The following is a 143,107-nucleotide window of genomic DNA, read 5'->3' on the forward strand; positions in this document are numbered from 1 at the left end:
CAGGATGATGCAATACTCTGCTGGGTCAGAGTGACTCAGCAGGAGTGTAATTAGTATCACCTGCTTTAAAAGGAGAGCCTGTGTAACAGTGGGTGTGGTTGGTGTGGTGGTTGTCCTGTATGGTGGTTGTGCTGTAGAGCTGTGGTGGAGGAGGGTATTCGTTTGTAAATACTCTGTATGGACTGTTTCTTTTGTATATGCCTGTGTAAATAGCTCACATTAAAAAAAGACTGCACTAGAAAACCCTGGAACTCTTAGCGTCTCTGCTGAAAGCTTCGCGTAGAATACGCGACAGGGCCTTGGCAGACCACTTAATGCTGGTTCTGCTTATTGTGGCAATTGTACTAGAGCAGTGCACTAGATGCTTCATGATTTTTGCACTTTCCCCTGCACAGCGCACAAGGGAGGAGAGGGAGGATCATTCGTCCCGGCCAGCTGAAACACTTTTGCAGCGGAAGATTCGTCATAGTGGGATGTCAAATTCCACCCATTGCATTTAATGCCTTGCCATTTAAATTAAAACTGTAATACAGTGTTACCTTGGGTTAAGAACTTAATTCGTTCTGGAGGTCTGTTCTTAACCTGAAACTGTTCTTAACTTTAGTTAATGGGGCCTCCTGCTGCCACTGCGCGATTTCTGTTCTCATCCTGAAGCAAAGTTCTTAACCCGGGGTACTATTTCTGGATCAGCAGAGTCTGTAACCCCAGGTACCACTGTACACTAAAATGCAATAAATAAAAGCAGCAATAAAAACACAGTTAAAACTCAATGAATGTTCTATTTACGCGATGGATTTGCCATCTCACATAGGGATGTGGGTAGCACTGTGGTCTAAACCACTGAGCCTCTTGGGCTTGCTGATCATAAGGTTGGCGGTTCAAATTCGTGCGCCGGGGTGAGCGCCCATTGCTCTATCCCAGCTCCTGCCAACCTAGCAGTTCAAAAGCACACCAATGCAAGTAGATAAATAGGTACCACGGGGCGGGAAGGTAAATGGTGTTTCTGTACGCTCTGGCACTTGTCACGGTGTCCCATTGTGCCAGAAGTGGTTTAGTCATGCTGGCCACATGCAGGGCCATAGCTAGGGGGTGGTGAAGTGGTCCCCCGCCGGGGTGCAGGCAAGGAGGTGCACGCAATACTGTTAAAAAAATGTCCATTAATATGTCTATAAATAAAAATATTGATTATTTCCTCATAAGAAAAGGTTTTACTGTAAATCGAGGGTGGATTGAATGGGGGGGTTGGGAGGAGAGGCAGAAAGAAGAGCTAGGGGGCACAATCTGGAGAGTTCTGTCAGGGGCGCAAGCTACGGCTCTGGCCACATGACCCGGAAAACTATCTGTGGACAAACACCGGCTCCCTCAGCCTGAAGCAAGATGAACACCACACCCCATAGTCGCCTTTGACTGGACTTAACCATCGGGGGGCCCTTACATCTTGCATCTTCAACCATCAATCCACGAAAATGCCATGAACCACCCAAATGACACTCACAGGGCATTGCTAATCCATGCAGTGCCGGATTTAGGAGATTCCATGCAGGAGATTCCCCCACAAAGGGCACTGAGCTGTGGGGGCACAAAATGGAGAAGATCCATAATGGAGAAGTTCCATTTGGGGGCACCAAATGTTTGCCTCACACAGGGTGCTATATTATCAAAGATTTCCAAAGTCCGCCCCTGAGTTCATGGAACACAGTTTGGGAACTAAACCTGATCTAAAACGTCTGCCTCACTACCACTTGCAGGCCACACAACAGACTCAAACATAGAGACTGGATCCTGCCATATGTCTACTCAGTCATTACTATTACAAGATCTAATAATAGGAATCATTCAATTTATCACCTCACAGCAGTGTATATCTGCATGCTATCCAATACAAACTTGCAGTGCCTGAAGAAGAGCTGCAAGCATATAGATAGAGGGGATTCGGTTGATATTTTGATTTTTGATTTTTTAAAAAATAAAGTACCTTACCAAAGTTTTCTGAGCAAGCTTAGCAATAACAGAGTAAGAGGAAAGGGACTCTTGTGGATCAGTAACTGGTTAAGAAACAGGAAGCAGGAAAACATGTGTTTTCCCAGTAGAGACAGGTAGAAAGTGGAGTCCCTCAATAATCTGTATTGAAACTTCTGGTTTTAAACTTGTCCATAAATGAGTTAGGAGCGATCAGTGAGGTAGCCAATTTTCCTGATAATACCCAATTGTCCCAAAAGAGATTGTGAAGAGCTCCAAAAGGACCTCTCCAAATGGGTGGTTAAAATGGCAAATGCAATTCATTGTAGACGTGTGTCCGCACAAAAGAATAAAATCTTAATTTCGCATATGCACTCATGGGGTCAGAACTGGCAGTGACGGACCAGGAACAAGACCTTGAGGTCAGCTGCAAAAAAGGCAAAATCAACGCTAGGGGACTTTAGGAAACCAATTGAAAATGAAACTGCCTTTCTCATAATGCCATTCATTACAGTCGTACTTGGAAGTCAAACAGAATCTGTTTCAGAAGTCCGTTTGACTTCCTAAACATTCGGAAACCAAACCGCGGCTTCTGATTGGCTGCAGGAAGCTCCAGCAGCCAGTTGGAAGACGTGGAAGCTCCATCGGACATTCGTTGCAAAGAAAGTTCGCAAACCAGAACACTCACTTTGTGGCGTTCGGGAGCCAAAACGTCTGAGTACCAAGGTATTCGGGATCCAAGGTACGACTGTATAGGAATCTATGGTACAATCACATTTGGGTAACATTGCAGCCACTGCTCAGATGAGCAGTCCTGTGATCTCATCCACTCCAGCATTTCTCTGATGAAAATAGGGATGTCCCATTCCATAGTGAACATGTTACTATCTATACCCCACACATCTTACTGAGTTGCCCCAGCCACTTTGAGCTGCTTCCAACATATATACCCTCCAACATTTATCCAATGAAAATAGGGACATCCTAAGCAAAAGCGCTGTGGCGCTGAGGGTTAAACAACAGAGCCTAGGACTTGCTGATCAGAAGGTCTGCGGTTTGAATCCCTGCGACGGGGTGAGTTCCTGTTGCTCGATCCCTGCTCCTGCCAAACTAGCAGTTCGAAAGCACGTCAAAGTGCAAGTAGATAAATAGGTACCACTCCGGCAGGAAGGTAAACGGTGTTTCCGTGTGCTGCTCTGGTTTCTCCAGAAGCGGCTTCGTCATGCTGGCCACATGACCCGGAAGCTTTACGCCGGCTCCCTGGGCCAATAAAGCGAGATGAGTGCCACAACCCCAGAGTCGGACACGACTGGACCTAATGGTCAGGGATCCCATTACCTTTAAGGAAAAGCAAGACATTTCAGGATCAAATTGGAAACCAGGATGGCTTCTCTAAATTAGGGACGTCCCTGGAAAATAGGGACACTTGGAGGGCCTGTGATCTGGGGGGGGGGGGCAGCAAAAGCTGCTGGATCTTGCTGTTCACTATGGCTGTGGTTCTCTTAGGGCTTTTATCACAGGTGTCTACGAAAATCTGATGTGTGGGGAATCCCCAGCTGTCACGGAGAGATGGTGTGGTTCGATTGAGGTAGACGTTCTCAGCAGATAATCGTAAATGCGGTCATGCTGTGAGCCACAGGCAGTGGGTGGGAGGTTCGCCACAGCCTGGTGTGAGTTTCTTTAATGTTCTGTATTGGGGGAGGGGGCTATTCCTGTGCTTCCATGCTCAGCCAAGAAACAGGGGGAGCAGGTCTGGGTTTCTGGAAAACAGTTTTCTCCCCAATGCATTTATATATTTAAGGCAGGCATGGGCAAACTCGGCCCTCCAGATATTTTGGGACTACAACGCCCATCATCCCTGACCACTGGTCCTGTTAGCTAGGGATGATGGGAGTTGTAGTCCCAAAACATCTGTAGGGCCGAGTCTGCCTGTGCCTGATTTAAGGCCCCTGAACCTCAGTCAGGCAATGGCTGGCTGGCCTGGATCAGTTCAACAGGCCAGTGAAAAAGATAAAGCTACAAAAATGGTGACATGAATTACGAACATATTTTTTTTCATATTGCTCACCTGCTTGCTTGCTGAATGGGGGTGCAGAGTGTTGTGTTTTCCCTCCGCTTAGTAATAAATCAGAATTCCAAGGCTCTCACAAGTTTGTCAGAAACCCTGCTGGTTAATTTATTGGGGGGGAGGCAAGGGTGCAAGTCTGCCTGGGAATGAGAGCCTGTCTACTGAAAGAACGTAACTCATCCCTGCTCCCATTCCCTCTGCCTCTCATTCTTGTAATGTGCACTTAGGGATTCCCTCCAGTTCCCCAAGAAAGACATTTGACCACGTTTGGCTGGCCATTTTTTAGCTGCAGTTCCTGCACTGAAGGGGTCAGTGACGTAGCGTGGGATGCCAGCACCCAGGGCAAGGAAAATATTGCACCTCCTAAGGCAAGTATTGTGCCCACAAACCAGCACCTCCAGGCAGCTCTGCCGCTGCTGCCAAACAGAGTTGCAGTGTAGCAGCGGGACATGTGTGTGCACCTCCTTTGGCCAGGGCACCACCACTGCCATGGCCACGAGTCTCGCCGTGTGGCTGGGGGAATGCAAGGGCCCGTCCTCTCACAGCTCCTGCTCAGTGTGCTGCTCAGGTGATGTGGGTGGGTGGGAGGGAGGGAGGGATGGAGCACACCTCTGGTTGGTGCAGCAACTTCAGAGATGTGCCCTGAAAGATTTTTGCACCCGGGGCAATCACCCCAGTAGCCTCCCCCCATGGTACGTCACTGCAGGGGGTTGAAATAGATGACTCACTATTTGCAGTTTTCCTCTGCCTCCAGACCATTCATGGAATTCCCATTCTTGTGCAATAGCTGCAGAGGTTGAGGGAACTGTCTTGGGAGAATAATGCAAGTACGGGAACACTCCTAGTCTACTTTAATTCCTGAAAATCTTGACCTTAATTATTTATTTTTAAAGTATATTTGTCCATAGCCCTTGTGATTGTTAAGAAGGAGAAGAACTGAACTTGGACCTAAACTCAGAACTGGATCAGAGAGGCTTCCCCCTGCCCTCCTGCTCACTGAAATCGAAAGTCAGCCTGAAGGCTATTCCCTATTTTCCTAGATATTATTTTTAAAAATTCCAAAAATAAAATACAATTGGTCAAACATTTTCCATGAAAATTATTCCTGAAGGGATAATAGTATTGTGAACAGGTCACTCAGCTATTGCAACTAGGTTGATATCAATGTGTTTACACACACACAGACACACCCCTAGGATTTTTCCTTGAAAGGGTAAAAATCAGGTTAAATTGAGATGGAGCGGGGGAATATGAGCTGATATTTCAATGCCAAGGATGCTGTGTGGATGCTGCAAATGAATTGCATGTGTGATGAGCACCTGTCGGCAACAAACGCCCCCCTGGAAGCACGCAGAATCAGGAACCGAACCCCTAAACAGAAAAACACAGTAGCTGGTTCAGAATAAGCAATTCAGTCATCAATAGGGGAGGGGGTGTCTCTGGATGTTGGTAAGAAACTACCTCTCTCCTCCAACCCTCGAGAGAGCATGCAAAAAAAATAAAGGCTCAGTCCAGGAAACCGTTAGAAAAGGGAGGGTCCAGAGAAGTTGTCTTAGCACTGATAATCCTCCTGCCTGCCTCCTACATTTATCTTGCTCTCCAGCACAAGGAGATTCTCCCCAGTTCAGGCTATGCATGGGGGTAGCAAAACCACTTGCTTGCACCCGTCGGCTGCCCTATGAGGCACACGTGAAATGTGAGGCAGAGCCTGCCGTTCACTGCGGAAAGGGGGCACGTGGCTAGTCTCTGCTGGGGCTTGTCTTCCGGGAACTGCTTTCCCCCAGAGATGCAGCTCCCATTTCAAATCGGAAAGGTCTGCATGGTTTGAACGACAGCCTTGAATTACCGCTCTAAGAGATGAGGGGTGCTTGGCCACAGCAAGCCCACAAATGCCACAGCCCTGCCTGGACTGGCTTATCAATGAAGCTCAACACAGAATAAAAAGGAGAACACACCAGAGACCCTGGGCAGATAAGACCTGGTATCTCTGGAAACTTACCAGTGAGACGTGGAAGCGAAAACAAGGCACCCATTAGCCTGCTCTTCTGTAGCCAGAGGTCTACTCTCCCTGTCGCTGAATGTGATGTTTTCAGTGGCTGCTAATAATGGCAGAGAGGGTAACCCACATTTCTGCCTAGCTGTGTTCAAATGAGTGGTATCGCCATATCTTGCGGTTCCATAAGTCTGATACACATTGTGCGTGAAAAAGGACTATCCTTCCATCAGTTCTGAACCCTCTGCCCATCAACGTCACCAGCAGGGTCAAGGTTATTTTGGAGCTGAGGGGAAGAACGAAACAGTGTCTCTCGAAGGCCAGCATTTGTCCGCAGACAGCTTTTTTGGGTCATGTGGCCAGCATGACTAAGCCACTTCTGGCGAACCAGAGCAGCGCACGGAAACGCTGTTTACCTTCCAACCAGAGCGGTACCTATTTATCTACTTGCACTTTGACATGCTTTCGAACTGCTAGGTTGGCAGGAGCAGGGACCAAGCAACAGGACCTCACCCCGTCATGGGGATTCAAACCGCCAACCTTCTGATCTTAAGAACATAAGAGGAGCCTGCAGGATCAGGCCAATGGCCCATCTAGTCCAGCATCCTGTTCTCACAGTGGCCAACCAGATGCCTGTGGGAATCTTCCACCTGACCTACAAGCAATTTTTTAAAATTTATTTTTATTGAATTGATATAGCGCCCTGTACCCGGAGGTCTCATGGCAGCAGGGTAGCAGGAAAGGGCAGGGCATTTGACAACTCACAAAACTTTGCCCTCAAAGTCTTTGCCTTTGCTCCTCTGACCCCAAACATGTGCTGCCTGTAGCATCCAATTCACTTTGGCGAATGACAGGGCCGGCTCTGCTGACCCTCTGTCTTCTGTTATGAAAGAGGAAGAGAGGTTCTCTCAAGCTCCGCCTACCAGCAAGAACAGGAAGCAACGAAATGCTGCTGAAATGCTCATTCTAGCTGCTAATGGCAAATATGCCAGATAAGAGTTGTGGAAGTTGTAGAATCGTAGAATTGTGTGATTGGAAGGGATCTCCAATCTACAGATAGATCGGAACCAAAACAGAGAGTTGAAATATGCTGGTGTACCTGCACAAGAAGTAAGCCCATTTTGTAACGCTTTGACTCCCTGGTTGTGAAGACCAACTGCAAATGCGTAGTCAGAATTTGCCCAGTGCGCTGAGAGGAGGAATTCTTCTCTAAGGGCCCAGATGACTACCTGACTTTCTGTTACATTTTCCTGCCTCACAGAATCTCCCTCATGTCACCCTTTTGGCTAGAAACAATGCACAGTGGTCAAAATCTGCAGAGAGCCGAGTCCAAATTTAAACATGCAAATATGAGCTGAGTGGTGCTCAACTGTGAATAAGGAAATTTGCAAATGCTTTGATTGATAATAGTAATTGACTTGGGAACAGGTTTCTTTTTTTATTATTGTTGTCCTTTTTCTGAATAGATTATGAAACTGCTCTGATTACAAAGTGAATTCCTGCTCAGGAAAATGCCATCATATTCAGGGCTTTAAAAACATATCTGTCCACAAGGCCTGGCTCCCCTCAGATGCCTGGCTCACTTGGACTCCCCATACAAAATGTTGGATTAAGAATCATGACTGAGATGGGATGCGATGATATTTTGCAACGCAGGTAACTGAGCTAAGGGAGATAAAATGGCAACAATGCTTATTCTGAGTGGCTGCCACAGTCCTTTGTTTGAGTGTCAGGCGATAAAAATGTTTGAGAAATAGAGGAAATGGTTTTGCAAATGTCATCAGGAGGGTTTGGCGTCCCAATCAGCAACATCTGAGGCCTTTTCAAAGCCATTCTTATGCGTGCACACAGACAAAAATTACGAGCTACTTTCAACTCGTACGCACCAGACTTTTAAAACACAGGCTGCTTAAAAAACCGAAAAACAAACCACAGTTCTGTGATTTACAAGTCGGGGACGAAGACTGTCACATGTTTTCATTTTGCCTTCAATATTTCCCCCTAAAACTGGAGGACAGGACAAGAAAGAAGGACAACAAAGCATACGGTGTCTAAAATTGAGAAGCAGAGCTCATTGAACACCCACAAGTTCAGGGGATTTATTCAGCTTTTTATTCCCTCCCCCCACTGAAGGAAAAAAATCCACTTTAAATAAGTATACTGTATACTGTACTGGTTAAACCTAATACAGCCAATCCATGACTTACTTTAATCAATTGTTTCTTCGTTTGCCCCAAATTAGTTACATTGACTTTCAATGAAACAGAAACTAAGTTAAATCCAAATATTTAAGGTTAACGGGATTCTGGATTATTGCTTTATCCTAAAAATGTTATATTACCACGCTAACTTCCTGCCTTCGGTTTTCTTATCACATGCATTGGCATAGTCATACATCTTATAACTAAATACACCGTGGCCACTAAACAGCACAGAGTTAGGAGGACTTAAAGCCAATTTAAATTGGTGTCTTTAAAGGGTACAAAACCCTACAAGGGACTGTGGCCCCAATGTTTGTCACAAGTACCGTAATTAAAAGATAGATACTATATGTTGTTTTTGTACATGATATTATGTGGATGTGTATAATTTTTTAATAATGAATGTATATATACATAATAAATATTGCTATTGCTCTCGACTGCTGCAGCAGGGTTTTGCTTTTGGTTGGTAGTTATATTTAAATGTATTTTTAACAGAGGTTAGAAACTGCCCTAGGACTACTGATGTAATGAAGGGGAGATTATATATACTTATATTGTATATATATTTATAAGTAAATTATATTTTTCCTGAAGAGAGAGGAATGCTTGTAAAGATAAAGCTCGCTGACTCTTTGCATCGTTTCCAGGATCAATGCATTTAACAGCATTTGGGGTGGGTGGGTGTGGAAAGCACAAAATATTTGTCATGCATGTGGCAGTTCAGTATGGGACCATTTCACATGCAGTGGGAAATACATGCATTGGGAGCCAAGACCTCCTGCACGTGTGCTCACCGTGAGACAGGCATGTGTGCAATTGTCACACACAACACTCTAAACACAATTTCCACACACACGCACAATTTTCCTACATGGAAGTGTTTGCCGTTGAGGAAGTGTGTAATGTCTGAAGAGGCCCTTACTGCAACAACTGTTAATCCAGAGGAGAAAATGTCACTCTCTCTATTTTGCATCTCTTATTTTTAAAATGCTGAGGCCATTACAATGTTGTATCATATCAAGAAAAATAAAAAATGAAAAAAAAATCTCTGCATGTCATTAACAATATATCACACACTTTTCTTTTCTTTTTACATAGATGACTATTTTACATGTTTACAGAGATGACTGTACAGCACATGAGTTCATCTTCTGTATGAGGAGGAGCAGGGAATTGTAGATAAAAAAGCGCTGTGTCAATCTGGTAGAAAACACGAATGAGCCACAGCATTGAACTTGGTCTTTGAAACGTGAAGCAAGAAGTCATAATCGCTCAGTTTTGTTACAAATTGCACTCCGGTAGGAAACCATGTGGGTGATGAGGCAGATAAAAGATGTGATTGCCGAGCAAACGAATGATATCACAGCAGCTTAAATAACAACAGCGGTAATTTCCAAGATAAGCACAGAGATCACAGGAATCTTTGAAATTCAAACGGGAGTGCAGGTGGAAGTTTCAAACCTATTGATTAGTGGTGATTATTTAACTGTAATTGCCATATAGAAAAATGAAGGAGGACCCTGTGACACATCAGTGCTGCTCGACGGATGCCACTCCAGTTACTATACAGAACTGGATTTGGATTTCAATGCAAAATCTATTTGGCTTGTAAACGTATTTTCGGATTGCTGTGAAAATTCCATTCTGCAGTTACGTTTTCTGGGCCTTACAGATGCCATTTCTTTTCTTAAATTAGATTTTAGCAGTGGGATCAGCAGTCAGGCAGTAAGGGGGGGAGAGGAGAGATGATGAATTCATCAGGAACAAAAAGTTCCCCACACAAAAAGGGCAATTGGAGGGAGAATAGTCTTAAGATTAATTGTGCTACTAGATGTCCTAATTCTGGACTGATGATACAGTAAAAAAATTACCATAAAAACATACAAGCTATTCAGTCTAAGAGAAAAAAATACGGTGCTGTGTACCACAAGAGTAAGAATGGGTTTTTGTTTAACAACAACAACAAATTGCAAGAGAAGGAACCACCGATCCTTTCTGGGCAAACTATGAATCAAAAGACCTTAACAACCATCTTTGCTAAAATAAAATCATTGAAACTCAGTCCCTTCTGCCTTTTCTTTCCAAGGGAGACGCCAACCATCCTTTTCCCGCCACTCCCCAAAAGCCCCTTTCCTCACCTGCCAGATGTCACCGGGCCAAAGCCATCTTTCCTCTTCCAAAGGTCAACCAAGGCGGTCATTTTTAATCCCCTGTGGCAGAAGGGCCGGCAGAAAGGCCGCGAAACCCCGTCCGATGGCCGGAGGATCCCGAGGTGAAATGGGGTGTCACCTGATTGCTGGCTGTAAAGAGGCCTGGGTGGCAAGGTGCGGGGGCATGTAGAAGCCGTGCCACAGGGGTCTCCTCAAAGACGAAACAGGAGGTACCAGGCTCTGATTCTAGAGCCTTGGAAGAAGGTGAGCGGCCCGTGTTGTCCAGGCACTCTACCCCCGAAGCCGGCCACATGGCTGCTGCAGGCTACCATGCTCGGGGGCCATGATTCGCGGCCGCTTCCTCTCTCCTCCTCAGCTTCCCTCCGCCAGAGCGTGCGTATAATTATTATTGTTATTTGCTGCTGGGTTGGGAACTTCAAATCAATTAGGCTCCCGCTTTTCCTGCCACCTCGTTCCTTACAAATTCCCCCTGCGGCCACCTCTCTTTATTGACAGGCGCTATTTGGCCACTGGAAGGAGCTGCTTTGATGAAGGAGCCTGGGCCAAGCCCCCTCCCCACTCCCTCCCTCTCCCCTCCCCTGCATGAGAGAGATTTCCTGCCCTCTTTGGACGGGGGATGTTCTGCAGTTCGGAGATAAGCCGCACAGGAGCTGCCTGCACAGGGCTGATAAGGAAACTCCCGAGTCAGACCCAGCCTAAGCAAAGGGACTTGGAAAGCAAACAAGAGGAAGCCCAGTGTCTACACACTGGAATAACATAGACCAGTGAACACATAATAGAGGTGGCTTAGGAGAGCTCGCAGCACTTTCATTAGCGACTAGAAACATGGATTGGATGTGAGCTCAGGAGAGCCTTGCCCAGGGAGGGAAGGAAGGAGGTTCTTCCCCGCCTCCCCATCAGCCAGTCGGCCGGCCAGCCTACTTTTGGGGTTCCTGGCAGGCACAGGGCCCATGTGTCTCCTGTTGGGCATCACGCTCAGTTGGTCAGCAGCCGGCATTTCATACAACTGTTGGATGGCATGGGAACCAGGCTGTCGGTCACTGGCCTCGGGATCCACGGTCAGTAAAGGCGCCTGCAATTCCTGCAAAGGAAGGATGTTTGCAGGCACTCATGCAAAGCCATCGGCCTCGCGTGCACCCATTCTGTGCAAGCCTGGGCATACCTGGATATCACAATTGCTGCCAATGGAATTTCAGCCTTGGAGCACATGTAAGGAAAGACCCAGACAACGAACAGAAACGCACACCTCTGGGCTATGGGATTTTAAAGGAAGTGTTTCCATTCGATTTATTTGATTTTGATTTATTGTATTTTGACGCCACTTTTCATTACCATAACGTAATAAAACATAATAGCACATCGCGAATACAGCATACATCATGTAAAATAATCAACAAATTATCAATAAAAAAACTTAACTAAACAGCAACTAAAAAATAGGTTAAACCTCACAATTATGGCAAGTCATGCGATTAACAAATCAACGCAGCATTTAGAATCTATAAAACAATATTAAAAATATTAACAAAATAGCAATTAAAAGATAAGATAAGCACTAAGTTCGTGCGCACAATCTCTACACCCCCATGACTCATAACCTTTCGCTCTGTTCAGTTCATTGAAATACACACATGCACATAATGCCTATTCTTAAGCCAGCTCAGCCAGTGCTACACTGGCTGGGGTCCTCAAGTAGCAGGCCATGGTGGAGATGGTGGGGCTCTCAGGCCTATCACCAGTTGTCATAGAACTGCCATCGGAGCCAGAGGTGGAGGGAAGGCTCCAGAGGGATGCCGGAGAGGGTCCCAGTAGGGAGAGAGGCAGCCCATCTGCTGGGGAAGGAAATCAGCGCAACACCAGTGGAGAAGGGGGGCAGATGGGGGAATCAGCGAGGGGGCTCCAGGACTCCTCGCCAGAGACCAGCGGGGAGAGCACGGGTCCTCCGCTGCCCACACTCTCCCTGCGCAGAAGACTTCCACGCAGGGAGAGTAGGAGGAGACTTGGCGTCAAAGAACTTCTTTGCTGGAAGAAGTTCAAGAAACGCCCACTGACGGATTCTGCCAGCGATTGAGACAGCCACGGATGGGTGGCTGTCCAGACAGAAAGGGTTCAACCAGGTAACCTAGCCAGGAGTGGTGACAACTTATGCACGAGCAACCCCTAGAACCATTACACCAGTGGTAAGGTGGATGCTGACTCTGGGTAGCCTGCCTCAGCACTGTTGAGGAGGAACTTATCCACAATATTTCAATAATCTGGAGGTCTATTCCCACTTGAGGAAGTCCAAGACCAGCCTGTCCCTCTGGAGCAGCGAGTGGCAACTGCACTTGGTGTAGAGGCCGACCAGGAGGTTCAGCAGTGGCCCTGTGGCCTGTCCACCAGGAGCTGCTCCAGCCTGTCAGGCCTCACCCTAAGCCAGATGGAGAGAGGCAGGGCAAAGCCCTCAGGCCCTCAGCGGGTCAGCATTCCCTGGGCAGCTGCAACAGCAGCAGTCCATTGGAAAATGTTCTTTGCAAATCTTGGACAGGATAGAAAATGGAAGAAAATGCATACTCTAGCCAATCTAGAGTCCAATTCATTTTTTTTAAAAAAAATATTTTATTAAGTTTGCTTGACAACATTACATTGTTATATATGGTATTATGAAAAAAGAAGAAGAATACAAATCAAAGACAGTTCTATACAATACAATTCACCATAAGTTATTTTGTATGCACATAAGACTTCCCGCCACCCCCAATGTGTTTAACTTTTCTGTTTTCCAATTGCGTACATGGCTGTTACTTTATACTAATTATGTAATCTTAAAATTTATTACTACTTATGAAACCTTTTGCTTTAGTTTTATCTATCATATATACAGAAATCATTCAAACGCTGTCATAGACGCCACACCGCTATTGTATTACATTAAATATTTCTTAAACATATCCCATTTTTGAATAAAGTTTTGATTTATATTGCCTCTCATAATCCAGTTCATAAGTGATGGCTCCCACCTGTATTGGAAGTGTGGGGATGGGGTGAGGTGAAGTGAGGGTGCGACTTGCCACTGAGCCAAGGTCTCACAGAAGTGCCATTCATATGGATGTGCACCACCAACTTTATACATTACTTAGCCACATCAAAGTGCTGGTTCACACAACGTCCCTGAGATCATTTGATAAAGGGCAGCATAAAAATCATCTTCCTAAATGAAGCCAAGGACCAGCAGCAAGCCTGCCCAGCTGCCAAACTCCTAAACTGTTTGTGGGAACTGGGGTTGCCTCAGCTTTCCATTCAGATTACAAAGATGGACAATGTTTTTGTCATTTGTGGGAGAAACCTTAGAAAGGTCACATGGGACATGCAAGTGGAATCCAAAACCAGCCCAAGAAACTTTGCTCGTGCATAACTCTTCTAACATTACAAAGGTGACCATCTTCTGCTATTTTCTAGCTTCTGTACTGAATACTTTTAAAAACTCTCATGCCCCCCCAAATAATAATCTATCCGTAGGTGAGGCCCTGGCCCTAGAATGTACCATGTGCCTCGCTTCGTCATCATGTCTGTGCAAGGAGTCAAATCTGGGGAGCAGCAAACCACATTCGTCATATTTTAAAAGGAAGAAACTCAGCCCGAGAATTTCACAGGACTGGGCTGCCATCTTCTGGGTATGCAACTCCAGCCCTTCCCCAAAGGTTAGTTTACAGCACACACCACAAGTGGCCAGGTGTTGTTACTCATTCCACAGAGGCCTTTCCTGAGGTGGCACACTATGAGTGCAAGGCTATCATCTCTTTCTAGCTCTCAAAATTCAATATTTCACGGTAGGGGCCATGCAATTCTCCTCCACCAGTGTGTCAATTGTGGTGGAGCATAGCATGGAATATGGCTGGGTGACTGTCTGTTGTAGGCACCTTATTGGGAGACATTTTTAGGAAAAAGTGAGACCTGACTCTTAGGAGGCTGCCAGTGTGAATTTTGCACAGCAGTCAAGCTGAACTAGGCATTGATTTAATCCCAATGTCAGAAGTTTAGATGAGCATCTCGGTCAATTTTGGCTTCTCTCGGTTTCTCATTTCTCAAATTTTAAGTTCAGTTCACCAAATTTCCATATCGCCACAGTTCTAATATAGGCGCATGCATCTGTGTCTATTGTTATTTGAGTACTGCATTGCAAAATTCAGAGATGCACAAATTTAAAAAGGATGTCCCCGTCTCAGTTTGCATATTGTTTCAGCAAGAACAGATCAGGTAGTTTCACATTAAAATGCAAACTGAATCAATTTTTTCTCTCCATCCCAAAGCAAGATGGAGCTATGGCCCAGCAAGAATAACTCAACGACAGTGCAAACTTAGGTTTGCCAGGATCAATTAGAGCTTAAACCCAGGAGTTTCCTGGTCTGCACCCTCCCTTGAATGATGAGATACTCAAGATTGCAGTAGAGGAAGAAGAGGCAATATTATCTTGCTAGGTCTGAAGAGCTCTACCCCTTGGGCAGCTCATTGCCTTCTTCTGACCTGGAAGGCTAGAAATGCTTTCAGGTCAGGAAAAGATCTTTGTTGGGATTGTAGACCATTTTTTGCATTGTTTGTGACTGGCTCTCCCAGTGGCTTTTTATTTTTATTTTAAAGCAAGCCATAGGAGGACCCTCTATAACTCGCACTGGTGCAGAGGCACACAGAATACTTTGCCTTCTGGGCCTGATTCCTTGATCTAAATCCACTCCTCATCCACAGCTGCTTTTTGACCTTACTGGTGGTGGTGAAATGCCAGTCGTACCTGTCTTCACGCCCCCCCCCCCCAGCAAAGCAAAGGGCAACGGGAAAGGATTTCAATCAGGAAAATGGAGAGGGTGTTAGATGCTTTCTTCCCCAGCATTCCTCATCAGATTTTTTTTTAAATGATTTTTATTTAAAATGGATTTAGGAAATTTTAAAAAAGAAAAAGGAAACCAGAGAAAGGAAAGTGGGGTGGGAAGCATGAAGAAAATCAGAAGAAACCTGTCAGCTTATATGGACAATACAATAAGCATCAATACAAGGCAGGCCTGTTTAGGGAAGCTTTTAATGTTTGATGTTTTATCGTGTTTTTAATATTCTGTTGGGAGCTGCCCAGAGTGGCTGGGGAAACCCAGTCAGATGGGCAGGGTATAAAAAATATATTACTACAGTCATAAAGGACCCCTGACCGTTAGGTCCAGTCGTGGCCGACTCTGGGGTTGCGGTGCTCATCTCGCTTTATTGGCCGAGGAGGCCAGCGTACAGCTTCCGGGTCATGTGGCCAGCATGACTAAAATGTTTCTGGCTAACCAGAGCAGCGCATGGAAACACCATTTACCTTCACGCCAGAGCGGTACCTATTTATCTACTTGCACTTTGAGGTGTTTTCGAACTGCTAGGTTGGCAGGAGCAGGGAGCGAGCAACGGGAGCTCACCCCATTGCGGGGATTCGAACCCCCGACCTTCTGATTGGCAAGTCCTAGGCTCTGTGGTTTAGACCACAGCGCCACCCGCGTCCCTACTACAGTCATAAAAGGTAAAGGTAAAGGCACCCCTGCCCGTACGGGCCAGTCTTGACAGACTCTGGGGTTGTGCGCCCATCTCACTTAAGAGGCCAGGGGCCAGCGCTGTCCGGAGACACTTCCGGGTCACGTGGCTAGCGTGACAAAGCTGCATCTGGTGAGCCAGCGCAGCACACGGAAACGCCGTTTACCTTCCCGCCAGTAAGCGCTCCCTATTTATCTACTTGCACCTGGGGGTGTTTTCGAACTGCTAGGTTGGCAGGCGCTGGGACCGAACGACGGGAGCGCACCCCGCCACGGGGATTCGAACCACCGACCTTTCGATCGGCAAGCCCTAGGCGCTGAGGCTTTAACCCACAGCGCCACCCGTGTCCCTTACTACAGTCATACCTCAGGTTAAATATACTTCAGGTTGAGCGTTTTCAGGTTACACTCTGCAGCGACCCGGAAGTAATGGAATGTGATACTTCCGGGTTTTGCCGCTTGTGCATGCGTAGATGCTCAAAATGATGTCACGTGCATGTGCGGAAGCAGCGAAACACGGCGCGCAGACGCATGTTATGTTCCACTCAGGATGTGAACGGGGCTCCGGAATGGATCCCATTCGCATCCAGAGGTACCACTGTACTACTACTACTACACTTATCTCAATTCACACATTCAGGTCAATATGTGCCATCCAAATGTCTGAAAGGTGTTAAGGCCCTTTGCCCAGGGCAAGGGCAGTGTGGACCCCCTACCTCACAGATGGTGGTGGGTCTGTCTGTACCCGCACCTCCCCCCAATGAATAACTCTGCCTTCCCTGTTGCTTGACAGATTAGTGCCAGGCAGGCTGTCCTTATGCCAACAGCAGTGCTACTGCTGAGACAAATGACAGCCACACAGGCAGGTGAGCGGGTTTGATTCAAATTAGGGGCAAAGTGATAGGGGCAAAGTGTTGCCTTCCTTTCCTCCAGCCCCAACCCCCTGCCCCCATCTCCCTGGGTGCTGATTAGCAAAGAAAAAGCAGTTAAACACCATGGAAAGTCACATACCAGTGATTGTGATGATAAGACAATGGGTTAAGATCGGAGTTATGATATTTGGAAAAAACTAGAGGGAAAAAGTAGGAACAATAATAATAATAAAATCCTCCTGATCAGCCAGAAAATGAGAAGTCCCCCTAATTTTTTTTAAAATTTGGAATGTATAATTAGTTTTATTATTTGTATTATGATGCGGCAAGATTTGATATGTTGTCAATTGGGATGTTATTAATGAACAATTAATAATTTTTAAAAAAATCAAAGAAAAAGTAAATGTGCGCTTTCTCCTTGCGGGCTTAATGTAACTTGCAGTTCAGCCACACATCAGACGCTGGAAGAACCAGGCTGTGGAGATCAAAAGAATGACCAGGGGACTGATTGTTTGTGAGCGAGGGCAAGGAAGTTCTCTCAGAGACGTGTGCTCTTTAGACCCTCCTAGCCTGCTGTGTCCTTTTATGAAGGGAAGGAGGCAAGAGCCGTAAAACAACAGAAGCAGCAGTCAACACAAAGCAGCAGCAAATCTGTCAGCGCACAGACATGCAATCACCTTAGCAGCTTTTGGGAACAGCTGAGAAATACACACAAGTTGCACTGCACCACTTGGATATGAGTGCACAACCTGTAAGCACAAGCGGAGCTGCCACTCCTTCCGATGACTGGTTCCTGTGCAAAGACGATTTGGGAGGAACGTTTCCTAGAAATCTTGGATTCCAATTCCACGAGAAATGGGAGGATGTGGAATGGAGAGTCACAAGGCAAGGACTACATGATGAGCCTGCCTGCCAATATCTGGCTGCTGGCACTTCTTACCTTTTTATGTTTTCAAAGCAGGGGCCAGCAAACTTTTTCAGCAGGGGCTGCTTCACTGTCTCTCAGACCTTGGGGGGGGACTATTTTTTGGGGGGGGGGGAATGAACGGATTGCTATGCCCCACAAATAACCCAAAGATGCATTTTAAATAAAAGGACACATTCTACTCATGTAAAAACATGCTGATTCCTGGACCATCTGTGGGCCGGATTGAGAAGGCGATTGGGCCGGATCCAGCCCCCGGGTCTTAGATTGCCTACCCCTGGTCTACAACAGAAATTTGAGAGTGTGGATAATAATGTGTGCTGATTGCCTTGTTCTGGCCTCTCTGGGCCATTTTTTTGAAATGGCAAATAATGTAATTCCTGAAACCATTGTCCCAGACCTCCCCTATTCATGCACAAAATATGCTCTTTTGACTGGATTTGAAGGACTTGTAATTGAAAAGAATAACGCAGAGGTGCATTTTAAATAAAAGCACACATTCTACTCTTGTAAAAACACCAGGCAAGCCCCACAAATAACCCAGAGATTCATTTTAAATAAAAGGACACATTCTACTCATGTAAAAACATGCTGATTCCCAGACCATCCGCGGGCCGGATTTAGAAGGCGATTGGGCCAGATCCGGCCCCTGGGCCTTAGGTTCCCTGTCCATGTTTTAAAAGAAGAGGGCAAGATCTCTCCCGCCATGCTCCTAAATCGGGTATCTTCTATTTTGCTACCATGATCTTCCAGTAGTATATTTTCTGTGGCTGTTGCTGGAATGGGCAGGGCAGGCAGAGAAGCCTCTTGCTTATTGCTCTTATACTAGGGAACTCTCACAAACAACTCATCCAAACTTAAGTGTCAGGGAACTGCCATCGGAGCTAGAGGTGGAGGCAAGGCTCCCAAGCGATGCTGGAGAAGGGCCCAGCAGGGAGAGAGGCGGGGAAGGAAATCAGCGTAACACCAGGGATAAAGGGGGGCAGATGGGGGAATCGGCGAGGGGGCTCCAGGACTCTTCGCCGGAGACCAGCGGGGAGAGCACAGGTCCTACGCTACCCACACCCACCCTGCGCAGAAGACTTCCGCGCAGGGAGAGTAGGCGGAGACTTGGCGTCAAAGAACTTCTTTGCTGGAAGAGGTTCAAGAAACGCCCACTGACGGATTCTGCTAGCGACTGAACAGCTACGAAGTGAAGAGCTGTCCAGACAGAAAAGGTTCAACCAGGCAACCTAGCCAGGAGTGGCGGCAACTTACGCACGAGCAACCCCTATAACCATTACATTAAGCATAAGAATGTGCTACTCCAATCATGGGAACAGTGCAACAATAATTCAGATCAGAGAGGTGCCAGGATCAAAAGACAAAGAAAAATTACTTCCTTACAATTGTACTCATGTATTCTCAGAAACAATTCCTACTGCATTCAGTGGCACTTAACTCCCATCCCAGGTAAATGCGTTTAGGCTGCAACATTGCTATATGCAATCCCTGCTCTTACATTGCTATATGCAATCCCTGCTCTTACATGGTGGCTGGATTTATTTATTTATTTTTTGCGGGGGGAGCTTTAATACTTATATCAATACTAGCGGGAAGTACCTGCTGCTGTCTGGGAATTTCAGAAACCAAAAATAATTGATTTTAAAATGGATGGTGTAATTTGTGAGTTTGGATCCATCATGCCAAAAACCAAGTAAAGTACAGTGGTACCTCAGGTTAAGAACTTAATTCGTTCTGGAGGTCCGTTCTTAGCCTGAAACTGTTCTTAACCTGAAGCACCACTTCAGCTAATGGGGCCTCCCGCTGCCACTGTGCCACCACCACGCGATTTTTGTTTTCATCCTGAAGCAAAGTTCTTAACCTGAGGTACTATTTCTGGGTTAGTGGAGTCTGTAACCTGAAGCGTCAGTAACCCGAGGTACCACTGTAATGTTTAGGTTCAAAATGGTGCCCAGCATCCAAATGCCAACACAGACTGCCACCTCCATCTTGGAACCCTCGTGCCAAGTTTGGCAACGATATCTTAAGAGGTGGCTGAACCTATGCAAAAAAACTGGGCAAAGTCATGCCAAAATGCCATTTTGCTCCGCCATCTTGAATCAAAATGGTGCCCAGCATCTAAACACCAACTTAGACCATTCTGCACACCACAGAAACCCTTGTGCTGAGTTTGGTGCTCATATCTCAACAGGCAAGCAAACCTATGGCCAAAAGGGGAGCCAAGTCACACTAAAGTGATAATTCAGTCCCACATCTTCATTAAAAATATGTCTGACATCCAAAAAGTGAGGAATAAACCCTCAGCAAGCTTCACGTCAAGTTTAGCAATTATCTCTTGGGAGGCGGCTGAATCTATGCCAAAAAACAGGTGAAATCACACTAAATTGACATTTTCGTTTTCCATCTTAATTCAAAATGTCAGTCAGCATCCAAACATTGGGAAAGATCGCAACCCTCACATTGGGAACCCTTGTGCCGAATCTGGCAACAATATCTCAAGAGGCAGCTACAGAGAAAAAAGCAAACTTTCCCCCCAAATATATAGTACTGTAGATTAAAAGCAAACATGCCTGTACCTTTCCTGTAGTCTGTGCACAAGTTCACATGCTTACTTTTTTCCACAGCAAACTCATCACACTAACTATGAAATCACTGTATTTCTCTCTCTCTTTTTGGCTTATGTTCTTAACAATTTGCACAGGGTTTCTTCCTCTTCAGAAAACTTAGATGCCCTTTTTTCCCACGGAGCTTTCAGCCAACAGATTAGAAAACACAGCCGTACTTCTGCAGTAAAAGACAGGATAAGCAACACATTCGCACGGGGCAGAACTGAATTTCACACACTCGAAATATGCTTCAGTCCCTGAAATCTGGGCGTGTGCCTCTCGCCATGGGATCCGTTTTGCAGAGTGTACAGAAGAAGCACAACTGAAGCACGGAAAAATCGCACACTAATTCTTCACTGCCATTTGATGGCCTTTTTGGATTTGGTGACAGCCATATTGTTATGTCACCACTCGGGGGCACATTTCTAGGAACACTCTCTATGGAGGAATCACAGAAGTTCAAAACTTTGAGGTGACTGTTCCCTGTGATTCAGTGAATGTATAATATAGCCCAAACCTGAGGTCCTTTTGTTTGGTGGAAGGACTAGCTGAACGCAGCAGGCAATCTTTTTACAATGGGACTTGCTCCCAGTTCAGTACAGCATTGCAGCATTCATTTTTTTTTATTCTATATTTTCTTGAAAGTATGCTCTTCATCCTGATTCTCAACACCAGTCTTGAAAGACCTACATTAGCTCCCAGTACGTTTACAAGCACAATTCAAAGTGTTGACCTTTAAAGCCCTAAACGGCCTTGGCCCAGTATACCTGAAGGAGCGTCTCCACCCCCATTGTTCTGCCCAGACGCTGAGGTCCAGTGCCGAGGGCCTTCTGGCAGTTCCCTCACTGCGAGAAGTGAGGCTACAGGGAACCAGGCAGAGGGCCTTCTCGGTAGTGGTGCCCACCCTGTAGAATGCCCTCCCATCAGATGTCAAAGAGAACAACAACTACCTGACGTTCAGAAGAAATCTTAAGGCAGCCCTGTTCAGGGAAGTTCTTAATGTATGACATCTTAGTGTATTTTTGGTCTTTGTGGAAGCCGCCCAGAGTGGCTGGAGAAACCCAGGCAGATGGGCGGGGTACAAATAATAAATTATTAGTAGTAGTAGTAGTAGTAGTAGTAGTAGTAGTAGTCGAAACAAATACATTTTGGTACTCTCTTGCCCATCTCTCTCACACAGGCAAGCAGACCCACCCTGTCAGGGAGATCTTTTCACTCCCAAGCACAAAGTGACCCAGAGAATGTTCCCTGCACTCCTCATGCTAGTCAGTGAGGTGAGGCGAGGCACGGCATATTCCTCTGGTGGGGTCTTACTTGCAAAATCTTGCTTCTAAGCTGCTTATACCCCCCCCATCATTCAGGCCAGACACTGAGGTCCAGCTCCGAGGGCCTTCTGGCGGTTCCCTCACTACAAGAAGTGAAGTTACAGGGAAGCAGGGAGAGGGCCTTCTCGGTAGTGGCACCCGCCCTGTCAAAGAGATGAAAAACTACACAACTTTTAGAAGACATCTGAAGGCAGCCTTGTATCGGGAAGTTTTTAATGTTAGACATTTTATTATGCTTTTATATGTGCTGGAAGCCGCCCAGATGGGCGGGGTACTACTACTATTACTATTATTATTATAATACAAGAAACAGGATATGACCGGTGCCCATCCTAAAAATTGCCTACCTCCATGCCTTTTCTGAATTAGAAATTGTTGTTCTTAAATTCAATTGCCTGCTTTTTGCAGCAATTCACAATAAATTTTTATTTTTAAATTCCTGATGGAAATTCATCAGCATTTTAGTGTGAATTTCTACCAGCAAGTAGATTTTTGTATTGGTCAATGTACGCATTTTTGCAAGCAATTTTCCCCAATAACCTTCAATTTTTGCTACTTTTACTAATGTATGCATTCGTAGGCACACTTCCCCCTAACATACACAACTTTGTAACCATTGTTCAGTTGGAGAATGGCATCGCAAAATTCTGATGAGTGCAAAAGTCAAAGAATAGCAGTACACAGTAAGTTTTCCATAAGTTATCAGTGCTCGGTATGCGGAAAGAGCTGTCTAGGGGGGTGGTCATGTGTGAATTCAGATCCATACAGATTCCTTCAGAGTGAATATCCATCACTTAGTGGGGTATTCAAATAAGTTTTACCGAAGAGTAGACCCATTGGAATGAATGAACCATGACTGAATTAGCTCCTCAGATTTCCAAGTAAAACTCAGCTGGGTGCTGCCTTATATTTATTTATGTAACTTATTAGTCTCCTCTTTATGTCTTTTATTTTTCAAAAAGTAATTCAAAGCAACTTTACAACAAAAGCACATGCATTCTGTGCTGTGTGTGCGCTGCCTTCCACAGAGCTCCAACAATGTGTGTGTGCCTGTTCTCTGATGTTCCAGCAGAGGATGACTCATTGTCCAAACTTCCTGGCAAAGGCTCCCCTTCAACTGCGCTGCTGAGCGCTGCATTTCTCCTGCAGCCCTGCCTTGGAGAATTGCACCCTTCTATCATCCTCCCTTTGGCATTCCTTGCTTCTGACTAGCTCCCATGAATCAGGAGGCTCTTCTTGTGTCCTAAGGGCGTAGACCCTCTGACAATGGACAACAGGGTGAAATGGGGAAGGGAGGCCACCATCCCTGTTTCAAAGCACTCAAAATAAAGGAACTCTGCTAAGGACAATCTTGCCACTGCCATACCCTTCCTGGAGAACAGTTCAATTGGTCCTGTCCCATACCATCTGATCAGTTGCCTTCTTATGCATGGTCAGGAAGATAAGTATAGAGTCAGCCGATAGCAGATCTTTAACGAGAGGCTCTGAAATAGGTTGCCACTGCGTGTGGGGTCAAAATCAGTGCCTTTGAACACTGCCAACGTTTTCAAGTATACACAATTTCCCCCCATATATTCAATAAACATTTCCCAAACTTCTTTAAAACGAATGTTCTTCTTGTTCTCTTATTCTATAAGTTAGATCCACAAACTGTGCATATTCCACCACTTTCAGCTGCCATTCTTCTTTGGTTGGGTCCTTGCTCATTTTCCATTTTGGGGCTAACAAAACATGGGCCGCAGTAGTGGCATGTACATAAATAACCTTTTTTAACACCTGGGAATTTCCATCTGAATTATTCCCAACAAAACGGACTCTGTTTTTTTTGGGGGGGGGAGTGCTTTTAAACATTTTTTAAAATTCATTATAAATTATTTCCCAGTACTCTTTTACCCTTTTACAGGTCCACCACATATGAAAGAACGTACCTTCGACCTCACTGCATCTCCAGCACTTATCTGATTTAGTCTTATACATCTTAGCAAGCCTACTTAGAATTAATATACTGTCAGCATATTCAAGATTATTCAACCACATGCAGGAACAGTTGTTAGAACAACTGAAGTGCGTTAAAGCCTTTTGTCATCCGAGCACAACAAATCCACATGAAATAAGAAACAGACTTTTTGCATTTGGGAAAGTGATAGGGAATTGAGAAATATGGGAAGAACAAATGATTAACAGGAAGACATGTAAATAACTTGCAAGCCAATCAGGATAAATGCAGGATGAATGCTCATTACCCTATAGCTGCCTAGCAAACAAATCACAACGAATGTTCAGTAATGACTTGATATAATCTAACATCTGTATAAGCTTTGTGCAAACAAATCAGGGACTAATCTATACTAGTGAGTTATAATGTTATAAATACAGTTACAGATAGGTAGCCGTGTTGGTCTGCCATAGTCAAAACAAAAAAAATTCCTTCCAGTAGCACTTTAAAGACCAACTAAGTTAGTTCTTGGTATGAGCTTTCGTGTGCATGCACACTTCTTCAGTGCATGCACACTTCTACTTCAGATGCACACTTCTTCAGGTATCTGAAGAAGTGTGCATGCACACGAAAGCTCATACCAAGAACTAACTTATTTGGTCTTTAAGGTGCTACTGGAAGGAATTTTAATGTTATAAATGTATTATAAAAATGTGACCCCAGGGGGCGCTGTACAGCAGTTGATTGAAAATTGCATTGAGGGCTATATAACGTTTTTTTCTTAGCGTTTTTTTTTAAGGTCAGTGTAGATCCAGCTCAGGATGGAAGCTGAATAAATAAGGCATCAAGAGGAGTCCCAAGTATCTTCCTACATTGAGAAAAATGTTAAGAAATGTTTGCATGTGTGCCCAATATTAAGAATTTGAAATTCCACACATATTAGCTAAGTTCTGAGCAGGGCAGATGCAATGTGACAACCAAATCAGTTCACCTGATGAGTGAGACCCTCTGTTTGTGACCAATCCAGTATACCCCAGTGTGTATGATTGCACATTGTGCAGTGCCAAAGCCAGCACGTGTGCGACTTTTTAGTGCTCACATATGTTGAAAGTAACATGTCTAAGTGGACTCTGGGGTCACAATAGAATTCTTAAAACTACCAGAGCTAAATCTGATAGTACTAGGCAAACCTGTTGCGGTTCCAAACACCCTGCGCAGCTTCAAGATTTCGAGTTACTACTTCCGTTCTCACATGCAGGAAACGGTTTGCTAGAACACCGTCTCTTAGCTCCCTGTATTTCTTTGAAGACACGGTCCTTGAGAAGGAAATATATTCTGCAAACCGTGCAGAGGAGGAGATACATGCAAATCTGGTCACTTCGCATGAACTACTCTGGTTGCAGGATTCCGGGAGGCTGATGTGCAGAGCAGAAACCCTGGCAGACATCTCAGGCTGTCTGAAGAGGACACCTGGCTTCAGATGAATCGAGAGTTGGGTGCATTTCAAGAGAGTTGATGTTAATGAGGAATGCCGATGGCTGGACCTGCGGGGAGGGAGAGGCAGCCTTGAATGGCAGGAAATGTGTTCACTTCCTGCTTCTCCTGGAGCCACTGCTCAGGAAAATATTACTCAGAGCCATTGGGCCACTTCACACAGAGCAATAGAGTTGTTTCGCGCTCATTGCTTCCTGCGCTGTCCTGGAATTGACTCCCCTGGAGCAAGGACGCTGCCAGGGCCTTTGGCAACCAGGCAGGCCCAGCCTTGACGGATCAGCCCCTTAGCTGGGGGGGGGGAGGGGTGGACAGAGCTTGCTGATCCAGAAATGGCAAGCAGTTGTGCTGGCTGCCGGCTGCAAATCCTATTGCTAAAGAATAGGAAGCGCCCAGAGCAGATAGGGTATGGGTAGTCCTAACCTTTAGGAAGACAAATGCTAAAGGGTGGCGGATGTTCAGAAATTGCAAGATGGTTATGTGGGGGGTGGATGCGGGTGGTGCTGTGGGTTAAACCACAGAGCCTAGGACTTGCCAATCAGAAGGTCGGTGGTTTGAATCCCTGTGACGGGGTGAGCTCCCATTGCTCGGTCCCTGCTCCTGCCTACCTAGCAGTTTGAAAGCACGTCAAAGTGCAAGTAGATAAATAGGTCCCGCTTTGGCGGGAAGGTAAACGGCATTTCCGTGCGCTGCTCTGGTTCGCCAGAAGCGGCTTAGTCATGCTGGCCACATGACCCGGAAACTGTACTCTGGCTCCCTCGGCCAATAAAGCGAGATGAGCGCCGCAACCCCAGAGTCGGTCACGACTGGACCTAATGGTCAGAGGTACCTTTACCTTTACCTATATGGGGGATAACAGTCCCATGGGGAAATGTCCATGTGCTTATATATCCTCTGGGCCTCATCCCACTCTCAAAACCAAGTTTCCCTTTTAGACCCACAATCTGCAAGAGGCCAGGGAACCAGAGCAGGCGGCAAAACCCTTTCCAACCCAACCCCTTTAGCAGCTCTGGTGAAATCCAAATGGCAGCCCTCCCTAATAATGAACTGGGGTGGATGAGATCCATTGGGAGTTTCTCCAGTGTATTGGAGATGGGCCTGAGAGCTTCCCACTGGACTGGGACTGGAAGTTCCTTCCCCTGTTGTGTTGTCACGAATGAAATCCGAAATCCACTGCCTGTGCTAGCTGTGCCACCCTGAGATTTGGCAGGGCCACTTCTGCATTCACACAACGCAAGTAGTACTCTGAGCTGTACAAACCTGTCCATGACTTCACACACCGGAGCATTCATTTGACTCGTTTTATTAGCAGCAACACTCTCTGATGCACACATTCAGTGCACACACACCCTTAGTCCACTGTGCGTGGCGCTGTGGTCTAAACCACTGAGCCTCTTGGGCTTGCCAATCAGAAGGTCGGTAGTTCGAATCCGCATGACGGGGTGAGCTCCCATTGCTGTGTCCCAGCTCCTGCCAACCTAGCAATTCAAAAGCATGCCAGTGCAAGTAGATAAATAGGTACCACTGTGGTGGGAAGGTAAAAGTCGTTTCCATGCACTCTGGTTTCTGTCATGGTGTCCCGTTGCACCAGAAGCGGTTTAGTCATGCTGGCCACATGACCCGGAAAGCTGTCTGTACAACCGCCTGATCCATTGGCCTGAAAGCGAGATGAGCGCTGCAACCCCATAGTCGCCTTTGACTAGACTTAACCGTCCAGGGATACACCCACATGGCTCTACTATGGATATCAGTGATACAGATTCCTACAAAGAAGTGCAGAAGGGGGTGCACAGATATACCGGGTCTGGCATGTGAATTGGCCAGGAATTAACATGGTAATATCTTTGCACCTGCAGGCTGACAGGAGTAGCTAGCGCTCTGAGTTTCTGCTCCTGAGGCTAAAGCAAAGAGCTTCCCAGACACAGTCCTGCACAGTTTGCTACCAACTGAGCAAGGGGTGTGGGTTTCAAGCAAGGGATAGCAGCACTTGTGTGAGTGGATCTGGCTGCTGGAAACTGAGGCGCAATGCAGCATAAGGAGATTCATTCCCAGTCTGCTTTTGCAAGATCAACCCGGTCTCTTAGAAAGAGATAGAGGAATCTCCTCTGCTTCCTAGGTTCTCAAGCTTTTATACTGCAAGTTCCTTGAGAGAACTTTTTTTTTTTGCTTATGCAAACCTGTAACATGTCATTTACACTGATAACTCTCTTAACAGAAAGTCATTCACACTGCAGCAAATAGTTATGGATATACAGCATAGCTCCAATACTTTGGCCACCTCATGAGAAGAGAAGACTCCCCGGAAAAGACCCTGATGTTGGGAAAGATGGAGGGCACAAGAAGAAGGGGATGACAGGAGGACGAGATGGTTGGATAGTGTTCTCGAAGCTACCAGCATGAGTTTGACCAAACTGTGGGAGGCAGTGGAAGACAGGAGTGCCTGGTGTGCTCTGGTCCATGGGGTCACGAAGAGTCAGACACAACTAAACGACTAAACAACAACAACAACACAACATAACATCTTCATCCATTCCTGCTCATCTTGGAATCCCTCATGCTGTCTGCTCACAACCATCCAACACAGCTCAAACATTCTAATCTCAGCTCCAGGGACACCACAGAGTGTCAGGAGCTGGGGGCTCTTAAGGATTACCTACTCTCTCACACAACTGTGAACATACCTTCCTGATGCATTTCCTAATTGCAAATGGGTATGGTTATTCCTGTGCACATCTACCCACACCATCATGTGCACACATGTACACACACACATACATGCACACACAAATGTGCACACATGTGCACACGTACAGAGCCCGGCAGAATCCGGGGGCCTGCGTGGGCTGCCTTGTTCCTTCTGGCTGGGTCCAGTGGCAGGAAGCACCTGGTTAGTTTACCGGAAGCAGCCGGCTCCATCTGTTTCCTGCTCTTCCTGCCTGCGCTGGGGGATGTGGCGAGTGCTTGGTGGCGGCAGCGGGATAGGGAGGGGGGAGAGAGACAGTTTAGGCACTCCATCCAAACAGGATATATGCAAAAGTGACCACTCTGCAGGTGGCTGGAGGTCCCTGTCTCCACTGTCCGGTACTTCGTTTAAAAATGACAATCCCTGCCAGGGGACTCTCTGTCCCCTGCATCACTGCCTTGCCAGCAACTGAGCCGTTCACAATAGTTTTTAGAGACGGGGGTTTGAGGGAGGCTTCACAGATGCTTTGTCAATTTCACGGCCATTCCTCCTTCCAGCAAAAAATATGAAATTAATTCAGCCTTCACAGAAGGTTTTGGATACTTGTTTTTTTTAAAAAAACACACAGGACAACCCATAGACATCATGTTTAGATTTTTAATTTTTTGCATCAGACCAAATCAAACACAACATTCTGCCTCCTTGCAGTGGAGGCTCAGGACCGCAGTACCTCAAGGACCGCCTCTTTACAGATGAACCTACCCGGACCCTGAGATCATCTTCTGAGGGCCTTCTTCATGTGCCTCCTCCTTGAGAGGCGTGGAGGGTAGCAACATGAGAATGGGTCTTCTCTGCAGTGCCTCACCGTCTGTGGAATGCTCTCCCCAGGGAAGTTCACTTGGCTCCTTCATTATACACCTTTTGTTGTTGTTGTTTAGTCATTTAGTCGTGTCCGACTATTCGTGACCCCATGGACCAGAGCACGCCAGGCACTCCTGTCTTCCACTGCCTCCCACAGTTTGGTCAAACTCATGTTTGTAGCTTCGAGAACACTGTCCAACCATCTCGCCCTCTGTCGTCCCCTTCTCCTTGTGCTCTCCATCTTTCCCAACATCAGGGTATTTTCCAGGGAGTCTTCTCTTCTCATGAGGTGGCCAAAGTCTTGGAGCCTCAGCTCCAGGATCTGTCCTTCCAGTGAGCACTCAGGGCAGATTTCCTTCAGAATGGATAAGTTTGATCTTCTTGCAGTCCATGGGCCTCTCAAGAATCTCCTCCAGCACCAGAATTCAAAAGCATCAATTCTTCGGCGATCAGTCTTGTTCCTTTTTAACCAGGCCTTTGGTTGACTGGATTCGCATCCTATACCCTTTTAAAATGTGGTTTTCTGGGGTGGGGGGTGGGTTATTGTTTTTATTTTTATTGTGTATTTTGTGGTTTTATATCTTGATTTTATTCTGTGAGCCACCCTGAGACCCCTGGATATAGGGCGATATTCAATAAATATCGCTGTAGTGGGAAGAGTAGCCTTTTGGATAGTCTCTGTCTCTGCCTCTATGTGTGTGTGTGTGTGTGTGTGTGTGTGTTTTCCTGTTCACCACTTTCTCCTCGTCCTTCTTCAACAGGGCAGGTGTGCAGTCCTGAAATGAAGGACCACGGCACAAAAGACTTGCAGTAAAGAAAGAAAAAGAGAATATTCGTGAAATGAAATGGTGGGAGGTTAGATATGAGGAAGGGGGGTTTGTATTCCTGCTGGGCTTTTCCAGTCTTGATCAGTTTTATGAGTTTTCAAAGGATGCACCAATGGCGGAGTTCGGAGAGCCTCGCTTGCACACCATGCTAAGCCAAACAAAGGCTTTGTATGAATAAGCTACGATGCTGGTGCACCCAGTTAGAAAACAGTGGCAACCTCTCTCCTCCCTGCTGGTGCACCACCAAAAGCTAAGCCAGTGGTGGGGCATCTCTTGGGCCAACAGGCCTAACTAGGCCAGGCGGGTGTTCCTAATCTGGCCCACAAAGCAACTTCCCTTAAGCCACAGCCACCTGCCCGGCACCTGACATCTTTCATGTTGCGGCTTCCTGCTAAAAGTGGACTTTGTTGGTATGGCCCACCAGTGGATTGGCAGCACCTGCAAAACTCTGTTTTGCACAGACCCTCCAAGTGTCCCTATTTTCAGGCACGTCCCTGATTTAGAGAAGCCATCCCAGTTTCTGATTTGATCCCGGAATGTCCCACTTTTCCTTAGGATGTCCCTATTTTCATTAGAGAAATGTTGGAGTTATCTAACCCCCAGGCCGTCTGAAGACAATTCTGTATAGCAAAGGTTTTTTTTTATGTTTAATGTTTTATTATGTTATTATAGGACGTGGCTGGGGCAACCCAGTAAGATGTGTGGGATATAAATAGTAAAATTATCATCATGGAATGGGACATGCCTGTTTTCATTGGAGAAATGTTGGAGGGCTTGCAAGCATCCCCGGCCAGCTGATCAGTGATACTCGCACAGCCCTGTTCCTGGGCCACTCAGTTTGATTTCAAAACATGCAGGCAAACAAAAAAGATTCGCCTAATGCTCTGGCTTAGCATTACATCAATACCCAGCCTTGTGGTTTTATTTGCCCCCCATCATGGACAAACCATGAGCAGTAAAGCCAAGAACAAACTTTGACTATGCTTGTGGTTTCTTTGGAGTGAGACAAACCATGAACCCCCAAATACAGTGGTACCTCGGGTTACATACGCTTCAGGTTACAGACTCCACTAACCCAGATATAGTACCTTGGGTTAAGAACTTTGCTTCAGGATGAGAACAGAAATCGTGCTCCGGCGGCGCGGCGGTGGCAGGAGGCCCCATTAGCTAAAGTGGTGCTTCAGGTTAAGAACAGTTTCAGGTTAAGAACGGACCTCCGGAACAAATTAAGTACTTAACCCGAGGTACCACCACTGTGGGTTAAACCACAGAGCCTAGGACTTGCTGATCAGAAGGTCGGCAGTTCGAATCCCCGCGACGGGATGAGCTCCCATTGCTTGGTCCCTGCTCCTGCCAACCTAGCAGTTTGAAAGCACGTCAAAGTGCAAGTAGATAAATAGGTAAGAGAAGGTAAACAACGTTTCCGTGCGCTGCTCTGGTTCGCCAGAAATGTTTTAGTCATGCTGGCCACATGACCTGGAAGCTGTACGCCGGCTCCCTCAGCCAATAAAGCGAGATGAACGCCGCAACCCCAGAGTCGGCCACGACTGGACCTAATAGTCAGGGGTCCATTTACCTTTACCACTGTAACACTAAGCCAAACCATGGCTTCACTCCCAGTAGCGTAGCAGCAGTAGGAATGGAGAAGCGAGGCAGCTGCAATTTTCTAACTACACACCTCTGAGTTTAGCCATCATTTGGCTTAGGGTTATGTGCAAGCTGGGTCGATATGTTTGAAAATGAAAATCTCAAAGTACATCACATCAGAGGTGGAGCTAGCTGCTCTGGCACCCGGAACGGCACACATGCCAGGGCCATGGGGGGACCGAGCGTCTCAGGGAGTCAGGGTGAGCACCCCAGGGGGCGAGATGCCTGGGGGGTGGAGTGAGCCGCCCATGGCTGGCTGCTTCTTGGGGGGAGGGGAGCTGCGTCACTTTGCCAGCAGCCTTCCTCCCTTCCCTCTTCCTTTTGACAGCTCGGGGGAGCTTCCCCCCCTCCAGGAAGCAGCCCGGGAGTGTGGGGGCAAAGGCGCTCCGTCCACCCATGACTCTCAAGCCTCCCCCAAGCTGTCAAAATGAAGGGGAAAGGAGGGAAGGCCGCCAGCAAGGCAGCACAGCTCTGCCCCTTCCCCCAATGGCTCGGGGTAGGCTTGGGAGTTGCGGGCAGGTGGCGCACCGAATGTCACCCCCCCCCCAAGTGATGACACCCGGGGCGGTCCATCCCCACTGCACCCCCTTCCTCCGCCCCTGCATCACATGCTCTTGATGATGTACAGTGGTACCAGTGTTGGCCCTGACCTTTAAAGCCCTAAAGGTCTCCACCCCCATTGTTCAGCCCAGATGCTGAGATCTAGTGCCGAGGGCCTTCTGGCGGTTCCCTCATTGCAAGAAGTGAGGTTACAGGGAACCAGACAGAGGGCCTTCTCTGTAGTGGCGCCCACCCTGTGGAACCCCCTCCCTTCAAATGTGAAGGAAATAAGCAGCTATCCTATCTTTAAAAGACATCTGAAGGCAGCCCTGTTCAGGGAAGTTTTTAATATTTAATGCTGTACTGTTTTTAACATTTGATTGGGAGCCGCCCAGGGTGGCTGGGGAAACTCAGACAGATGGGCAGGGTATAAATAATAAATTATTATTATTATACCTCAGGTTACATATGCTTCAGGTTACAGACTCTGCTAACCCAGAAATAGTATCTCGGGTTAAGAACTTTGCTTCAGGATGAGAACAGAAATCGCATAGCAGCAGCAGCGGGAGGCCCCATTAGCTAAAGTGGTGCTTCAGGTTAAGAACAGTTTCAGGTTAAGAACGGACCTCTGGAACAAATTAAGTACTTAACCCGAGGTACCACTGTACAAACATTAGCCAGTAGGTTCTTATTACACTTGTGCAACCACGGTGTACACAAACACTAAACAGAAAGGAATGCCCTAGGCATTTCCCCAGGGTTATGTTCCCATTAGCAGCTTAAAACACAATGAGATCGTTTTCCCCCACACACTGTGTTTCAAGCTGCATTTGCAGAGTATTGTTTACATCAGAGAAGGGGGAGGATTGTCTTCACTCAACACGTATGATCCGTTTGGTCCCATCCCCACCAAAACACCCCTGGGATCTGAACAAGATAAAAGAAGGAGAAAAGAAATTGAGATCCAAACCGAAGTCTCATGAGATCTTAAGAGAAATAAAATATCATCAGACGCAATATATGGAATTGATGAATCAAGAAATAGAATGGAAGATAAAGCAAATGAGACAAAAGACATTTGAACGGCAGATAAATGCGGGAAACTGCTGTCATGGCAACTGAAAAAGAGGCAAAAGCTAAATACTGTGACATCCCTGGAAATAGATGGGAAAATTATTAACAAACCAAATGAAATAAGCAACTGCTTTCAAAGTTTTTTCAAAAAGCTGTATGCACAAGGGCCTACAAACGAACCTGAAATAGAGGAATTTGTTAAAAAATACGGACTATCAAAGATTTCAGAACAAAATAAAAGGATTTTGAATGAAAAAATTACAGAACAGGAAATAGAGGGTGCCATCCAGAATATGAAATTGGGGAAATCACCAGGACCAGACGGTTTGACTGCGAAATACTACAAAGATCTTAAAGAATGGCTAATACAGCCATTGAAGGAAGTATGTAACCAGATATTAGAGGGGAAAAAGGCTCCCGAATCGTGGAGAGAAGCATTCATCTCACTTATACCGAAGACAGAAACTGAGAAACATCAAGTTAAGAACTACCGCCCTATATCACTCTTGAATGTGGATTATAAAATTTTTGCAGACGTTTTGGCGAAAAGGTTTAAAAGAGTTTTGGCGGAGGAGATTCACAAGAACCAAACAGGCTTTCTCCCAGGGAGACACATGTCAGATAATGTAAGGAACATCATAGACATTTTGGAGTTGCTGGAGGTGGACATTAACAGAAAGGCAGTTTTAATATTTGTGGACGCGGAGAAGGCCTTTGACAACATTTCTTGGAAATTTATGAAGAAGAATCTCCATGGGATGGGGGTAGGCCAAGAGTTTGAAAACGGTATAGGTGCAATATACTCTGAACAAAGAGCTAAACTAATTGTGAACAATGGGGTAATGGACGAAATACCAATAGAGAAAGGTACACGACAGGGATGCCCTATATCCCCTCTACTTTTTATATCTGTCCTGGAGGTCTTATTAAATATGATCAGAAAGGACCAGCTGGTAAAAGGAATACAGGTCGGGTCAAAACAATATAAGTTAAGGGCATTTGCAGATGACTTGGTATTAACTTTGCAACAGCCAGAAGCTAGCGCCAAAAGAGTTTTAGAATTAATGGAGATATTCGGCCAGGTCGCAGGATTTAAACTAAACAAACAGAAAATAAAGGTGTTGGGAAAAAATCTAACAAAAGAGGAGAAAGATAGGTTTCAAAGTGAAACTGGGTTGGAAATAGCAAAAAAGGTTAAGTACCTGGGGGTAAATCTAACATCTAAAAATGTGAACCTATTTAAAGATAACTATGAAAAATGTTGGACAGAAGTTAAAAAAGATCTAGATATATGGTCTAGGCTGAAACTTTCCTTGTTAGGCTGAATTGCTGTTATCAAGATGAATGTATTGCCAAGAATGTTGTTTTTATTCCAGACGTTGCAGATTCTAGACAAAATGGACTGCTTCAAGAAGTGGCAGAAAGATATATCTAAATTTGTCTGGCAGGGCAAAAAGCCCAGAATAAAATTTAAGATTTTAACTGATGCAAAAGATAGAGGGGGCTTTGCCCTGCCGGACTTAAGACTTTATTATGAATCAGCAGCATTTTGCTGGTTGAAGCAATGGCTACTTCTTGAAGATACAGACATTCTTGATCTGGAAGGATACGATAATAGCTTTGGTTGGCATGCATATCTGTGGTATGACAAGGTAAAGGTCTACAAAAGTTTCAAAAACCATATTGTCAGGAAAGCACTGTATAATGTTTGGAATAGATACAAGGATTTATTGGAAAGTAAAACCCCTAGGTGGTTGTCACCAATGGAAGCGAAAGCAGTGAAAAAAATTAACATGGACTCTAATTGGCCTAAGTATTGTGAAATTTTAGAACATGATGGTGAAAAACTGAAGCTACAAAGTTTTGAGAGGCTAAAGCATAAAGTTCAAGATTGGTTACACTATCGTCAGATAAATGAGATGTTTAAGCAAGACAGGAAACTTGGTTTTCAGAAGGAGAGGTCAAAGTTAGAAACAGAATTGTTAGAATCCAATACTAAGAATCTATCTAAAATGTATAATTTGCTGCTGAAATGGAATACACAGGATGAAACAGTGAAATCAGCTATGATTAAATGGGCACAGGATATCGGCCATGATATTATGTTTGACGACTGGGAACAGTTATGGACCACCGGTGTTAAATTTACGGCATGTAATGCTCTGAAAGAGAACATAATGAAAATGATTTATAGGTGGTACATGACCCCAGTCAAGCTTGCAAAGATCTATCATTTGCCCAATAATAAATGTTGGAAATGTAATGAGGCTGAAGGTACTTTTTATCATCTTTGGTGGACCTGCCCAAAGATTAAAGCCTACTGGGAAATGATCTATAATGAAATTAAGAAAGTCCTTAAGTGGACATTTGTAAAGAAACCGGAGGCTTTTCTCTTGGGCATGGTTGGCCAATTGGTACCAAAGAAGGATAGGACATTTTTTATGTACGCAACCACAGCAGCAAGAATCCTGTTGGCAAAGTATTGGAAGACGCAAGAACTACCTACTCTGGAAGAATGGCAATCGAAGGTGATGGAATATATGGGACTGGCAGAAATGACCGGCAGAATCCGTGACCAGAGGAAAGAGACAGTGGAAGAGGACTGGGGGAAATTTAAAATATATTTAAAAAACTATTGTAAAATTGTGGACAGATAAGATGTTAAGGGGTAAGAAACAAAGAATTACAGCTGTAAATCTTAAACTTTAAGAAAACTCAAAAGGGACTTGACTAAAGATCGATTGACGAGTTGCTCGAAAAAATGGCAAAACAAGGATGTGGCGAAGGGAAGGCATGGGGAAGTCAATATCTGTTGTCTGTTTTTGATGTGTGTGTTTGTTTTGTATTGTCTTTAATATGTGTAAAAACTAATAAAAAATATTTTAAAAAAACAAAAACAAAACACCCCTGGGATCTGACTGCGAAGAATTACCAGCTCTGAAGTAAACAGTATTTATTCGCTTTAATGTGTGTCCAGGAATAGCAGTAGAATGTGAGACTCTTAAACTTAAGGTTGTGGGTTTGAGCCCCACATTGCGCAGAAGATTCCTGCACTGCAGGGGGGTTGGACTAGATGACTCTCAGGGTCCCTTGTAATTCTATGTTGTTGTTGTTGTTGTTGTTGTTGTTGTTGTTGTTTAGTCATTTAGTCGTGTCCGACTCTTTGTGACCCCATGGACCAGAGCACGTCAGGCACTCCTGTCCTCCACTGCCTCCCACGGTTTGGTCAAACTCATGCTGGTAGCTTCGAGAACACTATCCAACCATCTCGTCCTCTGTCATCCCCTTCTCCTTGTGCCCTCCATCTTTCCCAACATCAGGGTCTTCTCCAGTGAGTCTTCTCTTCTCATGAGGTGGCCAAAGTCTTGGAGCCTCAGCTTCAGGATCTGTCCTTCCAGTGAGCACTCAGGGCTGATTTCCTTAAGAATGGATAGGTTTGATCTTCTTGCAGTCCATGGGACTCTCAAGAGTCTCCTCCAGCACCATAATTCAAAAGCATCAATTCTTCGGCGATCAGCCTTCTTTATGGTCCAGCTCTCACTTCCATACATCACTACTGGGAAAACCATAGTTTTAACTATACGGGCCTTTGTTGGCAAGGTGATGTCTCTGTTTTTTAAGATGCTGTCTAGGTTTGTCATTGCTTTTCTCCCAAGAAGCAGGCATCTATGAATTTCGTGGCTGTGGCACCATCTGCAGTGATCATGGAGCCCAAGAAAGTAAAATCTCTCACTGCCTCAGTTTCTTCCCCTTCTATTTGCCAGGAGGTGATGGGACCAGTGGCCATGATCTTCGTTTTTTTGATGTTGAGCTTCAGACCATATTTTGCGCTCTCCTCTTTCACCCTCATTAAAAGGTTCTTTAATTCCTCCTCACTTTCTGCCGTCAAGGTTGTGTCATCTGCATATCTGAGGTTGTTGATATTTCTTCCGGCAATCTTAATTCCGGCTAGGGATTCATCCAGCCCAGCCTTTCGCATGATGAATTCTGCATATAAGTTAAATAAGCAGGGAGACAATATACAGCCTTGTCGTACTCTTTCCCCAATTTTGAACCAATCAGTTGTTCCATATCCAGTTCTAACTGTAGCTTCTTAGTTATCATCTAATATGGAACCTTCATTTGCATACAGGGAATAAACCAGAATTGTATTCCATAGACAATCCACCAGAGGGCAGTAGTGCTTCTCCATCAGTAACTTCACAGCTAATTACAATTCCTATTACTGTAGTTAGGAACGGGAGACAAACTTGGGTTAGCAGCTGCTTTCTGTATTTCCAGGAAAGTGGACATTCTGTGATTCTCCCTCCTGCATAGCACCTACAGAGCTTTATTTGCACGCTTGCTACCTCCTCTGACAATGACTTTAGCATCAGCCAACATATTTCTGCCTCACCCCCCCCGCTTGCTCTGATTGCCATCAGGCTTGATGAAGAATTCTGAAGGACCTGGAAGCTTGCACATTATTATGTGACATTTTGGTGGATCTGATAAAGGCATTGCCCTAAGGGCGATTTTGGAACGTTTCTTATTGGAGTTGGGTTGGCTGACCACATTTTGAAGTCCGTGAAGCATTGTTACACATCACCATCTTAAGAGAAGGGCCTGTTTATAGACCACATAGCCCAGAAATTTGAGAGTGTGCAACTTTCCTCGCCGCTGAGCGATAAGCCATCTCTGCCAAAAAAAGTCCCCTCTTCTACACAACTGCTGAAGGCAGAGAGGCACTACTGGGTCCCATCCAAGCAGTGGCGTAGTGTGGGGGGTGCAGGGGGGGCCGGCTGCACCGGGCGCAACATCTGGGGGTTAGGGTGCGCAAATCCACGGGTTAGGGTGTGCAAATCCATGGGTTAGGGGGCGCAAATTACTTGCCTTGCCCCGGGTGCTGACAACCCACGCTATGCCACTGCATCCAAGCACAGTCCTGACCAAAAACATCACGTGAACAGTATAATGAAACCATAAAACAAGGAGCAGCTGTTGTTTTTAAAACTCCCCCCATTTATTTATTTTTTGCCATGTTAAGATACTAAGTGAAACTTTACCCACTGAATTTCTGCCTGAGAAAATGCCATCTCAGCTCCCAACAGTGGTAAAATTCCTGTGTGTTGAATGCCGTAATTCTGCATTTGCTCATCGATTGCTCCAGCTTGTTACACATAAGAACAATCTTGTGAGCTTGAAACACCCCACCATGCAATTCTAAACTCATTTACTCAGCAAGTGAGTCCGGCTGAGTTCAATGCAACTTCCTTCCTCCTGCTTGGTCCCAGAGACAGAAATGTTGTGGTGGCAAAACCGAATGAAGGGAACACCAGAAGTGAATCAAAACAGGTGGAATCTAAACACTGGTAGCCTGGTTTGCTTAAACCTATTAACTGTACTTAAATGTCCCAGTTCCTTTGTACTCATTGGGAAGAAGTTTCCACTTACACTGGGCAGCTGGATGGAAACGCCGTTTACCTTCCCGCTGGAGCAGTACTTGCACTTTGATGTGCTTTCTACTTGCACTTTGATGTGCTTTCGAACTGCTAGGTTGGCAGGAGCAGGGACCAAGCAACGGGAACTCACGTCATCGCAGGGATTCGAACCGCCAACCTTCTGATCGGCAAGTCCTAGGCTCTGTGGTTTAACCCACAGTGCCACCTGCGTCCTTAGGATGTCCCTATCTTGTTTGGAGAAATGTGGGGGGGTATGGAGTTAATGTGACCCCAGAGCCAAAGAGATAAGTAACTATACAACCTTTAGACATCTGAAGGCAGCCCTATATAGTTTTATTATGTTTTTATTGTCAGTTTGCATTTCTTAGTACAGAAAGTATTGATCTGATGTGTTCTCAAAGTATTGATCTTTCCTGTTCTACTTAATTCAAGAGGGCTCTGGAAGGTTTTTTTCTCTGTATGAAAGAAGCAAGCAGAAGGTTCCTGATGTTTGGGTTATTCCTTCTGGGAAGCTGAGTTCAGCTGGTTTAAACTGGTTCTGTTATCTTTTCTGGCAGGGTCATGCTGACTATATTAGTCAGGCCAGAAGGAGCCTGGGCATCACTCATTCTCTTTCTATCTCTTTGTTCTGGTGTGGTGTTCTGTTCTGCTATAGTGTTAAGGTTTAGACTTATTATAAGTTACTGTAAGTGTAAGTTAAGTCTGCTGCAACTGGATTTCTCATGGGCAGTGCCAACCCTGAATGTACTGGATTTGTGACCATTATGCTCATTTGCCTTCAGTAGCAGTAGAGCTCTGCTGGATGAAGTACAATTGCCGCTGGTCTACTTTTTTGGGAACTCTGCAACGTGTTTAAGTTTTTCCTCCACACGACATTTATATGTGTTGGAAGCTGCCCAGAGTATTATTATTATTATCATTATCATCATTATTATGGAATAGGACGTCCCTATTTTCATCGGGAAAACGTTGGGAGGGTAGGCACCTGATGTCTTGCACGAGGCAGGTAACAATGCAACTCCCTTCTGTCTCAGTCCACCCTGTGGATGTAAAGTACAAGATTTCCCAAGTCTGTTTTGAGGCCATGTGGATGGCTGCAAAAAAAGAACTCAGCGTATGTTCTGGAAGACAACACTTTATGCTTGGCAATTGTTTTACAATTTCCCAATGAGGTGCTTTAAGAAAAATAACTGCAACTGCTCCAAAAGGATGTTTGAAGGCACCTCTAATCAGCTGGTCGGTAATGGCTGCAAAGCCTTGTGTAAGGCTCAGTGGATCACTGGGTATTGCAGAGTTCTGCACACCAGGGAGAGAAAGCTGAAAATTCAATGCAGGGAACTGACATCTCCCCAAGGTTTCTGCACCTCATGGGCATTCTTGCAGTTACAATCCTTCTCCTGCTCCTTTCCTAGGGCAGGTCACTAGGCTGTGATGGCAGCACATGAGAGAGAGAGAGAGAGAGAGAGGCCGCACATTTAAATGTTGACCCACTATTTGAAACTGAGCAGCCAACTCCTAGTTTGCACATCACTAGAATCAGCCCTGGAATCTGGAGCACGTGAAGCAATAATAGAGAGATACTGACTAAGCAGCAGATTAGGTTGCTTTCATCAGTGGCTATCCATACCTATCAAGGATTAGTGTTCCAGGTCAAAGCTGCAACTTGAGTCCCAAGAGCTCTCAAATTATGCATTGGGTTAACTTCAGATGCTGGCAGTCCTGTGCTTGTAGACATATTGCAGGGATGGGACTTGAGCTTATAGCCAGCAAACTGTTGCCGTTTTCGGAAAGCAAGCAAAAATGATCGCTTGAGTTTCTAACATCCAGGAAATATGGATGTGCCATATCTGAAACCTCTTTTCCCGCTGCAATAAATAAATGGCTTTGAAGTAACACGCTACGTGTTCCAATATGCTAGCAAGTGCAGAAACGAGTTTTAGAAGGAAGTCCGTCAGTTGCTGAATTGCACTGAGGTCTTTGCGCAGCGATCACGATGTAAACCAACAGAGACCTGTGCTATAGCAGCACAACACATAAGGACTGGTTGCTTGTGCTGAAAACCTTTTTGTCAAGATTGGGGGGGGGACCATCCTTTCCCTCCCACCATCCTTATAGGACAGAGCATGTAAGGTCCACCCACTCCCCCAACTTATTTCTGTTGCCACTATTCATTCCAGCCAGCCTAAGCTGGGGCAAATGAGGCCCCCCAAAAACTTGCTATTTATTTAACCAAAATAGGGAAACTGCCAGCTAAACGTCTAGTCTCTAGTGATCCAAACAACCAGGCCGTTTTGCCTTCCTTATCTCCCATTTGATATAAACCATCTTCAAATATCTAAATGGCTGTCACATGCAAGACGGAGCAAGTTTGTTTTCTCCTGCTCTGGAGGGTGGGACCTAAACCAATGGATTCATGCTACCAGAGAGGAGATTCCAACTAAACAGTAATCACTCAACATCCAAAAAACCAAAGTGGTGCACCAACAAGTACAAGATAACCCCTCTGCAGCACCACAAATCCAACTCAAGGGTGTAACGTTGGAAAATGTCGAACACTTCTCCTGCCTAGGAAGTCATCTCTCCACAAGGGCCAACACTGATGCCGAAATCCAGCTTCGCCTGAGCTCTGTGAGTGCAGCTTTCTCCTGACTGAAGTGCAGAGTGTTTGAGGACTGGGACATTCACAGGGGAACCAAAATGCTTGTTTACAAAGCTATTGTACTACCAACCTTACTGTATGCTTGTGAAACACGGACCACTTAAAATCCCATCTCCAACTCCTTGAAAGATTCCATCAATGGTGTCTCTGGAAAGTTTTACACATCACTTGGGAACTAATATCAGTGTACTGGAAGAAGCAAAGATCACCAGTGTCGAAGCAGTGGTTCTTCAACCTCAACTTTGTTGGACTGGTCATGTTGTGCAGATGCACAACAACTCTATTCTGAACTTAAAAATGGAAAGCGTAGTGCTGGTGGTCAACAAAAGAGGTTTAAAGACTGTCTCAAGGTAAATCTAAAAAAATGTAGTATAAACACCAACAATTGGGAAACACTGGCCTGCGAGTGCTCCAGTTGGAGAACAGCCTTTACCAAAGGTGACATGAGTTTTGAAGACACTCAAACTCAGGACGCAAGGGAGAAACGTGCTAAGAGGAAGACACACTTGGCAAATCCACACCGTGATCAACTCCTGTCCCCACTGTGGAAGGATGTGTGGATCCAGAACTGGCCTTCACAGTCACTTACAGACTCATTGTTAAAACCGTGTTTATGGAAGACAATCTTACTTGGCTACGAGTGATCGCCAAAGAAGAAGAAGAAGAGCTGTGGAATGGACTCCCTTGGAAGATGGTGGAGGTTTCTAAGCAGATGTTGGATGGCCTTCTGTCATGGATTCCTGCATCGTAGGGGGTTGGACTAGATGATTCTTGGTATCCCATCCAATTCTACGATTCTGATTCTATAACCCAGACACCGCAGGCAGCATGGACGAAACTCTGTCCTTTGAGTAGTACAGGAATCCACTCCACCTGAGAGGCAAGTTACCGTATTTTTCGCTCTATAAGACGCACCAGACCACAAGACGCACCTAGTTTTTGGAGGAGGAAAACAAGAGAAAAAATATTCTGAATCTCAGAAGCAGAACAGCAAGAGGGATCGCTGCGCAGTGAAAGCAGCAATCCCTCTTGCTGTTCTGGCTTCTGGGATAGCTGCGCAGCCTGCATTCACTCCATAAGACGCACACACATTTCCCCTTACTTTTTAGGAGGGAAAAAGTGAGTCTTATAGAGCAAAAAATACGGTAATCAAGCTTTATTGAGAAAGAATATAAGGAGGGGAAATAGGTGAAAAATAGTGAATAAAATAAACTAAAACAGCTTACTGGTATACCTAAATCCACATTGATCAGTCTTAACATGGGAAGTGCACAGAACCTCCCAGGAGAAGGGGATCACTCCAGTATTCCTTGGAGCCTCTTAAGGCAGTCAGGAAGAAGCAGAAAGGAACATATTCCATGTTTTCATGGTATCTGATAAAGAGGGCTATGAATGACAGCTAAGAGGCTGTTCATCAATGGGGTGTGTGTGTGTGAGAGTATGTGCATCTGCTTGGGAAAGGCGCAGCTTCACGTCCAAGGAAAAAGGCTGGTGGTTGCTGGGAATCATCCCAAGAAGCTGAGCAACTGGGCGTTTTTTGGAAAGAAGCAGAAGTCCCAGCAAAGGAAGAACGGATACAAAAACTTATGGAATATGCAGAAATGGCGAAACTTACAGGAAGAATAAGAAATCAAGATAACAAACATTTTTATAAAATAATGGAAATGGTTTGTTGAATATTTTACAGATAAACAAATAAGAACATTGTCAGGATTATCGTAATAAACTGCAGTTTCATAAGAGTGTATATTTAAAGAAGATGAATAAATGAGCAGATTAAGTTAATTTGGATATGCAGAAGATAGTAAAAATAAATTTAAGGAACCGCAGAAAGAGGGGGAAGGAAGTCAAGTTTTGAAATGTCAAAAATGATTGTAAAATTAGTGAAATGTATAAGCCTGAAAAGTATAAATTATAAAATTAAAAAGCAGTAGCAGCAGCTGAGCAATGGGAAGGATATACAAGCTAATTCTTGACAGTCCTGTAGATTTAAAGAGGCTTGTTAGTAATCAGCATGGAGGGATTCATGAAATAGTATCTAGTTATTCCAGCTAAGGGCACAGGAGCCGTCAACAGTGGGGTTTCTGAGTACATCTGTGCTTCACACCTTGTATACCCTGCAGGGTTCCCAGCAACCCAGGAAAAACATGTCAGCCTGGCCTGTTATTGTGCATTTGGCAGTAATTCACAGAAATCAGAAGGAGACACTGTTCCTTATATGGAGATAAAAGCTACCACTTTTTAACTCCTGTTAAAGGTGTAGGAGCAGAGGCCAATAAAAGAAGTTGGCCACCTTAGAGCAATGGAGGGTGTTGGTGCAATGACAGCTGAATTTTGCAGACCCATAGTAGCTAAAAGAGGGCCATGTTACTGCTTGTTTGATCTGCATCCTAGGCTTCCACCAATGAGATCAACATTTACAGTTTTGGTTTTCAGATGCTGCAACACTTACCTGGAAGTAAACCCTGTTGCACAGACACAGCCAGATTTCCTCCCAAGTAAACACGGATAGGCTATAACACTAAGTCATGTGGCTAAGATACATATTGCTTTCATTCCGTACCTTAGGTAAAGAAAGGTAAAGGGACCCCTGATCATTAGGTCCAGTCATGGACGACACTGAGGTTGCAGCGATCATCTCGCTTTATTGGCCAAGGGAGCCGGCATACAGCTTCCAGGTCATGTGGCCAGCATGACTAAGTCGCTTCTGGCAAACCAGAGCAGCGCACGGAAACGCCTTTTACCTTCCCGCCAGGTTTTATCTACTCACACTTTGATGTGCTTTTGAACTGCTAGGTTGGCAGGAGCAGGGACCGAGCAACAGGAGCTGTCGCAGGGATTCGAACCGCCAACCTTCTGATCGGCATGCCCTAGGCTCTGTGATTTAACTCACAGCGCCACCCGCGGCCCTATACCGTACTTTACATCCCTTTTATTGGATTTTCAGCCAATATCATCCTTTCACCAGTCTTTTTATGGCACAGGATTGACCCCTTTTAAAGTTTTGGTGTGGCACAGAATCAGTTTTGCTTCTCCTGATGCTGCGCTCTAAAGGCAAGAGAGAAAGATAGTGATCTAATCACATAACACAGATTAGGCACAAGCGCATAATGATTTTACCACAATGACTTGCCCCAAGGCCGTTCAATGAGCTTGATGCCTGTCTAGGGATTTTAAGCTGCAGAACAAATCAACACTTCTTTCCACTTTCATCCCAGACATTTATGAAACACTGGCCTCTTATTATCTTGGTTTTTGTTATTATGTTTTCTGGAAAATCTACATAGATTGACATCTCCAAAGCAGTTACCGTACATTTTCTATCTTTTTTTTTTAAAGTAATTCTTATAGAAGGAAGAATTAGTGTTTCATAACTGGTTTTAAGGCTTCAATCCCAGTCATGCTTCCTTGAAAAATAGTCCCAAGTGAATAGAACTTACTTCTGAGTCTTGTTCATAGAACTTCAATAGGATTTGCTGCACAACTCTAACCCAGTCCACTCAGAAGTAAGTCCTGTTTAATTCAGTGGTACTTACTCCCAGGTGGGGGGTGCAGGTGGTGCTGTGGTCTAAACCACTGAGCCTCTTGGGCTTGCCGATCAGAAGGTCGGCAGTTCGAATCCCCGCGATGGGGTGAGCTCCCATTGCTCTGTCCCAGCTCCTGCCAACCTAGCAGTTTGAAAGCATACCAGTGCAAGTAGATAAATAGGTACCGCTGCGGCAGGAAGGTAATCGGCGTTTCCATGTGCTGTGGTTTCTCTCACGGTGTTCTGTTGTGCCAGAAGTAGTTTAATCATGCTGGCCACATGACCCAGAAGCTGTCTGTGGAAAAACACCGGCTCCCTCGGCCTGAAAGCAAGATGAGCGCCGCAAGCCCATAGTCACCTTTGACTGTACTTAACCATCCAGGGGTTCTTTACCTTTACCTTTTACCTTACTCCCAGTTGGTTGGGGTTAGGACTGCAGCAATGGATCAGGCTGCATACAGCCTGAGTTTGCATGTTGATTCAGAAAACAATAAAATCACAATACCCCTCTCATCCACATCCTCTGTTATGTGGTGACGACTTTAAATCAAGGTACAGTCGTACCTTGGTTGTTAAACGCCTTGGTACTTGTCTGTTTTGACTCGCAAACAAAAGTGAGTGCTGCGCTTTATGAACGTTATTTGGAAGCTGAACGTCCAACGCAGCTTCTGACTAAGTGCAGGAAGCTCCTCCAGCCAATCGGAAGCCGCACCTTGGTTTTCAAACGTTTTCGGAAGTTGAACGAGCTTCTGGAACAGATTCCATTTGACAACCAAGGTACAACTTTAATGCAAAATAAATCTGAGCGCATTGCACCCTCATTGGCTGGTACACTACCCTTAACTCTGGCTTGTGACATGAAATAATGAGATTATGCCAATCCAATCAGCCCTTCCTTACCTGGCCACTGGAGATGGGCAGAGCCATGTAATTCTTCAAAAGACATATTTGCAGTCCAAAACCTCCCACCACTAACCTTGTCTACCCCATCAAATATTCCAGAATCACCAGTGCCACTGGCAAACCTACTAGAAACTAGCACCTCTGGAGGTTTCATGGAATCATAGAAGTGTAGAGTTGGAAGGAATCCCAAGGTCCAACCCCCTGTGATGCAGGACTCTCAGCTAAAGCATCCATGACAGATGGCCATCTGTCCCACGGTCAAACAGCTCTTACCATCAGAAAGTTATTCCTGATGTTCATTCAGAATCTTGTTTATTGTAACTTGAATCCATTGGTTCAGGTCCTACCCTCCAGAGCATTGCTCCATCTTCCATGTGACAGCCTTCGAGATATTTGAAGATCGCTATCATAGCTCCTCTCTGTCTCCACTTTTCCAGGCTAAACATACCCAACTCCCTCAACCATTCCTCATAAGGCTTGTCTTCCAGATCCTTGATCATCTTGGTCGCCCTCCTCTGAACACATTCCAGCTTGTCAATATCCTTCTTAAATTGTGGTGCCCAGAACTGGACACCTCAGGTTAAGTACTTAATTCGTTCCAGAGGTCCGTTCTTAAGCTGAAACTGTTCTTAACCTGAAGCACCACTTTAGCTAATGGGGCCTCCTGCTGCTGCCGCGCTGCCAGAGCACGATTTCTGTTCTCATCCTGAAGCAAAGTTCTTAAGCTGAAGCACTATTTCTGGGTTAGCGGAGTCTGTAACCTGAAGCGTATGTAACCTGAGGTACCACTGTATTCTAGGTGTGGTCTGACCAAGGCAGAATAGAATGGTACTATTACTTTCCTTGATCTTGACACAGTACATCTGTTGATGCAACCAAAATAGCATTAGCTTTTTTGGCCTCTGCATTGCACTGTTGACTCATATTAAGTTTGTGGTCTACTAAGACCCCCAGGCGGGATGCGGGTGGCGCTGTGGGTTAAACCACAGAGCCTAGGGCTTGCTGATCGGGTGAGCTCCTGTTGCTCGGTCCCTGCTCCTGCCAACCTAGCAGTTCGAAAGCACGTCAAAGTGCAACTAGATAAATAGGTACCACTCCGGCGGGAAGGTAAACGGCGTTTCTATGCACTGCTCTGGTTCGCCAGAAGCAGCTTAGTCTGTGTGCTGCTCTAGTTTGCCAGAAGCGCCTTAGTCATGCTGGCCACATGACCCGGAAGCTGTACATTGGCTCCCTCGGCCAATAAAGCAAGATGAGCGCCGCAACCCCAGAGTTGGTCACGACTGGACCTAATGGTCAGGGGTCCCTTTACCTTTAAGACCCCCAGATCCTTTTCACATGTACTGTTTGCAAGCCAGGTGTCCTCCATCTTCTACTTGTGCAGCTGGTTTTGAGGCACTGTATGTTCATTCATGCTGGTTGTGTCCCTCCTTTCTGCACACCCAAGGCAATCTTGAGAAGCAGCAGATTATGTGAAGACTCTTCCACCAGAATTCTTATTTTGTGGTTCCTGTTCCTTTAACAGCAAAATGAAAGTAGCTGAATTTGTTAGGTGATTACACTTTGAAGAGATTGGCCTGATGGTTCTTGCATATCAGTCTCCTGATAAAAACACAGAAGACTTTTCTAGGCTGCCCTTTCTTCCCTGCCACCCTTCCTTGCTTCTATCATGCTTCAAAGGATTCAGAGAGCATGATTTCACCACTACCGTGTGTGTGTGTGTGTGTGTGTGTGTGTGTGTGTGTGTGTGTGCTTTAAGTGCAGAGTTGCAGTTCTGCTCTAAGTCACAGATTCTGCATGTGGCAGCAGAAAGTCATATTTATTCTGGATTAACTTGTCAGGAATAAAAGGGTGACCTTGTACCAGATGCATGCCACGTCTTCAGGAGGCCTCGTTTCACTGGAAAGGTTCTTGCTCCTTGATTCAGTACTTCCAAGTCACACAGTCAGTTCCACAAGATTCTGTTAGGAATGGAAATTCATGAGGTGGCCAGGGGTGGGGGTGGGGGTGGGCATTGGGCTCTTAAAAGGGGAAGAGCAATGAATGCAATAAACGGAGAAAAGAAAAACTGGAAATGAAATATCAGTGGCAAACTATGTAGTATATACCCAACCTTCACCAACCCGGTGCCATCTAGATAGCTGCGCTTGCTGGGGCTGATGGGAGTTCTAGTCCAAAGTATCTGGAGGGCACCAGGTTGGAAAAGGCTGGCATACACTGTCCTTTACACATGTCTGCATGCACGTATCCTCCAACATTTCTCTGATTAAAATAGGGACGTCCCATTCAAGTCAAGTCAAGTCAAGTTCTTTATTACGGTCATAGACCAGCATAAGCAAAACATCTAAATAAGTAGCATAACAGTATGAATCTAAGTGAATAATTATTAAATAAATAAGAGCAAGAACCAAACATATACATAGAATACTTAATTAGGCATAGATAATGGGTGAGTAAAAATTTATAAGAAAAATTAAAAGATCGGTTAACACAGCAATATGGGGTGGGCTTCAGAAGTCCAGGTTTACCAAGTTTACCAAGTTTTGTTGCGGCAAAAGCCAGCGACACCAAACATCACAAGGTCAAACAAAAAGGAGATCCACAAGAACATCAAGAAGAAGAAGAAAAAAGATTACACAAGGGAACTTCGCTATGTGCCATTCAACAGCAGAAATCTGCGCTTCCTGATTGCTAAAGCGCAAAATTTGGCCATCTCATATGATATTGAGCCCGAGGAATCTTCCAGAAGGTATTTTCTTAGAATTTTGGGGGAGGATTCCAAATAATGCCGTAGGGGTACGAATTTTGACAAAAGCGGCAAGATAAGTCGAGCTCGCTCTTCACTATAAAATCTGCAGGACAGAAGGATGTGAGTAACAGATTCTACCCTATCAGACATACAGGGGCAGAGACGTGCATGCATCGGTACCCGCGTGAATTTGCCGTACAGCACTGCTGAGGGCATTGTCTCAAAGCGGGCTCTGGAGAAAGCCCATCTATAAGCTTCGTTAGTGATGTTAGTTAAATAAGGGGCAGCTGCAAAGTTAGGCCAAGCTTTTAAACATCTATATGTCTCCGGGAGTAGGGCGTCTTCTTGTTGTAATTCGACATCGTAAAGTCTCTGAGTGATAATTGCCTTTGCCTTGTTCTGAGTTCCAAGAAAGAGATTTTCAGGGTTTAGGCCAATTTGTTTGATCTTGTTAGTTATTTGCATAAGCCAAGGAGGATAGGGAACTGCGGCCAGGAAGCAAGGTAACAGTCCCTTAGGATTGTAATGGATTTTCAGCCAGAGGGATATTGCTTGCTCCCAGACTTTTAATTCCACTCTGGGTAGTCCTGCCTCTTGCCTTAAGACTGCATTAGGTGTACACTTTGGGGTGGCAAATAGTGATCTTAAGAATTTTGATTGTACTGTTTCAAGGGTCTTAAGGTTGACAGAGGGGCTAATTTGAGTGCCATATAGGAGTTGGGCTAAAGATTTTGCCTGAAAAACTTTTAGGGCCATCGGTAGAAAGCCAGCTCCTTTCCTTCTGAATAATCTAAGGATGGCATTTGCACTTCTTCCTGCTGATATAGCTGATGTGGTCAGGTGTGTTGACAATTTGGCATTGTAAGAGAAAGTAATGCCTAAGTATTGGAAGGTCTTAGTCTGTTCAATGGCGTTTCCCTTTACGCTCCAATTATCTTTCCTGAAGGAGCGGTTAAAATGTACAATTTTGGTTTTGGCAAAGTTAATTGTTAACAGTTCAGTGTTACATTGGTCACTAAACTTTCCTAAGGCACGTTTCAGACCCACTTTGGTTTGAGAGAGAAGAACAGCGTCATCCGCATACATTAAAACTGGTACTTTTCTGCCGTTAGAGAACACGGGGGGGTGGGTTTCGATTTCACGGCAGCATGTGACCAGGGAGTTAACATAGATGTTAAATAAAAATGGGGCTAGTAGGCATCCTTGTCTAACTCCTCTTTGGACTGGGATTTCTCTAGAGAGTCTGCCGTCCTGTGCAAGTCTTATCTGGAGGGTGTTGTTCTCATGAAGCTTAATCATCAGAAGTAATAACCTTCTGTTAATACCCATATTGGCCAATTTGGCCCAGAGCCTACCCCTGGATACAGAATCAAATGCTGCCTTTAGGTCCACAAAGGCTGCATACAGTGACTTTTTCCAATGTTTCACATACTTATAGACAAAATAATCTAACACTAAGCAGTGATCAATAGTGGAACGTCCAGATGTAAACCCTGCTTGTTCAATTTCTAGTAAATCATTATGATCTAACCATTCACATAATTTTAGGCATAGATGTTTTGTATAAAGTTTGCAGATCACATTCAGAAGACTAATTGGTCTATAATTAGATGGGTCAGAGGGGTTACCCTTTTTAAATATAGGCACAATTATAGCCAGTCCCCAATCTTTAGGGATTTCAGTTGTCTTATCTATATATGAAAATAGATTTGCAAGAACCGGGGCCCACCAGTTTATTTGCGCTTTCAGAAGTTCAGCAACAATGAAATCACTTCCTGGGGCTTTGCCAGATTTCATTTGTAGAATTAACGAAGTGATTTCAGTTTCAGATGTTGGGGGCCATGATGTATCATTGTCTAAGGGGATGTTAAGCAGCGCAGAAGGTCGATGTTCTCTAAACAGCACTTTATAGTGCTCTTCCCATGAGTTTGCAGGGATTATTGTGCCCTCGTTAGGAGCTTTGGTTTGGCTGGAAATAATTTTCCAGAAGTTGGTATTGTCTTTTTCTATTGACGCTTTTATGAGGGCCTGCCAGGTGAGAGAGTCTGCGGTTCTTTTTTTGGTTTTTAGTAACTCTTTGTAGTTCTTTTTTTTAAGTTGTAACTCTAATTTAGTGATAGGGTTAGGATTTTGCTGGAAGACCTTAAAGCATTCCCTGAGTATAAGTTTTGCCTGGATGCATTCGCGGTCAAACCATTTTTTGTTGGTAGGGGACGCATTGTGGCTAGATCTCCCGAGTCTTGACAATAGCGGTTGGAGTTTTCGGATTAATGTGTTATAATGGCCAATTGGGGAGGGCTCTTCAGTATCGTTGGAGGTCAGATCAGCCCAGAGGAGTTGACCTTCCATTGATTGTGTCCAAATGCTGAAATTGTTATTAACATAAGGGGACCATTTGATTCTGGATCTGCCTATTTGTTGTAGAACATTAGGATCAGAGGAGGACGTCCCATTCCATAATGATAATTTTACTATTTATACCCCACAAATCTTACTGGGCTGCCACTCTAGGCAGCTTTCAATATATATATAAAAATGTTAAACGTTAAAAAAAAAAACTACTTCCCTATACAACATGGGTAGGCAAACTAAGGCCCGGGGGCCGGATCAGGCCCAATCGCCTTCTGTGGTGTAGTGGTTAAAAGCGGCAGATTCGTAATCTGGTGAACCGGGTTCGCTTCCCCGCTCCTCCACATGCAGCTGCTGGGTGACCTTGGGTTAGTCACACTTCTCTGAAGTCTCTCAGCCTCACTCACCTCACAGAGTGTTTGTTGTGGGGGAGGAAGGAAAGGAGAATGTTAGCCGCTTTGAGACTCCTTCAGGTAGTGATACAAGCTCTTCTTCTTCAAAATCTGGCCTGTGGACGGTCCGGGAATCAGCATGTTTTTACATGAGTAGAATGTGTCCTTTTATTTAAATATGCATCTGTGGGTTATTTGTGGAGCCTGCCTGGTGTTTTTACATGAGTAGACTGTGTCCTTTTATTTAAAATGCATCTCTGGGTTATTTGTGGGGCATAGGAATTCGTTCATTTCCCCCCAAAAATATAGTTCGGCCCCCCACAAGGTCTGAGGGACAGTGGACCGGCCCCCTGCTGTAAAGGTTTGCTGACCCCTGCTATACAGGATTGCCTTCAGACAGCTCAGGGGTTGGATAACTATTTTAAATGCTATTTTGTCTAAGGAAGTGAATGGCTTTCAAACTATCCTTGGAGGGACTCTGAGATTATTCAGCAGTTCTTGAAAGCCCTCCACCACTGACCTCCCCCTGTAATGCATAGCCACAGGGCAGTGTGGGGCGTGTTCTAGAGCCTGTGCTCTGCTCATGCAGGGCAAAAGTGAGACCAAATAGCTTTGGGAAGCAGCCCTCTGTGTGGTCCCTGGAGTCCTGTGCAGCATAGAAAGTGTTACCGGCAGATCAATCCACGTGGAAAGGATTTGCTTCAAAGGTGGAAAGCTTGAAAACAATTGACTAGTCTGTTTCATAAGAATCAGATAAGTGTTGGAAGTCTAAAGAAGTGGAGGGAACATTCTTCCACGTATGGTGGACATGTACTGATAATAAGGTAGAAATGTATTGGGAAATGATTTATAATGAATTGAAAAAAATGTTCAAAATTACTTCCCCCAAAAAACCAGAGTCCTTTTCATTGGGGATAACCCAGACTGAAATTCCCAGGTGTCAGAAAAGGTTGTTTATGTATGCAACAACTGCGGCCCATGTTTTGTTAACCCCAAAATGGAAAGTGAGTGAGGTCCCATTAAAGAAGATTGGCAAATTCAGTTGACAGAATATGCACAACTTGCAAATTTAACATATAGATAAAGGGAGCAAGAAGAACATATGTATAAAGAAGAATGGAAACATTTATTGACTATATGGAAAATAACTGTGAACAGCTGAAAAAGCTGGCAGCATTAAGATAAATTCAGCAGAGTAAATAATTTTCGATGGATGTAAAAGAGGAAAACTGATTTGATTGGTTATAGTAAAATTTGTAGGGATGTATGATACGTAAAATGAACCATGGAAAGAGAAGAAGGGAAGTCACTGGATATTTTAAAGTTTCTAAAATGTTTATTTGAAATTGCAAAATTGAAAATTTAATAAAAATTATTATATATGAAAAAGAAAATGAATGACTTGTCCAGCCATTCTGACAGGCATTTGGGCAGCAGAACCACAGCACAGCAACTTGGAGGACGCCTTTGGGAGACAAAGTACCCCTCAAACACCGTTTGGGGAAAAAAGAAAAGAAACCGGTATTTATTTATACATTTCCAACATTTTCATACTGCCAATCAACAAAGCCCTCTGAGTGATTTACAAAAGTTAAATTATTATACTACTATTATTATACTATTATTATACCTATTATACTATTGGATTGTAGTTTTGCATTTTTTTGACTTGAGCAATTTTGCACAGAAATAGGTCCTGGCACCTGAGCATATGCAGAAATATATAATGTGACATGATCTGAAAGAACATAATACTCATCAGATGCCAAACTGCTTTCTCTCCCCCTCCCTCCCCCTGTATTCTCAATTTACGTTATACAGCACATGGCTGAAGCCAACAACCTTTTGCTTTATTTTTTTACATCTGTTGCTATGGTCGAAAACCTTGTACCTTATGAATTTGGGGGGGTCCTTTCATGCATGGGATTGCCTCTACGTTCACAGACTGCAACAGCAGACACATCTATGTCTGGATTATGGGTGTTGTCGGCCAGAGAGCTATGTTCGGTCATTGACTCTCTATAATGGCAAGAAGAACTAGACTGGCCACCTTCCTACTAGTACATTCATCTTCTGGCTAATTCTATCCGGACAGGGTGATTCACCCTCCATAAGGTTATTTAGTTTCCTCCTATGCTGCCCCACTTTTATATTATTTTTATCCACTAGGCCAGCTCACAGAATATCAGCCTTTCCAAATATAGCCTGGTCTTTATTTAAGCAGCTTTCAGGGTTTCTCCAAATACAGTACAACAGAATAGTGGCGTAGCGTGGGTTGTCAGCACCCCGGGCAAGGCAAGTAATTTGCGCCCCCTAACCCGTGGATTTGCGCACCCTAACCCCCAGATGTTGCGCCCGGTGCGGCCGGCCCCCCCTGCACCCCCCACACTACGCCATTGCAACAGAACCCAGCAACATAGGGTGGGACGCAGTTCCCAACCCTCATGGCAATATAATGGACCTGCAAGCTGGAGAGGGTGCAGAGAATACACTAAAGCAGGGGTAGGAAATCTCAGGCTCTAACTAGGATATTATCAAAGGCCACTCTGTTTCACAGACAGGATGCCTGCAGCAGACAGAAGTTTATTTTGCCATGCAAACTGGGTCCCGTTCCCAACAGTGGTTATGTAAGAAAGAGCTTCACGATCGTGGAGTGCATATACCGTATTTTTCGCTCTATAAGACGCAGCAGACCACAAGACGCACCTAGTTTTTGGAGGAGGAAAACAAGAAAAAAAATATTCTGAATCTCAGAAGCCAGAACAGCAAGAGGGATCGCTGCGCAGTGAAAGCAGCGATCCCTCTTGCTGTTCTGGCTTCTGGGATAGCTGCGCAGCCTGCATTCGCTCCATAAGACGCACACACATTTCCCCTTACTTTTTAGGAGGGAAAAAGTGAGTCTTATAGAGCAAAAAATACGGTACTTGATTTGGGGATGATGGGAACTGTAGTTCAAAACAAAAACAAAAAACCCCTAGCTGGTGGCCCAAGTTGGGAAACCATCTCTAGGTGACAACAAATGGTGTTCTGTCCCTTTCTTTTCAAGACCTGGAAATTTCAGCTATCAATCTGGGCTTCTCCATCTGCCTCCTCACTTTTTGGGGTAGTTATCAACAACAAATACGGTTGTTTGGGCTGCAGAGAGTGGGGCTTATGGTGCAAGCCTGTTTAGTACTTGTGGTGGTTCTAAGATGCTCTCTCTCTCTCTGTCTCTGTGTCCTTGGTTCCTGAAAGGGTGAAAGCTTCTCTTAAAGAATGGGTAGGCAAACTAAGGCCCGGGGGCCGGATCCAGCCCAATCGCCTTCTAAATCCGACCCGCAGACTGTACAGGAATCAGTGTGCTTTTATTTCAAATGCATCTCTGGGTTATTTGTGGGGCATAGAGATTCATTTGGGTCCCCCCCAATATAGTCTGGCCCCCCACAAGGTCTGAGGGACAGTGGACCGGCCCCCTGCTGAAAAAGTTTGCTGACCCCTGTTTTAAAGTGACCAACACACTGGTACCTCGGGTTAAGAACTTAATTCATTCTGGAGGTCTGTTCTTAACCTGAAACTGTTCTTAACTTGAGGTACCTCTTTAGCTAATGGGGCCTCCCACCGCCGCCCAATTTCTGTTCTCATCCTGAAGCAAAGTTCTTAACCCGAGGTACTATTTCTGGGTTAGCGGAGTCTGTAACCTGAAGCGTCTGTAACTTGTAGCGTCTGTAACCCGAGGTACCACTGTAGACATGTGAGCTCAGCTACTCAGCAGCCCCTCTGCCTGAGTGATAATTCCTGGCATCCTGATATATGAGTGCCAGACAGGTAGCCATTCCAGAAATAACAAACCCAGATGAAGACAAAAGGGTGTGATTAACTTGGCTGGGAAACAGGGAAATATAAATATCTCTTTTGTTACACTTGATGGGTGTTTGGTGGAGGGCAAGGCGAACCATGGGGCAGGGTCCAGGATGTTCAGATTACTGCCACCAGACCTCCCCTTTCATGATGTAACCATGATGTACTAGTGATGTAGTTTGGGGGGGTATAATAGGGAGATTAGCAGCTAATAAAAGTTTGGGTTATCTTTTGTTCGGGGCTTCCATCTTGTTTCACCTGGTGGCAGGTGGGAGTCCTGTCGTGACAGTCTTCAATAAAGACCAAGCCTACTGGCTGCTGTTTTGCTCTGGTATTCCTGGCTGGTGTCCCTGTTTTGTTTTTTGTCCAAGGGAGCCCTCCGATTTCTCTGTTAACAAAGGTCAACAACCCTAAACAAAGGTCAAATTCAGGGGGAAATCCTAAAAAAAAGGTCAACAACTTTGGTCGGCCCTCATGCATGTTCACTTCATGAAATCTGGCCCTCTTGCAAAAAAGTTTGGACACCCGTGGCTTATAGGCCATGGCAGCCTCTTCATTTGCCTTCATTTTCATATGGAAGAACCAGCTTTTCATTTCTCCCAGGTTTAGCCTCGCTGGCCTTTGGCTCACCACTTCATTGTGCTTTGTATTGTTGTAAACAAAAATTGCCCTTTTCCGTTATGGGGTATCCAAGAGCCCATATAGAGTCCTTACGTAGACTCCCTATTGGTAGGAGAAAATAACAGAGGCCAAACAGAGAATATAGAGAAGCAAAGCAGCTAGTAAGCTTGATCTTTATTGATCTGTTGCAACAGGGTGCTCCCCTCACCCGCAGGAGAGGAGGAGGAATCCAGAAAAATGGCGCACTAGGCCTTATATGGGCTTTTGAAATTGCCACCCTGTAGATCAAGGCCACCCCCAGAAACATCATACATACATCACAGAAAAGGTGGTCTAAAACAGAAATTTGAATGTTGTTTTTCTCCTGTCCTTGTTTATCTCCTGTCTTGCAGGCTACTTGACTGGATACCCTGGGGAGCCTGGCCAGTCTTTTGTAATGATAAATACTTATTTCTTGGGCCAGGTCACAGGCTCACACCCTATTCATATCTTAAATGTGCCCTTAAGACAGGATTTGTGAGGAAAGAGACAATGGAGAGGTTTCCCACTTTGACCTTGCAGAGAAAACATTTGCTCAGTTTAGGAATCAAAATGGTTCCAGGTTGGTATTCCTGTGCTGATCTATGTACATGCTTGGTTGGTACACTTATGAACATTGCCATATATCTAAGACCTCAAAATTCCCAGCACAGTATCTTATCAGAAGGTCCCACAGCTAGTCTGCCGCTCTCGTCCAAACGCTGCATTTCCGGAGTCCTTCTTCAAAAAAGTAAGCAAGCCTTTGTGGCATCCAACGTGAGGAGCTGCGAAAGGGTTAAGGGGCTGAGCCGCAGTTTCCTTATCAGCTCTGCTGCAAAGGCAGGTTAAAGAATCTTTAACCTCTGTCTGCTAGGAGGAGGAAGTGTCACATGGCTGGGGGGGGGGGAGAGAGAAGTTAGTGTGGGTCATCACTTTAGCATCTGTTTCTCCATCTCACTCAGTTTTTCTGCTTCAATACTCCCCTGACTGGTGCTGGAGGGAACTCCCCCCCCCCCCAATCCGCCCCAATTTCCCGTTTCCAGTTACTGATAAAATGTCCCATGTTGCAGCGGAGGTACTTCAGTTGTTTTCAGATGACAGAGACTCCCCGGAGAGAAAGGTGCTGAGTTAACACCCAGGACGATCGGATCCGAGCACATAAGTTTTGACAAGACGGATCTTAACAAAAACAGCAAGTAAGTTCCTCTTGTTACAAGTAGTTTCTCTTTCTGGCGCTTTCTTTACTTGCTTTCCTACCTCGCTCACAGGTCGCCCCTGATCTGTCCCCCCCCCCTTTCCTTTTCCTTTTGTCCCCTCCCGGAGAAGAGCGCAATCGATGGATCCGTTTCAACGTTTTCTCACCGTTTGGACGCCCATGTTAATACAACCTCGGGCTACCCATTAGGAAAGGCGCAAACAAGAGCAAATGGAAGGGATGCCAGCGTGGTTAAATCGAAGAGTCAAGGAAGCTATACAATGCAACAAAGCTTTCTTTAAGAAATGAGGGTTTTGGGTGGTGACAAAGATAGAGCACAAGCTTTGGCAAGCCGAGTGTAAACCTTCTTCTCTGAACAAAGAATTAAAGCTGTGAAACTGAAATTAAAGCTGTAAGGGATGTTTAAAGTTCAGCAAAAGGGAAATCAGACAGAGCAGCACTGGGATTGTTACAGCCCTAATCCTAATCCAGGAGATGTTGACCCAGGGTGCAGCAGCTGCAAAAAGAGCAAATTCTATGCTAGGCATCATTAGGAAAGGAATTGAAAGCAAAACTTGCAATATCATAATGCCATTATTCAAATCTATGGTGCGATCACATTTGGAGTACAGTCATACCTCGGGTTGCGAACGCTGCGGGTTGCGCGTTTTCGGGTTACAGACCACGCCGAACCCAGAAGTACTGGAAGGGGTTACTTACAGGTTTCGGCGCTCAAGCATGTGCAGAATCACTAAATCGCGCTTGTGCATGTGCAGAAGTGCTGAATCACATCACGCGTGTGTGCAGACGCAGCGCTGTGGGTTGGGAACGTGCCTGCCGCACGGATCACGTTCGCAACCCGAGGTTGCACTGTACCGTGTACAGTTCTGGTTGTTTCACCTCCTTGTGACATCAGGGTGCTGGACCAGATGGGCCATTGCGGGTTATTCTTACGTTCTTTTGTTAATTGCACTGTGAAAAAGGAACGCCTGTCTTTTTCACTCTCTTTAATCACCAAACCTGGGTTTGATGTTGACATAATACTGCAAAATAGGAAAGGTAGTGGCTTTTTAATAAATCCCATTATCTAGGAGATTAGCAAATGGTATATAACCTCTTCTGCTTTGTATATCTCTCCATACCACAGCATAGCTGTGCGCTGCCATGTTTTAAGGCTGCAATCTTGTGTGCACAGTTGCTGAGAGTAACGGCGCTACCAGACTTCTATATTCTTTTTTATTCATTCACATCCCGACAAATTTAGGCTGTACAGTTAAAGCGGATTTGAAGCTCTTGTGAATCACACCCACTTCCCCTAAATATCAGGTTTTTCGGATAAGGAAAGTGTGATAACTCTTGATTTGATGCAACATCCTCTAGAGTCTCCCCAAACTCTATCAGAGTGAATGCCCAATGGTGTCTAATTTGTAAACAAAGGAATTGAGATGAGTGCCCCTCAGGCAGGTCTACAAATTCTCGGTAGACATGCACAGGAATGCACTATGAATGACAATAGCTTTCTAATGTAATCTTGGAGTGAGCAATGATTGTTTTTTCAGGGCGTGATTAGATAAATATGGGTGGAATTCAACATGCTATACTGTACAGTATTAATGTTCTATCTGCACAACCACATCCACTTGCCAGACAGAATGTCTCTCTCTCCCTCCCATTCACCCCTCAGAAACAATTTTGTGGGAAAGTCCTGTTATATAAACAGAAGTCCTCTTGCAGGCCTTTCACTGACGGGTTTGTTAAGTGAATTCTGCCCTATGTATCAATAGAAAGGCATTTTCACAAGGGACATTTAAAAGGTCACTGGGTTTTTGTATGTGTGTTTGTAAATTTGAATAAAACACACACCCACACACCCTGAGTATGGTATCAATTGAAAAACAACACACTGGGTAAGATATCAATTTGATTTTTTTTAAATGGGTAATTGGCTGGTTAGGAACATTAGCTAGCTGGCAGGACAAAAATCGAGTTGGTGGAGAAATATTTCCATTTTCTAAGGGTGCTTCCAAGTGGCTGTTTATTGTTGCTCAGACATGCAAGTTTCTCACAGCATCCACACCATATTGTCACATTATATTGCCATCCATATCTTGCCCCCCCCCACCATTTAATCATTATTTACCCCATAAATGGAAAATCCAGTGCTGGGGGGAGGGGAACTGCTGCCATTGTCCCATGATCTGCAATGTCCAAGTGACCCATTTATAATATTAAACCCTCACCTGGAAGCCTTCTATACCTCATTAGCAATATCTAGAAATAATTTGTTGGGGGTCTTCGCTGTTCTTGACATCATTTCAAAAAACACAAAAAGAAGCACAGAAGAAGTCAAAATGTTACATCCTATTGGACTCTGGTTGTTTTTAATAAGCGCTGCAATTTTCCAGGAATGTGTGTTTGGAACAAACATGGAATAAAACTCTTTAGTAGTGAGACCAGAAAGGAGAGCAGTGCTCAGAGTCGAGGGGAAGGGGCTTCCTGGAAAAGATAGTAGCAACGCAAGCCGATCTGTGGTTGACCTTTTCCAGGTAAATGTTCTCTCTATTCCCATGTTGTCATCTCATTTCCTCGCTTTCAGATGATGAACTTCCTCTACCTTCTGGGGCTCTTCCTGGCTGCCCCGCCAAGCCTTCATGCACGCTCCTCCTTGCGCTTCATCGCTGTGGGAGATTGGGGCGGGGTGCCCAACGCTCCTTTCTACACAGCCCGCGAGGCAGCTGTAGCCAATGAGATGGGGCGTACAGCAGCTTCGCTGGGAGCAGACTTCATCTTGTCCCTCGGAGACAACTTCTACTACAGTGGTGTGCAGGACGCCTATGACAAGCGCTTTCAGGTCAGGAGGTGGGGTGTGTGTGGAGAGGCTGGGGACACCATCAGGAGTCCTAGAATAAGATAAAGCTCAGAGTGCTGCTGAGTTAACTTGGACACAGCACACAGCCTTCACAGCACCAAGTTGGGGGCCCTGGGGTTGAGTGCCAAAGGTAAAGATAAAGGGACCCCTGACCGTTAGGTCCAGTCGTGGACGACTCTGGGGTTGTGGTGCTCATCTCGCTTTATTGGCCGAGGGAGCCGGCGTACAGCTTCCAGGTCATGCGGCCAGCATGACTAAGCCGCTTCTGGCGAAGCAGAGCAGTGCACGGAAACACTGTTTACCTTCCTGCCGGAGTGGTATCTATTTATCTACTTGCACTTTGATGTGCTTTTGAACTGCTAGGCTAGCAGGAGCAGGGACCGAGCAACGGGATTTGAACCGCCGACCTTCTGATCAGCAAGCCCTAGACTCTGTGGATCCCCCCAAATCCTGAATTACCTACATGAATTTATTTTAAAGTGTATCCAAGGCACCACCTGCACACTTAGCAATCCTCACTTTTAAGCAGAGGTTGGATGGCCATCTGTCTTTAGTTGAGATACTTGCATTGTAGAGGGTCAGGATGACCCTCAGGGTCCCTTCCAATCCTAAAGGTAAAGGTAATGGTACCCCTGCCCATACGGGCCAGTCTTGCCAGACTCTGGGGTTGTGCGCCCATCTCACTCAAGAGGCCAGGGACCAGCGCTGTCCGAAGACACTTCCGGGTCACGTGGCCATCGTGACAAAGCTGCATCTGGCGAGCCAGAGCTGCACACGGAAACGCCGTTTACCTTGCCGCTAGAAAGCGGTCCCTATTTATCTACTTGCACCCGAGGGTGCTTTCGAACTGCTAGGTTGGCAGGCGCTGGGACCGAGCAGCAGGAGTGCACCCCGCCGCGGGGATTCGAACCGCCGACCTTTCGATCGGCAAGCCCTAGGCGCTGAGGCTTTTACCCACAGCGCCACCCGCGTCCCTTATCCCTTCCAATCCTACAGTTCTGCGATTCTATGATTTAGAACCCGCCCTTCAGGCAAACAGGCTCCTGGAGTGCCTGATCAGATCAATATAAGCTCCTGCTTCTGCCCTTAGGCTTGCAATCTAAAAGACACAGCACAAAAGGAGAAAATGGAGGGGGAGGGGAGGGGGAAGCAAATTTCAGGCACCGCTTTTATTTTAATTTTTACTTTTATTAAAACGTTTAGAGAGTGTCAGTATGAAATGTTGCTGTGGAAATGGTTATATGTTAGATAAGGAACAACTGAAAACCACGGCATATAAATCTTCTCTTCCTTGAATGCACACACATATTTAGGCACTATTCAAAATATCAGTATTTACTGGAGTTTTTCAGGAGCATGCCGTAAATTTAGGCTTGTCCAAAGAGTGGATTATAGCTTTTTTGTGGCCTTAACGCAACAAATCCACATTTAAAAAAAGACTTTGTGTGGTTAAGGAAAGCAACAGGGAGATTGCACTGAAAAGTGTGGGGTGGGCAAATTATAAATGGGGAGGTGCATAACCTCTATACAAGCAAAGGAAGGAAGAGAGGCATAGTCTAACCTTCAGCATAAGCTCTCTGCAAGCAAATCCGGTTGAATGTGCAATAAACAGATTGTCCGGAGGAATCCATAAACAAAGGCGCTCCTTTTTCTATTGCAGGAGACATTTGAGTCGGTTTTCCAGGCGCCCTCATTGCGCAACTTGCCCTGGTATGTGCTGGCTGGGAACCACGACCACTCAGGGAATGTCACTGCACAGATTGCCTATAGCAAGATCTCCAAACGTTGGTAAGACTCCACTGCTGTAAGGCCTGTGAGTTGTTCTTGTTGTTAGTTAAGCTGCAGAGAGTTACCAGGTGTGGAAAAGTTAGGGGACAGATTTTGCGGGAGGAGGGGAATGTCTTCCAGTGTCTGCGCCGTGGGCCCCCTAATATGTTCACAGCAGAGGTAGGATTTGATCTGTAGGCTTTGCAGCCGACAACCTTAGCCACCAGAGTACACCAGCTCCTCTCTTTTTTGTATATTCTTATTTATTTTCAAGACTAAAATCTAGGTGGAGAATGATAAGAAATGCCTTGAGCACTACAGATATCTGTCATTTTTGAGTCAGTAACAGCTACTGCAAAGGTTGACGAATGCAATACATCAAGTAACAATAGAACAAATAACTATTCCTCTCCCTTCAAAAAAATATTTTTTTTGTTAGCAGACCATACACAGTGCATCCTCCATAATGACACTTCAGCAAAACTCTACTATAGGTGGAAGGCAAAGATAAGGTCAGGGCAACTGTTTACATGACAAGATATAAAAGGATAAGACCATGTGGTGAACATGAAGGAAGTACCATACCGAAACATAAATACAGATGTTAAGCATTCCAAATTTGTATACAGTATGAGGGAGGATGCTGTGTATTGTCTTCCCTATTAACATAATTAATAAAAGAGCTCCAAGTTGAAGTAACTTTGTCTGTCTTGTCGGTTTTGGAGTTAGTTTCCCCCTAAATGCAATATACCACACTTTGTGGTACACCAGCTCTAACAAAGCATCTTTAATATTTGTTTTTAATTCTCTGTTACAGTAACAAAACAACCAACCAAGCAAAGCCGCCCTCACAACGCAGCTTCATTGATTTGAAATTTGCGCCACAGATGAAGCAATAAAAAACCTTAAGTGGCTATCAAACCTCTTTCCTTGAGGAAAAATCTCTCTCAGCATCAAACACCTGGACGTTGCAGAGGATTCTGTGATATTGCTTACAGTGGTGCCCCGCAAGACGAATGCCTCGCAAGACGGAAAACCCGCTAGACGAAAGGGTTTTCCGTTTTGGAGGCGCTTCGCAAAACGAATTTATTTATGGGCTTGCTTCGCAAGACGAAAATGTCTTGCGAGTTCCTGCGGGTTCCCCCCCCCCTTTTCCTAAGCCGCTAAGCCGCTTAACAGCTGATCCGCTAAGCCGCTTAACAGCTGATCGCTAAAAGCCGCTAAACCGCTAATAGCGCTAATCCGCTAAGCTGTCAATGGGCTTGATTCGCAAGACGAAAAAACCACTATACGAAGAGCCTCACGGAACGGATTAATTTCGTCTTGCGAGGCACCACTGTACTTTATTTAATTATTCTATCGTTTCAGAGCCAATGTTTCTATAAAATGCATTCAAAGGGCAAGGTAGGGTGCTGGTCACAGGCCTTTGGGGCCTCAGTACTGAACTGGACTTATTCTGGAGTAGACAAGTGTACAATTGCTCTGTTAGTTGACTGCATAGTCCTTTAAAAAACAGGTCACACAACTTAGCTGAATTGTATATTGTGTTCTCATCAGAGCAACTGAGGCATTGAATTTGTAGATTATTCTCCAGTGATGTACAGAAGAGCTGAGAAAGGGAAGTACTTAAATGTTTCCCCGATGGTGTCCCCCCCCCAAAAAAAATTCACACCCACACACCAGACAGCTGCTTTCATACCCACAGGGGGAAAAGATACCTAGGCCCACATATCTCTTCCTCTCAGAGGAGAAAAACAGTTTGAGGATATTTAATGCACAAGCAGCCGGGGAGGGAGTTAGTTATTTCTTCTCCTGCCTCTATTCCAATGAAATTTGGAGCCCTGCCAGCTGCATTGCATAATTTTTAAAAAGCCGACCAAGAGACACTTCATAGACCTCCCTGATTGCATCTACCGTATTTTTCGCTCCATGAGATGCACTTTCCCCCACTTAAAATCTAAGGGGAAATGTCTGTGCATCTTATGGAGCGAATGTGTGGTCCCTGGGGCTGGGGAGGGGGATCCCAGGCTTCCCCCACCAGCCCCGACAAGCTCCTGAGCAGCTCTGGCGTAGCCCGTGAATCCTCCGCAGGGCAGCGGGGAGCCTTCGCATGGCTATCCCTGGCTTTTGCAGGAGGTGGGGGAAGGGACAGAGCGAGGCTCTCTCACTTCCCCCACCTCCCGCAAAAGCCCCCAAGAGCCACATATTTTTTTTCTTGAATTCCCCCCCTCCCCAAAAGTAGGTGTGCCTTATGGTCAGGTGCACCTTATGGAGTGAAAAAATACGGTAGTTTGTCCCAGAGAGCCTGAAAAGGTGCTGCTTCTCCTTGGAGCTGTGAGGTGACCCTTGCAGATCTGCAGGTACAAATCCTGGCCCCAATTAATCCCCCTTCTGTTTTGATGTCTGGTTAGGCCAGCCCTTGCGTGGGTTCTCCATCCCATCTCATCCACAGAGCTTTTGTGGCTGTGGAAGCATCCCACCAAAAAAGCCTTGTGATATAGAAGCACCTTCTCCTTCTTCTGCCTTTCTAACTGTTTTGCCTCCCGCTCTTTTCGCTACCAGGCACTTCCCCAAAAACTACTACAGGCTGAGGTTCAAGGTGCCCGGCACCAACGCCACCGTTTCCATTGTCATGATCGACACGGTGACTATCTGCGGCAATTCGGATGACTTCCAAAATGAGCAGCCCCTGCACCCACAGGAACTGGGCGCGGCTCGCTCCCAGATGTCCTGGCTCCGCAAACAGCTGGCCAGCTCTCAGGATGACTACTTGTTGGTGGCTGGGCACTACCCAGTGTGGTCGGTGGGGAAGCACGGCCCAACCACATGCTTGGTGAAGCACCTGCAGCCGCTGCTGCTGAAATACAAGGCCACAGCCTACTTGTGTGGCCATGATCACAACCTGCAGGTGAGCCAAGGAAGAGAGAGCCCCATCTTAGAACTTTGCTCTTGCACACTTCCTATAAAGACGATGCCCCTTGTGGTAGACAGTGGTAGATTTGGGCCTGGGTCTTGGGCTTCCTTTGTTGTTGTTGTTGTTTAGTCGTGTCCGACTCCTTGTGACCCCATGGACCAGAGCACGCCAGGCACTCCTGTCTTCCACTGCCTCCCGCAGTTTGGTCAAACTCATGCTGGTAGCTTTGAGAACACCATCTCGTCCTCTGTTGTCCCCTTCTCCTTGTGCCCTCCATCTTTCCCAACATCAGGGTCTTTTCCAGGGAGTCTTCTCTTCTCATGAGGTGGCCAAAGTCTTGGAGCCTCAGCTTCAGGATCTGTCCTTCCCGTGAGCACTCAGGGCTGATTTCCTTAAGAGTGGAGAGGTTTGATCTTCTTGCAGTCCATGGGACTCTCAAGAGTCTCCTCCAGCACCATAATTCAAAAGCATCAATTCTTTGGCGATCAGCCTTCTTGGTGGTCCAGCTCTGTTTTACCATCTGTAAAATGGGGAAGAATAATGATCTTGCTGCAGGAATAAGTGAGAAAATACACGCTAAACGAGCCACAAGTGCTATTGAAAAGTGTGAGAAGGAAGTTCTTACTTCATGACCTGTGACTGTTGGAATGTTGCTCCTGGTTTATGGCCTCTTTCCCCCTTCCTCCAGTTTCTGCCTCATAATGCTATCCCAACACCTGCCTTTTGCTTTTCATCCCATGTCTTGTGTCTCTTCTCTTCACCAGCACTTCCGCTTGACCACTGATCCTTGTGCCATGTGCACATCTCCTGCTGCCGCCTGACGTACCCTTTCCTCAACCTCTCTCGTCTTTTCCATTCCTTTCCTTCTCCCAACTTGGTATGTCTGGCACAGATAGCAAGTCCCTCTGGAGAGGAACTGTGCCATTTGATGGTCTGTGTAGAACTTGAGCGCTAAACATAAAAATGTGCCCTGTCTCTTCCTATCTGGCAGCCTATCTTGAACATATTTTGTAATCATAATCATTGCTTGATTGGTTGAAATCCTATGCTGCTTTTCATTCAAATGAATCCCAAAGCAGCTTACAAACAATAAATAACAATAACAAAATACAGTGGTAACTCTGGATACGAACGGGAACCGTTCCAGAGCCCCGTTCGTATCCTGAAGAAAATGCAATGCACGCCTGTGCGTGCACAGGTTGTGATTCGCCGCTTCCACACATGCGCATGATGTCATTTTTACCGTCTGCGCATGTGCGAGCAGCGAAACCCGGAAGCAACGCGTTCTGTTACTTCCGGGTCACCATGGAGTGCAACTTGAAAGCACTCAACCTGAAGCAAGTTCAACCCGAGGTATGACTGTAGAGCATAGTAGAACATCACAAGTACAGTGGTACCTCAGGTTAAGTACTTAATTCGTTCCGGAGGTCCATTCTTAACCTGAAACTGTTCTTAACCTGAAGCACCACTTTAGCTAATGGGGCCTAAATGTACCAAGCAAACACATACATAATTATATAAACCACATGTCTGAAGCAGCACAGGAAAACAGCCCTGGAACCATTTTGGCTCCCAGACTGACCAAATGTTTTCTCTGCAAGGTCAAAGGAAAATGGAAAAGATTCCCCATTGTCTTTTCATTCACAAAACCTATCTTAAGGGTATACAGTGGTACCTCGGGTTAAGTACTTAATTCGTTCCGGAGGTCTGTACTTAACCTGAAACTGTTCTTAACCTGAGGTACCACTTTAGCTAATGGGGCCTCCTGCTGCTGCCACACCTCCGAAGCACAATTTCTGTTCTCATCCTGAAGCAAAGTTCTTAACCTGAAGCACTATTTCTGGATTAGCGGAGTCTGTCACCTGAAGCGTATGTAACCCGAGGTACCACTGTACTACATAAATCACACAAGATCATTACAGCTATTGCACTCCACTGCCTTTCTTTCTTGGAGCAACACTGAGCTTCAGCAATACTGAGCTTCTCACAATCGTTCTACAGGCTGGAAGTTGTACCCCTGTCTCTTAAATAAAAGTCTGCCACATATACAGTGGTACCTTGGTTCTTGAACTTACTCCGTTCTGGGAGTCCATTCGACTCCTGAAACCGTTTGAAGACCAAGGCACGACTTCTGATTAGCTGCACTCAAGCAGAAGCCGCATCAGACGTCCGGCTTCTGAAAAACGTTCGCAAATGGGAGCCGATTTCTTCGACAACTAAGTCGTTCGAGAACCAAGGTTTCACTGTAATGTTTTCCCCACATGCATGGGCGGGGGGATAGCTAGGCAACAACATGATGGCTTGAGACACCCAAAAGTTATGCGGCAGTGATACTGGTTTGAGCCTGTTCCTCCCTTTCTCCAACAGTACCTCCAGGACAAAACTGGCTTGGGCTATGTGCTAAGTGGAGCGGGGAACTTCATGGATGACAACAAGCAACACCAACACGACGTCCCTGCTGGATACCTGCGCTTCTTCTATGGCCACGCCTCTTCTCAAGGGGGTTTTGCCTACATTGAGATTAATGCCAAAGAGATGAGCATTACCTACATTGAGGGCAAAGGCAAGTCTCTCTACAAGACCTCGCTGCCCAGGCGGAGACGTTTCTGAAGATGAGACAACAGTCAGCATTGGCCTTGTAGGGGCACAGTTGACCTCTCTGACACACACAAACACAGCACGCCTTCCTCCTAGGGCTGAGAACTGGCATTTGTGGGGAGTGTAGCCATTGAGAGAGCTCTAAGATCTCCTGTTTGTGAGGCACTCCTACTCTTCTGCACACCTCACAAGATCCGCCTGTACGAAACCAGTTGTGGTTATGTAGTTCCACCTTCCTCCCAGTAGAACCTCATCTCTTCTGCATCCAAACCATTCCTTTCTGAATGCTGCCTCTGAATCCTCATATGTGGCTCCTGCCCAGATATTGATAACATACCAGATCCAGAGTCATCACTGGTCCAGCTTAATCGCCACCTGGCTGGTGGCTACTACGAGCCTTTGTCATAGGTGTTAGGTAAATGCCATAGTGTTAAATTTTCAGCATTTCAAAATCTGCAAGAATGGAGGAACAAGCCGTAGCAGGCAAGGGTCAGAGATCTGCTCAGCTTAAATGAAATCCATACCCTTGCTCCTGGCCATTGTTCCAACCATAGGATGAGGCCTCCATTCAGTCTTGCTATGCCCATTGCTGCTTCCCGTGGGCAAAATGAGAAAGGAAGAATGTAGAATTGCCACTTAACCACCCCCAGAGCCTTCACAAGCTGCCTATCACACAAACAGATGAGAGGTAGAAGAACCAGACAACACTGAGTAGTCCTAATTCATTCCTCTCCTAGTACAAAAAGAGAAGAAGAAGAAAGCAGGGACTGTTCCCTCACTTACTATATAGCCTACTCCTGCAGCTTGGTGTCTGTAGCTGTCGTGAACGTTCAGAATTATCTCAAAGAAGAATGAACTTTTGCCTACTTAAGATCACCATTCTGAAACTATCTGCTGGCTCATCTGTTTCAGGTGTAAACAGTGGGACTCAGCTAGCTGTTTAGGGTTGGGGCTGAAAAATAACTTTGCTGTGTCTGAGCAGCACCCAGTGAAGCCAGGAGGTGTTTGGATGCAGATGACATTTGGATCTTTCCCCTTTAACTTTTCAAGTACATGATCCTCCTCTACGCACCTCTTATGTAGAAATTCTGTACCACACAGGCGAGGCTTTGCAGCAGTTTTTGGGAGATGGTGGCGATTAGTAAAGTGTGGGCATGCAGAACACCCAGATTTCAGGTCTTCACTTTAGTAATTTTATTGCCCAACCCCATGTCCTTTCAAGACAGTGGACTTAATGATTCAGTCGTTCATCCTATCCTGGTGAAACAACACTCTTCAAATGAAGAATGCAAGTTTTTCTGTGTGCCAAAGGAAGAGGAGCTCCGTCTGCCTTCTAAACAGCTGCTATTGGATGAATAAGTCTCTTCCTTTCTGGATTTTTCTTCCGGCTTTTCTGTTTTGTATTTGATTCTGCTCCAGACGTTAGTTGCTGTTATGCATTTTAAAGCCATTCACTTGCCAAGATGTTTATCTGCAAGATCAATGATTCTATGCAACCAGGATCCAGTTTTATTCTGTATATGGGCTCCTTAGGTTTGGTTGAAGCAAACATAGAATCTTCTAATGTTTTCTCCTGACTAGCTTTTCAATAAATTACTTTTAATATTTTAAATTAAAATATTTGGTGGGCTTTCCCCCCACCAAACTGAATTTCAGTAAGGCCTTTGTGAAGAACGGTTTGCGTGCCCAAATTGCTGTTTTTTTAAAAAAAGCTCAGAGTTGTTAATTCCAGATCTACTGGAAAACAGATTCCCCCCACCCCAATATCCTTTCACAGAGAAACCAGGACTCTCAGGGCCAGCTCTACCATTAGGCAAAGAGAGGCAACTGCTTTGGGCAGCAGATGTTTGGGGGGGGGGCAGCAGTAGCAGGGGAAGGTTATTTCAGTTTTGAAATACGGCAGTATATATACAAGATGAATGGAGTATGTGAATGGAATACAAAACATGCATGGGGTGAGGTACCATGACCTAATATTTCACTGCTAACATATAATAAAAGAAATGTGGTGCCACATCATCACACTTCGTTTACTAGACATAACCAGGGAAACGTCAACGGGTGGCAGACATTTCTCCTCACAACAGGGAGTTAGGCCTTTCCCCCTCATTCCTTTATCTCTGCTTTTATACAAACCATGCCTACCCTTTCTGTTTCCAAGGACATAAACCAAAAGGAAAACTGTTATTTTACATTTAAGCCGAATACTGGTGCCAAGAGACAATGGCTGCAGTGCAGGTGGGGGAATGAACAAGTCGTATTTGGCCTTTTAAATCTTGAGTTTAAACAGACTTAAAAAACCTGATGGTTTTCATTTCTGGCACACACTAGGCTAACAGCTTCATTTCTTCTTCTTCATGAGCAGGATATATTTTTCTCCAGTCATGAACATTCAGCTTTCATATTTATCAAGACATTCCAGACAAAACCAGGCTTGTTAGACACAGGACCTAATTCACAAATTAACAGAAACAAATTCCAAAAGGGGGAGACACGTTATTTTGCTACAGCAACCCCCCCTCCCCTGTTCTGTGGCACCTTAGAATATGAATATTACGTATGTGTGACATAAACACAATAAAATTGTCAATAAAAGCAGCCACATGACTGCTGTTTTTCAGGTTCAAAAAGAGTCAGAGAGATTAAGCACATAGTTGTCATTGCAGAAGAAGGAGTGATGAATTTTGCAGTTTATAGGTGGGGGGGGGGGGAGGACTTAAAAGAATCCAAACAGATCCTGGTGCCTCCGTAAGCTTATGGTGAGATTGCCCCCAGTCACACTGGCCCAAACGTCGTATCTGCATTGCAAGGTCAGCTGCTCATCTGCTAAAAGGTGGTTGCATTTCTTCTGAAGCAAGCATGTCCTAAGTAAAGGTAAAGGGACCCCTGACCATTAAGTCCAGTCGGGGACAACTCTGGGGTTGCAATGCTCATCTTGCTTTACTGGCCGAGGGAGCCAGCGTTTGTCCGCAGACAGCTTCCGGATCATGTGGCCAGCATGACTAAGCCGCTTCTGGCGAAACCAGAGCAGCGCACGGAAACGCCATTTACCTTCCCGCCGGAGTGGTACCTATTTATCTACTTGCACTTTTTGGTGTGCTTTCAAAATGCTAGGTTGGCAGGAGCAGGGACCGAGCAACGGGAACTCACCCCGTCGCAGGGATTTGAACTGCCGACCTTCTGATCAGCAAGCCCTAGGCTCAGTAGTTTAGACCACAGCGCCTCCCGCATCCCTCTAAGCATGTCATAAGAGGCAATAAATATTTCCCCTTCAGAGTTGCAAGTTATTGACCATTAAATCTGAAGAGCTGAAGATGTGCAGGAACAAATGAAGCTGCTTTATACAGAGTCAGACCATTGCTCCATGTCTACACCAATTGACAGTGACTCTCCAGGGTATCAGACGGGGGACATTCCCACCCGTACTTGGAAACACCAGGTCTTGAACAGGCAGCCTTCTGCATTCAAAGCTCTACCACAACCCATAAAGTCCTTTGTAAAGGTTGGGTGACAACTGCTGCCTTTTAGGAGAGGACATAACACCATGGCTTTATATTTTGCCTGACCTAAAATTTATTTACAGCACTTTTATCCCACCTCTGAATGAAGAGCTCAGTTTCTCTCCTCCCCATTTTCTCCCCACAACAACCCTGTAGAATTGACCCCGAGAGACCAAGGGTCACCCAGTCAGCTTCATGGGGATTTGAATTTGGGACTCTCCAATCCTCGTCTGATACTCTTAACAACTACACCACATTGGTTCTATGACTTCAATTCTGCAGCACTTGTAAACTTGTTTTCCAGTTTCTGGCTACTCTCAAGAGATACCAAAAAGGAACAAGTAAGATGTTATCTGCCAGGAGCTGGCTTCTCTTCACTAGAGAAGTGCAAACGTTGAGTCATAAGGTTCTTCACTCCCCGTCTCAAATTGCCGTGTCATTGGGAAATTTGTTTTAAGCTTGCATACGAAAGATGACACAATAAGGGTATAAGCTTAAGTGTGGGGCCAGTATAGTTCCCATTTTGGTTTTGCCAGCAGAGCTGGGAGGCTTCCTCAAAAACTTGTAAGCGGTATGATGTTTTTGGGGGTGGTCTGGAGTTTGAGGGTGGGCAATTCCCAAAGTCTATATAAGGGCGGGCACACCTTTGTTCTGGGTCCTCCTCCTCCTGCGTGTGAGGGGAGCACCCTGTTGCAACAGTTCAATAAAGATCATGCTTACTAGCTGCTTTGTTTCTCAATATTCTCTGGTTGGCCTCTGTTATTTTCTCCTACCGATGGAGAACCTACAAAGGACTCTAGAAGGGCTCTTGTGTCCCCCATAAGGAAATAAGGGCAGATTTTGTTTACAACACTGGTATAGCACAGAGGCGAAGTGTGTGTGAGAAAAACCAGAAATTCCTCAGGTGAAAACTCCGCATCTTAGTCATTAGTGCAGGAGTTTAGCACCATGTGGCCCAAGTATTTTACTTGAAGTTACCAGCTATAAATTGCTAGTGGGTGCCATATGCATGTGAAAGTTTGCAAGTCATCCGGGAGCCCAGATGGAGCATGTGGGACACTTTCCAAAATGGCTGCAAGATGTGACAGTAAAAAATTCCCCCAGGAGGCCAAAAACCCTAACTATTGCTTTTCAGGATAGAACACCCCATTTCCAAGTGCCCCCCAATAACCTCTGATGCAGATTTTTAAAAATTTGTCCTATTACATATCATGTAATGGTTAAAAATGCCACCCATATCTCCTAAATTATGGATTGTAGAGCAAAATAACCCCTTTCTTCAACACCATCTGCAAACAACAGCAACCATTAAATAACCCCCAAACCAGCTTCACATCTGAATATAAGATGAGCCCTGCTGGATCCCATTCAACTAGGTTGGCCATATGTGCTAAATGTGCTTCTAAATTATGGGACGTAGAGTAAAATCACAGCAGAAGCAAAGTAAATGTGATGTGAACACAGACTTGAGTGACAAAATAGGAAAAGCCTTCTGCACCCAGAAACGATCAAGTACTATCAGAAAAAGACAATATCAACGCAGGATATCTGGGAGAATGAGAACGTCTTTGCCTGGAGCTGAAAAAATGAAAATGTTGGCACCAGGCAATCCTCTCTGGGGAGAGCGTTCCACAGATGGAGCAGGGAGGGGGAAGGCTGCTGCTAAAGAGGTTTGTTCACTCGTCATCCTCCAAACATCTCCTGAAAGTGCCCCCCCAGAGAAGGGTCTTCAGGTGATGATGAAGAAGACTTGCTAGTTGCTTCTTACACAGAAACGGTCTCCAAGGGACTTACAACATATTTATAGGCATAAGCACAGGTAAAAGTATTGTTAAGAAGTTTGCAGGCAAGCCTTCAGTTTTCACATGCAGCCCTGAAACAACCCCTTTAAAAGAAATCTTCCATACTTGAGACCTGAACGCACTCCAGAATCTGGCACCTGAGGGTTAACAAGGACAACAGATAAATCAAAATTAAAAGTTACTGCACCAAAGAGGAAATTAGCTTATTCAGGAAAACACCATCAGTAAACAGCACAGACTAAGTTCAAAAGGGTTTAGATTTATCTGAAGGGGGAACTAGTAGACTGTACCTAGAGCCACTTGCCTTAGAAAAAGGTTTCTCAGGGGACAATGGTGGTTTGAATGGTAAATTCTAAATGCTTTGGGACAGTTTTCAGGTAAGGGCCTGAAGAATGCAGGTGGGTCATTTTGAGGCAATGGTTGAGAGTAAAAGTTTATTTTTGTAATGGGTAGCTATAGGTAATGATGAGAAAATGAGATTTTGGGCAGAAGCAGCCAGGGAAGAATAAAAGAGCATGCCAAGGTGAAGGAGAACAAGTTGATCCAAGATCCAACTTGGAATCATAAGATACGGGATTCCCTCATATGAGCCTGCCTGGGTTCTGAGATCGTCAGGAGAGGCCCTTCTCTCACTCCTGCCACCCTCATATGCTTGGTGAGGACACAGGGCAGGACCTTCTTGGTGGTGGCTGCTCCCAGACTCTGGTACTCCCTCCCCAGAGAAGACAGACTGACACCCTCCTTATTGAGCTTCCACCAGCAAATGACAATCTTCTTGTTCCAACAGTCTTATTTTGGGAACCGGCTGCTTTTAATGAAAGGGCTGGTGCCCTGCTGCTTTTTTTAAAATTATTTGTATGCTTTAAACAGATTTTATATATGTATATGATTTTAATTCTACTAATGTTTTTAATTATTATTATTTTCCTGTTTTTAGCTGTTCTTATCTGCAAAATGCCTTGAGTCCCTGCCAGGGAAAAGGGTGGGAAATAAATATATAAGTAAATAATTTTTCGAGTTCTCGCTGAGGGTGTGCAAAGGGTTGCAGCCTCGTTGCTTAAGAGTTGCTGCGCCGCGCCTGCCTGCGCGATTGTTCAGGCACCCGGCTGGTCGCCAGTAGAACGAGGCGCTGGAGACGGTTGGTTTGAATGAACAGAAGCAGTTCTGACGTTTCATTCATAATACATCCGGGTCCTTTTGTCCGTTGGCTTGGCGAATGGGTGGTTAGGAATAAACACAGATATATACAAGCGTATAGACTGACAGATAATGCGGTGAAATGGCGGGTTCTGTTTTGTTTTAATAAAAATCTCCTCTAGGGCGGAAGTTAGAGCTTTCCACAGAAATCATCCGGTGGTGGGGGGGGGGGGAGATCTTGGGCTTTAGCATAGCTGTGTGACTGGGGAGCATAGACGCCCCCCCAAAAAAAACAGCTAACGCAGGAGTTCCTGTGCTTTCTAACTCTGCTCTTATTTTGTGTGGGAAATGTGTTTTTTGGAATTTTTTCCAGTTTATAATTTTAAAAACAAAACAAAACAACACAACCTGCCTTGCCTGGGACGGAGCAGAAGGCTACTGTCTGCTGTTGTGCACTATGATCTTTTGCTGCGACCAGATATACGGTGCGCCTGTTTTTTTTGTTTCTATTTTCCTTTTTCTTCCCCGCTCGTCTCCTCGATCACACAGGGCTAAAATCACTGAATCTTCCTTTCCTTCCTCCCTGCTTTCCTTTCCCCCCAGCAGGCTTTCCCGAAAGGCGCGACCTCCCGCCTTCCAAATCATTAAGCCGCGTCGGGCGACTCTACCCTTTTCACTATCTCTACGCCTTCCCTGAACCCGGCGGGTGGGGGAGGCGGGAAGTGTCGCGTTTCCCTTCCGGGTGGCGCGCCGGAAGTGCTGGTCTCCGTTAGAAACGAGGCCTTGTGGAACCTCGTTAGAAACCAGGCCTTGAACCGACCCCAGGTAAGCGGGGGAAGGGGAGGTTTCGGGCGGGCCTCCGGTGTGGCGCCCGGAGGGAGCTTCGAGTCGGCGTTGGCTCCAGAGGCGGAGCTGCTTCTGGGCCCTCGAAGGGAGCGCGGGAGGGAAGAGGAGCACCACGCCGCGCCCCGCTTCCGAGTCGCTCGCCGCACCAGCGGGGACAAGCGCGGCCAGTTGGGCGCCGCTTATCTCGGCCCTCGCCTGGAACTACTCTGCGGAGCTCCATGAGGAGAGTCGCCCGCCCCACTAAGCGGGCAAAACCAGCCGGGCCCTTGGCCTGCTCTGGCTCACTTCTGAGAGATGCTCAGGAAGCAGACCAGCTTTCGAAACTGGGGTGTATAAACTAGGCGCCAAAGAGCACCTTAGACCAGTGGTTTCTGTAATAAACGACAATCTGCAGTTATTCCCTTATGGGGGACACAAGAGCCCTTCTAGAGTCCTTTGCAGGTTCTCCATCCGTCGGAGAAAATAACAGAGGCCAACCAGAGAATATTGAGAAGCAAAGCAGCTAGTAAGCCTGATCTTTATTGAACTGTTGCAACAGGGTGCTCCCCTCACACGCAGGAGGAGGAGGAGGACCCAGAACAAAAGTGTGTCCACCCTTATATAGACATTTTAAATTGCCTGCCTTGGAGTCCAAGACCACCCCCAGAAACATCATACTTACATCACAGAAGGGGTGTAGCTCAAGAGAAATCTGAGTACGTTGTTTACCTCCTGTCATTGTTTATCTCATGTGTGGCAGGTTACCTGTTAATGCTTACCGGTAAGCGTCTCACGCTCTAGTTACTGAGCATGCTGATATAACCAAACCATAGGGGCTTTTTGTTTTGCATGATTCTTGGATTACCCCTGTTACTGGCTCTGCTCTGCCACTGAGTCACCATACACAGTCAGGTTCCTGCATCTTGGCCACCACGTTCTCTTCCCTGCTAGGCTGCATCTTCTAGTCAGTGGAACTGCCAGCCATTGGCTCTGCTTCCTCGGCTGCAGTTTTCTGAATCTGGGCAACCCTAATCCTCCGAAGTGATCATTGATCTTGTTGGTGCAACAGTTTTCTGAATACTTTAATCACTCCTTAATGTTCTACAACCGCCTTCACCTTCCTCAACCTGCTGCCCTCCAGAGGTTGTTGTTCTGCAACTCCCGTCAGTCCCGGCTAGAATGACTGATGATGGGGCTGTGTGTTGCAGTTGAAGCATCTGGAGGGCACGACGTTGGGGAAGACCCTTTGACATGAAAAGGACTTTTGCCGAAGCTTCTTCTCCTGCCTCCACCCCCTTCACATTTGTTTCTCCTTGCTTTGCACGCTATAGGCAGAAATGGGCCGTAGGAAGTCAAAGCGGAAGCCTCCACCCAAGAAGAAGATGACTGGGACACTTGAGACCCAATTTACTTGCCCCTTCTGTAACCATGAGAAATCGTGCGATGTTAAAATGTAAGTTGTGTAAAAAAGGAAGAGTGTGGATTAATGTGTGGCAAACTGAAGCTTAATAGGGTGCAGACATGTGCATCCTGGCCCTCACAAGGGAAGGTTCAGAAAATAGACATGCAGGAGGACATTTCTTTTTAGCTGGGAACAGAAACATTATTAGAACTGGGAAGGGAATAAAGGAAAAATAGCTGGTAGGCCAGCACTTTGCTGGTAGTTCAATCTGCTCATCTTCCATGTACACAGTGCCACAAACAATGCCTCTAGAGCCAAAATACAACAAGAAGACTCAAGCTCCTTTGCCACCCCTCCCCTATATTCAAGGGTGTATGAAGAAAGTGTGGCAGAATTCAAAGGTTTTAAGAGAGAGTGACAAAAACTAGAGGATTTAAAATAAAAAAAACCTAACAGGAACCAGACCGAAGCATTCAGAAGAACAAGTAATTCGTCCTTGTTTGCTTTCCAAATTCGTCCAAATTCGTCCTTGTTTGCTTTCCTTCATTGTTGGCATTGAAGTGATTTTAGTACTAATGCAGGGTGGTGAAAATGGAATATTTATGCTTCTTGTGCTGGCCTTGATCTGGCCTTATGTTTTCCCAAGTCCCCAAGCAGAATTGAACTCTCCACACATTAGCTGATGAGAGGGAGCTCACTCCTGCTTTCCGCAGGCACTGGCTGTGTGTCCTACTTCCCCAGGCAAAGCAGGATTGGAAAGCCCTTTCCATCTGAATGATTCACAAGTGGGCATGGTTTGGGTAACATGGTTTGTGAGCCAGATTGGAGCCCTGTGTGGCATAAGATTGGCTCTTGGGCAAGAGGTTCCCCATCCATTCTGTAGGGAAAGATTTGTGAAGGGTACTTCTTATTTTGTTATGCCTCTAACTGAGATGGCTGTAGGAATGTTTGTGCCTGTTAAAACAATATTCCATACCCAAAGTCATATGAATGTACCATCTTTTTCCTCTTTTCTGGCTTACACTTTCTCACATATGGGTATTTTTCAGCTATAATATGTTTTTTGTATTTCAGGGACAGGGCTCGAAATACGGGTGTGATATCCTGTACCGTGTGTCTGGAAGAATTTCAGACTCCTATAACATGTATCCTTTGAAATTCAATTCAGTTTTGTAATATTCTCTTCCCCCATGTAGACTTGGCTCCTACGTTTTCATGTCAGTAATTCGTAACCTAGGGTGTAATGCTTTCTGCTTGGTCTCGGCCTTTACATGTTTTATCTTACCCTGCATAAAGACCTGGAAATAGAGAGTTAGCATCAAAATTGATCAGACATAGCCTTGCCAGAGTGGTTAATCAACTGAAACACCCCACCACCACAGATATTTAAAATCAGCTAAAGTTCCACTCTTGTACCAGCTTAACTGTGGTTCATAGAAGAAATCACTTGCAAGATTTAGCAGTGTTTTTGAAAAATATACACATCCAAAACCAATAGTATTTTTTAATGTGGGGGGCACTTATGGTAGATTCTTCCTTGACATTTTACCCTAAAGATCTTTCAGAACCAGTGGATGTTTACAGTGACTGGATAGATGCTTGTGAGGCAGCCAATCAATAGCAACTGGAGAGGAACTTGCCAGGAATTCAACAACACTTCTTAATTTGGGAGGGTGGACGTTATCTGTTACATAATGCATTGGAAGATCCAACAAGTGGCTGGGAACTGTGACTCTTGTGCTGTTTGTTTCTATCCAGTAATCCTGCCCTACATGAATATTATAGGATTGTGCCCCTGGAATTAAGGGACTAAAGACTATAAGGATCTGCAAAACTTTGGAAAGGCCCGCGGTTTTGTAAACATACTGATCATTGGGATCATTGTTGCATTGGGTGCATTCTTATCAAGGGCCGCTATTCAATCTCTGTTCATTTCAGTGGGGCTTGTATGGAAGGAGCATCCATGCAAGCTCCTTTGTCGCTGGATATTCAGAGGTAGTCCTTGGGAAATTGCACACCTTGTTGCCATGGTTGAACAGCAATGCTGAGCAAGCAACAGTATACAGGAACAGAACATGAAATAATCCCCCACGTATAATTGCTTTAGTGACTCACTGAGTAGTAGACCTGGTCACTAAGGAAACATTTCTTTCAGTAGGTTGGTGCCAATTATGTAGGGGTGGCAGTATATGTCATCCTTGGGTTCCTGAAACTGCCAGAAGAATTTCTTCTAATTCTTTCCCTACCATCATTTCTTTTTTTTCCTGGGTGTTTTTGTGCACAGGAGTCTTCTTTCCTTTCACAGGAAACAAAGCAAGCTTAGCTCCTGCCCAGCAGTTGAATAGGCAGGAATCTGACCTTACTTCTGACCTTAAGACTATGGGACCATCAACATGATGGAGGGGGGAAATCATGACTCTTCCTTGATGCTACTGTTTTAAATGGGGACTCTTTATCCCACGAAAGAAGTGTTGCTTTATTTTAAAAGACTTATTTAAAAGCCAATTTAGTAGCCAGTGATGTTAACTGTGCTTCTGGATGCTCCATAGGAGTAGCTGTGGGATTTTAATTGTACTTTACTGAGGAGAATTCTGCCTACATCACAGAGATTGTGCCATCATCGGATTAATAGGTACTGGTGCAAAGTACATAGGTGATAATTGAACACTGAATCCTTCCAGTGTGTGTGTTTTTTTGTTTTGCTTTGCTTTTTATCCTTCTCACTGTGGTGAGCATGAACTCTGCTTTCCAGAAATAGATCACTTAATTGCCAGTTTGGCTTCCCTTTTCTTATTAGCCTCCCTAATAACAGAGTGCTCACAAAATACAGGGGTCACAGCAACCACCACATATGATTTACTTTGGAGTGAATGGCGATACGGACAGAGGTTTAATTCTGAATTTGGCAGTCAGTGACAGAGGATTTTGGCCCCTTCTCACCTTACCTCCCTCACTGTCATGTGGCCTTGAATCAGGAAGCCTTTTTGGGCTGCCTTTGATGGTAAAAGCAGCCTCCAGCTGTACATTCCCAAACAACCACTGCTGCTCTATCAAGTCCTTTGTCTTTTTAGATCTAAGCAGGAATTAATTCCTATTGGACAGCAAATTCTTGTGCCCTTGTATGTAAATAATGTCCAAGAAAGCAGGAACCCACTTGTTTTAAATGTATTAGAGGAGCCTCTGCCAGTAACTGAGTAATTATCATCCCCTTTAAATAAATTCTATAATGGAAAAGCATCTGTTCAGTGTTTTCTGTTACCGCTGGTGTTGTGTTGGGTCCCACGTTAATCTTTTTGGATTGTATGAAGTCAGTACAGCTTTTTGTGTTAGCTGCTTCTGTGATAGCAACTTTGTGTTTGTCTTTGGTTTTGTAATTGCTGCCCATTTTGAAGAAGACAAGAGTGCCTTAAGCTGTGTGCTTGGATACTCTTGGCTGTTGCATCTTCAGTTCCCTGTAAGTTTTCATGATGCTTTGAGTAAATTACCCTCTTTCATCCCAGCTCCATTTTACATGGATGCTGTGGGGCTAAAATACCATTCTGAGCTCCGTAGAAGAAGGAAATCAAAGAACCACAAGGCTGAACTACCATTAAGGAAACTGAGCTTACTGTTGGAGTCGTCATTCCACTAATAGTAATGCTGCAAGCTCACACTGAACTTCCTAGAAGTCTATTTTAATGCAGAACTCTCAATTATATACCTGTCTTGGTTAGGGAGGCAAGTTTTTTTGGGGGGGTGGAGTTCCTTAAGAGCTCCACAGGCAGTGATGAAAGAAAAGACAAGCAGGGATGGTGGAGCCTAAAAAAATATTCTTGGGTTCTCTCCTGTTTGCCTTGGGGAGACCAGCTACTACTCACGTCCTACTTCTCAGCCAAAGGAAGAGTCAACTGGAGGGCCATTGAAACAAGTTTTAAGGTGGCACTGTGGCCTTCCACCTGGCCTTGAAAGGAATGATGCTCCGTCCACATTTTGACAAGTGGCTAAACCCCACATTTAGTAGCTGACCCAAGCTGAAGGAAAAGCCTTTTCCCATTCTCTGCAGCCCTGCATCACTTTGAGAGAGAGCACAATTCTTGCTACAGCCCATCCTGGCTGTCTTTTTCCTGCACAATACCCAATTCTCCTCAAAAGAGAATGGTAGGTCCTGTTGTGGAGAATTGAACCTACCTATCTACTGAAGCTGGCCATCACACTTAACTTGTCTGGTAAAGATTATTATGAAATTATTACTTATATCCTGTTCTTTGTAAAGTAGCATGACTTCTTGAAGTAATCTATTTTTTTCCCCTATTGACCTTGGCAAAAACGGAGCAAATGGTTGCATTCCAGGCCAAGGTGAGAACATCAAGAGTACCAGAATGGAGTGTTTGTGACAAATCAGCTGACTGGGCTTGTTTGCTGTGAGAGATTAGACTGAGTAAATAAAACCTGTTGGGACTTTGCACAGTGTTCTAGGGTAATCAGGGCCTCCAGACAACTAACCCTGTTTTCTGTGTAACCTTTGTACTTTGGCAGGGTCACCTTGCTTTTTGAATAAAGGTTGTAGGACATGTGGCATGGAACAGTATGACCAGAGGTCTCAACCACCTTTTTATTTTACGTTTGTTGGTTTTTGTGTTTGACTTGTTCTGTTGGAAGCTGTCTTGTCTTAAAGGCGAGGTAGAAACGTGTCAACTAAGTATTGGCTATTCACCTATTTGGAGGTCGGCTTGGGGAATCCAATCAGTTTTGGATCCAATGACTGTATAATAGAAACTGCTGTAAAATTAACCAAGTACCCTGTAGGTTTCTTTGACATGGAGAAAAGTATTTGGATTTGTTCATGCAAATACAGGTGTTTATGTGCTTAGTTCCGGTAACTCCCAACTTGCACATTCAGCTTTATGCAATTTAAAATAAAGGGGGGCAGGTGTCCAGGGGGAAAAGACTTTGACAATCCCACCCATCACTGAACCCAATGTGTTTTGACTATACACACTATCCCCGGAATGTAATCTCCTAAGTTGAGAGTCGCCTGTATACTGTATTACCTTTTTATCCTTCTTGTAAAGGGTTGCCATGTTTGGTCACTTCCAGCCAGTGGAATGGAGATGCTTGTCTAATGGTCACCAAAGGATCCTGAATAAGGTTAGGAGACATGGAATAAGAGAGGTCCTCTTGTAGATCAGTAACTGGTTGAGAAATAGGAATCAGAGCAGAAATAAACAGACAATTCTCCCGATGGAGGGAGTCAGAAAGTAGAGTTCCCCAAGTGTTCTTATTGGCACCTGTGCTTTTTAATTTGTTCATACATGGTGTAGAGTGAGCAGTGAGGTGGCCACATTTGCTGATGATACCAAATTGCTAAAAGCGGTTAAAACTAAAAGATTGTGAAGAGCTCCAAAAGGATCTCTCCAAACTGGGTAAATGCAATTCAGTGTAAATGAACTGATGGTGACTGACCAGGAAGAAGACGTAGGGTCGTAGTGGATAGCTCAAAGAAGATTTTGATCCAGTGTGAAAAAGCTGAATTCCATGCTAGGGGTCCATTAGGAAAGGGATTGAAAATAACACTGCAAATAACATAATGCCATTAAACACATCTATGGTGTGGCCACACTTGGAATGCTGTACAGTTTTGGTAGCCTCACCTAAAAAATAATATTGTAGAGCTGAAAATCATTTCAAAGAACCAAGGGAACAGAGCAACTGGTCTATGATGAAGGCTTACAACATTTGGGGCTTTTCAGTTTAGACAAAAGTTGAATAAGAGCTGTAAAATGTTGTGGACCGTTTGAAGAAAGCGAGTAGAAGTTTATCTCCTGCAATATCGGAACTTGGAACCATCTAATAAAGATTGGATGGAAGATTCAGGACACGCCATGGAAAGTACTGATGCATAGTTAAACTATGGAACTCCTACTGGGAGGCAGTGATGGCCAGCAACTTGGATAGCTTTAAGAGAGGATTAGAAAAATTCATGGAAGAAAAGCCTATCAAATGGCTACTAGCCACAATGGCTACACTCTGCCTCCACTGTCTGAGATAGTGTGACTCTCTAGGGCAGTCGCTGGGAATCACAGGTGTGGGAAGAGCTCTTGTGTTCAGGTTCAGCTTGCAGGCTTCCCATAGGGACCTGGTTCACCACTGGAAACAGGTTACTGCACTAAGTGGGCCATTGGTCTGATTCAGGAGGCTCTTATGTTCTTACACCAACCCAGGGACAGCAAATGAAACATAACTTCCCTTATTTTGTACAGTACTTATTTTCTGAGACCTGCCAAGCAAGAGACTTGTTTTGAGTTTATCTGTTCCCAGAAGAAGATTCTAAACTGCTCTAGATCTTCACACAGTATAGCTTGAGCTTACATGCTTTATTATTTTTTTGCAGCATAGTAATAACCCTTTTTGTAGAAATCTGAATTTTCTACTTAAAGCAGAGGCTGCCCATTATTTTCAGGTTTTCTGTAACTACAAAGGCTAGAAACTTTGCTCATTTTAAAATGACAGCTCATTTGTCCCATGGATTTTTATGCCGTTGAATGTGGTACAAATCACTGAATACATTCATAACCAGGCAGCCGTATTCTCTCCCATTCTGCATCGTCGGCTGACTGCTTTCCACTTGACAGTAGACACTTGCAAAGAAACACAAGCTTTAAATTGAGTTGGAAGAGAGCAGAGTCAAATCTAGTTTAGCATTTTAAAAATTGCCCTTTTTTACATGAATTTGCTCGTAGAAGGTCCCCCAGGCTCAGTCCTTGGCATACACTTGGGTTCCAGAGTTTGAAAAGTCCTTTTCTGCCTGGAGGTCTTAGAGATTCCCTGTAAGCCAAAGTAGATTGTTCTGGACTACATAGACCAAGAGCAGTGGTTTTCAACCAGTGTGCCGTGGCACCCTGGGGTGCCTTGAATGATGGTCGGGGGTGCTGCGGGCAACACTGGCCTCTGTCCCTCTTTCCTTCCCTCCCTCCTCTGATGCCCTCTTGCATCTCTGCCTCCCGTAGGCTTGTGTGGCTGTTTGTTGCAGCAGCTCTGGCTACATGCTGTCCAGGGGATGCCGCCCTGGCCCCTGTGGGGCAGTGTGAGAAGGCACCTCTCTTTGGGGCGGGGGGGGGCGCAGATCAGAGACCAGGGGCAGCAGCTGCCCGGAGGACCCCCAGTGAGAAGGGAAAAGAGAGGAGGCTGAAGGAACCCTCCACAAGGGTGTTCGAAAAAGGGTGAGAGGCTGCCAGCTCTGCAGACAAGGGGTGACATAACTGGGCTCCTGAGCCCCACAGGGGTGCCACAGAAAGAATGGTGCTGGTCAAGGGAGCTGTGGACTCAAAAAGGTTGAAAACCTCTGACCAAGGGATAAGGAAGACCTCCAATCATATTAGAAAAGTGGTTTTTTTTTGTTTTTTTATTGTGCTGCAGTGAAATTAAAAAGTGGTCATTAGCAGAACATAACAAAAAAAAAAATGTTTTAGAGTGGGTTTTTTTGGGTGTGTCTTAGCTGCTCAATATGTAGAGCACCTCTGACCCCAGTGAGAGAAGCGAGGGGCAGGGGCAAGATTTAAAGACAGGAGCTGCTTTCGTTGGCAATATAGACTTTGGCATTTCCCCCAAATGTTGGTTTGTAAGAATATCTGGTACCACATACTAACTACAGTGTGAATCAGTGAGCAAGTGCCCCCCGGCTAAACACTAGATTTGCCACCAGACAACACGGTAATGCAGTTAGTGAAGGCAGTGAGCTTTTTCCTGTTCTAACTTGGATGCCACGCAGGTAGATAAGCACCCCAATCCTTAAACCGAGACTGCCATGTTTGGACAACTAATCTAATTGATTAATCAAATGCTTTGGTCAGTTAGAGGAGACTTGTTGGAAAATTGCTTTAAATGTAAGTGATTATAAATCCATAAGTGGTGGCAGGGGGCTTCTTATAAGAGCATTCCTCCTTGGTCCTCACACAGGTGGAAATAACAGTAAATGCTTCCCCTCCCCCTTCAGGGCTATTGTGATATATGGAAATTTAAAATTCATGCAGTTAATCGATTACAGAGCGCGTATTGAACTGGATGATAGCCAAATTTACTCGTGTAAGTAAATTCAGTGGGATTTATTTTGGTCTCCTGTGGTTAGGCTTATCTCAAAACTGGTTTTGGCTTTATAGCAGGTATTTGTCTTCATTTGAAGCATGTAAATCTTAGTTAATAGAAGCATTTTAGTTTCAAACATGAATTAGTCCCATGGCACTTCTGCCAGCCTTATTGAAGGCTGTTCATGTTCTGTACCTCTGGAATTTTAAATTTCTTTTCCAGAATGTGTGTAAATGCACTTGCAGTGCATGGAGTTGCTTTGATTTCTGTTATTTACTATGAAATTGGGCGTGTGTGCTGGAAATAAATGAGATTGATGGCAAGGAAGTGGCTTACAGTGGTACCTCGCAAGACGAATGCCTCGCAAGACGAAAAACGCGCAAGACGAAAGAGTTTTCCGTTTTTTGAGTCGTTCCGCAAGACGAATTTCCCTATGGGCTTGCTTCGCAGGACAAAACGTCTTGCGAGTTCTTGCGAGTTTGTTTCCTTTTACTTAAAGCCGCTAAGCTGCTAAGCCGCTAATAGCTGCTAAGTTGCTAATAGCCGCTAAGCCGCTAATAGCCGTGCTTCGCAAGACGAAAAAACCGCAAGACGAAGAGACTCGCGGAACGGATTAATTTCATCTTGCGAGGCACCACTGTACTTGATAGGAGAACCATTGGTAAACAAGAGGCATTCAGGAGGAGGAATGGATAAGTTGCCATGCATTTCTGGGAAGTTCCAATTTCTGAGCGCTAGATTGTTTTTGTAGAAGTTGCCTGCATAATGGAGCTCAGTCAAGAACCATTAGGACTATAAATTCTCTGTCTCTCTTTTTTTAGTGAAGACTAGATTACTGATAACCTGGTAAGTTATTTTCCAGATTCTCCCTGAAGATGTAGAAGATGAACGGCTTTGGTTTACAACTGTGTGTAATTCTCACCAAATGATCTCTCACATGAATCTTGGGATAATAACTTCAGACACTGTGAACATACCCCTTTACTGGTTAGATGCGTCCAACCTCTTTCTACAGTCTCCCTCTGCAGTTCACATACTCTACCTAAATACGTTCCGTTTCCAGGAAGCCAATGGCTGACTCAGTTCACCGGTGCTTTTCTACAAACTATTAGTATTTAGGAAGCAAAAATGACTGGAACCCCTGGCAAAGTAGGCAGGTGGGGGGTGGGCTTGCCAATTTGCCCCTAACCTGATTGTAGACAGAGCAAGGCAGATGATGGGGCTTGTACCAGAACGGCTTCTGTTACGGTACAAAACAGAGTGCAGTAGGCAATATGTTCACCAACAGAAGCTGTGCCTTTGATTGCCTGCTTCTGCCTTGACCCAAAACAGCAGCAGCAGGATCTGCCACAAGCCACAGGGAAGAGATGACTGATGGCTCTTGTTCAGGAAAGAGAAAGAGGGAGAAATCAAGAGTGCTCATTGCCTCGTATTTGCTTCTCCCAACCCATTAGATTATTATTATTATTATTTTTACTGTAACATTCCATCCTAGTGGCTTTGAGCCACATCAGTGCATGCTTAAAAGTAGTGGCAGTACATCATACATTAAATAAAGCGTGAAAGGGATCGAAGTGAAGCTTTTAAGGCTTGGTGGTGGAGACTTGGAGGGGAGACTTGGCTTTGGCATGGTTTGAAGAGTCTCTAGTGAGCTGGTTAGCAGTTTAGGGAACTGTCTGGATCTTCTTATATTCCCAGGTGAAAATAGCCACCTGATGGTGGATCTTCTCTTTGGGAAGTGCCCCCCTTTTTTTTCTTTTTCTTTTTTTTAAGTGCTGGTGTCTCTGTTCTATGTCCGTCCCATGATTCCTGCTGGCTATTCTGAGTTGTAGAAGTTATGATGGCTGTGGTTGTACTGGCCTTCATCTTCTCCGATCATGGCATAGTTGGGTGTGAGGCAGTACTTGGAGTCGTAGACCTGCCGTGGCAGCCCATACACAGTCATGCCCTGCTGCGATGCCCCTTTGTTGCTGCCCATCTGCAGGGAGATGTTCTGAGTGTCGCAGTGCTCCATGCCCAGGGCGGGCTCAAAAATCTGCCGCTTGGTTCCAGGGGCTGTCATGCCCGCCTAGGGATGGATATGGGTGGAGGAGGAAGAAGAAGAAGAGAGGAAATGGTGAACCTGGGAGTGTAAAATGTCTTAAGGAGAAGAATGGAAAGCAGAGCAGGTTTCGCATGAGGCCCCCTTCATACCCTCCAGTGGCGTAGCGTGGGGGGTGCAGGGGGGGCAGCCACACCGGCCGCAACATCTGGGGGTTAGGGTTAGGGGGCGCAAATCCATGGGTTAGGGGGTGCAAATTACTTGCCTTGCCCTAAGTGCTGGCAACCCACGCTACGCCACTGATACCCTCTCTGCTGGTACAGTGGTACCTTGGTTCTCGAACAGCCTAGTTCATGAACAACTTGGAACCTGGAAGTGAGTGTTCCGGTTCTCGAATTTTTTTTGGAAGTTGAAAGTGTCCTGAGCTTCCATTTTTAGTGTTGCGCTTCCACTTTTAGAGAGATTGCTCTGTGTGGAGAAGCATCAAGGCAGAGCTCTGCAGCCCAGCTGCTTTGACATGAGAGGGGGAGGGAGGGAGGGAGGGAGGGAGGGAGGGAGGGAGGGAGAGAGAGAGAGAGAGAGAGAGAGAGAGAGAGAGAGAGAGATCTGGAAAAATCGCTCTGATTGGGGCGGTGGGGAGAAGCGTTTTAGGGGTAGTTTTTCAACAGCCTGGAACATATTAATCTGTTCTGCATTACTTTCTATGGGAAAGCGTGCCTTGGTTTTGGAATGTTTTGGTTTTGGAACAGACTTCTGGAACGGATTAAGTTCGAGAACCAAGGTACCACTGTATTTAGTTCAACTTTATTAGTGCCAATGGGATGCCAAGCAAACCTTTGGTTTTCCTTTTTGAACAGCCCTCATCTTTCTCTCCTTGCATTAAGGCTGAGCTTATTTGCTTTCTAGGACAACAAATACCTCAAATAGCTCTTCTGAGTTTACCTTGATCTTCTTGGGGACCTAAAAGTACTCGTGGAACACTTTTGAGATTAGCAGTACCTACTTTCTGGATTGTGAGGAAAGAACAAGCTAGGACTTGTTTACTGGCAATGGTATCTTCTTGAGATAACTGCCCCTGCCTGGCCTGAAGTTGCTTCAACTTCTGCTCACATGTTTCCAAGGCTGCTGTAAGATAGCATTTCAAAGCAAGGCCATTGGCTCAAAAAGAACCACGGACTCTTTTGGAATGGTTTATCCCGGGTTAAATAATCCGGTACCCAAAACAGCAGCAGCATTGTCTGTTCTTGGCAGAGTACCCTTATTTTTGCATTATGCCTAAAAACCTAGTTGTACGAAAGTGCTTAATGCACAGTAATCTATGAATGGTCCACAAGGGGGTGTTGCTTAGAACCCACAAGGGATGCCCCTTGCTCTTGTAGACAGGCAGCTTTATATATAAATAGATCCCCAAGTAGTAACACACGTTCCCAGCTGTTCCCAGAAATTGACTTCTTCTTAGCACCGCTGCTGTACTTCATTACATCTGTGACATTTCTAAGAACAGCTGCAGTGTGCCTGTTGTGCTTCTGCCATAGTGGGGATAATCTGGTGGTGTTCCACTTGGTGGGGGAGCATGTCAAACAGAGTGCAAAATATGGGTGCCTTTCCCAGAGTCATGAGGGTTTGGTTTTTTTTACAGAGAAGAAGAATGTAACCCAGCAATGCAAAAAATCCAATTGGGACACTGGGACTGTCTCTTGAGGATTTTACACCATCTTACTGTGTCTAAGGCCATTTTATCATCTCTTTCAGGTGCCATCAACTTTAGACCCTGTGGCCACATTTGAAATGTTGGGAGAGTGCTCTGGGTACCACCTCCTCTGTTTCTTCCCATGCTTCCTCGTGACACTTTCCCTTACGCCAGACAAAGAAATCACACACACACACTTTATTTTTCCATGGGGGTCTGGATAGAAGTTAGATCCAGCAGAATTAAAACATACTCTTAAATTTCGATCCCACCAAAGCCACAGTCAAAACAAACCTTCCACTGGAAGACTGCATAGTATTAAAAAAAATGCACCACAAAAACATGGCACCTCATAGGTTTTTTCCCCAAAGAAGGACAACAAAGCCACCAATAAATTGCAGAATACATCAGTTGGTACAGAGGTGACCTGAGATTTGATGGTGGTTTTGAGAATCTCTTACAGATCCATGAGGATATGTGCCTTGTATCCATGTGGACCATGGAAGCACTAGGAGGTATTGGATCTGTGATTTTTACAGTGCAGCCAATAGAGACAGATGTGATCTGTGATTTGGTGGTGGACAGGCTGGGTGAACTCTTGGGGAAAATACGTCATTTCAATAGAATACATCTTACTGGATCCAACTTTTGTGCATGCACCTTCTGGTTGTCTGGCACTACCTTCTTCTGATTCCTGCAGCACACACTCTTTTGTCCCCTGACCAGTTCACCCACTGCACCCTTAGTGGTTCCCCTTTTCTCTTAAAAGGGTAAACATAAAGGGCCCCTGACAGTTAAGTCCAGTTGCGAACTACTCTGGGGTTGCGGCGTTCATCTCGCTTTACTGGCCAAAGGAGCCAACGTTTGTCTGCAGACAGTTTTTCTGGGTCATGTGGCCAGCATGACAAAGCCGCTTCTGGAGAACCAGAGCTGCACACGGAAACGCCGTTTACCTTCCCGCTGGAGTGGTACCTATTTATCTACTTGCACTTTGACGTGCTTTTGAACTGCTAGGTTGGCAGGAGCAGGGACCAAGCAACGGGAGCTCACCCTGTCACGGGGATTCGAACCGCCGACCTTCCAATCGGCAAGCCCAAGAGGCTCAGAGGTTTAGACCACAGTGCCACCTGCGTCCCTACCTTTCTCTTAGTAGCTCCAATTCCTATAGTTCAACTGCTCAGATGCCCTCTGAGCCTTGAGAAGCACATAGAGCTAAAAGAGGGAATGGAAAAGAGTGGCACTCTTTCAGAGAGTCCTTCGATTCTGAGCTTTTCAAGGAGGAAAAGACAAGGACCCCCTTGCCACCTCATGCTGAAGGGGGCAGTGGGCAAGATACTTTGCGGGCACCAGGAGAAGTCCTTCAAGGCACCATTGCACTCATGGGGAAACCCCAACTAGAGCTGGAATACTAAATAGTCAACACACATATTTATTCTTGTTCCCCCCTCCATTTCTTACCTGGCTAGCCCCCTTGTTGGTTCCCATCTGTAGACTGATGGTGGCTTGATCTAATGGTTGGTCTGTGCCCAACTTAGGGTCATAGAGGTGCCGACGTGTGCCATATGCTGTCATGCCCTGCTGGCTGGCAAACTTGTTGGTGCCCATCTAGGAAGCAAAAACAGTGTTGACAGTTAGACTGGTCATTCTGTCTCCTCCAACTCTCCCTGGAAGAGTGGTCCCCATTCAGCTACCCACAGATGGAAAGCCCCAACCCTACCCTGCCACTTAGACAATGTAGAATTCCATTTATTTCTGGTATTGTCACAGATTTCATCCAGATTTCAGGAAGACCTTACAGCTGGGGGGTGTTCCTGTAATTTGTTCCCATCACATTCCTGTAGATTATGTCTGGAATAGCCTGGCCATATTGCATCGGTAGGCAGTGTAAGGCTTCTTTTTTTAAAAAATATGATTTTTATTAAATTTTCTGTTTTACAATTTCAGATAAACATTTTACATACTTAAGATATCAGTGACTTCCCTTCATCTCTTTCCATGGTTCATTTTGCATATTTTATATCCCTGCATATTTTATAAAAACTATACCAATTTTTTACACTGTTGCATTTGTCTTAATGCTGCCAGCATTTCCAGCTCTACACAATTATTTTCCAAATAAACTAGGGTTGCCATATTTCAAAAAGTGAAAACCCGGGGGTAGGGGGTAAAATGTTGTTTTTAGTTTTGCCCACCCAAAATTTTTGATCTTTCTTTTTTTTTTTACTTTTTGCAAAATTAATGAAGTTTTGGAGCTATTTTTAAGGAAATTCCAGACATTTAAGCGATTCCACCCAGGCGCTGTTTCCAATGGCTGAATGCCGGCTACGTTCTGGAAATTCCAGACATATGGCAACCCTACCTAAAAGGTAAAGGTAAAGGTACCCCTGACCATTAGGTCCAGTCATGGATGGACTCTGGGGTTGCAGCGCTCATCCCGCTCTATAGGCTGAGGGAGCTGGCATTGGTCCGCAGACAGCTTCTGGGTCATGTGGCCAACATGACTAAGCCGCTTATGACAAACCAGAGCAGCGCACAGAAACGCCGTTTACCTTCCCGCCAGAGCGGCACCTATTTATCTACTTGCACTTTGACATGTTTTCGAACTGCTAGGTTGGCAGGAGCTGGGACTGAACAACAGGAGCTCACCCTGTCGCAGGGATTCGAACCACAGATCGGCAAGCCCAAGGCTCAGTGGTTTAGACCAAAGCGCCACGCGCGTCCCTATAAGCATGTCATAAGAGGCAATAAATATCACACGCTGGAGCGCTACCTATTTATCTACTTGCACTTGACGTGCTTTTGAACTGCTAGGGGGATTCGCCGACCTTCTGATCAGCAAGCCCTAGGCTCTATGGTTTAGACCACAGCGCCACTCGCGTCCCTTATGGCAAGCCTACCTAAACCCCTATTATAAAACATCTTTAGTACTGTATCATCTTTTGCCTCTAGGTGGCAATGCAGTGCTCATAAGACAGCTTCCCATACATTTGTGCTATCAGCTGTGTCTTTGAAATGCTCAAGCGAAATGCAGAGCTGGCCCATCCATAAGGCAGGGTTAAGCAGCTGCCTCAGGTGGCGGAAGTTCAAGAGGCAGCACCTTGTCCCACGCACCCCTGTCACTGTTTCTGCTGCCGCTGGAATATGGTGGTACCTCGGGTTAAGAACTTAATTCGTTCCAGAGGTCCGTTCTTAACCTGAAACTGCTCTTAACCTGAAGCACCACTTTAGCTAATGGGGCCTCCTGCTGCCACCGCACAATTTCTGTTCTCATCCTGAAGCAAAGTTCTTAACCCGAGGTACTATTTCTGGGTTAGTGGAGTCTGGAACCTGAAGCGTCTGTAACCTGAAGCACCTGTAACCTGAGGTACCACTGTACCTCTCTCTGTCTGAGTTTCAGAGAGAGGGAGGTGTTCCAGGGTGGGGTGGGGTGGCTGCAGCAGGAAGCGGCACAATTCCATTTCTCCTCCGGTGGTGAAATGGGACAGGCTATCCCTGGTTGGATGCATTGAATCTGGGAGCCTCCACCTCCCCAAACTCCTGCTACGTCCTGTGATTTGTGGCAGCATCAGATTTTCAGCCAGGGTTGGCACAACCAGTGCCGGATTTACATATAAGCTAAACAAGCTATAGCTTAGGGCCCCAGTCTTTTGGGGGCCCCCAAAAAAGTTAAAAGGGGGAAAACTGGATGTACATTTCCAAAATATAAGATAAGAAACAAATAAAATAAAACCTACATACAGCAACAGTGTATTGTGCTGTGTAGGCTCCTATGATGTAAGTAATGGGCCCCGCCTACTAGCCTGCTCCTTAAAATATCACTGGTTTGCTCATTTCTATATACAGTGGTACCTCGGGTTACATACACTTCAGGTTACATACGCTTCAGGTTACAGACTCCGCTAACCCAGAAATAGTACCTCGGGTTAAGAACTTTGCTTCAGGATGAGAACAGAAATTGTGCTCTGGCAGCGCGGCGGCAGCAGGAGGCCCCATTAGCTAAAGTGGTGCTTCAGGTTAAGAAGAGTTTCAGGTTAAGAACTGGTCTCTGGAACGAATTAAGTACTTAACCCAAGGTACACTGTATAGGGTGCCTACATTCTGCATGGATTGGTTGTGTGGCAACATGTGCAAATGGCTTTAGATAATTTATGGCTTTAGGTCCATAAATTACCATATAGCATATATTAAACACAAAAAACAGCAACAATTTGTTGTTGACAAGGGACAGCTGGACATATAAAGGGCTCCATTGTCTTCAGTAGCTTAGGGCCTCATCAAACCGAAATCCGGCCCTGGGCACGACTACACTAATGGTCCTTTGGGACATCCTTGCAGTCCATTTCTCTTCTGTTGGGAAGAATTCCCTACTGAATAAATCAGCAGGAAGTCCTGGAGTCACATACCTGCAGCCCGATGATGTTCCGTCCTTCCTTCAGCTTTTCAGGCAGGAATTTGCGCTGATGTTTCTCAGCATATTTCACGCCCATGTTCACCTTGATGCCTTTCGTCTTGGCCTGTAGGAAAGCGAGAGGCAGAAATCCCTTCAAGTTTTGCCCTTGCCCTGTGCTAATGCCTAAAGGGTAATGTTAAGTTGTGGGTGAACATATCAGACGACACAGCGTTTCTTCAAACAGCTCTTGTTTATTCACAGGCCAGGACAGAACTGAACTGAAGGGTTCAGTCAGCCTGCTTATATAGAGCTCCAGTACAACGTAACTGTAACAATTTTCTAAAACTATCCAATCACTGAACGTCACTTTCGATCCCTTATTTGCATAACTATCTACAGTATCCCCCTGCTGGCCCAGGGTGAGAACTTCAGTACATAACAGGTAAGATGCAAGTTTGTCCTCTCAGGTATATAGCATATGCTTCTGCTTTTCCAAGAGTGAGGAGGGCTCTGCTTTGAATTCTTGCTGAGACCAGCAGGTGGCATTCCTTGCTCAGACCTGCTGGGCTTATTGTAGCTTGGATCAGATGGGCCAGGCCTCAGCACTTAAGGGGCTTTTCTTAAAATGAGAGGTGATCACCTGTCCTAGAATCTCTGTGCCTTAAATTCCAAGAGAGTGGGAATAGGTTGTGGGAGGAAAAGCTCACTTTATATTCCAGGGCTTAGGATCTTAGATTGCAGACACATTCTGGGGCTGAGCCTTGCTGACAAAGCATGTCGTATTTTTCCATGTATGAGACAAAGTTTTTTGACTCAGAAATCATGTCAAAAAACTGGGGTCGTCCTTTACATGGATAGTGGCGGGGGGGGGGAGCTGCATGCTGGTTGACGGGTGCACAATCCCCCCCATGCCGCTGCGGGAGGTGCATGCTTTAGGGAGTGTTTCCCACAGCGCCGTGGAGGGGAAGCTGTGCACTGCCAGCCAACTGGCTCTAGGGAGCTTCCCGCCCGCAGTGGCGTGGGGGGAGCGGCTGCCCACTTTGCCAACCCCCAAAAACGGCCCTGCTAAGGTGATGGCGTTCGTGCACAACTTTGGGCCATCTCCCCTCATATTCTTAAATTTAATCCCCCAAAATAGGGGGTGTCTTATACATAAAGGTAAAGGTACATAAAGGTAAAGGGACCCTGACCATTAGGTCCAGTCATGACCAACTCTGGGGTTGCGGCGCTCATCTCGCTTTATTGGCCGAGGGAGCCGGCATACAGCTTCCGGGTCATGTAGCCAGCATGACCAAGCCGCTTGTGGCGAACCAGAGCAGCGCATGGAAATGCTGTTTACCTTCCCGCTGGAGCGGTACCTATTTATCTACTTGCACTTTGACGTGCTTTCGAACTCCTAGGTTGGCAGGAGCAGGGACCGAGCAACAGGAGCTTGCCCCGTTGCGGGGATTCGAACCACCGACCTTCTGATCGGCAAGTCCTAGGCTCTGTGGTTTAACCCACAGCGCCACCCGCGTCCCGTCTTATACATGGGGACGTCTTATACACGGGAAGTATGGTAAGCTCTAGATATTGAGATGAGAGTTCCCATTGCCCACCAGCGTGAGAGAGGAAAATAAGCATTGCCCTTTAGGGGAAAGGAACAAAGGCTGAGCAAACGTAAGAAGTGCAGACTGGTGCACAGTACACACGTGACGTTGCTCATGCATGTTGCTGCCATCTAGAGCTGGGCGATATATTGATATATTTTCCAAAAGTCCATACCATGATATTCATTTCATGGTTTTTGACGTGGCAATATATTACGAATCCTGGGGAGCGGATGTGTGCAAAAATCACAATGTGGGGGAAACCGTGAAGCCAGCCAATGCCTCTACCTAGTCCATCCTCATTTCAGACATTGTGATATATCAGTATAGCCATACCTTGGATCCCGAATGCCCTGGAACTCGGACGTTTTGGCTCCCAAGCGCTGCAAACCCGGAAATGATTGTTCCGGTTTGCAAACGTTCTTTTGGAACCTGAACGTCTGATGGGGCTTCCGTGGCTTCTGATTGGCTGTAGGAACCGCAATTTGGTTTCTGAACATTTTGGAAGTCAAACGAACTTCCAGAACGGATTCCGTTCGACTTCCAAGGTACAACTATATATTGCAATGCTTAGCTGGTGATATATCATGAAGTTGAAAACCAGCTTTATCCTTATTTCAGACATTGTGATATATCAGTACATCGTGATGCTTAGCTTGTGATATATCATGATGCTGAAAACCAGATATCGCCCGTCTCTGCTGCCATCCCATATTGAATCAGAGCCAGTGGCAGTGAGAGCTACAAACTAAGGGTTTCCTATTTGAACCTTATGTTAAGCCATGAACTCTCCAGGTGGCCTCAGTCAAGCGACTGTTCTCTCGACTCCATATGCAATATGGGGATGATGTTGGCTGAAAAAAATTACTGAGGACGTGTTTGTGAAACACTTTTATCACTCTTATTAATTGCTGTTCCATCACTGCTACTTGCATTTTTATCAGGGAAAATGGGCAGCTGGGGTCCCAGGCCACTTACCATGCTAGCCAGAGCAATCAGAGTAGACTGGACTTGGGTGTGGTTTGTGTTCTCAAAGAGGTCGTTGGCTTCAAAGATGTCGTGGGGCCTCACTCCATATTTTGTGATTGCCTTAATGAAGTTGCCAATGTTCTCCAGCTGCAAAAGAAGAGAGGCCAATGAATGAGGAATGGCTAAGGGAGCTGGGCATGTTTAGCCTGGAGAAGAGGAGGTTAAGGGGTGATATGATAGCCATGTTCAAATATATAAAAGGATGTCACATAGAGGAGGGAGAAAGGTTGTTTTCTGCTGCTCCAGAGAAGCGGACACAGAGCAATGGATCCAAACTACAAGAAAGAAGATTCCACCTAAACATTAGGAAGAACTTCCTGACAGTAAGAGCTGTTCGACAGTGGAATTTGCTGCCAAGGAGTGTGGTGGAGTCTCCTTCTTTGGAGGTCTTTAAGCAGAGGCTTGACAACCATATGTCAGGAGTGCTCTGATGGTGTTTCCTGCTTGGCAGGGGGTTGGACTCGATGGCCCTTGTGGTCTCTTCCAACTCTATGATTCTATGATTCTAATAATCTGCCGGGTCTTTTCTTACCCTAGTGTGCTTCTCCAGGCGATGACTGCCTCCCACAAATACCCCATTGGCCATGGACAGTGGCATTTGAGCAGATAGATCTGTGGCCATGCAGATATTGCCGGATTCTCACATATTCCCCTTCTCTGGGGAGAGCACCCTCTTTTTAGCTCAAGCCCTCTCTTTCCCCCCCACATGCACATATGTTGCTAAATCAAGGCTCACAGGAATAATGGACAAAAGTCAAAGAGCAAAATGCGATTGGGGCACATTATTTTGTGTGATCGTGCAGAAGCCTTTTGTGGGAGATAAAGCTGATGACCATAAAGAAAAAGCTTGGCCAAGGAACTCTTAATGCAGAATTTGATGCCCGGTGCATCATTAAAGTTTTTTTAATCAGTTCATCCTTTTCCACTCCACTTTCCAAAGCAGGATTTGGAGAGGCAAACTTAATGAGGGATACATGGACTAGCAATGAATTAGAGGGAACGTTTACCTGGTGCCAGTTCTGTGTGGACTCGTTCACCTTCCTCACAGATCCAGGTTGGAGTTTGTTAATGAGGCTGAAAGACAGAAATGGGAAAACTAAGTTTATTTCTTAAGTGTCGTGTGTGCTGCTCACTGTAAGGACTACTTCATGTGCTGTGTGTTTCTCCTTCAAGGCTTCCCAATCTGCAACTCTTTTGATGCAAGAGCACAACATACTGAAGAATTGTGCATGCACACGAAAGCTTATACCCAGAACAAAGTTAGTTGGTCTCTAAGGTGCTACTGGACAATGTTTATTTTTTAAAAATTTATTTTGACACCATACTTTGGAAGAAGAAGAAGAAGAAGAAGAAGAAGAAGAAGAAGAAGAAGAAGAAGAAGAAGAAGAAGAAGAATAGTAGTAGTAGTAGTAGTAGTTTGGATTTGACATCCCGCTTTATCACTGCCCTAAGGAGTCTCAAAGCGGCTAACAATCTCCTTTCCCTTCCTCCACCACAACAAACACTCTGTGAGGTGAGACTGAGAGACTTCAGAGAAGTGTGACCAGCCCAAGGTCACCCAGCAGCTGCCTGTGGAGGAGCGGGGAATCGAACCTGGTTCACCAGATTATGAGTCCACTGCTCTTAACCACTACACCACACTTTTTCTATACACAAGGAACCTCCTTATAGAAAACAGCTTGTATATGCAGCAGCCCTAAAATGTACTTATAATCATAGCTGTCAACTTTCCCCTTTTCTTGCGAGGAATCCTATTCGGAATCAGGGAATTTCCCTTAAAAAAGGAGAAACGTTGACAGCTATGCTTATAATACAATCAGCAGAAAGAATGCTCCTTCTTATATAGGAACACTGGGATCATTCCTTATTGTAGAATTGGGTAATGAATACTGCTGCTTTTCAGTTCACAACTAGATCCTCTGGATCAGATAAAGGTCTGCATGATCCATTGCTCAAGCTGCGAGATGATGGTTACAAAAAAACAAACATAGAAAATATAATAAAACATAATAAAAAGATGAACAGCAATCCTATCCAATTGCTATATTATCTTCTGATATGTTCTTGTTTAAAACAAGGCAATTAAAATCTCTTACTACTCCCAACAAAAACCAGTTGATGATTATTGCTGAATTTTCCCATTTTTAAGTTGTTGTTTTTTCTTTCCAACTATCAAACTATCTTTAGGAGGAAGACAAGTTTTTAAAAATCTAGCTTGATGCTAGAGGGAAATAAGAGAATGGCAGGTGTTGCTTTCTAAGTTTGAGTGGTGTTGAGCTCATTTGTCAGAGGGAATTTTTATTATTATTCAAAATGATAAATAGGTAAAGCAGTCTCAAGGAAGGCAGGAACGAGTCCACCACTCTGCCAATTGGCTGGGGTGGTGAGTAGGATTGCCAAATGACCAGGGAAAAACACCAACCATCAGCTAGGTTGTTTGACCTCTGGGCTGGTTGCCAGAACATTTTATGTAAAACCTAGCATTGCGGCTGGCCTGAAAGTTCTTATGACAGCTGGACTTTTTCTGTAAAATCCATCAACGTAATTTCTGTTAGTTAGGGTTGCCACACATCCAGTTTTCCCCGAGATTCCAATAGTGAAATTTGCATCGGGGGGGGGGGGGGTTTGAAAAATCGACAAAATCTTTGGGTTTTTGCCAGCAGAACTAGGAAGTGTGTGGTGTTTGTGTATCACTCTTTGTCTTTTTCGGTTGATTTCCCATAAAAGGCTCAACTTCCTTTTAAAATGTGGCTCTTTATGGGGGGGATGTTCTTGGGTTATTGTTCTTAATTTGATATATGATTTTATATATTGTGATCTTTTCTGCGAAATGCCCTGAGACCTCCGAGTATAGGGCAGTATATAAGTTAAACAAACAAACAAACAAACTTTTGTGTCTGGATTTTTACTTCTTGAAACATGGCAACCCTGCATTAATGTTCATGCTTCAGCTGTGTAGCTTATTTGCAGAGTCAGGCCGATGACCTCAGAGCAGCGTATCATCTCATGTGCTGCAAGGTTTGTGTGTCTTTTGTCCTTAGGTAAAAGTAAAGGGACCCCTGACCATTAGGTCCAGTAGCGGACGACTCTGGGGTTGCGGTGCTCATCTAGCTTTATTGGCTGAGGGAGCCGGCGTACAGCTTCCGGGTCATGCGGCCAGCAAGACTAAGCCGCTTCTGGCAAACCAGAGCAGCGCATGTAAACGCCATTTACCTTCCCGCCGGAGTGGTACCTATTTATCTACTTGCACTGGTGTTCTTTTGAACTGCTAGGTTGGCAGGAGCTGAGACAGAGCAATGGGAGCTCACCCCGTGGCGGGTATTTGAACTACCAACCTTCCGGCAAGCCCAAGAGGCTCAGTGGTTTAGACCACAGTGCCACCCGCGTCCCAAGAAGCTGTCCCTTCCAGTTACCTGAAGTGTGATGTCCTGAGGCAACTGCCCCACCTTGCCTCATGGGTCTGCATTATTCAAACCCACTATGAACTCTCTTACACTGTTGTCTTTTGCCAGCGTTGGGCACCATTTTCCTGTAGGTTATGTACTGCTTGGTCCTGTCATACAACTTGTCTTATCATAACAGCTGCAGGTTCTGGGTGCCAGGGTGTGGGTGGTGATATTCTTTGGTGTCCACCCTTCACAAAAGCACCCGAGACTCTTGGAGGTTACCAAACATGTCCCCCACCCCTACTTCCTTACTCGCAAAGGATGACTCCATCTTTCAGACTTTCCATAAAGTTTTCTCCGATGCGCTTCCCGGTCACCTCCTCAATCCATTGTCGCAGTTCATGCTCCTTCTGGGGATCGTATTTTTGTGCTAGCTGTAGAGGAACAGAGTATTTTGGAATTAGGTCCAATATCTGGCGAAGCTCCGGCCACTAAAGTGATGCTAATGTCCAGCGTTTTGGTCACATCTGCAAATGACAGCAGACCTGGAAAGCCCTTTTTAGCAGAAGGCTGCAATCTCCTTTTCAGGGAAGGGCCTGTTAAGGCTTGCAAGGGATTAGGAGAATTAATTGAGGATAAGACAGTCGATGGCTACTAGTGATGATAGCCACATATTCCGTTCAGTATCGAAAGCAGCATAGCGCTGAATGCAATAGGGAGTAAACAGCAGCAAGAGAGGACTATCGCCCTCACGATTCCTTCTTGTGGGGCTTCTCACAGCCAATCTCGCAGGTGGTCACTGTGGGAAGGAGCAGGGGAGGACCTTGGTAATATGGCACCCAGCATGAGGCCAAAATTTGACACACAAACACTCAACCCTTATGCTGCCTTCCCGAAGCTGGCTAAGCAAGGTGCTGGGCTTTGGAAAGGAGATGCAAGGCTCTGGTAAGTCCTAGAACCCTCTCAGCTCCTTCCCAAAGCTGGACATGGGCTAACTAGGCTTTGGGAGGGAGATGGGAAGGTGTCTTCTTGGCTCAGCACCCTGTGCACCGTCCTAAATCCACCTCTGGCAACAGAATGTTAGACTAGATTGCACCCCTTTGCTCTGATCCAGCAGGGCCTTTTATGTTCTTTACTGGCCAGAGGTGGCCTCATTGTTTACTCTGAAAATTAAGGTTCATTTACAGCTAAGGAGTACAGCAATTTGGATCACGATGAAGCATTATGGTCAAGATCTGCTCATTTTCATCACCAAGGAAAGGCAAAATATTTGCACAACATTAACAACTCAATATTGCATGCAATATTGTATCCAAATGCACTCACTGTGCTATCTGCACACTTTAATTCTGAAATTCTTAAGTATGTTCAAGCTAGTTTCTATGTGGCAACAAGGAGTTGTGAAACTGAAGCTGGTTTTCATTTCTTTGTTAATTTTCTACATACAGGGGAATTCCTGCTAATGGGGGTTCCATTCATGACCACTGCGCGTCAGTCCATTCCGACCCGGTTCACCCATTCTGCCCCTGCCACACACCCCTTTCAGTGCCCAAAACAGTGTGCACATCAGCGGTCATGTGCTTGTGATCATGCACAAGATGCGGCACTGCGAGTTGCGAACATACCTCCCGCACGGATCACGTTCGCAACCCAAGGTTCCACTGTAATTTTCGGGGGTTTTAATGGTGACATATGTGGAACCAGGACAAGGCCAATGGCGGAAGTCCAAAAACGTGGTACCCTTACAGGCCCACACCACGAACAGAGAAGTGGCACTGGCAAGATGTCACGAGATCTTGCTCAAATCTCGTGATATCTCGAGAGGGCTCCACAAGTTCTCACTGGAACCTGCCACTGCTGCTTCACAGGTGCTAGCATGCAACTCAGGTATGGCAGGCTTCAGCAGGGGGTAGCACGGCAGCACCTTTTAATTTCACTGCAGGTGGTGAAATAGGGCAACCCCCCACCCCCCAGACCAAGATGTGGAACTGGAATTAAGAAAGGGCTCTTCTAATTTTCTTATTAGCTTTGATTGCAAGCTGTCAAAGACCAGATCTGGACATAACAAGTCAGAATTTGTCTTAAACCATGGATTTGCTCCTCTCTGCTGCCCTCCTACCACATAGGTCTCTATTCTGCCCCTTGTGAGCTTAGTTCTCTCCAGTCGGAGTGTTTGTTTCAAAGAAAACCAAGGTTTAATTCTGACTTGCTGGTCATAGTGGGTTGAAACAAGGCAAGGCATAATATCGCTTCTTTGAGATGTGCCAGGATGGGAGACGGGGAGCATGTTCATGAGCAAACCACATTTTAAGACAAACCTGACTTGTGATGTACAAACGTGGCCAATATACTTATTTTCTGCTACCCGCCCCTGGTAAAATATTGTCCCAACGATGTCTGCGTAAGGTTGCAACCATGGTTATCTTATCATGGAATGCGAGGAGAGTGACAATGCCTATTTCACCAAAGGCTTTGGTTCTGTGCACACCTCAAAGCAAGCATGTACAGATAAGGCTGCAAATTCCATCAAACTTTTTTTTTAAATGGTAAGTTTGTCAACAACACACTTTGTTTCTGAAGGCAACATAGAACAAACTGTTGCAGACCTAATGAATATAGTGTTCCGCAAGCTGAGCAGAGCTTGCAGCAACGTGTAGTGGTGTCCGACAGGGGGATCCTCTGAGAGTGATCATTGGTCGCGGATATTACCTGATCTGAATATCTCTATTTTCATCTCTGTTGGACTGTATGTTAATGCTGTGGAAACTTATACCGACTATAGAGAGCAACGAGTCACCAGTATTTGGGTTTTTATGTACCTCTGGGAAAAGCAACCTTGGCGCCAGCTTGCCTCTTTATTTGGAAATGTGCTTGCAAACCAGGTCCTGGCATTCCTTCTAAGGGCTTTTTCAGCCCCCCAAGCAACTAGGGTCTTGGATTCTACTGGCCCCATGGGAGTGTGCTGCCTGAGTGACAGGAGAAAGCTTCGAGGAGTTTATGATCTGCTGGTTTGTGAAGAAAATCCATGACGATATTTCAGCCACTCTCTGCCAGCCCAAGAAGCCAGATGATTAAGCCATTAAAACCAAAACCGCTGCAGCGACCGTCATCTGTGCTGCCCTTGTAGGCTTTTTATTTAAAAAACAAATCTCCCAGAGCAGGCAGGATCACAGGTCTCATCCCTGCTTCAGTCTGGAAACCAGCACATGGAGAAATCTCATGCACTTTCTCTAAGGTAAAGGTAAAGAGACTCCTGACCATTAGGTCCAGTCGTGACCGACTCTGGGGTTGCGGCGCTCATCTCACTTTACTGGCTGAGGGAGCCGGCGTACAGATTCCGGGTCATGTGGCCAGCATGACTAAGCCGCTTCTGCCGAACCAGAGCAGCGCACGGAAACGCTGTTTACCTTCCCGCCAGAGCGGTACCTATTTATCTACTTGCACTTTGACATGCTTTCGAACTGCTAGGTTGGCAGGAGCAGGGACTGAGCAACAGGAGCTCACCCTGTTGCGGGGATTCGAACCGCCAACCTTCTGATCGGCAAGTCCTAGGCTCTGTGGTTTAACCCACAGCGCCACCCGCGTCCCACACAGTTTCTCCACCTGGCCCCAAAAGAGATTCCAAAGGATGGTTTAGGGAAGAGAATCCTCCCTCTGCGAAAAAACACGAAATCAGGAATTTGTGGAAGCTAATATACCAAATAAGGGATGCGGGTGGCGCTGTGGTCTAAACCACTGAGCCTAGGGCTTGCCGATCAGGAGGTTGGCGGTTCAAATCCCTGTGATGGGTGAGCTCCCGTTGCTCGGTCCCAGCTCCTGTCAACCAAGCAGTTCAAAAGCACACCAGTGCAAGTAGATAAATAGGTACCGCTCCAGCAGGAAAGTAAACGGCATTTCCGTGCGCTGCTCTGGTTCACCAGAAGCGACTTAGTCATGCTGGCCACATGACCTGGAAGCTGTACCTCAGCCAGTAAAGCGAGATGAGCGTCGCAACCCCAGAGTTGTCCGCAACTGGACCTAACGGTCAGGGGTCCCTTTACCTTTACCTAATGTAGCAGATGTGCACGCAGAAAAATAAGGTCTTCATGACCTATTTGTGATATAAGGCCCCCATTAGGAAGCCCCCTCAATCTATTGTGCTGACTCTACATCCTTCTTTTAGTTACGCTAGATAGGGCGCTTCTGGCCCTCAGCTCCTCTTGTCTTTTGGGGTCTCTTCCCACGCAGTTTTCAAGTCCTCCACCAAACCCACACAGTTCCTTCTTTGGAGGCTGGGTGAGCTTTAAGTCCCTTCCCCTTAGAATATGAACCCAATTTCATGGTTATCATGGAATCATCTTTCAATCATCACACCAAAGGCTCATCACTTGTACTGTGCCTAGAAAACATGGTTCTGAGCAGTTTTGCGCTTGACGCAAGCTTTATCGGCAGGGTTAGTCTGGGGGAAACCAAATTGTTGTTTGTTCCGATTGAGTGATAAAGAGTGATTTTCCCCTGGGGTGGGTGGGCGAGGGAGGGAGGGAGAGAGAGAGGGAGGGAGAGAGAGAGAGAGAGAGCAGCGAGAATAGAGCTAAGTGTGGATAAGCCCCAACTTGTCCAAACAGTGGCAGAGGCTTCACCTGTCACAATATAGATTGTATTGGTTTGGTTTGGTGTGTCTTAAACCCCAAGAAACTGAGGAAGAGCAACCTGGGTTATATATCCAGATGTAACAAACGAGAGCTTCTCTCTTTCACGCCAGGCTTTCCCATTGCTCAAAATCTTCTGTGAGCTTCTTTTTGGCACATAGTGGGGTGACGTTTCAAATGCCTGTATTTTCCTTCCCACTAGGTTTAATTCAGTGGGGAGAAAGGGGCAGGATTTGTATTAGAAAAGTCTTCTCGTTCCCTTTGTGAATTTTTGATCCAGATTGCAGCTTCCTGCAGCTGCTGTAGGTTACTTTAAAACAACAACAAAACCCACAATGACTTCAGGGTAAGCATTCCTATGACGTAATCTGATCGAAGCCAGCCAACGCAGCAGCGATCCACAACGCGTTCCACTAAGATTTTGATTTGGGGAACAGCTCATTCTAATACAGCAATCCAATAAGGAAAATCTAATACAGTATTTCCTAAGCTCTTCTAAAGCTGGCAGGACTCTGAGCCTCTGACAACATTCTGTTCTGATGGCTCTCATCCCATGCTCCTGGCCGGTTGTTGCAAAGGCTGGAGAGATTTGCTTTGAATTTTGTGGGGATTTCTGCACAAAATTTCTCCCAACCTGCTGCTGTTTCACTGCCTCTAGATTTTCCCTCATAAGCTGGCTGTATGGTTGAGCGCAGGATGCAATGCTTGACCGAAATAGGAACAATGGTTGGTGCTGACCTTTAAAGCCCTAAACAGCCTCAGCCCAGTATACCCGAAGGAGCGTCTCCACCCCTATCGTTCTGCCCGGACACTGAAGTCCAGTGCCGAGGGCCTTCTGGCAGTTCCCTCACTGTGAGAAGCCAAGTTACAGGGAACCAGGCAGAGGGCCTTCTCGGTGGTGGCACCTGCCCTGCGGAACGCCCTCCCACCAGATGTCAAAGAGAAGAACAACAACTACCAGCCTTTTAGAAGACATCTGAAGGCAGCCCTCTTTAGGGAAGCTTTTAATGTTTAACAGACCACGGTATTTTAATACTTTGTTGGAAGCCACCAAGGGTGGCTGGGGTATAAATAAATGATGATGATGATGATGATGATGATGTGGGATTTTGTGTAAGAATCCTGTGGCAATGCAGGAATCTCAACAAAAGCATCCATGGCAGATGGTCATCTAGCCATTAAATATATAATATATGTAGTATAGCTGTTAAAAGATACGTGAAAATGCAGCCTGAGAATCTGTTTTTTTAAAAAAATTAATAATTTCAATTTCGCATTTTACAATTGAATCACAAATCTAAATTTGCACATCCAATTTAAAACATCCAATCCTTATATTTGACTTTCGTTGTTGTAGAAATACTGATGGAAAACATAGGCCTCCTGCATCTTTAGCAGCCTCAACTGCCTGTCACTGGTTGACTCTCCCCCTCCCATGTGTTCTTCCTCGGGTTTTGTTAATTTGTATGTTTTGTTGTAAAATGGAAAATGATAAATAAAATTATATTTTAAAAAAGAGAAGAGTGGATGAAGGAAGGAACCAGTTAAAGCAAGGCTGATCTTCCTTTCCTGTTTCAACAGGACACCCTCCGCCCCCCACTTACAAGATGAGGAGGACCCACAACAAAAGCGTGTAGCCGTTTTTAAAGACTTTAGAAATTGCCTGACCTCTTAGCCAAAGCCCAAAGGCCACCAAAAAGCATCACAGAAAGAGACTGTCTACACAGGGATCAGCAACCTTTTCCAGCCGTGGGCCAGTCCACCGTCCCTCAGACCATGTGGAGGGGGGGCAGACTGTATTTTGGGGGAAAAACCCTGAGTGAATTCCTATGGCCCACAAATAACCCAGAGATGCATTTTCAATAAAAGCACACATTCTACTCATGTAAAAACACCAGGCAGGCCCCACAAATAACCCAGAGATGCGTTTTAAATAAAAGGACACATTCTACTCATGTAAAAACATGCTGATTCCTGGACCGTGCGCAGGCCAGATTGAGAAGGCAATTGGGCCAGGTCCAGCCCCTGGGCCTTAGGTTGCCTACCCCGGTCTACAACAGAAATTTGAGAGTGTGGATAATAATGTGTGCTGATTGCCTTGTTCTGGCCTGTCTGGGCCATTTTTTTGAAATGGCAAATAATGTAATTCCTGAAACCATTGTCCCAGACATCCATACACAAAATACACTCTTTTGACTGGATTTGAAGGACTTTTAATTGAAAAGAACTATTGGAAAGGGTTTGTCCAAGATACACCCTTCAACTGCAGAGACAATATTTGGGATGATTTAAGAGAGTGGTTTCGGGATTGCTCTCTTGTACTGTTTGAGACATGTGGTTTATGTACTTAAGTATATGTGTTTACCTTGTGCACTTATGAACAGGGCTTTTTTTCAGCTGGAACTCACCGGAACTCATTTCTGGCGCCTCTCAGGTGAGCACCATTGCCATTCTAAGAGAATGAGGGAGGCATTCTAAGGACTCAGCTTAAAAAGGTAAAGGACCACTGACAGTTAAGTCCAGACATGAACAACTCTGGGGTTGTGGGTCTCATCTCACCTTACTGGCCAAGGGAGCCAGCATTTGTCCGCAGGCAGTTTTTCCGGGTCATGTGGCCAGCATGACTAAGCCGCTTCTAGCGAACCAGAGCAGCGCACGGAAATGCCGTTTACCTTCCCATCGGAGCAGTACCTATTTATCTACTTGCACTTTTGGCATGCTTTCGAACTGCTAGGTTGGCAGGAGCTGGGACTGAGTAACGGGAGCTCACCCCGTCGCGGGGATTTGAACCGCCAACCTTTTTGATCAGCAAGCCCAAGGCTCAGTGGTTTAGAACAGCTGCAATTAAATGTTTTAAATGTGTTGTAAAGTGCAATATACAAATGTGACACTAGATGGCAACTGTGAGCTATGACAAATTCAATGCATTTTTCAAAATGTTTTTTTTTTTTTTAAAAGTATTTTCACAGCATTTTTAAAATATGTGTGTAGATTCCACCATGGTGAGTTCCAGCACCTCTTTTTCTAGCAAGATAGCACTGCTTATGCACATTCATTTTATTTATGACCTTAGAATTCTTATTAACACCATGAACAGAACAAATTCATTAGGGCGCAAATGAAAACGATTAAAGTCCAGATCAGATCAGATGTAAAGTAGCTCCTTTGGTGGTAGAATCCAATGTGATTAGTTAAAAGGTGAAGAAGAATGGGCTCTGAGAGAGAGAAGAGAAAGACTTTTGAGGACATGCAGTGAGTCAGAGGAAGAATTTAACAGAGAGATCAGGGCTGGAATGTCAGCCTAATCTGCTGGCAATGTATCCAGAAAGGAATTTATAAACCAGAGGTACTACTGATTCCATGCCCTCATCCTTGGTCCCAGAACCATGCCTTTGCCATTAGGAGTCTGAGCACCTAGACCAGGGGTGACAAACGAAAGTGGACCTTCAGATGTCTCCAACTCCCACCAGCCCCAGACAGCATGTCCAGTGGTCAAGGATTATGGGAGTTGTAGTTCAGTAGTGACGTAGGGTGGGCCACTGGAGCAGCTTCTGCATTCATGGCAAGCAGGCTGCTCAGCATTGTAAACGGACTGCCTGCGTTGGATCTCAGAGGTGCTCTGATAGCATTGCTCCTCTCCATTCTTGGTACTTGGCAGCCCAGACTGCAGCTGAGAGAGCGAGAGAGAAAGCATTCCTTGAGCCCTCTCTCTGGACGTGAGGCAGCCTCATACCTTCAGCTAGTGCCAGGGAGCTCTGCCAACCCAAACAGGCTGTGTCCCCTCTAGGAGGAATTCACCAAACTTGGGAGAAAAATGGGGGATGTGTCCGTCCCAGATCCACAAGGATTTATCCCTCTGCTGGGATGTTTCAAAGACATAGTGGGCTGAGCAGGACTTTTGTGTGGACATTTGGCTAAACACTAAGTGTTAGAAGTGATGTTAAGATTCCCTATTTATTTGTTTTATCTTCTTGGGGGCTAAGCCTTACTGAAACATAACTCAAAAGCCACAAGCTGATTGTTATGTTTGCAACCAGTGCCTAAAATAATGCAAGTGAGGTGTGTGGGGTTTTTTTTTGGGGGGGGGGGAACCTTTCCCAGTATTGATAAGCACCTTCACTGAGCTCTTCTGAACACTGTTTTCATATTTGGTTTGGAACTCTAAAGCATCATGTCTGACCATTTTGGTTAAGGCTTGCCCCCGCTGTACGCAGCTTAAAACCCTACAGCTAGCTGTTTGCAAAACAAATAAGAAAAAAGGTTAAAAAGCATTGCCAAGCATTCTGATTTTTCCGCCTGTGAGAAGTGGCTTAACTGACTCACTTGTGTGAGTCAGCAGGAGTTCTTTGTTCTGTAGGCACAGATGAGACTGTAGTGTTCTTCAAGCTGTATCACATAGGTAGCGTTCTGATGTAATGGCAGGTAACCCAGGTAGCTGCCAGGGTGCACTCAACGAGCTACTTAATAGCTGGAACAAGGAGTACCAACAATGTATTGTCATTTGTAATGTTGTCCGTACTGAACCGCATGACCAGCATTGTGTGGACACTGGGTTTTCTTAAATTACAATTTGTGGGGAAACTTAAAGCCTCCATGTCCATTCAACAGACTGATGTGTGCACGAGTAATTGTGATATCGATACCATAAAAATAAGTGAACACCATGAGCAGGGGTGCCAACTGGAATAAAATATTGGGGGGCCCAGGTAAGCCCTGCCTCACGTGATTGATCACATGACACAGGGCACACACACCATTTGAATGGTAATGCCCATCCACCTAGGAGTTGGCTCCTACTATAGGGTTGCCATATGTCCAGAATTTCCTGGACATTCCTGGAATACTGCAGTTGGAAGCAGTGTCCGGACAGAAATCGGAAAAATGTCTGGGGGAAAACAGTACATATGGCAACCCATGTCGGCAGCGTCATTTTTGCCAAATTTTGCTCAAAAACTTTTCACATTTTGAAATATGTCAACCCTATCCTATGATCATGAGGTTAGTGAATGCGCAGCCCACATTAGAACAGCTAGTGGTGGCTGGTGGTCCATTGGGCCTGGTACCCAATAGTAGGCAGAGCCAACCAATTCTAGTCTTGCTCCCATCCTCCTCTCTTGATACCCGGAAAACACTTGAGACTAAGGAAGAGAAGCCGACAGGTAGCTGTCATCCCTTGGACCAGTTCGAAGTGAGAACGGAGGCAGATGGGAGCTGGCAGAGAGCAGGCTGAAGTTGGTGGGGCACTGCCCATCATAAAACCTACAGATATTGAAGTTAACCCTTTATTCAAAGCAATACCCCTTCCTAGTAGGTCTTGCCCCAATGAAGCAGTTGCAAGGACCAAAGGTCCCCGTCTTCCCACTGCTCCCTAAAACTCATCCTTCCCAAGCAACCTGAGATTTATCCACCTTGTCTGTCTTTGGGAAGGACCTCTGGGAGACCAGTGGGGAGGCAAGCTTATCACAGCAGGGGGTGGGGACTCCCTGGCTTCTTCAGCCACTTGCCTCATCTCTGCCTCTTGGCCCCCTTCCTCTCCAGCCTCTGCATCTGCCTCTGATTCTGGACTGCTCTCTGCCACAGAGTCTTCCTGCTCACCATAGCCTGTTACTTCTTCAGCTTCCGACACCTCCTTCACCCAGTCTGCTCCCTCTTCTCCCTAAAGATCTGTTGTCTTATCTCTCTTTGCTCCTCCCTCTTCATTCCTCTCCATGTTCTGGGAGACCATGCAGGAGGGGAGCCAATCATAGCAGAAGGGGGAGATTCCTTGTCTTCTTTAGCAGCCTGCCTCCCCTCTGCCTCTTGACACTCCCCCCTCCCACTCTGCTTCTGCCTCCAATTCTGGAATGCCTTCTGCCACAGCCTCTTCCTGCTCACTAAACCCTGTTATCTCTTCAGCTTCTGACACCTCCTCCCCCATTCCGCTCCCTCTGACCACTCATTGTCGTCCCACCACTACTCCCCTGGCACTGAGCCTTCTACCACTGGGAGCTCCCCTGAGGGTACCCTAGTTGGTGTCTCCCACTGCTCCTCTGCACCCAGCCACTCCATGACAGCTCATTTATCTAACCATAGTTTATGGCCAGCATTACGTGTGAACAAGGTTAACTTGTTCCAAAGTTGAACAAATGCCAGGGGGGGTCAAAAACTTTCCACGCCAGAGACTGTTTGGTCTATCCCTGCACATAGATTGATCAGTGGTGTGTGTTAGTGTACTTCAACCAAGTTCTCCCTCCGCATTATCTGGACTCTTTAGTCCCTTGAAATCTATGGTTTTCTGATGTGCTGCAGTTGCAAGAGGTCAGAGGTGAAGGAGAATAAAATATTGTTAATGAACCAAAAATCTCTTCTGGTATTTGAAGGTGCTAAGATAAAAGGTAAAGGACCCCTGGACGGTTAAGTCCAGTCAAAGGCAACTAAGGGGTTGTGGCGCTCATCTCGCTTTCAGGCCGAGGGAGCCGGCGTTTGTCCACAGACAGCTTTCCAGGTCATGTGGCCAGCATCACTAAACAGCTTCTGGTGCATGAACCGTGACAAGTGCCAGAGTGCACGGAAACACTGTTTACCTTCCCCCCGCAGTGGTACCTATTTATCTACTTGCATTGGCATACTTTCAAACTGCTAGGTTGGCAGGAGCTGGGACACAGCAACAGGAGCTCACCCCATCGTGGGGATTCGAACCGCCAACCTTCCGATCAGCAAGCCCAAGAGGCTCAGTGGTTTAGACCACAGCACCACCTGTGTCCTTGAAAGTATTAGCAACCTTCAAGAGGCTGAGGGTGCTTTCACGTGACCTGTTTACTGACCATTGACTCAGACATGTTTGCAGGGAGGTTAGGCAATGTTGACCATTTAGTGAGCTGATATGTTAGCAAAGAGGCTAGACCGTGTCACATCAAAGCAAGTGTTACCCACACTTTTCTGTCACTTTCCTTATTGCAAACAGTCCAATCTTTTAGAGAAGCACATTTGTTGGGTAAAAGCGCCAACCTGAATTTTCCAGTGGGTGATTGAATCCCACCCCAAAATAGTGAAAATTATAATAGTCTGGAACTGCCGCCAATCAGTTTGGGCACTAACTGAAAGCTAATGGGACAAAGCACATGATGTCCTTTTGTTTAGAGAGGTGATCAGATTTTTCTGTCATGGGAACTTAGGAGCATCACAGCAGCGCCATCGCTACAGGAAGGGGAAGCTGAAGTTTTTGCCCTGGGTAAAGCCTCCAGAGGGGCATCATTGAGGCTCACAACCTGTGTGTGTACACAAATGCATGTGCAGAGGGGCAAACTGGGTCTCTATTTCAGTGCAAGCTGGAATAAAGCCTAGTTTCACCCCTACACCCATGGGCATAGCCAAGGTTGGCCAGGGAGAGACAGCGGCCCCCCTTCAATAAAAATACATAGCTAACTGAGATTCTGCCCCCACCCCAAAAAGGCCTGCTCCCCCCCAACAAAAATCCTGGTTACGCCCATGCCGACATCCCAGAGCTAAGGGAAGAAAAGAGGAAAAATTACACTGAGCAGCCAGTCTTGTATGGTTAGGGTGGCTTACTTGAGCTGCACATGTAATAGATGCTTAGAACACAGGTAGGGACACGGGTGGCGCTGTGGGTAAAACCTCAGTGCCTAGGACTTGCTGATTTGTGGTTCGAATCCCCACGGTGGGGTGAGCTCCCGTCTTTCGGTCCCAGCTCCTGCCCACCTAGCAGTTCGAAAGCACCCCTAAGTGCAAGTAGATAAATAGGTACCGCTTTATAGCGGGAAGGTAAACGGCGTTTCCGTGTGCTGCGCTGGTGCTGGCTTGCCAGAGCTGCTTCGTCACGCTGGCCACGTGACCCAGAAGTGTCTCCGGACAGCGTTGGCTCCCGGCCTCTTAAGTGAGATGAGCGCACAACCCTAGAGTCGGACACGACTGGCCCGTACGGGCAGGGGTACCTTTACCTTTACCTTAGGCAAACTAAGTCCTGGGGGCAGGATCCGGCCCAATCGCCTTCTAAATCCGGCCCGCGGACGGTCCAGGAATCAGTGTGTTTTTACATGAGTAGAATGTGTGCTTTTATTTAAAAAGCATCTCTGGGTTATTTGTGGGGCATAGGAACTCATTCATCCCCCCCCCCAAAAAAATATATAGTCTGGCCCCCCACCATGTCTGAGGAACAGTTGACCAGCCCCCTGCTAAAAAAGTTTGCTGACCCCTGGCTTAGAAGGTTCTTTTCTCAGTTTCTGCTTCTTTGCAGTCTGATCAATTTGAGCTGGTTTGCGGCATGCTTATCGGTTCTGATGAGAATGGGCTAGGATTCTAACAGGAACTCTTTGGAAATATTTTGATTGCTAGGTTCTGTACTATATCTGCTAGCCAGGCCCACGTCTGTCCAGGAAACTTTGAAGCAAGTGCTTGGACTACATAACTTGGATGCAACCATCAGACCTGGTACTGACAACACAGCAGAAGCAGGAATGCACACGAATGAAGGGAAGTACTTGCATTAATTTGCAATCAGAAGTTGCCTTAACCAGCCTTCCTTATAGCAGCTGCTGGATTTTTACCACTTCAGTGAGAGCTAAGCATAAGATGCAAGAGTACGGGGCCTTTTGTGTCGTTTCCTCATTTGTCCTTTTTTCGGCTTGTCTTTTCATCCCTTTCTCCCCACATTCCCTTGTGGATGTGTTGTTGCTTATTATCCATTGTTATGGATTTCAGAGGGAACACTGAGAATTTTTTTATTTGGGACTACAGAAAGCTTACCAGAAAGGTTGCCTAAATATGAGCTGACACAGCTGCAGTACATATCACCCAGAACAGTATATATATAGCATAACACAGAACAGTAATTTGCATGTTTAATTCTATATGGCAGTTAAGAATCTCTTTGCTAGATGCAAGCGTGCTATTCTAGTGTCCCGTTTTCTTATGGCTAAAACTCTAGCAAAAAAATACCCTTTTAAAAAAGTTGCATTCAAAGGAATTTGTAATATCTGTATCTGGAAAATTACTGCATGTGGTTTCCCTATTTTATCCCTATTCCCTATTTTATCTTTACAACAAACCTGTGAGGTGGGTTAGGTTGAGAGAAACTGACTGACTGGTTCAAGGTCACTCAGTAATAAACTTCATAGCAGAGCAAGGATTGGGACCTGAGGCACTTTGGGTCGAATCCAGTACCCTCCCTGCGAAAACCGTATTTGCTTTCTGTCAATCACACACACACACACACACACACACACACACACACACATTTAAAAGAATATGAAAAGTAATGGACTAGTTTGTAGCCTTTGTGCTTGTAGAGCTGCATTTGAAGAAGCAAAGACAAAAGCTTGTGCAACTTTTTGGCTCTTTTGTGCTTAAAAATCTGAAGCTATCATATGATGTTCATGGGATACTGTCTTTACAGGAATCCACTGTCATGGATTACTCTGTGTGTTAATCTCTGCTTCCAACACATGAAGGCAAAGCAGGATGGGACAATCTCTGTGCACAGCTTCACAGAAACAAGCAAATAGCTGTAGTTTTGTCATGCCCAGAGCAATGTGAATTTTGCCTTGGAAAAAGTTTCTCCGTGCTTCCCAGACAAGGTGCCATGGTAGCTCTCAAGCCTTGTGTTTCCAGGGACACCATGTTCAGTTAAATGGGTGTATTGTGTTATGAGGACATGAGAGTATGACGGTATGAGAGCAGGCAATAAGAGCTTGCAATATGGGCAAAGGAGGTAGGTTTTCTGCTTCTAGTGAATTGGGTCTGGTGGGACAGAAGACAGGGATTCCAATCTGTGGTTATATTCTGAATTAACACCACTCCATACAATTTATGCCAGTAGCTCCCTGACCCCTAACAAATTCCAGGCTATGCTTGGGGCTTCTTTCAGGAACTGGAAGTTTCTCAGTAAATATGTCCCATTTTAGATTGCCAGTTTGGCCAGGGTAGAACCCCTATTCTAACTTTCTTAGCATGTCATTAATCTAATGTTTATTCCGATGATACTGGGTTCTTCACACTGGTTGTGAAGACATCTCCTTGTTCTTCCTATGATGTCTCTCTATGCAAAATGAAACATTATTCCCTATCTCCTTAAGGGAGGAATGTGGGTCTAACTCTTACCTCCCTGGCAGACAGAGGTCTCCTGCTTTCCACCTGAGCACCAGAACTACTCTGTACTCCCCAGCAATCCTATGCTCACATTCCAACACAGGTGCTCTCTGTGCATTACAATCCCCAAATGGACCCCCAAAATAAGAATCATGAGGCTCCCCTGTCTGATATTCTACTGGGAAGGCTACTCACTTTGTTCAGGTCCTAGCCTCTCCTCTCAGTCACTTCTTTTCTAGGCTAAGCATACCCAACTCCCTCAACCATTCCTCATAAGGCTTGGCTTCCAGACCCTTGATCATCTTGGTCACCCTTCTCTGCACACATTCCAGCTTGTTAATATCCTTCTTAAACTGTGGTGCCCAGAACTGGACTCGGTACTCCAGATGTGGTCTGACAAAGGCAAAATAGAAACGTACTATTATTTCCCTCGCTCTGGACGCTATACGTCTGTTGATGAATAGAAATAGCTTTTTGTGCTGCTGCATCACACTGTTGACTCATGCTAAGCTTTGTGGTCTACGAAGACCCCTAGATCCTTTTCACTTGTACTAGTGGTAAGCCAGGTGTCCCCCCCCCCAATCTTGTTTACAAAACTAGATTTACTCTCCCCGCATCTAGTTCCCACCCATAGTGCAAGAGTTTCTATTTAAGTTGGAGGAAAACTAAAAATACTTGCATTTGTAACCAAGTTTGCTCTCTGCACCATTCTGCTGGAAGAGTTCTGTGCAACTCAAAGCTTTGTTTGCAGACTCCCCATATCATTTGGAAGATGCACAACGCATGCTTAGGATGCCAATTGTCTCACTAGAGGGAGGTACTGTGCTGAAAATGCTTACTTCCCAACAGTCAGGAGCTTTGTTTTCTCATCCATGGCTTTCCAGCAAATGGTAACTGTGTTCCCTGCCTACTATTTGACGAACTGTGGCTCTTTCTGTTGTCCCTCTGCTAGGACAGAGGAACTGTAACTCTATCTTTTGTAGGAAACCGCTGATGGTTTGCAGGAGCTTGCCTGCCAAATCCTGGACAGCCTGTCTCCCAACTTCTCCTTAACAGCTAACTCCCATCCTGCAGGGAAGTTTGTTCTTGTATCACAATCCTCACTGTTCCAAAAGAACTTTCGATTCTGGTGGCTGTGGAGGAGATCCCTCTGCCTGAGGAATGTGTTCGTTGGGGTGCGTGTTTATGGCAGTGGTGGTGGTCTCCCTCACCTGGGGTCTCGGGGCAGACATCCTGCCGCTTGCCAGATGCACACCCTGCCAAACTATGCCTTATATAGAACCAGCCTACGAAGAAACCCCAAAACTGACCATATATGGTGAGTCTGTTGCTGCCCAGACTTCTGCGGCAGAGTGCAAAGTGCAGTCCAAGACGGTAGCTGAAGAATTTAGCTGTGGAGGGAAGGGGGGGGGTAGAGACCGGCCTTTTGCTGGAGCCAGAGTGCTCTGGTGAGCCCTGGAAGATGGAGGGTGCAAGGAGAAAAAGCGAATGGGTAGGAAGGTCTGTATTCTCTAATCATTCGGGGCTTAGCCCCAGACATTTCAGGAAAATATGAAGCTCCCTTAAACGCATCGGTCCATCTAGCCTGGCACCGGCAGTGAGCCTGCATTTTCAGACAGGAGTCTTTCACAGCCCTACCTGGAGACGCCAGGGTCTGAACCTGGAATCCTTTGCATGCAAACCAGGAGGCAATTCTTGAGTCACAAAACAGCGCCTCAAACTTGCAAAGGCACCATTTGTATCTCACGGACGGGTGCCCCTTAAAAATTCCCTGTTGGAAATCTGGCCTGGCCCTAAGCCTAGCGGTCTTTAACACAGACAGAAACAAGAAACAAGCTAAGCTTATGGGAGTAAAAGGAAGGTTCCATACATAAAGCACCACCCCTAAAGCTGTAGGATATTGAAAGGCCCGTGGTGAGCAAAGAGCCAATCCACTTCACTGATTAGCAGGTAGCGCAATCCTTGCCAAGCCATGACACAGCTGCCTCTGCTAGGGACAGAGATGTCCTATTTTTAAATGTATTTTATTGATTTTTTTAAAAAAAATAACATGGAATAACAACCTCCACATCCAACCCTACTCCCTTCCCACCCAAACCACCTTCCAAACAGAGGTTCCTTATGCCATGTGAATGATGGTCCGTTGCACGTGTAAGAAAAGGATGCCATATTGCAATACAGTTACCCTCTTCTCCTTTTCCAGCCAATGCCTTGACTTCCTCAGTTAATATTTCAGTGTGCCAGCATCCATACTTTCTAACTTGTGGCACTGTGATGACTGAGATGTAAAATCTGAATGGCACCCCCCCTCCCCACTGATTAACATGGGGCAGGGGCACAATCCAGTGGAAAGTGCTTCTGCATAAGCCTTCTTAAAATGAACAGATGCTGTGTGTGTTCACTTTTGCTAACCTTGCACAGGAGAACCTCCTGCTGGATTTTGCCTCATGCAGAATTATGAAGAACGGGTGGGGGGGCCCCTCACAAAACCCACAAGCCCCATTCTCAGTTCCCCTCTTTTAATCGAACACGCCTCCATGACCTTCTTTAAAAAAACACAGTTAAAGCACCCAACGAAAGCAGCGGCCCAACATAGCCTGTTCCCCATTCTGTCCCCCTTAGTGGTACCCTAGGCCTGTCACCTGAAGTGAATGCCTCTTTGTGCCTCTAGAGAAGAGTCATCCTCCCGACGGCTAACACACCTCAAGTCTAAACCCTGAGGAGCGTCTCAGCTCCCATCTTTCAGCCTGGACACTGAGGTCCAGCTCCGTGGTCCTTCTGGCAGTTCCCTCACCGCGAGAAGCGAAGTTTCGGGGAACCAGGCAGAAGGCCTTCTTGGTAGTGGCTCCCACCCTGTGGAACGACCCTCCCAGTAGTTGTCAAGGAGATGAATAACTGCACAACTTTTAGAAGACATCTAAAGACAGCTCTGTATAGGGAAGTTTCTAAGGATAGATGTTTTGTTGTGTTTTTAATATTTTGCTGGAAGCCGCCCAGAGTGGCTGGGGAAACTCCATCCGATGGATGGCTAATAATAATAATAATAATAATAATAATAGCTCTGTGACCACCTGCTGGTCAGCTTGCAGTATGGCAGAACCGCTTGTCTCAGGCTGAACCTCCTGGTCTCTGACAGGCCTAAAACACACAGGATGCCATTGTTGAAAGAGAATCCCCTCCCCAAGCATTAACTGGTCTGATCCAGCCCTCAGACAGAATATTTGTGGGGAAGGGGCCTTAAAGATACATTAAGGGTGAGGAGCAGCAGGCATCACAAGCCCAAAGTAAACTAGCCATAAAAACCTCTCTTTCGTCATATGAATTGGCACTACTGAAGGTGCCACATAATACCCATTTTCCGCATTTGTAAGGACTCGGGCATTTAGTGTGGCAGTTTGGAACTCCCTACCTATTGTGATCAAGCAGGGATCTTCACTGTACAGTGGTACCTCGGGTTACATACGCTTCAGGTTACAGACTCCGCTAACCCAGAAATAGTACCTCGGGTTAAGAACTTTGCTTCAGGATAAGAACAGAAATCGTGCTCCAGCGGCGCGGCAGCAGCGGGAGGCCCCATTAGCTAAAGTGGTACTTCAGGTTAAGAACAGTTTCAGGTTAAGAACGGACCTCCGGAACGAATTAAGTACTTAACCTGAGGTACCACTGTACAGTTTTCGGCACCTGCTAAAAACACTCTTGTTTAGACCAGCCTCCCCTGGTGCTTAGAAAGCTGAGGTGATTTTAATCTGCTTTAGTATTTTAACTTCAGTGTGTTTTACAATATGGTTGTTAATTTTTCACAATTTCATTTCTTTATTTTGGATTAAGTCCCAATATGTTTTGCTCCCACCCACCCCGCAAGGAGAGAAAATGGAAAAAGTGTTTTGTCAAAGGCAGGTTCCAAAATCTACAAACTGTCATTGGTAAAGAGGGAGCTCTGGAGAAGGTGTTCCTCTACGTTCTTCCCAGCATGGCTGCTGTGATAGGCTTTTGTCATGAGTGGTTTAGATGGTGCCAGACCAGGGGAGTGGAGTGGGCATTTTCAGATGTGAAACATAGGCTACAATCCTATGCCCATTTACCTGGAAACAGACCTCATTTAATTCAATGGGACTTGTTTCCAAACAGACATGTAGCAGCAAAAACTCAGGTTCCAAGTGCTTCTCTTCTGTGTGAACAACAACCAGGCATGAGAAAGACTCAAAACCTTTGCGTGAAAAAATCCCGTTTGACTGCGAATGCCTTTATCTTACCAGCACTTTCATATCTGTAAAATGGGTCGAACAGTGATCTTCCTCATAGGGAAAAAAAACAACCATGATCTAAGGTTGTTAATTATGCTGATCTTAGCTGTCCTAATCTCTTTCTTTCACACACACTTTCTTTCTTTCACGCACTTTCACAGGCGTGTGAAACCTTTGGCCCTCTAGATGTTTGCTGAACTAGAACTCCCATCAGCCCCAACAAGCATGCCCAAAGGCCAGGGATGATGGGAGTTGGAGTTCAGTAACATCTGGAGGACCAAAGGTTCCCCACAGCTAGCTAGCCCATATGTTCTTTAAGAAGGCAGTGGAGCAGCTAAGAATGCGAGTAGGGCTGTGGCTGCTTCAAATCTCACTTCAGTCACAAACACAGTAGGCAGCCCTAGGCAAACAGTTGTTCTCCTTGCCTCAACACCTCCATCTTCAGCATGGGGAATATTGTACTGCCCTAGTAAGCAGAGCTGTTGCAAGGACTGGAGAGTCTGAGGGAGCGTGAAGCACTTTGAAGGTTTGAAATGTGCTACACGAAAGAGAGGGTCTTTGATGCCTGAATTGTTCATCCTGGCAATGGATGGATCTCCATTGCCCATCATCTGGGGTACTCATCCCACCCTCTGCAGGTAACAGGATTGTCCCAGAAGTCATCATTTGAGTTTGCTTAGAGCCTGTAATCAATTAATTATTACCACTATTTCAGAGCATTTGTTTTCCCCCACCCCCATGTCCATTTGGGGGGATTAAAGAAAAGACAACAGACCTCATCAAACAAAAATCCTGAGAACAGAAACAAAACAGAGTTGCCATCTTAAAAGCAATTTAGGTTTTCTGCTAGTCCATTCCCAAACCTCGCACAGCCTGTTTCCTGAAGCCTTGCATGGTTTTCCTCCTTGCCTTTGCCTTCCTACTTGGGCATGTAGTCGCATCCTCCCTATTCCCTTCTCTGAGTGAGTAGGTGCCATGAAACAAAATGCCCTGCTGTTCTGCGCAGGGCTGATGTTATTAGATTTGTAATGCAAGAGGCAGAAGTCCCACTCGAATAGATTAAGAAGAACCTCACAACTCTCAGTGCTAGGACACACACATACACACCGCTCCAAACCAGGCATTGTAGATGTCCTTACCTTATTCTTGACTTCAGCTGACATGCCATAGGCTGGGCCCCTGATGAAGTGTGTCGTAGACATGTTGCACACGTGTTGTCCTCTGCGCGGTTTGCTCTCTGTGTGTGTTTTGGTGCCTTCCTGGTGCACGGCGTGTCTGCCTCTGCGCTGCTTTCCCTGCAACTTTTAAAAACTCTTGGCTCTCCGGCTCTCCCCCTCCTCCTGCCCAAGGGGGAGTCCTTCCATTGGCCAGACAGCATGGCCAATCGCCACCTGCCAGGGATGCTGATGTCAGCCTGTTGGTATTAAGAAATGATGGTGTCATTTTTTCCACCTTGGGGGGCTTGGGGGGCATCCAGTTCTTCTGCTGACTCAATTCCCTGATGGATGTTTTAAATATTTACAGAAGCCCTTGTCACTTCTGAGCATGTGAAAAGAGGGGAAGAGTCGATGGATCTGACTGGCAAAGCATCCCCTGCCCTCAGCTCTCCCTCCCCGGTGGTAGTGCAACCTCCTGCCTCTTTTACTCATTAGTTCTGTCCCCTTTTTCAACCTTATGCTTCTGTGTGGCTCCTTTGCATCTCCCTTCCACTCCCTCCCTTCTAGCATCTTTCCCAAGCAAAGCCTCTGCGCCACTCACTTTCCTTTTCATGCATCAAAACCCAGAAGGAACAAGCTAGAAAAACAGTCCAGTCATCCAGAGGGCAGCACTCCGCTGTTTGGCCAGGCCTCCCTGACCCTTTCTGCCCCAGTTCCCTTTGCTTTGTCATCTTCTTTGGCTTCCGAGTCTCACATGTTGCTCTGATAGCTGCTCTGCTCCTTTCCCTTTTCTTTTCGCAAAGAGCTTTTGCAAACTATCAGCACGAAACAAGAAAAGTTCAGCTCTGTAGTTTTTCCCCCAGCTGCTAAACAGACCTGTCTCTCTAAACTCGAAGAATCTAAATAGACAAGAAAGCTTTGCAGAATGAAACTACAGTGGTACCTCGGGTTACAGACACTTCAGGTTACAGACTTGCTAACCCAGAAATAGTACCTTGGGTTAAGAACTTTGCTTTACGATGAGAACAGAAATTGCGCAGTGGTGGTGCGGCAGCAGCAGCAGCGGAAGGCCCCATTAGCTAAAGTGGTGTTTCAGGTTAAGAACGAACCTCCAGAACGAATTAAGATCTTAACCCGAGGTACCACTGTACTGTTCAGAAATCAGGCATGGGAAGGGAACATTTGACTGAGCAACTTACTGATTTGCTGAAGCCACCAAACCGGTACAGACAATGGTGGCATTTCAAGGTTGAGCAGGTTTGGAGATGTATTCGAGAGACAAGAAATAATATTTAGCAGTGTGCAGCAGGGGAGCAGGACTCTTCCCAAGTTTAATAAACCCTTCTTCATTAAACTATAATAAAGAAAGGATTTTTTTAAAAAGAATATCTCAGTCACATCTTCCTACCAGTTCCCAGTCTCTTGACACGGATGTGAAAAAGCTAGCAGAGCAGAGCAGCTCTTCCGATTTCTTCCTGATATATGTGTGGCAGGACAGTTTTTGGCCTAAACAGTTCAGTTGGGCCTCAAGGTTGTCAGATTTGGCATAAACACCAGGTGGGGCAGCTGTTTCCAGCTGTGCTTTGGCTTTTAAAACTCACTGGTGGGCGTTGGGAGAAATCCTGTTGGGGCCTCCCCATCAGACTATGGATTCAAGGATAACCATCTGCCACAGCAGACTGGGTTGTGTCTGGACAATCATGGTTTCCCAAGCTCTTGCTGACTGGGAATCGGCCATGATGGCTTTTAACCTTCACACATCACCCATTCCTTGCTACCACGCTATTCCTAAAGCTGGGTTCTACCTGTTAGCAAATCTTGTTAAAGAGTCCTAGAGCTTTTTGTCCCAGCTCTCACTTCCTTCGAAGTCCCCGATTCCCAGCTTGTGCTTCTGGAGTGGCCTCAAACTTTGACACGGCTGCAAGAGACATGAGGTCCTTTGCCAAACCAGCACAAATAAAGCTGCCCAGTCACAGCCGCAGCAACAGCTTTCAAAGTTCTCATAATTTCTCCTCCTCCTCCTTTGTGACCCTGGCACTGAAATCAAGGATTCTCCTGGTTTTGGAGAATGCATGACCCATGTTGTCTCTGTAGGTGGGCCAGAGACCAATCCATGGGTTGAAGGCGACCCGTTCCAATGTGGACCATGAAAGGGAGAGGGACCATTACTGCAGGAATTGATGCTAGAGGGGTGTGAATGATAGGCAAAATGTTGTCTGAGGCTGCTAGTATTGCTCTCTAGCAGAAGGGACTTTTTGTGTTTCAGGGGATCATTGATCAGTGGCGTAGTGTGTGTGGGCGAGAAGGGCAATTACCCTGGGCACATTTTTTGGGGGGGGGAGCGCATCAGTTTCTCTCTCCCTTCTGAGAAGACCCTTCCCCACCAACACTGCTGCCAACGCCACCCAGCCCTGATAGGAACTGTTTCCAGATGGGGCGGGCATGACTCTGCTTCCTTTTGGGGGACAGGAGAGGAGTACTGCACCCTCTGCTAGTTCTTGTGCCTGTCCTTCTGGGCTGCACAACCTTCACTACCGGGCACTACGGAGCAGTGTTGCTTCTGCCAGGTGGGTGGCGTGCATATATCTGTCTGTGCTCCCCCACCCCCGGCTGCTGGTCCCAGGGCTAAGTTGGTGGTGGTTTGAGGGCATTGGGAGTTCTACGTCACCTTTCTCACCCCGATCACTGGCAACCCATGATACACCACCAAGGCCATCTTAAGCATATGCAGCGCCGGGGTGCAAAGATCCGCCCGGCACCCTTAGGTTGCCCAGAATTGTCTACCTTTTCTGGGGGAGATAACCCCCAAAGTTGTTTACCTTTAAGACGGTTGCGGGGCACAGGGACTCACAGCGCCAACCAACGGGATTTGTTGCTGCCGTCGGCACTGTCAGCATGTGGCGGACCCCACCCAGAGATGTTTCCTCTGCTGCTGCTTGCATTCCCCGTCGTTCTGCACTGGCACCCCGTCTTGGGCAGTGCTGGGAGTGTGTGCTGACAGCGGAAAAGGCAGCAATGGAACCCGCAGCTCGGCACATACAACAGGATGCATCGCGCAGCACCCACAACGTTACACAGCGCTCCGGGCGCAGCGCCGAAACAGTTAGAAACCATGCAGCTGGGGCAAGAGCCGACAGCTGAGCGGAGCAGAGCAGAGCCCGTTGGAGCGCTGAGCTGCCCACAGCAGAAAAGCCCACGGTGCTCCAACAGGCTCTGCTCTGCTCGACTGTCGGCAGCTCTTCCCCGGACTCCAACGCTCGGCCCTGGACTCTCGGCCTGGCGCCCCTGAGAGCCCGGTGTCCGGGTGCCGTGCACCCCTAGTGCCAACGGTTAAGATGGCCCTGTACACCACTGTCGTTGATTGTGCACTTGCTAAAGGAACAAGAAAGAAGAAAACCCTCAGCAAACCAATAGACAGCCTAGAATTCTTTTGCAAACTTTTGACTTGTCTTTCCTTGTAACGTTACCATAGGATAAACTCTCATAGTAATTGATACAAGAATTAATAAACAATGAAATATAGTCTTGTTAAAATATTGCGGTGCTTACTGCTGGGCTTACATATAAACTCCACGAGTTGCTGGGATTTCCTTTTACAAACTCAATAGCCTTCTGTGCATCTGCCAGATTCCATCACCCCCTCCTCTTCTAACTGCTGTGAAAGTTTCTGGGATCAGAAACACCCAGAATGATTTACTGTTGCTTATTAATTCATAAAGCATTCTTAGCATGCAAAATACTTTGTGACTTTCTATAGTTTGCCACACTTTTAAAGTGGAACTTAATAGCCAATCTCTTGCCATACTCCCCCCCCCCCATTTTAACCAATACCCAATCTTTCACTTGTAAAAACTTAGCACCCTCCCCTTGAGACCTACTTTATGGAGGTTGATAAAGTGCTGTTTTATTTGTCCTCCTCAAACTGAGTCACAGTAATTTCCATTTTACAGACAGAGGAACTGAGGCCTAAGGCATGCACTGAGGGCATGCATAAAAATCATATACAGCTAAACAATTAATTTGAAATGAGATTGAAGTCCAGTAGTGTTGAGATTCTTACATTGCAGGGGGTTGGACAAGGTAACCATCCAACTCAGCAATTCTATGATTTGTCCCCCATGCAACATTGGTTCTGAGTTTCTCTGTGGTTTTAAAACTACAGGGTGTTAGGTCTCGCGCTATAACATGCAAATATTCCCCCAAGTCATTCAATGCTTTATTTCCCATCTGTTTGTGAACTGAATTTCATATTCACAAGCACAAGAGGCCCAACACCTGCCTTATGGAAAGTTTTCCTGCTTTGCAGGTTTCAGCAAAAGGAATGGGAGCTTTTTTAGTTTAGAAAAAATGAATCAAAGAGGTGGCATTATGGAGATTTATCAAGCAATGCATGGTTTGGAGAAGATGGAGAGTGAAAGGTCTCTCTGGGATGCGAGTGGCGCTGTGGGTTAAACCACAGAGCCTAGGACTTGCCAATCAGAAGGTCGGCGGTTCGAATCCCCACGACGGGGTGAGCTCCCATTGCTCGGTCCCTGCTCCTGCCAACCTAGCAGTTCAAAAGCACATTAAAGTGCAAGTAGATAAATAGGTACCGCTCCGGCGGGAAGGTAAACGGTTTTCCGTGCGCTGCTCTGGGTCGCCAGAAGCGGCTTAGTCATGCTAGCCACATGACCTGGAAGCTGTACACTGGTTCCCTCGGCCAATAAAGCGAGATGAGCACTGCAACACCAGAGTTGGTCACGACTGGACCTAATGTTCAGGGGTCCCTTTACCTTTAATGAAATGTTGTAGCAGCAGATTTGGTACAGTCAAAAGAAAGTTCTTCACACGATGCATGTAATTCAGTGTCACAAGATGTGGCAACCAGTGGCTTTCAAAAGAGATTAAACAAAGTCATAGAAGATGGATCTATCACCAGCGGCATGATACCAAAATGGCGACTGCAATACCAAACACCATACCCTCCAAGAGTCCTGATTTTCCAGGGACAGTCCCAGAACTATGAAAGCCATTCCGGCTTCCGATTTGGTTTCGGACTGTCCCTATTTCCGCCGCCAGCGCCACAACTACCAAGTTCAGTGAGGAGGGTGAGCCAGCACTTGTCCTGTGTGATGGCAGTAGCAGTGATGGCTGCGAGGGAGAATCCTGTTGCCTCTTCATGGTCTCTCCATGGCCATTGCAGCTGGCCTCCTCCCTTGGGCAGCTCATAGCAGCTGCTGGAAAGGAAGAGGAGAGGCTGTGCCCACCAAGGCCAAGCCCTGACACCCAGCTCTGAGGGGCAGGCAGCAGTGGCGTAGCGTGGGGGGTGCAGGGGGGGCGGCCGCACCGGGCGCAACATCTGGGGGTTAGGGAAATCCACGGGTTAGGGGGTGCAAATCCGTAGGTTAGGGGGCGCAAATTACTTGCCTTGCCCCGGGTGCTGATAACCCATGCTACGCCACTGGCAGGCAGAGGGCAGGGCTGCCCTGGATGGGAAGAAAGGGGGAGAAGAGTGGAGCACAAGGAGTTTTGATTTAAAAAAATAATAATCTTGCCGCTTTCTATAATTTATTTATTGGTGTGTATTTTTCTTTATGTAAATCTATCAAAGAATAGAATAAAATAAAATCTGGATTAAGGGGTTTTCTCAGGAGAGTGGAGGGTGTGTGTGATGTGTCCTATTGTTGTGCTGGTGGTAGCACTTGCCCTCCTTCTGATAGGAAATGGTCTGTGGGTGGGGGACAAAAATGTGGGGGTTGGGGAGGGGCAGTGAGAAATGTTCCTACAGTGGTACCTCGGGTTAAGAACTTAATTCGTTCTGGAGGTCCGTTCTTAACCTGAAACTGTTCTTAACCTGAGCTAATGGGGTCTCCTGCCGCCGCCGCCACACAATTTCTGTTCTCACCCTGAAGCAAAGTTCTTAACCTGAGGTACTATTTCTGGGTTAGTGGAGTCTGTAACCTGAAGCGTCTGTAACCTGAAGCACCTGTAACCCAAGGTACCACTGTATTTTCATCTGTAAAATGTTGGAGGGTAAAAATATAAAGGTAAACATAAAGGATACTTGGACGGTTAAGTCCAGTCAAAGGTGACTATGGGGTTGCGGCACTCATTCACTTTCAGGCCGAGGGAGCCGGCATTTGTCCACAGACAGCTTTCCAGGTCATGTGGCCAGCATGACTAAACTGCTTCTGGCGCAATGAAACACCGGGACGGAAACCAGAGCATGTGGAAAAGCCGTTTACCTTCCCACCGCAACAGTACCTATTTATCTGCTTGCACTTGTGTGCTTTCGAACTGCTAGGCTGGCAGGAGCTGGGACAGAGCAATGGGAGCTCACTCCATCGTGGGGATTTGAACTGCCGACCTTCCGAGGCTCCCAAGAGGCTCAGTGGTTTAGACCACAGTGCCACCCGCATCACATGTTGGAAGGTATGCAATATGGAGAATATATTGTTTTCTCATGCTGCTTGTGGACTTCTGGGGAATCTCTGGGTGCCCTGCTCTTGGAAACAGAATGCTGGATTGGGTCGGTCTGACCCAACAGAGCTCTTACTACATTCCTATGTGCTTAAAAGTCTCCTCTTCTGGTTCAGCAGCATTGTGAGAATTAGGAAATCACATTAAACCAATCGCAGAGCTGCAACAGAAAGGCAGTAAGTGTGGACTACACAGTAGATCTGGAGAACCATGCTACGCCCAACTTTTCTTTAACAACAAAAATAAATCACACCTCAATGGCACCTTAAATTTAGCTATAGTTCTCTGCCTTGACTCAGAGATCCCCTTTTCCACCTGCTGATGTGGATGATACTGAATCAGAGATTGGAAAAAACTACTTATTCAGTGTTTCCCAATGCTTTGCAGCCTTGTGACACACAGCATAGAGATTTGGCCTTTTGTCTCACAGGGCTTTGTCACCATACAAAGTCACCTTGAACTGCAGCTGCCAGGCAAATATCCCCCACTGCCTATTGTCATCGCTGACTGACACGATCCACCGTTGTTTCTTCCTACTGAAGTATTTTATCATTGTATATTTTTATGAAGACCAACTGCTGGTGGAAGTCTGAGTGGACACACTTTGCTCTGTCAGTAACATTATTCATTTATGTATTTTGTTAGTTGGCTAAAGCAAAGGACTGTGGAGTTTTGTTCCCTCATCAAGTTGCCAAAATTGAGAATACTTCATGCAAAGGCTTATATTCTGCGGAAAGGTGATGCTGTGGACTGAGGGTTCAAATCTATCCCGTGAAATCAGGGGTGTCTGCCAGCCTTGCTGCTATCTTTTCCTATTTGCCATGTCCTTGTGATTTCTTCACTTTCAGATTCAGAGAAAAGGGGACCGCTGGATCAGTCTTTCCACACACACAAAATTATTCCTTGGCTGAAGGGGGAAAATGGCCCTCCCCAAGATGTTGTTTATTTGGAATTACAAAATTATAAATTTAATTAAAATTATCAAAAACATTTTTTAAAAAAACTTCCCTATACAGGGCTGCCTTCAGATGTATTCTAAAAGGCAGATAGTTGCTTATTACCTTGACATCTGATGGGAGGGCGTTCCACAAGGCGGGCGCAACTACTAAGGGTTTATCTTTTGCTGTGTGTTTATCTTTCCTGGCTATTCCATAATTCAGCTTTATTGGATAACCCCTAGTTTTACAAGGGAGATCCAATTTCTTCAAGCCATATATAATTTTATATACCTGTATTGTGTCTCCCCCATTACTCACCACTTTTCTAAGCTAAAAAGTCCCATAGGGAAGTTGATACACCCAATCATTTTGGTTGCCCCTTTCCAGGTCTACCTCACCTTTCTGAGGTGTGACCAGGACTCTACACAGTCTTTTAAGTATAGGTGGGCTGCACAGTAGATTTGTATAACGGCATTATGACATTGCTATTTTTATTTTCAGTAGCTTTCCTGATGATCCTCAGCAGGGAATTTGCCTTTTTCACAGCAGCTGCACGCTCACTCATTTGTCTTTTAGTACCAACTAGGGATGCAGCAAATGTTTTTTGGGGACATATCATTCACCCTCAATTTTCCCTCAGAAAATTGTGCCTAATGGTTACCTGTCCTTTGGGTGCTGTTGCAGGGCATAATCCGCCAGGAATATTTCTTGATCTCATTGAGATCCAGCTCTTGCTCAAGTCTGGTTTAATTCACTGCTGCTTTCACAGCTGAGGTTCCCAATGGACTACATTCAGAAAGATGAATGACAGTGACAGCTGGCTTTGAAGTCTGAATAAGGCTAAAATATTGGGGAGGAGGGTGATTCTTCCCCCATATACACATATACCCCAGATCCCAAAATACAGCAGCTGAAAGCCACAACAGATGTGCTGTAGTAGATCAGACACTGGGTCTCCTCCCAGTTTTGTTTTGTTTTTAAATGTTAAAAAGCTACAACCTGAGATGAGGAATTGGATCTGAATAGGGGTGTTTTCCCAGTAGTGATATATGGAAGTGAGAGCTGGACCATAAAGAAGACTGATTGCCAAAGAAGTGATGCTTTTGAATTATGGTCCTGGAGGAGACTCTTGAGCAGGGGTAGGCAACCTAAGGCCCATGGGCCGGATACGGCCCAATCGCCTTTCCAATCTGGCTCGCAAACAGTCCAGGAATCAGCGTGTTTTTACATGAGTAGAATGTGTCCTTTTATTTAAAATGAATCTCTGGGTTATTTGTGGGGCCTGCCTGGTGTTTTTACATGCGTAGAAAGTGTGCTTTTATTAAAATACATCTCTGGTTTATTTGTGGGGCATAGGAATTCGTTCATTCCCCCCCCCCAAAAAAAATAGTCGGGCCTACCACATGGTCTGAGGGACAGTGGACCGGCCCACGGCTGAAAAAGGTTGCTGATTCCTGCTCTTGAGAGTCTCATGGACTGCAAGAAGATCAAACCTATCTATTCTGAAGGAAATCAGCCCTGAGCGCTCACTGGAAGGACAGATCTTGAAGCTGAGGCTCCAATACTTTGGCCACCTCATGAGAAGAGAAGACTCCCTGGAAAAGACCCTGATGTTGGGAAAGATGGAGGGCACAAGGAGAAGAGGACGACAGAGGACGAGATGGCTGGACAGTGTTCTCGAAGCTACCAGCATGAGTTTGACCAAACTGTGGGAGGAGTGGAAGACAGGAGTGCCTGGCGTGCTCTGGTCCATGGGTTCACGAAGAGTCGGACACGACTAAATGACTAAACAACAACAGGGGTGTTTAATCTTTTTTGCAGTGCCATTTTCCCAATTGAAGCCACCCTTCCCTCTGAAGTCATTCCATCCAACATTTCTCCAATGAAAATATGGACGTCCCATTTCATAATGATAATTTTACTATTTATACCCCACACATTTTAGTGGGTTGCCCCAGCCACTCTGGGCAGCCTCCAACATATATAAAAACACATATAATTAAACGTTAAATGTTAAAAAGCTTCCCTATACAGGGTTGCCTTCAGACTATGGTTACCAGATGCCCCGTTTCCCGGGGACAGTCCCCGGATTCACAAATCTGTCCCCGAATTTCATTTAATGTCCCCAGATTTATATTTTAAGTGTTGTAGATTTATTGGTAGGGAATGATTGTTGCATGATTGGTTCAATGGCACAAGACACATTGTATGGGGACTTCCAGCGAGGCAAAATGGCGGTCATCACAGCAGCGAGCAGCTCCTGAAGCCAGCCAGAGGAAATTGCTGAGACTGCCACTGCCACTGCCAAGGGGAAACCGGGGATGCCTGGTGCATCAACTGGGGGAACCGCTGACACACACCCCACAACCCAAATTGAGTTGGGAGCAAAAGTGCCATGGGCTTTGAAGATGCTCAAAAAGTGTCATGCCCACCTACTGTCAGAGGGCAGCTCTTATTTCTCTACATATAAACAGGGAAACAGGCATGCAGTCTGGTATTTCTTAAATAAATCTGCAGCATTTAATGCATCATACACAGAACCCACAATCTTCTGCAGCAGTTTGGGTGCAAGGGACATAGAAATAAATTACAGTGGTGCCTCGCAAGACGAAATTAATTCATTCCGCAAGTTTTTTCTTCTTGCGAGTTTTTCGTCTTGCGAAGCACGGTTTCCCATAGGAATGCATTGAAAATCAATAAATGCGTTCCTATGGAGACCGTCCGGGGACAGAGGGGAAGCGCCGCGCGCCTTCCCCTCTGTCCCCGGACCTGTTTTAAAGCAAGGGGCAGCGGGGAGAAGATCTTCTCCCCGCTGCCTGCCCCACAATCTCCGCGCGCGCCTTCCCCTCTGTCCCCGGAGATTGCGGGGCTGGCAACGGGGAGAAGCGATCTTCTCCCCGCTGCCCCTTGCTTGGAAACAGGTCCGGGGACAGAGGGGAAGGCGCGCGGCGCTTCCCCTCTGTCCCCGGACGGTCTCCATAGGAACGCCGGTTCCCCGCTATCTCTGGAGCTTGCGGGGCAAGCTTCGTTTTGCGAAGCAAGCCCATAGGGAAATGCGTCTTGCGAAGCGGCTAAGAAAACGAAAAACTCCTTCGTCTAGCGAGTTTTTCGTCTTCCGAGGTGTTCGTCTTGCGGGGTACCACTGTAAATCACCGGTGCAGCTCTGCTTCCTTGCATCCCAGTATTGCGTAGACCAGCTTCTTGATTACCCATCAACTTAGTAATCAACTAAGTTTTATTCAGAGTAGACCCCTTGAAGCGAATGAATTATCACTGAATACCACCCCATTTGTCTCAATGGTTTAATTGCTGCTTGTATATCACTGTGTGTGCATGTATATATATTTATATCTTCTTTCTTCTTCTCTTCTTCTTTGGCGATCACTCGTAGCTGAGCAAGATGGTCTTCCATAAACACGGTTTTAACAGTGATTCTGTAAGTGACTGTGGAGGCCAATTCTGGGTCCACATGTCCTTCCACAGTGGGGACCTAGGTTTCCGGGTGGGAGTTGATCACAGTGAGGGTTTGCCAAACGTGCCTTCCTCTTAGCACGTTTCTCCCTTTCGTCCTGAGTTCGAGCATCTTCAAAGCCCATGACACCTTTGGTAAAGGCTGTTCTCCAACTGGAGCGCTCGCAGGCCAGTGTTTCCCAATTGTCAGTGTTTATACTACATTTTTAAAGAGTTGCCTTGAGAGAGTCTTTAAACCTCTTTTGCTGTACCTTTTGTTGATGGTACAGCATATCACTGTGTGTGCATGTATATACAGTGTTGCGGACAGGATCCATTCGGTTGGATACCGAGGTTTCTGCAACCTAAGCACGGCTTCTGCACATGCACAGACTGCTTCTGCCCATCCATGCACGGTGAAACCCGGTAAAATACTTCCAGGTTTGCCGCTCGTGCACCCTGAAATTTACATAACCAGAGGTTTACATAAATGGAGGTACAACTGTATATCTATATATATTCTATGTATAAGTACATATATGTTGCTCTGTGTATTGTAATGAGCACTGGTGATCAGCTGCTGTTTCTAGAGCTAGTAGAAGATGGCATTTGTTAGAAGAAGTTTATCAGTCATAATAGATGGCCAGGGAGATGCTAATGAGGACCCACACTGAGTTGCCAGGTGCAGCTAGTGGGAGATGAGAACCAACACAAATTGCATCAATGAATTACGGTGGTAAAGAGCTCAAAGCACAGGAGAGAACCAACATTCTTCACTTCCCAATTACTTGATAGGTTTAGAACAGGGGTCAGCAAACTTTTTCAGCAGGGGCCCGGTCTACTGTCCCTCAGACCTTGTGGGAGGCCGGACTATATTTTGAAAAAATAATAAATGAATTCCTAGGCCCCACAAATAACCCAGAGATGCATTTTAAATAAAAACGCACATTCTACTCATGTAGAAACACCAGGCAGGCCCCACAAATAACCCAGAGATTTATTTTAAATAAAAGGACACATTCTAGTCATGTAAAAACATACGGATTCCTGGACCGTCCGTGGGCCGGATTGAGAAGGCGATTGGGCCGGATCCGGCCCCCGAGCCTTAGTTGGCCTACCCATGGTTTAGAAGCTCCTGGCAGGGAATTTCTGGGCTTCTCATGTTCTGAAGAAGCTGGTTTGCTGGTTTGCAGGTGTGGCAAAAAAGTGAGGCTGCTGGGTCCAGAAATTCGTCATCCTGATATGAAATGCACCTTTGGGTCGACAGGATCTGCTACAGCAGAAAGGAGAAACTGTCCATCTTACCAGAACAATAAATATCTATCCTGTATACCACCCCCCATCATTCAGCCCGGAAACTGAGATCCAGCGCCAAGGGCTTTCTGGCGGTTCCCTCATTGCAATAAGTGAGGTTATAGGGAACCAGACAGAGGGCCTTTTTGGTAGTGGCGTCTGCCCTGTGGAACGCCCTCCCATCAGATGTCAAGGAAGTAAGTAGCTGTCCTATTTTTAAAAGACATCTGAAGGCAGCCCCGTTTAGGGAAGTTTTTAATATTTAATGCTGTATTGTTTTTAACACTCGACTGGGAGCCGCCCAGAGTGGCTGGGGAAACTCAGCCAGATGGGCGGGGTATAAATAAAAAAATATTATTATTAACATTATTATAATAACAAATCAACAAACACTTATTCTCCTAAAAGTACCTGGAATGTCTACAAACCAGACATGCATACACAGACTGGCCTCAACTGGGTACAGCTAGGGCTGCCATACGAATTGGCAAAATATCCAGGAAAACATGTATGGCAGCCAGGGTGATTCCCGCCCCCACCCCCTGCCAAATGGGAACAGCATGTTAGGTACAGCATGCTGGAACCACAAGAGCTCCAGGTGAGAGGAGATGCTCAAACAGCACCTGCCACTTCCAGCTGTGTGTCAATGTTGCAGAGGATTTTGGGTCATCCCAGAGCAACGTGACGATGGATGTTGAGCCCCAGGACCATTGCTGTATTGCAAGACATTGTGGGGTGCTCCCCTTGGATTGCCTGCTTCTTATTATTATTATTTGGCACCCCTAAACACATTCCTGCCCCAATGAACCATTTGAGTCACTTGTGCAACCGTGCCAGTCGCTGTTTGTATAGCTTTCAGAAAGCTGCAATGTTGGAGCAGCCATGGGTAAAGGTAAAGGTAAAGGGACCCCTGACCATTAGGTCCAGTCGTGGCCGACTCTGGGGTTGTGGTGCTCATCTCGCTTTATTGGCCGAGGGAGCCGGCCTACAGCTTCCAGGTCATGTGGCCAGCATGACTAAGCCGCTTCTGGCAAACCAGAGCAGCACATGGAAACGCCGTTTACCTTCCCGCCGGAGCGGTACCTATTTATCTACTTGCACTTTGATGTGCTTTCGAACTGCTAGGTTGGCAGGAGCAGGGACCGAGGAACGGGAGCTCACCCCATTGTGGGGATTCGAACCGCCGACCTTCTGATCGGCAAGCCCTAGGCTCTGTGATTTAACCCACAGCGCCACCCGCGTCCCTTATCCATGGATGGAGACGGTTTTTCTCACAAGCTGTTTTTCCCCTGCTTTAAAGGCTCTCAAGGACACCGGTCTTGTGTTGCCTATCCATGTGCCTGCATGTGGATAGTCGTCACCGCTCTCCCTAACAGAGCTGGGCTAGTAAAATCTAAGACCTCTTGTTCAAAGTCCCCTCCCTCACAACATTTATAGAGCAAAGAACTGAGTGCAGGAATCCTGCCGCAACTCCACGCCCAGAGCAGGCAATGAAACAGAGCGTTGGCTCCCTGCCCCTTGCTCTAACTGCTAGCTCCCACACCCCTTATCAGTCCTACTGAAGGTTTTTTTAAACTATGCAAGTCTGAAAGTTACTGGCACACAGCAGAGGGAGGGTGGCGGCTTCCATTTATCTCTGCGCTGCTATAACTAATGAGCCAAACTTCTGGCTGTTGCAGATTGATTCCTGCTTTTTAACTTGCCTTATAAGTCCAGCCTCCTTCCTCTCCTGCTTTGCTTTTCGTTTCCCCCCTCTCCCTTTCCCTCGGCTGTCCATAAATCTGGTAACAATCAGAAGCGAGGAACAGTGGGCCAGTGAGGCAGTGCAGGCCGGAATGAGAGAGAGGGGAGTGCGAGAGGCTGTGCGGGTGCCAGGTTCCACAGTGCTTTTATAAACATGTTTGCCTTAAGCCAAGCGGTGAACATTTTCAGACTTTATATGGGAAAGGAGCAGAGAAACGGGACCTTTCAGGATCCTTGGAGCTCCCAGTCTAAGGAGGGTCGGGGCATCCTATCCGAAGCCCCCCCCCCTTTGCTTTTCCTCCTCAGGTAGGAGTTGGCAGGTGCTGTGAGTGGCAGTGGACACACACGCACACAGACACTTCAAGTGCCACCCCCGCTAATATTTTTGCTAATATTTTTCAGGCTATCTGTTTACCTAACCATGAACTAGAGATATGAGAGGCTTTGTTGGTACAGTGGTACCTCAGGTTACATATGTTTCAGGTTACAGACTCCGCTAACCCAGAAATAGTGCTTCAGGTTAAGAAATTTGCTTCAGGATGAGAACAGAAATAGTGCTCTGGTGGCGCGGCGGCAGCAGGAGGCCCCATTAGCTAAAGTGGTGCTTCAGGTTAAGAACAGTTTCAGGTTAAGAATGGACCCCAGGAACAAATTAAGTACTTAACCCGAGGTACCACTGTATTTGTGCAGAGGCACAGGAGACCTTTTCCACAGTCTTCAGCAATGAGCCCTCAAAGAAGGCTCCTGAGAGTTGAGAAAAGACCCCTCACTCTTATGAACCCAAAAAGGTCCACGAGGTAGCCTTGGGCACACTGCTTGTCATCTCTCCTCAAGTGAACCGCTGCTACCACCTAACCCTCAGCCTCCAGTAAGAGCTGTTTGACCGTGGAATGGATTCCCTCAGGAGGTTGTGGGCTCTGCCATCGACATGCATGCCACTTCCAGCCCCGGAAGGGGGGCAGAACAGGCTTACGCACACAAAGACCCGGAATGCAATCCCTGCACAAACGGGGAGTTGCCTGCATAACATAAAAAGTAGGCACCATATTTTTCGCTCCACAAGACGCACCTGACCATAAGACACACCTAGTTTTTAGAGGAGGAAAACAAGAAAAAAAATGAACGAAACAGTGGATGTATGATTTTTGTGGTTCATGCTGTGGCCACAGACATGTGATTTGATGGTGAGTTTGGGGTAGCCCAATGCAAAAATCCTGAGGATCCATGTGGATCCATGCTTTGTAAGCACATTTTTGTGCCATTGCAGCCCCACAAAACAGTGGATGCGTGATTTTTTTGGTGCAGGCTATAGCCATGGACATGTTATGTGATCAGATTATGAATTTGGGATGACCCAATGCAAAAATCCTGAGGATCCATGGGCTTTTACCTCCCCCCTCCCAGGCAGCCTCCTTTATCGATAGTCTCCCTTATCTCCCTCCCGATCACTTGCCGATCAGCTGCTCAGCAGCTTTGTTTCAACTTCCCCTTCCCTCTTTCTAAAAAGAAAAAGCACAATCTGCTTTTTGCCCCTGGGCAATTTGTCTCCAGGGACCACGCATTCGCTCCATAAGATGCACAGACATTTCCCCTTACCTTTTAGGAGGAAAAAAGTGTTTCTTATGGAGCAAAAAATATGGTAGTTTTCAGAATTCAACAGAGCGGAAAGGCCAAGTCTAGCAAGGTCACTTTTCTCCTGCTGGAAACTGGGGGTAGGGAAAACCTGAAGGGCAACCAATCAAGGACCTGAACAATTGGATTCAAGGTACAAGAAAGGAGATTCTGACAAAACATCAAGATGAACTTTCTGAAAGTAAGAAAGTTTCTGTTTGACGGTGGAATGGACTCCCTTGGAAGGTGGTGGACTCTCCTTCCTTGGAGGTTTTTAAGCATATGTTGGAGGGCCACCTGTTATGGATGTTTCACTTGAGACACCTGCATTGCAGGGGCCTGGACTAGATGACAATTGGGGTTCCTTCCAACTCTGTGATTCTATGATTCTTATTGCAGTCAATGAAAGGCGTGTTTATTAAAATTAAGGTGGGTGGGTTAAGCAGGTACAGAACAATTTATTGGTAACAAAGGTGCCATGGGTATTGTTGCTACAGAAATTGTGTCACATACTTGTATCATATTTAGATGACTTTCTACCTAGACACTTAACACACACTGAGCTTCTTTTAAGGATGCGCTCCGTGAAAATGAATGGACACATTACATTCAAGGCCAGAGTGTGAAGATCAACAAGCACTGAGTAAATGGTTACTATGGGATGCAACGATATCCAGACCAGTGCAAAGTCAATACAGTGGTACCTCGGGTTAATAACTTAATTCATTCTGGAGGTCCGTTCTTAACCTGAAACTGTTCTTAACCTGAGGTACCACTTTAGCTAATGGGGCCTCCCACTGCCACTGCGCCACCACTGCACAATTTCTGTTCTCATCCTGAAGCAAAGTTCTTAACCCGAGGTACTATTTCTGGGTTAGTGGAGTCTGTAACCTGAAGCGGCTGTAACCTGAAGCGGCTGTAACCCAAGGTACCACTGTACCTTCAGAATTAGCCAAAGCTATTTGAGTTGCACCCAACTAGCAAGTGATCAAAGGCACATAAACTTAAAGTACACGTATCTATGTGTTTTCACTCCTTACAGAACGAAGATAGAGATGACATATAGATCTGACTGCACACTGTCATCTGCAGGGTAAGGCTACAGCTTTATCCAAAATGTCCAGTGTTAAGAGGCACAAGTGAAGCCATGATTCTGATGCCGGCGTGGAGGGTGATGGATGGAACACCGTGCTCTAGCCAGAACGGTCAGCTCTGAGTTGGTTCTGTTCAGTGATTTTGTTCAGTGATTCAGCTCAGTTCAGAGGGTGGCCGCATCTGGCTGTGCTCTGATGTCCATCAATCCCACCTTTGTCGCCAGTGTTAAGTTGTGGGTGAACATATCAGACGACACAGCGATTCTTCAAACAGCTCTTGTTTATTCAGAGGCCAGAACAGAACTGAACTGAAGGGCTCAGTCAGCTTGCTTATATAGAGCTCCAGTACAATGTTACTGTAGCAACTTTCTAAAACTATCCAATCAATGAACGTCACTTTCGATCCTTCATTTGCATAACTATCTACAGTATCGCCCTGCTGGCCCAGGGTGAGAACTTCTGTACATAACATCCAGTGAATGGAGTTAGTGAACCACAAACTTGCATGTCTGTTGGAGAATTCCACTTGCATGCCAAATGGCTTCCTTTATTACATTCGCCATGCAATGCTGCGTAGTACATGTTTATTCAAAAGGAAGTTCCAGTGTGTTCTGGATTGCAATCTATGCACAGGGAATTTGCTCCTCATTTGTGCAATTCAAAGTCTTTGCCTATATATTCTATAGTGAAAAGTTGGAGAAACAAGTGCAACGTGTCTGAATTTAAGGGCAGCTTCTGGTTCTCTGGGAATCTTAAAGTAAAAAAAAAGAAGCTAATATAAGAGGGCCAAATGAAACAAAATGATAAGTACTAAGTAAACTCTTACTATACTAACTCATCACAGTTAAGTCTGGAAATTGGCATGTTTTGATAAACTCACCAATAAACTTAGAATGGCACAAGGTAGAAAATGAAAGGACTCCTTTATGATAGAGTGGCACTGTTTTATTATATATACTGTGAATAATTATTATAAAGGACTTCATATAAGCATTTTTGGCTGGTTTGACTATTTTTATGTTATCTTTTGCAGACCTCTACGACCTGGATATGTGAAGTGAACTTGAATCGACCTCAGGTTTGGATGCACACTTTATCTCTCAGAGAGGGTGGCGGGGTAATTTTGTTGGTTTGTTTCCATTTTCAAATTCTATATTCATATGGTTCTGTACTATAGTAACCAAATAAAATATAATTAAAAACAGGCAAGCAAGGTAAACAATAATGTTTTTGGGGAAAGTCAGGCGTGATCCAAGTCACCTGGCCATTCTTAAGGAGGAAAATTCACCACAAGGTAATAATATTCAGGCTGTGGGAGCTCACCCCATAGGGAGGCGTTCATAAGATCACTTTACCATGTGAAAACTGAGGAGAAAAAGTCACAGCAGGGTGACATTTGTGTAATTCTCACACAATGAAATTGATAAGAGCACACGGCTTCCTGTTTAAGACCCAATATTCTGTCCTAGTCATCTCCAGTTAAAGAAGATGAGGTAGCCAGGCTGAAAGAACTGCTACCTGGCCAAAAAGGTCCAATCAGACCAAGAGCTTGATGAAGTACAAGACATGCTCTTACGACTTAACTGTGGCCGGATTGTGCCCAACAATCCTTCAGACAAGCCCTTTGCTGAGCTTAATTTCAGGTGGCCTATGTGGCTTTGTACATGTGGTACAAAAAGTTCAAAATGTGTTGTTCATGCTGTGGCCACAGAGATGTGATTTGATGGTGAGTTTGGGGTAGCCCAATGCAAAAATCCTGAGGATCCATGTGGATCCGTGCTTTGTAAGCACGTTTTTGTGCCATTGCAGCCCCACAAAACAGCGGATGTGTGATTTTTTGGTGCAGGCTATAGCCATGGACATGTTATGTGATCGGATGGTGAATTTGGGATGACCCAATGCAAAAATCCTGAGGATCCATGGGCTTTTACCTCCCCCCTCCCAGGCAGCCTCCTTTATCGATAGTCTCCCTTATCTCCCTCCCGATCACTTGCCGATCAGCTGCTCAGTGGCTTTGTTTCAACACCCCCTTCCCTCTTTCTGAAAAGAAAAAGCACAATCTGCTTTTTACCCCTGGGCAATTCGTCTCCAGGGACTACGCATTTGCTTCATAAGATGCACAGACATTTCTGTGTCTATCTCAGGAACAGAGCACATATTTTATATACTGTGGCAACCTCTGGTTCAGAAAGGCTAACAACATCAACAACAAAATCTTTGCTGGAGATTTTGGCGAGGCACTGTCAGTAGACTGTAGTGTGGTAAATGCCATTGATCCGTCCTGATGTCTCGGCAAGTTTGCATTGTTCCACAATGCGGCATCCACATAGTTAACACCAGTAGCCTTCAAAGCTCATTGTGTCACTTGGCAAATGCAGCCTCACCAATTCCTGAGGGAGTCTCTGGGAGTTTAATTTTTCCTGATGATGTGAGGCTAGGATGCGTGGAGGCTGAATCAGAGCTCCCTCCTTTCTCCCCCGCCGAGTGCTGCATCTTAACTAAGAATGAGCATTTCCATTTATAGAACCCTAGTGGCTGGGTTGACGTCACTGCCCCACGAGCTTGGTAAACACTGTGTGTGTGTGTGTGTGTGTGTGTGTCTTGCTTCCTAGACCAGAGAACAAAACTGCTACTGGGCTGCTACTGCAGCATCCCACTTGGCAGGGCTGTGGCTGATGTTTAGTGCTCCAAAAGATGTGGCATCCGTGGCTCATGGGTAGAGATGGATGAGGAGTGAGGTCATTGCTTAGAGATCTCCCATGCAAGGGAAGGGAACCCACAGGGCTGCCCTAGAAGCAAGAAGTCCCAGCTGGTTCACAGCGCTGCCTGGGCAACTGTTCCGTTCTGTAGCACTTCTGTGAGTGGTAGCAGACTGGCCTGTGTGCAAGAGCAGTGTGTGGATTATAAAAGTTAGACAGGTTGCAGTGCTGATCGGAGTACAGTGGTACCTCTAGTTAAGTACTTAATTCGTTCCAGAGGTCCGTTCTTAACCTGAAGCACCACGTTAGCTAATGGGGCCTCCCACTGCTGCTGTGCCGCTGCTGCACGATTTCTGTTCTCATCCTGAAGCAAAGTTCTTAACCTGAGGCACTATTTCTGGGTTAGCGGAGTCTGTAACCTGAAGCATCTGTAACCTGAAGCGTATGTAACCTGACAGTGGTACCTTGGGTTATAGACGCTTCAGATTACAGACTCTGCTAACCCAGAAATAGTACCTCCGGTTAAGAACTTTGCTTCAGGATGAGAACAGAAATTGGGCTCCGGTGGCGCAGCAGCAGCGGGAGGCCCCATTAGCTAAAGTAGTGCTTCAGGTTAAGAACAGGTTTAGGTTAAAAACAGACCTCCAGAATGAATAAGTTCTTAACCCGAGGTACCACTGTAATCCAGGGATGTAGTTGAGAAGCGCCAAAAGTGTCATCTGGATTGTAAGGTATGCAAAACACACTACCCACCCTGTGTCCAAGCGTTATTATTACGGTATTCTTTTTAACCTCAGGCTTTTCCTGCTCTTTAAAGCTGAATTGGAGAAAACATTAACTTGCAAGTCCATTGCCACGTTGCTTTTCAAGGGAAGATCCATGATTGGGCAGCACTGAGAATTGCTGGCTCAGCTCCCTGACTGTATTTTTACAACCAGAGATAAACCAGTAAGAAAGGTTAGGTCTCTGACTGGTTCCAGGACAGCATTTCCTTAAGGACAATGAGACTGTGTGAAGCACTCTGAACACTCAGGTACCATATAAATCAGGGGTGCCAATTTGAATAAAAGATTGGGGGAGGCATGTAAACACCACTCCGCATACAAACATGGGACACAGCATACATGCACCACCTGAATGGCAATGCCCATCAACTTTGGGGCAGCAGTCCCCTCAAATATTTTATTGGGGGACCAAAGGGAACTCGACCCCAAGGAGTTGGCTCCTATGATATAAATGCAGTTGCTGCTATTACTTACGCAGAACTTTTAGTTGAACGACTCCATCGCTCAAAAGCTTTGCCAGCTATTCAGACATAAAGCGCCGTTAGCGAAAGCTACCGCTTATCTTCCTTTGTATATTATCCACTCTAGGAATCAACTTGGCCAGATACTGAGTCTTGTCTAGCTGTTCATTTTGGTTTAAGAGCTATTCCTTTTGTTCCTAGTTGCTTCTGTCCATATCCCCTGCTGCCACCTAGTTCCTAATCCATTTGTAGACACCTCTCAATTTAGAGGGACACGGGTGGCGCTGTGGGTGAAACCACAGAGCCTAGGACTTGCTGATCAGAAGGTCAACGGTTCGAATCCCTGCGACGGGGTGAGCTCCCGTTGCTTGGTCCCTGCTCCTGCCAACCTAGCAGTTCGAAAGCATACCAGTGCAAGTAGATAAATAGGTACCGCTCTGGCGGGAAGGTAAACGGCGTTTCCGAGCGCTGCTCTGGTTCGCCAGAAGTGGCTTAGTCATGCTGGCCACATGACCCAGAAGCTGTATGCCGGCTCCCTCAGCCAATAAAGTGAGATGAGCATTGCAACCCCAGAGTCGGCCACGACTGGACCTAATGGTCAGGTGACCCTTTACCTTTACCTCTCAATGGAAGAAATTGCATACATTTTTAAAGTCTGCAGTCTTCCAGCTGAGCAGGAGGCCAGGCTGGGCCTGTTGTTCTTGGGTCCTGGACACATTTGTTTTGGGGTCATCTCAGCTTCCCAGTTATTTTTTTGTGAATGGTGTCTATCCATGGCTCACTGCATCAGGTGTAGTACTTGAGAAACGCAGAGGAGAAGACGTGCAAGGAGGCACAGTGGGAAGAAGGCTTCAGGGTTGAGATATCCATATGTGGTGCAGACTTCTCTGCCAATAACATGCTTAGGGTTGCCATATTTCAAAAAGTGAAAATCCAAACACAAAAGTTGCTGAGTTTTGGGGTGCCATACTTCCTGATTTCCCCAGGTATTTAAGTGTTTTCCACCCGGGCACTGTTTCCAATAGCCAAATCCTGGCTATGTCTGGGAAATTTCAGGTGCACTGCAGCCCTAACATCCACCAAATGCAACACATAAACACGCATACACACAGAGACAAGAATGAGTAGAGGAAACCAAAATTTAATAAATTAATCTTATTTATTATATTAATGTTCACTGATTCCAGTTAATAAATGGAGGTTAGAAAATTTAAAAAATGCTGCATAGTTGAGGATTAAACCATCTGAACAACAGAGAAAATCAACAACAGAATTTCCACTGCTTGTATTTGTGGCATAAATTTGTTCATAGTGAAATGATGTACGCCAGCAGCTGTACCCTTACCACAAACTGGAGGGTACTTTTCCAGGGTGATGCTGAGTGCTTGGAGAAGCATTTTAAGGCACAGATTTGGGAACAATGCTTTCACAAGCTTCTTAAAAATTAGCTTGCTCCCCTAGCAGCCAGGTAGAGGAATGGTAGAGCTTGACCCAGAGCATATAAATTCTTATTGAAGTCTACCCAAAGACGTTAAGCACCTGGTGTTGGTATATTTGGTCCAGCGCAACCTTAGAAGCAGAATTCCCAAGAAAAGGCTCCTGTGCAAATCCACGTAAATTAATGGGGGCTCCATTTCAGCTGGTTTAGCACAGGTAAACTTCCTGGGTTCCCCCCTCAGCCTTAGAGATGGAATAACTCTGTTGTGATTAGTGCTGTGCGTCGGGGGGGGGGCAGGGGAAGATTCAGTATAATAGAACAAGTAAGGAAGTAATAGCATCAGTGCAATGAACCTTGCAAACAGAATGCTAAACCCCAGACAACTTGTTGTAAGCACTGTATCATCAGAATGTGTGTGCAAAAGGGCGGGAGAGAAGCAACTGTTCTTCTACTGTTGGTCCTTAAGGTGAATCAAAGATACAAACCACACAGAAATCCACCTGGGCCATTCTCACAGTTGCATCTTAATTTCACTATGAGTAACCACAGAGGAATGGGACACATCTATTTCCCACGTTCAGCAGCAATGTGACGCTCACAACACCAGACCTCCACAGCTGGGGCCTTGCTGTCACAGTTTGTCATGCACACAATGCGTGTGTGGTTTTTTTGGGGGGGGGGCATGAGCCTGATCCAGCAAGCTCTTCTTATGTTCACATGTGACACATGACATTATCAGTGACTTTTAGGAAGCGATAATCCACACTGCTGCACTCAATATTACGACTGACGTACAACAGAATATTGCAGTATTGTGCTGGAATGATGCAATTTTCCTCTGAAGAAGGATGCTGTCTCAAGGAGAGATGCCTGGGTTCAGAATGGCAGCCAACACCTGTTGGAGTAGTTCTCGTGAAAGGTAACTGGGTCGGCCCCGCCCGCCCCCAACAACCTCACAGTTTGCTTTGAACTAGTTCTGCTCAGGCCTCTTTACTTTCAAGCTCTCAGAACAAAAGCAAGCACAGCCAAGAGTAGTGTCATGGTTATGCCCAAGTGAAGAGAGTTATGAATCCTTGTTTTGCTGAGGACGGCGTTCTGAGGACCCTGGTCTGAAGGAATGTCAAGTTCCACCCCAACCTGTTAGAGTGGAAACACCTTTTTCCAAACACCGTCTTCCAGTATTTACTACTGCCGTCCAAGCATGGACAATCCTCCATTTTCAGTGCCTCGCTTGACACAGTTTCCTCCTCTATGCATTCAGCCTATTTCATTCTCCCAACATACTTCTATAAAAGAACAAAGAGCCATTGGCCAAAGTGGCAGAACCGTTTCCATTCGTCCCTTTTCTCTTCCTCTAAAGTATCCCTCCAACAGAAAACCAGGCCCCTCTACCCTGGAGGCAATGGTGCATATTTTTCCTTCCAACTGATAGACATGTAGCTGAAACAAGGCAATGAGCTGTTTAGACACACTCTCACAGTCTAAGCCCGAAGCCACAAAGACCAGACAACTGTTGATCCAGCTATATCTCTCTTTGCTCAACACCCACCCATGTGAGCCAAAGGATATTCCTGTGCTTGCTTCACACACAGAGAGAGTTTAAACTATACATTTCAAACCATGTTAGATGCCCAGAGAGTCCATCCCAAAAACTGAGATGGATGTTGTTCTCCAGTTGCTCATTCTGTTCAGGGTGGCCAAGATGATGGAAGAAAAAACAAACAAATGCTCCAGTTGTGTGGGTCCAGGGTTGTCTGCCTGGGCCAAGGGGATGGTCAGAAGCAGTTCCTATGGCTACTGGCTTCTAAGGGTATTAGAAGGGGGAGTATCCAGCGTGGTCCAGAAGTACTTAAGAGTCTCTGTGTTCCTGACCAAGTACTGCCCCGTTCTCAACGTCCTCATGCTGCCTTGCGAGACACGGACCGGCAGACGGCTCGGTAGAAGCCCCGGGTGATGCGATACATCCAGACCATATTGAGTACTTCCAAGGCTAGGCTGGGCCCGATCCAGGCCAGCTGTACACCCAGGCCCAGGCGCTCATACTCAGGAGTCCCATACCAGGAGTAGACTTGCATGTAATAGCTGGGGATGACGGCAATCCGAACCACAAAGAAGACCACCATCATGGCCAGGCCATTGGCCAAGACGACCCAGGAAGAGCGTGGCCAGCCAACTGCATCCAGGAACCATCTGAGGTAAGGCAAAAGTATTGTGTCAAATGTATATATATATAAAAAACCACACGGGGGGCTGCCCTGGAAGATGCCACCCCTTCCTTCCACCTCTTTGAAGAAAGCAAAACCACAAGTCATCCACAGGCTTATTCCAGACCTCTAGTGAGGTATGGGGAACCAAGAATTCAGCAGCATTAAATCAGCCATGGTTCTCCCAGATAGAACGATGTAGCAGTTTCTTGAGAAGTAAGCTTTGAATGGGGTCAGTGCTATGAATTCAAGGTGGTGCCCTCTGCATCCCCCGTTAAGCTTCACTTGTTGGTGGAACACAGGGCCACCTATGGTAGTTCCTCTAGGATTAAGGCAGGGGTGTCAAACTCAAATTCATCGGGGGCCGCATCAGCAGTTTGGTCACCCTCAAAGGGCCGGTTGTATCTGTAGGACTATGTGTCCACTCTTTATTATCATAAATTATTGTTACTGCATTCAATTGTTACTGTTTTTTGTAATAATGAAAGTAATAACTAGCTCTGAAAGCAGAAACATAGAATAATGGCAAGTTTCCTGTGTAGAACGGCCGGCACCGCTAGAGGCCAGACGTTCTCTGGCTTGTAGGCTGCCGCGCATGTGCTGAAGAGGTGGCTTTCTTGTGTCAAAAAAAAAAAAAAAAGCGAGAATAAAAGGTGAAGGCTAGCGGCCGGCGGCAGCTACACGGGCCACATGACGAGGTCTGGCGGGCCAGATTCGGCCCGCGGGCCTTGTGTTTGACACCTGTGGATTAAGGGATCAGGAGTGAGCTGAGCTTCCTTAGTGGTGGCCACCCAAAGGACTTAAGATGTTGACTGTGGAATAATAATAATAATAATAATAATTATTATTATTATTATTATTATTATTATTATTATTATTATTTATCCCCCAGCCACTCTGGGCAGCTCCCAACAGAATATTAAAAACACAATAAAACATCAAGCATTAAAAACTTCTCTAAATAGGGCTGCCTTCAGATGTCTTCTAAAAGTCAGGTAGTTGTTTATTTCCTTGACATCTGATGGGAGGGTGTTCCACAGGGCGGGCACCACTACCGAGAAGGCCCTCGGCCTGTAACCTCACTTCTCGCATGGAGGAAACTGCCAGAAGGCCCTCAGAGCTGGACCTCAGCGTCCGGGCTGAATAATGGTGGTGGAGACACTCCTTCAGGTATACTGGGCTGAGGCCATTTAGGAAGTGGGGGGCTTTACTGTGGCTCCTGGTGAGGGGCCTGGAGAACAGCTGCTTTCCACAAGCCTGTTTCTTTTGCTATGAAAAGGATATGCAGACCCATATTATCGAATGGATACCACAGGTATGTGAAGAAGCTCCTGAAACCATAAAAACCTGTGACTTACTCCATCAGAAAACTCACCGCAGATTCACGAAGGGTGTGGAGAGTTCCGAGAGGAGACGG

General features: G+C 45.8%; 5 protein-coding genes across 8 annotated transcripts in view; 2 read left to right on the forward strand and 3 right to left on the reverse strand.

Moving 5' to 3' along the window:
* The window catches only part of LYL1 (LYL1 basic helix-loop-helix family member), a 20,617-nt gene extending 9,707 nt beyond the window's left edge, over window positions 1-10,910 (reverse strand). Inside the window, exons 1-2 of one of the 2 annotated variants that reach the window (XM_081894740.1) lie at window positions 10,363-10,910; window positions 6,561-6,900 (exon numbers count right to left, since the gene is read on the reverse strand). The gene's annotated coding sequence lies outside the window, so the exon portion shown is untranslated. The remainder of the gene's footprint in view (window positions 1-6,560; window positions 6,901-10,362) is intronic. The other variant, XM_081894739.1, reaches the window with a different exon arrangement.
* Window positions 10,911-56,091: 45,181 nt separating this feature from the next.
* ACP5 (acid phosphatase 5, tartrate resistant) lies at window positions 56,092-67,668 on the forward strand. Its single transcript, XM_081894680.1, has 5 exons — window positions 56,092-56,404; window positions 59,000-59,254; window positions 60,933-61,060; window positions 63,602-63,947; window positions 66,321-67,668. The coding sequence occupies exons 2-5, from the start codon at window positions 59,000-59,002 to the stop codon at window positions 66,561-66,563; spliced, it is 972 nt and encodes a 323-aa protein (XP_081750806.1). The 5' UTR covers window positions 56,092-56,404; the 3' UTR covers window positions 66,564-67,668.
* Window positions 67,669-73,699: 6,031 nt separating this feature from the next.
* On the forward strand, window positions 73,700-78,451 carry ELOF1 (elongation factor 1). 2 transcript variants are annotated; one of them, XM_081894982.1, is made up of 4 exons: window positions 73,700-73,815; window positions 75,147-75,268; window positions 76,292-76,362; window positions 76,774-78,451. In XM_081894982.1, exons 2-4 carry the CDS (start codon window positions 75,153-75,155, stop codon window positions 76,836-76,838), a joined length of 252 nt encoding a protein of 83 aa, XP_081751108.1. In that variant the 5' UTR covers window positions 73,700-73,815; window positions 75,147-75,152; the 3' UTR covers window positions 76,839-78,451. The 2 variants fall into 2 exon arrangements, with proteins under 2 accessions (XP_081751108.1, XP_081751109.1); XM_081894983.1 differs by lacking the exon at window positions 73,700-73,815 and adding an exon at window positions 74,391-74,531.
* On the reverse strand, window positions 77,903-117,654 carry CNN1 (calponin 1). The gene is made up of 8 exons (XM_081894728.1): window positions 117,498-117,654; window positions 97,716-97,837; window positions 95,025-95,091; window positions 93,967-94,104; window positions 91,413-91,523; window positions 88,468-88,614; window positions 83,917-85,346; window positions 77,903-83,609 (listed from the first exon to the last, which is right to left on the reverse strand). Exons 1-7 carry the CDS (start codon window positions 117,558-117,560, stop codon window positions 85,095-85,097), a joined length of 900 nt encoding a protein of 299 aa, XP_081750854.1. The 5' UTR covers window positions 117,561-117,654; the 3' UTR covers window positions 77,903-83,609; window positions 83,917-85,094.
* Window positions 117,655-139,188: 21,534 nt separating this feature from the next.
* LOC309360174 (TLC domain-containing protein 4-like) overlaps window positions 139,189-143,107 on the reverse strand; it is a 21,168-nt gene continuing 17,249 nt past the window's right edge. For both annotated transcript variants that reach the window (XM_081894804.1, XM_081894805.1), the window contains exons 6-7: window positions 143,066-143,107; window positions 139,189-141,676 (exon numbers count right to left, since the gene is read on the reverse strand). The exon at window positions 143,066-143,107 is cut by the window's right edge and continues 32 nt beyond it. In XM_081894804.1, coding sequence (XP_081750930.1) covers window positions 141,385-141,676; window positions 143,066-143,107 — 334 coding nt within the window. In that variant the 3' untranslated portion in view covers window positions 139,189-141,384. The remainder of the gene's footprint in view (window positions 141,677-143,065) is intronic.

This window comes from Podarcis melisellensis (genome assembly GCF_964234715.1).
Source record: "Podarcis melisellensis genome assembly, chromosome: 17".
In the NCBI taxonomy this organism is placed as follows: domain Eukaryota; kingdom Metazoa; phylum Chordata; class Lepidosauria; order Squamata; family Lacertidae; genus Podarcis; species Podarcis melisellensis.

Bases quoted from the DNA above. Each gene is read 5' to 3' on its own strand.
- CNN1 (XM_081894728.1), bottom strand. From the start codon at position 117,560: ATGTCTACGACACACTTCATCAGGGGCCCAGCCTATGGCATGTCAGCT. The intron at 94,105-95,024 runs GTAAACGTTCCC...CTTCTTTTGCAG, and splicing joins CCACACAGAACTGGCACCAG to CTGGAGAACATTGGCAACTT. The intron at 91,524-93,966 runs GTAAGTGGCCTG...GCTTTCCTACAG, and splicing joins TGATTGCTCTGGCTAGCATG to GCCAAGACGAAAGGCATCAA.
- ELOF1 (XM_081894982.1), top strand. From the start codon at position 75,153: ATGGGCCGTAGGAAGTCAAAGCGGAAGCCTCCACCCAAGAAGAAGATG. The intron at 75,269-76,291 runs GTAAGTTGTGTA...TTTGTATTTCAG, and splicing joins AAATCGTGCGATGTTAAAAT to GGACAGGGCTCGAAATACGG. The intron at 76,363-76,773 runs GTATCCTTTGAA...TTTACCCTAAAG, and splicing joins ATTTCAGACTCCTATAACAT to ATCTTTCAGAACCAGTGGAT.
- ACP5 (XM_081894680.1), top strand. From the start codon at position 59,000: ATGATGAACTTCCTCTACCTTCTGGGGCTCTTCCTGGCTGCCCCGCCA. The intron at 59,255-60,932 runs GTCAGGAGGTGG...TTTCTATTGCAG, and splicing joins CCTATGACAAGCGCTTTCAG to GAGACATTTGAGTCGGTTTT. The intron at 61,061-63,601 runs GTAAGACTCCAC...TTTCGCTACCAG, and splicing joins AGCAAGATCTCCAAACGTTG to GCACTTCCCCAAAAACTACT.